Source organism: Saccopteryx bilineata, chromosome 2, assembly GCF_036850765.1.
Source record: "Saccopteryx bilineata isolate mSacBil1 chromosome 2, mSacBil1_pri_phased_curated, whole genome shotgun sequence".
Lineage (NCBI taxonomy): Eukaryota > Metazoa > Chordata > Mammalia > Chiroptera > Emballonuridae > Saccopteryx > Saccopteryx bilineata.
In genome coordinates, this window is record NC_089491.1 from 20183530 (window position 1) to 20327327 (window position 143798).

The 143798-nt window shown below is 45.9% G+C and overlaps 4 protein-coding genes, 1 non-coding gene and 1 pseudogene across 7 annotated transcripts; 2 read left to right on the plus strand and 4 right to left on the minus strand.

Moving 5' to 3' along the window:
* Window positions 1-21026: 21026 nt before the first annotated feature.
* Window positions 21027-31550, minus strand: LOC136322171 (large ribosomal subunit protein uL11-like; annotated as a pseudogene).
* Window positions 31551-57360: 25810 nt separating this feature from the next.
* Window positions 57361-58904, plus strand: TEX48 (testis expressed 48). Its single transcript, XM_066254326.1, has 3 exons — window positions 57361-57397; window positions 57522-57647; window positions 58828-58904. The coding sequence occupies exons 1-3, from the start codon at window positions 57361-57363 to the stop codon at window positions 58902-58904; spliced, it is 240 nt and encodes a 79-aa protein (XP_066110423.1).
* A 6139-nt stretch (window positions 58905-65043) lies between these two features.
* On the plus strand, window positions 65044-65846 carry TEX53 (testis expressed 53). The gene is made up of 2 exons (XM_066255551.1): window positions 65044-65152; window positions 65746-65846. Exons 1-2 carry the CDS (start codon window positions 65044-65046, stop codon window positions 65844-65846), a joined length of 210 nt encoding a protein of 69 aa, XP_066111648.1.
* A 9028-nt stretch (window positions 65847-74874) lies between these two features.
* Window positions 74875-103134, minus strand: TMEM268 (transmembrane protein 268). Of its 3 annotated transcripts, none has more exons than XM_066256403.1 (9): window positions 103002-103134; window positions 97560-97748; window positions 93670-93779; window positions 91349-91456; window positions 90267-90416; window positions 84838-84948; window positions 82361-82441; window positions 81238-81426; window positions 74875-77505 (listed from the first exon to the last, which is right to left on the minus strand). In XM_066256403.1, the coding sequence occupies exons 2-9, from the start codon at window positions 97666-97668 to the stop codon at window positions 77326-77328; spliced, it is 1038 nt and encodes a 345-aa protein (XP_066112500.1). In that variant the 5' UTR covers window positions 97669-97748; window positions 103002-103134; the 3' UTR covers window positions 74875-77325. The 3 variants fall into 3 exon arrangements, with proteins under 3 accessions (XP_066112500.1, XP_066112499.1, XP_066112501.1); XM_066256402.1 differs by lacking the exon at window positions 103002-103134 and adding an exon at window positions 102847-102986; XM_066256404.1 differs by lacking the exons at window positions 91349-91456; window positions 103002-103134 and adding an exon at window positions 102847-102986.
* On the minus strand, window positions 83227-83355 carry LOC136327598 (small nucleolar RNA SNORA11). The gene has a single exon (XR_010729785.1). It is a non-coding gene; the product is annotated as a small nucleolar RNA SNORA11 (small nucleolar RNA).
* An 8408-nt stretch (window positions 103135-111542) lies between the features above and the next one.
* On the minus strand, window positions 111543-119406 carry ATP6V1G1 (ATPase H+ transporting V1 subunit G1). Its single transcript, XM_066256406.1, has 3 exons — window positions 119234-119406; window positions 115076-115176; window positions 111543-112342 (listed from the first exon to the last, which is right to left on the minus strand). The coding sequence occupies exons 1-3, from the start codon at window positions 119313-119315 to the stop codon at window positions 112169-112171; spliced, it is 357 nt and encodes a 118-aa protein (XP_066112503.1). The 5' UTR covers window positions 119316-119406; the 3' UTR covers window positions 111543-112168.
* Between the last annotated feature and the right edge of the window lie 24392 nt (window positions 119407-143798).

Consider the following 143798-nt stretch of genomic DNA (forward strand, 5'->3'; position numbering starts at 1 on the left):
TCTAGATTGTTTCAAACAAAAAAAAATCATGTTTAATTTTAATCAAAGAAAGTAGAATTATTTTTAAACATAGTTTACATTTCTACACATTCTTTAATTTTTTAATTATAAAAGTATCACAGGTACATACCCAAGAGAAATTCTTGCAACCTACAACAGGAGGCTTATATAGAATGTACAAAAAGTATACATAACACAAGACAAGCTGTAAAGAATTCAAATGTCTGCCGAAAGAGAATGAACATACAATGCAATGCTGTATAGCAGAAAAATGAAATTATAGCCATAAGTGACAGGGATGAATACTAGAGCATAATGTTGAATAAAAAGAACCAACTCATGGAACACAACACGCAAGTTTGATACCACTTTTATAAAATTCAAAGACAAGTAACCCTAAATTAGATCATGTTTAGAGGTACATAGAGAAGTAGTGAAGGCATATTTTTAAAAAACAAAGAAATAGCCTGACCAGGCGGTGGCGCAGTGGATAGAGCGTCGGACTGGGATGTGGAAGGACCCAGGTTCGAGATCCCCAGGTTGCTGCAAACTTGAGTGCGGGCTCATCTGGCTTGAGCAAAAAGCTCACTAACATGAACCCAAGGTCATTGACTCGAGCGGGGGGTTACTCAGTCTGCTGAAGGCATGCGGTCATGGCACATATGAGAAAGCAATCAATGAACAACTAAGATGTCACAACGAAAAACTGATGATTGATGCTTCTCATCTCTCTCCGTTCCTGTCTGTCTGTCCCTATCTATCCCTCTATCTCTCTCTCTCTGTCCCTGTAAAAAAATTAAAAATTAAAATTAAAAAAAAAAACAACAAAGAAATAATATTTTCAAATTTTAGGGAAGCAATAACTGCTGGGAGAGAGATAGAGGGATAGGGTTAGACAGCAGCACAGGGATCAACACAACAGTATTGGGAAAGTTCCCTGCTGGGTCGTGGGTTCACCTGTTTGAGTATGATTCTTAATAATTTACTGTATCTATAAGTGTACTTACAGATACACACATGCATATATGTAGTGTTATACATAAAAATAGTACATAACAATACTTTTATATAATTTATACATATATTTTGTATATGTGTGTGTGTGTGTGTGTGTGTGTGTGTGTGTGTGTCAGAGACAGAAAGAGTCAGAGAGAGGGACAGATAGAGACAGACAGACAGGAACGGAGAGAGATGAGAAGCATCAATTCTTCATTGTGGCACCTCAGTTGTTCATTGATTGCTTTCTCATATGTGCCTTGACTGGGAGGGCTACAGCAGACTGAGTGACCCCTTTTTAAGCCAATGACCTTGGGCTCAAGCTGGTGAGCCTTGCTCAAACCAGATGAGCCCACACTCAAGCAGGGGACCTCAGGGTTTCGAACCTAGGTCCTCTGTGTCCCAGTCCGATGCTCTATTCACTGCACCACCACCTGGTCAGGCCATAATAATACTTTTAAAACCCATGCTATTCAATGTTGGATAAGAAATCTGACTTCTTTGTTCCTAATCCTGTGTTGTTAATGCTTAGGGATTTTTTTTTCTTATGTCTATTCTGTGAAAAGACTGTGCAACCCAGCTACTGATATAAAAAGAGGCCCATTGAGGACCTAAGATCAACTGAATCACAGGGAGAAGGCAATGCATAAAGACAACCCTGCATCCTTGCCTCCTGGGTCATGTGACAGAGGGTGGAGTTAATAATCGCACTGCCCTCAGGGAGTCATCGATTCTCAGAAGGAAGGTTTGAGTTAAAAATCCATGCCAGGATTTGTTAATTTCCACAGGCCAAACTGGCACAGAATTGAATTCCCAAATAGTTCATGCACTCTTCTGTGTTAAAAGCAGATCAAACAGAATCAAACAAAAATCACTGAATTAGTTTGCTTAGGCTGCCATCAAAAAGCAAAAACTGAAAGGACCACAGACTGGGAGGCCTAAACCACAGATATTTTCTCACAAGTCTGGAGACTAAAAGTTCAAACTCAAGATGTTAGCAGAGCTGTTTCTTCTGGTCTCTCACCTTGGTTTGTGGGTGGCTATCTTCACCATGTGGCCTCACAGGGTCTTCCCTCTGTGTGTGTCTGTGTCCTAATCTCCTTTTCTTCAGGACATCTCCTGTTCAATAAGGACACCAGTCATATTGGAAGAGGGCCCACTTCAATGACCTAATTTAACATTAATCAGCTCTTCAAAAAGCCTATCTCCGAATACAATCACATCCTGAGGCAGTGAGAGTTAAGACTTGAACACAGGAGCTAAGGAGGACACAATTCCAGCCCTAACAGTCAGCATGTGCTTTTTGAAAATCAATGAAATATGACCAGTGTTGTCCAAGAGAACTTTGCATAATCATGGAAATATTTTCTATCTGCACCCTCCAGAAAGGTAGCCAAATGTAGCTATTAAGCACTTGAAATGTGGCTAGCATAACTGAGAAACTGAATTTCTTTTGTTTTAATAAATTAGAATCAATATTGATTTTAGTTGTCCCTGGTGGCTCATGGCTATTATTTTGGACCACTTCAGGATCAGACCAAGCATGAGCACAGGGGAGGCTTATGCCAAAGAGAATGTTGACAGGCTGAAAAGCTTAGAGCATCAGGACAGAACTTTTTTTTTTTTAATTTTTATTAATTTTAATGGGGTGACATCCATAAATCAGGGTATATATGTTCAAAGAAAACATGTCCAGGTTATCTTGTCATTCAATTATGTTGCATACCCATCACCCAAAGTCAGATTGTCCTTTGTCACCTTCTATCTAGTTTTCTTTGTGCCCCTTCCCCTCCCCTTTCTCCTTCCCTCCTCCCCCCCCATAACCACCACACTCTTGTCCATGTCTCTTAGTCTCGTTTTTATGTCCCACCTATGTATGGAATCATGCAGTTCTTGGTTTTTTCTGATTTACTTATTTCACTTCATATAATGTTATCAAGATCCCACCATTTTGTTGTAAATGATCTGATGTCATCATTTCTTATGGCTGAGTAGTATTCCATAGTGTATATGTGCCACATCTTCTTTATCCAGTCATCTATTGACGGGCTTTTTGGTTGTTTCCATGTCTTGGCCACTGTGAACAATGCTGCAGTGAACATGGGGCTACATGTAGGACAGAACTTTTTAAAAACCATCCAGGTAACACCTATTGCCCAGTGGTCTATGCACCATGGAGGAAGAGCATTTGGTTCAGGGTCTTAGAGAAATGTGAGAACCTCCTTGGCAAGTTTATCTATTTCTTTCCTTTCTTCATTCATATTCTTTTTTGATATCCTGTTGGTCAAATAAGTTTTTAAATATGATATATATGTTTGCTCGCTTATATACGATAGTTTGCACTGGATGTGGGGGGACAGGCTGTAAGCAGGCAGGATTCTTACAGCCTAAGGCTTAGTCTTAAAACTAAGCCTTTTCCACTCTTTTTTTTTTAAGTTATTTTTTTTTTAATTTTTATTTATTTATTTACTTTTTTAGATTTAATTTATTCATTTTTATTAGAGAGAGAGGGGAGAGAGAGAGAGATTTTGATGTAGGGTGGTGCACTCTCATGAGGAATCCCATTTATGCCTCAGATAAGTGACTTTGTATCAGAGACTTCCTTGTTTGTATATTGAATTAAAGGTTTGGATTTCTACACTATAAAGTGGAGCAGACTGGGAGCTTGCTCTCTCGGTTCCTGAGATTAGTATTAGAGGAGAGAGCAGAGAAAGGCCATGTGGAGGAGGCCAGGAGAAGCAGACAAGATGGTGGAGTGTTGAGTGAGAAGCCAGTTTGTGCAGAGTTTGTGCAGAGAGAAGGAGATGGGGAACAGGGGTGAATAAGTCTGGTGAGCTAGAAACCTTTGATTCTAGGAAACTCGGATAAGTCAGTAGCTTTGTGAGCACTGAATGAGTGGGTTTTGGAGCCCAGTGTGTGTTTTTACTTGCCCGCCGAGTACAAGCTAGAATTAAAGCTAATGGCCCACCAGTTCTTGGCTCCGTTGTTTCATTACCGACTGTCCAAATCAAATGCGAACCTGCATGGGCCAGGCAACTGTGATGGTGGCCATGGCTACTGGCTTTACACATCCTTATAGCATTAGTGCCACACATTTGCTCTACTTCCCTTTGCCAATAACTAGTCCCCATGTCCTCCTGCAAAACACCAGCTCTTACCACCTCAAGGCCTGTATTTTTACTGTGGATTTCTGCACAATGGTTTCTTTCTTACCTCTAGTCTTCAAATCAAACATCATCTTCCTTGATTACCTTAGCTAAACTAGCAGCCTCCTCCAATCCTGTTGTCTAAGTTTTTTTATCATGATACTTCACCTTATCTGATATCATCTTGTTCACTGATTTATTATTTATTGCCCATTTACCCCCACTACACTGTGAGCCCAATAAGAGCAAGAACCTTGTCTGTCTGTCTCACTGCTGTAGCCCCAGTGCCTCGACAAGGGCTAGATCCTCAGTTAGTATCCCATGAAGGATGTATGATGGACAAATGGAGGAGGGATGGATGAATGGATGAATGGATGGATGGATGATGGATGGATGGATGGATGGATGGATATTTCTCTCTCTTATCCTCAGAACCTCATTGTCAAAGGCCTCTGTCATGCTTGAAGTCCTATGAAGTAGTCAAGACCTCCATCCCTACACTCTCACCTTCTGCCCCTTAGAAATCCAGCCAATAGTTTGGGCCTCATGTAGTGGCAGGATTCAAATAATTTAACAACCAGTTCTCTGCCCTAATGATCATTTTAAGTATAAAAAAACAATATACCAAAAGATGGTTTATTATTTCATGCATTTGATACTTAACTAAGAACAATAAAAAAAGGTATACAAAACTAGACTTATAAGAAAAAGTTTTAAAATATTAATGAAAAAATATTAAATAATACCTGACAAAAAACAATGAAACTGTCATTTAAGATATTTCCATATTACTTCTTGATTGGCATCCTCACTTGCAATTTTTTTTACCTGTGGGCGGAATGAACATTACTATGGGTGCTTAGAATACATTGTTGTGCAGATGAATGTTAAAAAAAAAGTAAGGAATGTAAATTTGTGATTTCCACATTCCGTGGCTGCCCAGGTGCCCACCTTAGAGAGAACCCTGATTACAAGTGCCATTTTAACAAGGGTTCTCTGAACTCAACAAAAAAATTAGGTATCGGTTCTGCCAAACCGGTGTGAACCAGCTGAATCCCACCACTAGCCTCACCCACAGACAGAATTGAGAAGAACACGTTACCCCCAGGGAAAGCAAGAAGCCAAGGTTACCGGCTATTTGTGTAAGTCCTGCCACTCGCTCACCCTCCCAGCCTCATCTGAGTAAGGCAGCATCTCCTGTAAGTTCCCCACCCCCACCCCGGAGTATAGAGAGGGTAAACACGTATGGGGGAAAATCACAAACCTAACAGTGTAAGGAACACAACCTGAAACCAGGTCGAAGAGCAATAAAACTTCTCCTGCCTTGTGGATAAAATAATTCCACTCTGGGGAGTGTTCCCAAGGAAATAATCCCGAAGGGAGGAGGGGTTGGTTTATGAGTTATGTGTTGCCTGAGCGTAGAGTTGAAAACCTCGTAAACACACAGCAACAACAGCCCATATGGTACAGTCTACAGACGCACAATGCCTTACCCAGAACCCTTCAGGCCTGATGTATTTTGCAAGTCAAAATGTTTCCCATTTTAGAAAAATCTATACCTGGCTTCTGTTCTCTTGTGTTTCATTCCCAGCAGAGTCAGGGGCAGCATTCCTACTCAAGCATACTCATATCTGCAGCAAAACAGATGCAGCCATAGTAAGTGGAATAAATAAAGCAGACAAGCAGCCTCACAGCAGTTCGGGTGGGGCTGGGAGGAAAGCTTTCAAACCAGCTGAAGGACTTCTGATGTGCAGAGTCAGCGATTTCAGAACTGCGGACAAGGGCTGAGGGCCTGAACTAGAAATAAAACGCAACAAACTTGTAGGTTGATGAGATGGGCCCTCAGTACCTGGTGGTGCTGAAGAAGTTATTTAGGAAGGAAAAAAATTGAGCGAGCAGTAGAATGTGCTTCACCAACCTATAGAATACATGCTAACAAGGACTGGGACATGACGGGGGCCATGGGAGGTTCAGTTCATGAGGCTATAAGTGCATGGTTGAAAGGAAAAGCTAGTGATGACGGGGGCAGGGAGGGGCAGAGAGTGAGGAAGAGAAAGCAGGGCTATCCACACAGCTTCCTTCTTTACTGTCCCCTGGCCCAGCACCCTCCGAAGGCAGGGAAATAGGGACAGAGTACCAGGATTCTATATAGCCACAGAAAGGCGGCCTATGTTATGACTCTGTAGTGCATGTCCCATGCAAAGATCATTAGTGGACACCCCGCTGGGGGCACCAAAAAAAGGTTCTCTCCAGAGCCCAAATGTATTCGCTGTGGTTCAGAGAAACCCCCAGGGAACTCTGCCACAGGGGACAACATTGTAAGTCCTGTTGGGCCAAGAGTGATCTGAGATTTTTTTCTGGTACAGACAGAGCATATAGAAGCAGGTGAGGCAGAGAGTGGCTCTGACCTGGAATTTTAAAGGTGAGAGCATTCATCATGTGTCACCTTTTCAAAACATCCTTTCAACACATGTAGTCTCCCTCTTCAGGCTTTATTTTAACAAAGTATAATTCTACAGACCCTTTTATTTTTATTATTGTGGTAAGAAAGCTGAGATCTACCCTCTTAACAAAGTTTTAAGTGCAAAATACAGTGTTAACTATAGGCACAATGTCATACAGCAGATTCTAGAACTTACTCATCGTGCATAACTGAAATTGTATACCTATTAAAGAACACCTCCCCAGTTACCCCTTCCGCTAGTCCCTGAAAACCACCATCCCATTCTGTTGCAAAGACTGACTATTTTAGGTACTTCATATAAGTAGAACCATGCAGTATTTATCCTTCTGTGACTAGCTTATTTCACTTAGCATAATGTTCTCCATCCATGTTGTCACATATAGCAGGATTTCCTTATTTTTAAAGACTGAGTAATATTCCATTATCTATACATACCATATTTTCTTTATCCATTTATCTGTTGATGTTAGATTGCTTCTCTAACTAGGTTATTGTGAATAATACTGCAATGAACATGGAAATATAGGTAGCTCTTTAAAATCTTGACTTCAATCTTTTTGAGTATATATACCAGAAGTGGGACTGATGGATCCTAACACAGTTCTAGTTAAAATTTTCCATATTGTTTTCCATTCCAGCTGTACCATTTTACATTCCGACCAACAATATACAAAGGTTCCAATTTTTCTACATTCTTGCCAACACCAATCCTTTGTGTTTTTTTTATAATAGCTATTCGAAGAGGTATGAGGTGATTTCTCATTGTGGTTGACTGGCATTTCCATGATGGTTAGTATGTTGGGCACCTTTTCACACATGCATGTTGGTTATTTACATGTCTTCTTTGGATAAATGTCTATTCATGTCTTTTGTTTCTTGCTGTTGAGTTGCAGAAATTCTTTATATATTCTGGATATTAATGCCTTATCAGATATGGGTTTGCAAATATGATATTTTCTCCCCTTCCATAGCTGGCCTTTTCAATCTGTTAATTGTGTCCTTTGTTTTGCAGCTTTTTAGTTTGATGTAGTCCTGTTTGCCTATTTTTGCTTTTGTTGCCTGTGCTTTTGATATTATACCCAAGAAATCACTGCCAAGACCGAAGTCAAGTAACTCCTCCACCAAGTTTTCTTTCAGAATTTTTACAGTTCCACATCTTCGATGTAAGTCTTTAAAACATTTTGAGTTGATTTTTGTGCATGGGTGAGATAAGAGTCCAAGTTCATTCTTTTGCAGATAAACATCCAGTTTTTCCAACACCTTTTGTTGAAGAGACTATCTTTTCCCCGTTGTGTGTTTTTTATACCCCCGTCTAAGAGTAGTCAGTTCCATTGGTCTATATGCCTGCCCTTACACAAATAAATGAGTGATATCCCATTTTCATGGATTAGAAGACTCAACATTGTTAAATTGTCCATACTACCCAAAGCTATCATCATCAAAATGCCAATGGTATTTTTACAGAAATAGAAGAAACAATCAGAAAATTCATAAAGGACCAAAAAGACTCTGAAGAGGCAAAGCAAATTTGAAAAAGGAGAGCAAAGCTATAGGTATCATACTTCCTGGTTTCAAAATATATTAAGAAACTACAGTGATTGGAACAGTATATATACTGTTTGGTATTGGCACATGTTCTTTTGTTAAAAAATCATCCTGCTAACAGCTAGGAATTAAACAGGAAGGCTATCCCCAGCAAGGAAGAAAACTTGGGGGCTTGGCTGACATCATCTAGGTACTACTTTCTTGTATCTTTTCCATTATTTCTTCATAACTCATGAAGATGTACCAAAGAGTCTTATAATTGAGACAAGAAGGTTCTGGGGTTAACTTGCTGAAGATATCTATGGTAACTGATCTGTAAATTTAAGCAGAGAGGAGTGACAGCTCTGCGGTTACAACACTGGAGCCAGTGGGCCTGGTTGTGAATTCTGGCTCTTCCCTCAGTAGCTGTGTGACCTTTAGCAAGTTGCTTAGCCTCTCTGTACCTTCTTTTCTCATCAGCATAAGGATCAAAGAAAAAAACCCCACAAACTACGAGCACAATTTGTGTAGCACATAGTAAGGGCCCAAGAGAAGCCAGCTTTCAATGCTAGTGCACCAGTGTGTGGAGACTGAGTCTGTGCTGCTATCTGAAATTATGCTTATGCCCAATTCCTATGAACAGGACTTCTTTCTTTGACTTCAAGTTGCTCAAACAAAGAAAGATCTGCTGTGTCTCAATAACCCTTGGATCTGGGGATCCTTAGGCCAATGTGTAGGGTAGGAAATTGACACTGTTCATACAAGAGAAATGACTCGCCCAAAATCACAGAGATTCTCAGGCAAAGCAGGGGTTTGAACCAGGCAAAGCAGGGGTTTGAACCAGGTTTATTGACTCCAAATGCAGGGGTTTGTTTTGTGGGGGTTTTTTTTTTTATTTTCACAGCACAATTGTTCTTAAGAAACTCTTTTTACTGGGGGATCTGTCCTTGGAAAGAAAGGTTTGGATTTTTTAAGAAATGTGCAATAGACATTTGAAATCAAGATTGGCAAGTAAGGTATATTTTTGAGAATACCACATAGAAATGAGACCTTCAAACAGGAAGAGACTTTGGGGTATGGGGCAGGGCTAGTTGCCAAACTGGGCCTCAGTTTTCTCACCTGTGAAATAAGTTTGTTGGACAGCATGACCTTCAAGGGACCTTCAGGAAAGGTTTGAACAACGGCAACCCCGGTGGCATTAGGCTTGTTGCTGGATATATGACTTTAGCTGAATATTATTAATATTGTTGTTAACTTTATGGCATAGGTGCTTCTGAAATGAAGAGGATGATCACTTCATGTTACAGAGAAAAAGAAGAAGACCCAGAAACATATTAAATATCACTGAGGCAAAACAAGCCCGCCGTCTCCTGCCCCGTCCCCAGGGATGCTCTCTGAATTTGTTTGCTCAGCGACATAATCAGGAACATCTAAAATTAGCAGCCGGGTGTCTTCCCTCTCCTACTTCATCATCTCTGAGAGGTTCCGCAGGTTGAAGAATTGCTTATAATGATGATGGAATAACTCATTTAAAGACTCACAAACTCAGGAAACAAGTTTACTGCCTTATCTGAGAATAGTTTGGGCCTGAAAGGAAAATTCCAGCTTCAGCCAAACAAAGGGAAAAGAAAGTAATTATCTGAAATGAAAATCCCCCCAGCCCATCACTGTGCCTCCGGAAGATGGAATTCATTGATCAGAGTCAAAGTTCCAGGTCTGGGTGGAAAAAAATAAGGCCCCTGCTTCATTAATTTTAATAGAATCTAAAATAATGGGATGCAGCCAAGCAAAAATACAATGAAAACTAATGTTCTCTGTTCCTTACGTCACCTGCTCCCAGTGCAACAGGATAGGAGACATGCTCATTCTTCTCTGCCCAGAGTCGGTTTCCAAAGCTGCTCGGTTTTCTCCTCTTTCAATTATGATATATTTCAAACACTCAGAAAAATGCAGAGGGCCACGCGATAAATATTCACACACTAACCCAGATTTAATAAATGTTGTCATTTTAACGCATATACTTGGGGCGTTTTAAGACAATAAAATATTACCAGTACAATTAAAACCACTACTTCCATTCCCCTCCCTCCTCCCCAAGATAACCACCGTCATGTTACTGATATATACCGTTCTGTGTGAGTTTGTTTTTTTTGTTGTTGTTGTTGTTTTTGTATTTTTCTGAAGCTGGAAACGGGGAGAGACAGTCAGACAGACTCCCGCATGCGCCCGACCGGGATCCACCCGGCACGCCCACCAGGGGCGGGGCTCTTCCCACCAGGGGGCGATGCTCTGCCCCTCGGGGCGTTGCTCTGCTGTGACCAGAGCCACTCTAGCGCCTGGGGCAGAGGCCAAGGAGCCATCCCCAGCGCCCGGGCCATCTTTGCTCCAATGGAGCCTTGGCTGCGGGAGGGGAAGAGAGAGACAGAGAGGAAGGAAGGGGGAGGGTGGAGAAGCAAATGGGCGCTTCTCCTGTGTGCCCTGGCCGGGAATTGAACCCGGGTCCCCCGCACGCCAGGCCGACGCTCTACCGCTGAGCCAACCGGCCAGGGCCTGTGTGAGTTTTTATACACACTATACATATGCTGTTCTGAATGTTTTTTCTTAGGGGAGTAAAACACACACAGTAAAATGTCTAATCGATTTAAAGTATATAATCCAGTGTCATTTAGTACACTCACAATGTTGCACCACCCCCATCACCACAATCCAGTTTCCGACCATTTCCATCCCCCCAAAAGGAAACCCTATACCCTGTAAGGAGTCACTCCCTCCACTCCCCAGCCCCTAGAAACAACTCATCTTATATATACCTCTACAGATCAGAGATTCTAGACATTTCTTATAAACAGAATCATATGATACATGGTTTTTGTGTCTGGTTTCTTCCATGTAGCATGTTTTCAAGGTTTATCCATGTTGTACTGTGTATCGGCACTTCATTCTTTTTTTATGGCCAACCTGTGTTCTATTTCATGGTTAGATCATATTTGTTTATCTGTTCATCTGTTGATGGACACTTAGGACGCTTCCCCTTTTGTGTTATTATGAAAACACAGCTATAAATATTCATATATGATTTTTTGTATGGACAAATGTTTTCAGTTCTCTTGGGTTTATACTGAGTGAAATTGCTAGATCATAACGATATGGTTGTGTGTGTGTGTGTGTGTGTGTGTGTCTTATCTAGAGAAATTGCCTATTTCTAAAACTGCATGTTTTTATATTAGTATCCCATATCTGTTTTTTCCACTCACCATTTTGTTCTGGAGATGCCTCCAACTTAATATTTAGCTGTAACTTATTTATTTTAAGGATGGTATAGAGTGCCATTGCATGAACAAACCACTGTTCATTTGCCATTCCTCTATTGCTGTATATTTTGGTTGTTCCCAGTTTCCCATTGCCATGATGGGAGTTTCAAAAGTTGAGGTCTGTGGACCAAATCTGCAGAACCACAAATCCTCACTGACCACTAATTGTTATCTGTTCTTAGTTGACAGCCCCCCCAATCTCCTCAGGTGATGGTTCTGGCTTGGGGGTGGAGAATCAAAGTGAGTGAGCTGAGGGCTATGTCAGACCATTCCCCCCCCCAAATAACTAAAGCTCTCAGACCAGAGGGTGGTCATTGCATTATTTTTCCCAATTCATTGCTCTGTGACCCACAGTGCATCCTTGGAGGAGGTACAGTCCCTGTCCCTATTCCAGACATCAGGCTTGGCCAAGTGATTGATGTGACCTCGGGGTGTGAGCAGGAGCTTTCTGATCCATCCCCTGCCTCGTCTCTCTGCCTGGACCTTGGGATAAAAAAGCGCATTGGGCAGAGCCACAGCTGGCCCACAGGACCTACCACGTGAGCAAAACTAACTTGCATTGTTGTAAGCTTCTGAGATGTTGGTATTTGTCATCGTAGAACACTTAGCAAAAGCTAACAGGATGGTTCTCTTCTTTATCCTCACCCCAGCTGAATTCTCTGCAATCTTAACCTGAATATCTACTCACCTAATTTTTAAACCCTTTTAAGCATCATTCTAACTAACATGCATTTACCAAGTTTGGACTTTGCCCATTACTCAGCGCCAAGCGTGGGGTTAAAACCATAGGGAAAACAATAATAATAGTTAGGATCAGCTCCGGTCCAGGCCCACTTGGGTAAGCAGCATGTCATTTGTCCTCGTACCACCTAAGGCAGGTAAACACTGCCATTATCCCCATTTTATTGATGAGGAAAGAGATGCTTCAAGGTATGAAGTAACTGTCCTCAGGTAACACTTATCTAGCAAGAAGCAGCTGGAGGAACGGGAACTGAATACCCTCACTCCTCTGGTCCTACAGGACACATAGCCTGCCTCATACAAGCTCACAGATGTGTCCTCCTGACATGCTACAGCTGTCTGTCTGTCCATGCCAGGGACTTGGCAAAGGTACGCTGCACTCACCAGCTGGAGAGCCTGCTTAGCTAACTTCCCTTGAGGATCAATGTAACAACTGACAAGGGCCTGGCAGTGAGCTGGGCCCAGGGCATACTCTTTTCTCCACTTGTGAGCCAGAAAACCAGATTATGAGTCTCAGTTTGGCCACCTGTTGGTGATGACCTGGGGCAAGCCACTCTCAGAGTCTCAATCGCCCCAGCTCTTGATTGGGAATAATAGTCACAACCTCGCCCATTGTTCTGAAGTAGAAACCAGTCAAGGTATGTGAAACCGCTATGCAAACGCCGGAGGGCTGTGTGCAGGTCAGCTGTGAGCCTCCATTCAGGGCACCACACTTCAGAGGTCTCTGTGAGAGGGCGCTCACACCCACACACCCGATTCCAAGAAAAACACAAGAGGTGGGGGTCTTGTGGTTTCATCTGTCATGACTCACAGAGGCCACTCCTGCTGGGTATTCAAATCCTGTGGCTAAAGAGCTATGCTTTTTGCTCAGGACTCTGTAAGGCTGTAACTCACACCCACTCTTCTCGGGTCCAGAGGGAGGGACTGGAAGACCAATGCAACTTGGAAACATGTGCCAAGGCAGTGCCACCATTGCGGGGGAGGAAGTGGGGTGCCCAGGGTGTGTATAGGGAAGTCAGGAGGGGGCATGAGTTCTCTGGTTTCTGAGAAAGAAGGTACCCAGCCCTGACAGCAGGAGATCCAAATAGAAAAGTTTAAGAGGTGTCACTAGGAGACACTAGATATTTATTTTCTCATAATTTTGGAAGCTAGAAGTCTGAGACCAAGATATCGTTAAGGTTGGTTTTTTTCTGAGGCCTCTCTTATTTTTTCTGAAGCATCTCGTTTTGGCTTAGAGATAGCTGTCTTTTCCCTGTGTCTTTACAATCTCTTTTCTCTGTACCTGCCTGTAATTTCCTCTTGGTATAAAGACACAAGTTCTGTTGCATTAAGACTCACCTAATGACCTCATTTTAACTTAATTATCTCTTTATAGACCCTCTCTCTAAATACAGTCATGTTCTGAGGTCCTTGGAGTTAAGACTTTAACATATGAATTTGGGGGGGTACAATTCAACCTATAACAGGTAAATTATGTTAACAGATTATCTAGCAGGGGTCTCAAACTCGTGGCCCACGGGCTGCATGCGGCCCGCCGAACAATTTTGTACAGCCCACAGACTAATCCACGAAGTTCAAGAAAAGTGTTGCGTAACAGTTGCCTTTTGTAGACCTAGTGCGGCCCGCTGAACGGCTGTGATCTTGCTCTGCGGCCCACATGCTGAGTTGAGTTTGAGATCCCTGATCTAGAGGAATATCCTTGTCATAATACTTGATCATAAAATATCTTATAAATTGTTAAATTTAAATTGCTAGCATTTTATATAAGAATTTAATATTCTATGGCCAGCAGATGATATAATACTGCATATAGAGAACCCTAAAGATGCCATCAAAAAGCTACTAGAACCAAAAGAAAAAAAAAAGCTACTAGAACCAATAAATTAATTCAGTAAAGTAGCAGGGTACAAAATACATATCCAGGAATCAGTTGCATTTTTATATTCCAATAATGAACTATTAGAAAGGAAAGCTAAGGAAACAATCCCATTTATAATTACATAAAAAAACCTAGAAATAAATTTAATGAAGGATGTAAAAGGTCTGTACTCAAAAAATTATAAGATACTGAAGAAAGAAATTGAGGCAGATACAAATAAATGGAAGCATATACCATGTTCATGGATAGGAAGAATTAACATAATTAAAATGTCCCTACTACCCAAAGCAATTTATAAATTCAATATAATTCCAATCAAGATACTAATGGTGTATTTCACAAGAACTAGAATGAATATTTCAAATATTGATTTTAAACCACAAAAGACCCCAAATAGCCACAGCAATCTTGAGAAAGAAGAACAAAGTTGGAAGAATCATGCCACCTGGTATTAGATTATACTACAAGGCCATAATAATCAAAATTAGCATGGTATTGGTATAAAAACATTGGCCCTGGCCGGTTGGCTCAGTGGTAGAGCGTCGGCCTAGCGTGCGGAGGACCCGGGTTTGATTCCCAGCCAGGGCACACAGGAGAAGCGCCCATTTGCTTCTCCACCCCTCCGCCACGCTTTCCTCTCTGTCTCTCTCTTCCCCTCCCGTAGCCAAGGCTCCATTGGAGCAGAGATGGCCCGGGCGCTGGGCATGGCTCTGTGGCCTCTGCCTCAGGCACTAGAGTGGCTCTGGTCGCAATATGGCGACGCCCAGGATGGGCAGAGCATCGCCCCCTGGGGGGCAGAGCACCGCCCCTGGTGGGCGTGCCGGGTGGATCCCGGTCGGGCGCATGCGGGAGTCTGTCTGACTGTCTCTCCCTGTTTCCAGCTTCAGAAAAATGAAAAAAATGAAAAAAAAAAAAAAACAGACATATAGATTGATGGAACAGAATAAAGAGCCCAGAAATAAACCCACACTTTTATGGTCAATTAATATTTGACAAAGGAGGCAAGAATATACAATAGGGTAAAGACAGTCTGTTCAATAAATGTTAGAAAAATTGGACAGATATATGCCAAAAAATAAAACTATACCACCTTCTTACACCCTATACAAGAATATATACAGCCTGACCAGGCAGTGGCACAGTGGATAGAGCATCGGACTAGGATGCAGAAGGACCCAGGTTCGAGACCCCGAGGTCGCCAGCTTGAGCGCGGGCTCATCTGGTTTGAGCAAAGCTCACCAGCGTGGACCCAAGGTCGCTGGCTCAAGCAAAGGGTTACTCAGTCTGCTGAAGGCCCATGGTCAAGGCACTTAAGAGAAAGCAATCAATGAACAACCAAGGTGTCAAAACGAAAAACTGATGATTGATGCTTCTCATCTCTCTTCGTTCCTGTCTCTCTGTCCCTGTGTCTCCCTCTCTCTGACTCTCTCTGTCTCTGTAAAAAAAAAAAAAAAAAAAAAAAAAAAAAAAAAAAAAGAATATATACAAAATGGATTAAAAATTTAAATGTAAGATTCAAAACCATAAACATCCTAGAAGGAAACACAGACAGTAAGATCTCAGACATTTCTCTAAGCAATATTTTTCTGATATATCTCCTCAGGCAAGAGAAACAAAAGAAAAAATAAACAAATGGACTACACCAAACTATAAAGTTCTTACACAGCAAAGAAAACCATCAACAAATGAAAAACAATCCACTAAATGGGAGAGCATGCCAAAGATACATCTGAAAGATGTTAACATCTAAAATTTATAAAGAACTCAAACAACTCAACACCAAAAATACAAACAATTCAATTTAAAAATCAGAAAAAGATCTGAATAGGCAGTTCTCCAAAGAAGACATACAGATGGCCAATAGACATATGAGAAAAATGCTCAATGTCACTAATCATCAGAAATGCAAATTAAAACCACAATGAGATGTTACCTCATATCTGTCAGAATGGCTATCACCAAAAAATCAACTAACAGCAAGTGTTGACAAGAATGCAGAGAAAAGGGAACCCTTGTGCACTGTTGGTGGGAATGCAGATTGGTGCAGCCACTGTGGAAAGCGGTATGGAGTAACCTCAAAAAATTGAAAATGGCCTGACCAGGAGGTGGCACAGTGGATAGAGCATTGGACTGGGATGCAGAAGACCCAGGTTCAAGACCCTGAGGTCGCCAGCTTGAGCGTGGGCTCATCTGGTTTGAGCAAAAGCTCACCAGCTTGAGCCCAAGGTCGCTGGCTCGAGCAAGGGGTTACTCGGTCTGCTGAAGGCCCGTAGTTAAGGCACATATGAGAAAGCAATCAATGAACAACTGTGTCGCAACAAAAAACTAATGATTGATGCTTCTCATATCTTCGTTTCTGTCTGTCTGTCCCTGTCTATCCCTCTCTCTGACTCTCTCTCTCTGTCTCTGTAAAAAAAAAAAAAAAAAATTGAAAATGGAAGTTATGACCTAGCAATTCCACTTCTGGGAATATATTTTTAAAAACTTGAAATACTCATTTGAAAGAATATATGCACCCTTTTGTTCACTGCAGCATTACTTACAATAACCAAGATTGGGAAGCAGCCCAAGTGCCCATCAGTAGATGAGTGGATAAAAAAAGCGGTGGTACATTCACACAATGACACACTACTTGGTCATAAAAAAGAAGGAAATCTTACCTTTTGCAACAGCATGGGCGGACTTGGAGAGTATCATGTGGAATTAGCCAGTCAGAGAAAGACAAATACCACATAATTTCACTGACATGTAAATTATTATGAATAAAATAAACAAACCAAATAGAAAGTGACTCATAGATACAGAGAACAGAGAGCTGTCAGAGGGGTGGAAGTTGGGGGGGGGGGCTGGGTGAAAAAGGTAAAGGGATTAAGAAACAAAACTCAGACTCAGACAGCAGCATGGTGATTGCCAGAGGGAAAGGGGGCTGGAGGGAAGTAGAGCAGCGTAGAGGGGGGTAAAGGCTGAGGGAAGGAGACTGGACTTGGGGTGCTGAGCACGCGATACCATAGACAGAGGATGTGTTATAGAACTGGACGCTTGAAACCTATAAAATTTTATTAACCAATGTCACCCCAGTAAATTCAATTTTAAAATGCTATGGCCATATTTAAATTTGTCTTACATTTTATTTTATGTTGCCATCCCTATCGGGTTTAAATATCAAGGTTATAATAGCTTTATAAAATGAGAAAGGCAATCTTTGCTCTTCATTCTATTTTACGAAACAACTGTTGTAACCACAGTTTACCTGTGTGCGGAGGGCTTGGTGAAACCGAACAGTAAATCTCTATTGCTTCAACAAAAAGTAAATCACAGGGGGAAAGGAAGGGTGGTGCTTGTAAGGGTGAATAATGGACAACCTGCATATATTTGCTGCACTCAAGGTCTGATTCCCAATTCCTCAAAATATACAAAGGAGCAAACAACCAAGCCAGGCCAAGCCATTCCCCTGCTCAAACTGTTCATCGGCTCCTCATTGCCTTCAGAAAAGAGCTGACTCTTCCTCACCACCTTCCAGATTCTTTGTGTTCTTGCTCTGGCAGCTCCTCTGGCCATCCTCCCTGAACCTGGCACAGGTTCAGATGTATTAACCTTTATCTCACTCCTAGGCTTAGGGTTCGCAGAATGCTGCCCTTTCCCCCATACCTTCCTCCAGCTCCCAGCTCAGATAGCACATACTCCAGGAAGCCTTCCAGAGTTCTCCCACCCCTCACCCCACCCTCAGGCTCCCTCTTTTAAGCAATCTGCCTAGAAAACAGAGAGTCTATGTTTTGTCAATAAAATTTTCTATGTTTTGTGTTGTCTTTATCAAGTCTTTGATTATTTAAGAAAACGGAGGCCCTGGCTGGTTGGCTCAGGGGTAGAGCATCAGTCTGGCATGTAGAAGTCCCATGTTTGATTCCCAGTCAGGACACACAGGGGAGGCAACCACCTGCTTCTCCACTTCTCTCCCTCCTCCTTCTTTCCCTATCTCTCTCTCTTCCCCTCCCACAGCCATGGCTCAAATGAGCGAGTTGGCCCCAGGCACTGAGGTTGGCTTTGTGGCTTCACCTCAGGTGCTAGAATAGTTCAGTTACCAAGCAACAGAGCAGCAGCCCCAGATGGGCAGAACATCTGCCCCAGACAGGGCTTGCCAGGTGGATCCCTCTGGGCACACGCAGGAGTCAGTCTCTCCACCTCCCTTCCTCTCACTTGATAAAGAAAAGGAAAGAAAAGAAAACTGAATCTCCTCTATTAAAAGAGCTAAGTTTGGCCCTGGCCAGTTGGCTCAGTGGTAGAGCGTCGGCCTGGCGTGCAAGGGGTCCCGGGTTCGATTCCCGGCCAGGGCACACAGGAGAAGCGCCCATCTGCTTCTCCACCCCTCCCCCTCTCCTTCCTCTCTGTCTCTCTCTTCCCCTCCCGCAGTGAGGCTCCATTGGAGCAAAGATGGCCCGGGTGCTGGGGATGGCTCCTTGGCCTCTGCCCCAGGCGCTAGAGTGGCTCTGGTCTCAACAGAGCGACGCCCCGGAGGGGCAGAGCATCGCCTCCTGGTGGGCAGAGCGTCACCCCCTGGTGGGCGTGCCGGGTGGATCCCAGTCGGGTGCATGCAGGAGTCTATCTGACTGTCTCTCCCTGTTTCCGGCTTCAGAAAAATACAAAAAAAAAACAAAAAAAAAACAACTAAGTTTTTGGGGTGCTCTTTTTTTACAACTATGTAACTTTCTGTATTTGCCTTTGAAATCTTTGTCATTTTTGTTAAATAAAGTATTGCTTCACAGTGAAAAACAATAATGAAATGCAACTCTTTTTTATAACTTTCTATGAAGGATAATGTAGAAAAGTATGCAAATAGTAAGTGTTCAATCTATGAATTTTTACCAACTAAACACACCTGAGTAACCAGCACCTGGATCAAGAAACAGAATAAACTAGCATCCCAGAGCCTCCTCATGCCCTCAAGACCAGCAGGCTTGTTGTGGTCCGAACTGTTTCCCCCAACCCCAAATTCCTATGCTGCAGCCCTAACTCCAGTGTTATTCAGAGGTAATTAATGTTAAATGAGGTCAGAAAGTGGGGCCTTAATCCAATAGGACCAGTGACCTTAGAAAAGGTAGAGACACCAGGGAAACACACACACAAAGAAAAGGCCATGGGAAGGCTCAGCCAGAAGGCAGTCATCTGTACACCAAACCTATCAATACCTTGCTCTTGGACTTCCAGCCTCCAACACTGTGAGAAAACAAAGTAATGCTGTTTAATCCACTCAGTCTACACCACCACCACTGGTGTGCCAGGGGCCCTGGTTCCCCACATCTCTGCAAACCCTTGGCATTATCCAACTTTCTCATCTTTGCCAGTCTAGTGAGCATAAAGTGACAGTTCACAGTTGGATTAACTTTTATCTGTCTAGTTTTTAATGCAGGGGTCGGGAACCTATGGCTTGCAAGCCAGATGTGGCTCTTTTGATGGCTGCATCTGGCTCGCAGACAAATCTTTAATAAAAAATAATAATGTTAAAAATATAAAACATTCTCATGTATTACAATCCATTCATTTCCTACCCTTCATGTTCATGGTTGCAGGTGGCTGGAACCAATCATAGCTGTCCTTCGGACAGCACCAAATATTTATTGGATAATGCGTAATGTACACGGCTCATTGTACGGCTCTCATGGAATTACATTTTAAAATATGTGGCGTTCATGGCTCCCTCAGCCAAAAAGGTTCCCAGCTCGTTTTAATGCATTCGAGTGGTTCTTCACATATTTATGAATTATTTCAATTTCTCCTTCTGTAAATTGATTACTTGCACACTTTACCCAATTTTTTCCCTTTTTCTTAACACTTTATATATAGGACTTTTTGTATATTCCAGGCTTTTGTCACATGCTGGTTTTAGATGTGGCATCTGTTAATGACATTCGTCCATAGCAAGGTTTTTCAAGCTTGGTACTATTGACATTTTGGCCAAGTAATTCTTTGTTGTAGAGCTATCTTACACATTGGAGGATGTTTAGCAGCATCCCAGCCCACTAGAAGCCAACAGCACCTCCTGCCTTGTTGTGACAATCAAAAATGTCCTCAGATATTATTGCCAGGTGCCCTAGAGTGGAGAACGAAATCACCCTTAGTTGAGAGCCATTGATCTATATATAGGTCATCCCTCCCACTGGATTAGGGTGAGCTAATCCCATTGACTAGAAATCTATAATCCTAATTTAAAATACAATTCATTAATTTTTCACATTATGTTTTGTGTCTTGGGGGCAGGGGGAATATCACTTGTGTAGACTTCTTTACTCCTAGGTCATAAAAACCTTCCCTGACATTTATCAGCTGTATTGTTTAACCTTTGACACTTAGGTCTTTAATTTATCTTGGTCCACTTTCACATCCTGGGTTAAGTAAGGACCCGGTTATATTCTGATATATATATATATAATCAGCCACTTTTCCAAAGCCACCTGCAAGTCTGTGTGAGCTTTCCCATTGGTATGTGGTGCTATGTTTATCTTACATCAAGTTTCGATATATGCATGGTCTATCTCTGAGCTCTCTATTCACTATCGATTGGGCTATTTACCTGTCCTTCAGAACCACACAATTCTTCTCTTTCTATGACTTTGTAATATATTTTAATATCTAGGAGACGAGTCCCTCCTCTTTTTAAAAGTTGGCTCCACTATTTGCCAACCTTTATGCTTATGAATTTGAGAATAAATTTCTCAATTTACTCAACATATCTATCTGCAATTCTAATTGCAACTGTACCAAATTTATAAATTAACTTGAAGAGAACTGACAATGTGATATCTACCTCCAATTATTCAAAACTTCCTCTCATGTCCTTTAATTGACTTTACAACTTTACATTTTTCTCCTGTAGAAGATTTATTTCTTGATAAACTAATTGCTAGGTAAATATTGGTTTTGTAGCTGTTGTGAATGGCATCATATTTTCTATTATATATTTTTATTGGTTGTCAAGTGATCTTTAATTGAAATATTTTCCTTTGTACTTCTTCACTGGCTGGGCATTTCACTGCACCACTACTGACGTCACCTATGATGACATGAGGATGGTGGCCATCCACACTGCAGCCCACATACGGGGCAGTCCCCAGGATCTCTTTAATAGTCCCAGAGAGTTTTCTAGCTAGTCAGTGTTGCAACTGTCAGGCAATATTGACAATCTCATCAAAAGTGATATTTCCGCCTGACCAGGCGGTGGCGCAGTGGATAGAGCGTCGGACTGGGATGCGGAAGAATCCAGGTTCGAGACCCCAGGGTTGCCAGCTTGAGCGCGGGCTCATCTGGCTTGAGCAGAAAGCTCACTAGCATGAACCTAAGGTCACTGGCTCGAGCAGGGGCTTACTCAGTCTGCTGAAGGCCCGCGGTCATGGCATATATGAGAAAGCAATCAATTAACAACTATGATATTGCAACGAAAAACTGATGATTGATGCTTCTCATCTCTCTCCGTTCCTGTCTGTCTATATCTATCCCTCTATCTGACTCTCTCTGTCCCTGTAAAATAAATAAATAAATAAATAAAAATTTTTTAAAAAGTGGTATTTCCACTATGCTAAATGGTTGGGGTTTGTTTGTTTTTTACTCCCTTCTCTTTCCTGTGGTTCTTTGAGGGATTTGATGATCAGGGCAGAGGCAGAAGAAACTACCTCAATCTGGGCCTGTCTGTAAATGGCCAGTTTCACTATAATCCTCAGACCCTTTGAATCACCAATTGTTTTTGGCAATGTCATCATCAAACTTTTTGGAAACAGTCTCAAGGGGCCAATTGTGGGAGCCAGGGCAGACATGGCACCAACTTCCCCAGGTATATGACTTTGATCTCACTGGGGTTGAATTTCAGCAGCGTACTGGAAGCAGCTGCTGTCAGAGGAACCCGGATTCAGGACAACAGAAGAAAGCTGCGCCTAAGCCTCTTCCGAGCTGAAAGCCCAAAGCTATTATACTTTATGGTTGGTATTTGCTGGTGAGATGTGCTGTTGGTTTTCAGCAGTCAGTCATCTTCTGTCTGCCAATCTTGCTGAATCCTCTCATTAGTTCCAAAACAGGAGCTGCTGATTCAGTCAGCTTTTGCTGTAGATGATCATAGCACTTGTGAATCGTAATAGCTTTATCTCTTTCCTCCCATCTTTACACCTCTGTATTATTTTGCTAGGGCAGCCATGACAAAGTGCCGTAGGCTGGGTGGCTTTAACAGCAAAAATGTATTTTCTTACAATTTTAGAGGCCAAAACTCCAAGATCAAGGAGTCAGTAAGGTTGATTCTGAGGTTCTCTGCTTGCCTGTAGATGACTCTTTTCCCTGTGTGTTCCCATGGTCTTTCCTCTGTGCATGTCTATGTCTTAATCTCCTCTTCTTGTAAGAACACCAGTCATGTTGTACTCGGAACCGCCCTAATAACCCCATTTAAACTTAATTGTCATTGTAATGACAGTCTCCAAATACAGTTGAAGGTTCTAGGGGCTAGGACTTGAAAATATAGATTTGGGGAATACAGCCTCTCCTTGTTTGTTCTGGGCTTCAACTGCAGCAATAAGCAAAGTTTCCCCCATACTTTTCTGGCTCACCGTTGTGTCAGGAAGGCACTGATGGCCTGAGTCAAGGAGTGGGAAGGAGGAAAGAGCAGGAGTCAAACCTGCCCCTAGTGAGGCTCCCTGTCCCCCTCCACCTCTGGCTCACACTCCCTCCACATGATGAGCAGGGTGCCCTCCCCAGAGTTTCTCCACCTGGATTTTATGCTAGTTCTTCGGCACCCCCATGCCTCCCTCTTCTTTCATAGTGTCTCCAGAGCTCAAGCTTAGGTGGCAGGAGTGGGGTAAGGGGGCAGGGAGGAGTGGAGTAAACCATTCAGCCAAAAATTCCCAGGTCAGATTGTGTTAGAAAGATCTCTTTGGCTGCAGTGTGGAAATTGAATTAGAGTTGGGCAATATTGGAGATTGAGAAACTAGATAAGGGGCTATTGCAAATAAACAATTCCTACAAAAAGGGAGTGGCAGTGGGAACAAAAAACTGATAGTGTTGACAGGACTTGGCAATTCTCTACATATGGAAAAGAAGGCAAGAAAGACATCGAGGATGAATCTTAGATTGCTGGCTTTGGTAACTGGGTGGTTGGCAGTGGGATACAGGACACTGGAACAAGAGAAGGTTTGGGGTTGCGGGAAGAACTCATGGAGAATGGCGTGCCCACAAGATGTGCCCACCATCCAAACTGAGATGTTCAACAGACAGATGGAAAATAAAGCTCGTATTCAGAGTAGAAATATGGACTGGATGACTTTGAAAGTCATCTGCACATGAATAGATGAGCACAGGTGAGCTTCTCAGGATGGTGTGAGAAGGGAGAACAGAGGGCCTAGGACATATTCTCCAGGACCACAATATTTAAGGGCTGGTCTGAAAAAAAAGAAAGTGTAAAGGAGCCCGAGAAGGAGCTGCCAGTGGAATAGGAGGGAGACCTACCGTGTCACAGGAACCCAGGGGAAAATGACCAGGTGAGAAATTAACTCAGGTGAGGACTAAAGGGTGTTCCTGGATTTAGAGACATGGAGGATATTGATGGCTTTTGCTCCCAGTAGAGGAGGCTGTCATTCTCACCACAGTGATGGCAATAAAATGTCATTAGCAATGATAATACCTTAGAACTACATTGGCATTTCACACTTTTGCAAACAGTTTATATTTCACACCTTTCTTTTGTTTTATGGAAACTGCGGCCCAATATCATTTTTGAAGAAACTAGGGAAGGTTTTCTAGAAAATAAAAGACTTGGGGAAGAGGGTTGAAGGGATAGAGGCTGACAATGCTGGGAGTGTTTGAATTCACAAAAGGCTGTCCAGAGTCTGCCACGGGGAAGCAGGACCTGACTTAGACCTTTGCAAAATCAGAGCTGTCCAACAATAGAATGTGCTGCCTACAAAGCTAGGGACACTCTCCCTGATCTGTTCCAGCTTCTTGAGTTCTTTCAAGTTCATTGTCTCATTTCATCCTCACAGCAGTTCTATGCAGAGAGAGATCTTCCCTGTGTTTACAGATGGGAAACCTGAGGTTCAGAAAGGTTAAGGGGTATGAAGATCATACAGCTAGAATGTGGAAGGAATGGCACCTAAGCCAGATCTGGCCACGCCTCCCAACCCAGAGCTCTGTCTGGCCACGCCTCCCATCACAGAGGTTCTGTCTGGCCACGCCCCCTCACAGGGGTTCTGTCTGGCCACGCCCCCTCACAGGGGTTCTGTCTGGCCATGCCTCACATCACAGAGGTCTGTCCAGGCTGAGAAGCTGCCTAACAGGGAAGCCCAGGCAAGAATTATTGCCTGTGGTAAGGAGGAGGGCTGGTAGGGGCTGACGACCCCTAACAGATGAAGTTGAATCCAGTTAAGCAATCAGTGACTATGATTTTCTTCATCATGCAGGGATAACTCACTCTTTACACATAAGAAAAAAATGCAGAGGCTAAGAGACTGCTGTTAAAAAATGAAGGCATACCTTTGTTAATGCTAACTCACGAACGGCTAGGCTTCTAGAGGCCTCAGCAACAACATTCCAACCTACAGGGTGGCTACAGCCATGGTGATGACCAGTTTATTGGGAACAGTATTTTCCTGGACTGGTGGGACCCTCTCAGGAAATCTTTGTCCCTATGCCCTGCTACAGGGACAGCCTTGATGACTAAGACCGTGCATGGAATCAGCAATGGCTCAGCCTCACACTCCAAGTCACAATTCTAATTCACATTCACCACTTCAGCTTTTCTTATGGGGGTGCCACCAAATCAGGGAATAAGGACACAAAGGGCCTCCTGGAACAAGTTTTGAGGAGCAACACCATGTAACTATCATAGAAGAAAGAGTAGCCACCAACTGATTCAACTCAAGCAGAACTCATCCCTTATAACTAAGAAAGTCACAATGATTCTTAGCCATTTTGGGGGGCAGCATAGAGCCTCCAGATGGGAAGAAGAGAACTTCCTGCTTCAGGTCCGGGAGAGCTCCTGCAATAAATTTGAAAGAAATTATAAACAACCCAATTATTCATCAATAAGAAAGTGAGTAGGCCCTGGCCGGTTGTCTCAGCGGTAGAGCGTCGGCCTAGCGTGCGGAGGACCCGGGTTCGATTCCCGGCCAGGGCACACAGGAGAAGCGCCCATTTGCTTCTCCACCCCTCCGCCGCGCTTTCCTCTCTGTCTCTCTCGTCCCCTCCCGCAGCCAAGGCTCCATTGGAGCAAAGATGGCCCGGGTGCTGGGGATGGCTCTGTGGCCTCTGCCCCAGGCGCTAGAGTGGCTCTGGTCGCAACATGGCGACGCTCAGGATGGGCAGAGCATCGCCCCCTGGTGGGCAGAGCGTCGCCCCTGGTGGGCGTGCCGGGTGGATCCCGGTCGGGCGCATGCGGGAGTCTGTCTGACTGTCTCTCCCTGTTTCCAGCTTCAGAAAAATGAAAAAAAAAAAAAAAAAGAAAATGAGTAAATAAATTATGGTATAGCCCATACATTGCAATACTATACAGTAGTGAAAAATGGGTGAGCGCCTGACCAGGCGGTGGTGCAGTGGATAGGGCATCGGACTGTTATGTGAAGGACCTATGTTCAAGACCCCAAGGTCACCAGCTTGAGTGCAGGCTCATGTGGCTTGAGCAAAAAGCTCACCAGCTTGGACCCCAAGGTCACTGGCTCGAGCAAGGGGTTACTCAGTCTGCTAAAGGCCTGCGGTCAAGGCACGTTTGAGAAAGCAATCAATGAACAACTAAGGTGTTGCAATGCGCAACGAAAAACTAATGATTGATGCTTCTCAGCTCTCTCCATTCCTGTCTGTCCCTATCTATCCCTCTCTCTGACTCTCTCTCTGTCCCTGTAAAAAAAAAAAAAAAAATGGGTGAGCAAGGGTAATCATGTGTAAAATACGTTGGGTTGAGAAAAAAAAAGCAAATTGCAGAATAATGCATGCAGTATGACATGATTTAATGTAGTTGAAAAGCCTGCGAAGCAGTGGTATACATTGCTGAAGATACATACATACTGGTGTAATAGAGTATGAGAGAAATTACTGGGACTGAGAAAGACCTCATCCCAGAGACTGGGTCCCTCTTGGACGAGGAGGCAGACTGGTGTAGTAGAGTATGAGAGAAATTACTGGGACCGAGAAAGACCTCATCCCAGAGACTGGGTCCCTCTTGGACGAGGAGGCGGACTGGTGTAGTAGAGTATGAGAGAAATTACTGGGACCGAGAAAGACCTCATCCCAGAGACTGGGTCCCTCTTGGACGAGGAGGCGGACTGGTGTAGTAGAGTATGAGAGAAATTACTAGGGCCGAGAAAGACCTCATCCCAGAGACTGGGTCCCTCTTGGACGAGGAGGCGGGAGGGAAGACAGAGACGCAACAGGGACCGGTTTCCACAGGACTGGAAATATTTTGTTTCTTAGGGTATGTTGGGGACACCCAATCTCACATTATTATTTACTTAGGCTTTTTCTTTCTTTTAAAATATATTTCCTAGTAACATTTTGGGGCCACGTTTATACACAAAGGCGGTAACACGAATGATAGCTATCATATTTGCTGATGAATCTGTCTCCCCTGCTGAGGTGTGTGGATGTACACTCACGAGGCCAGAACCACCCAGCTAAGTGGCTCCCCAGTCTCTGGCCCGCTAGGTTTAGGGGTCGTTTGTTACACAGAAACAGAAAACAATTATGAGGAACCACTGAGTATGCTTGGGCAAAGCAGAGACACTATGAAAGTGGTATTTTACCAGGCTATCTTGTGGCCTCTGAAGACCAACTTGCTAGATTTATTTTTGATGTGCAAAGCCCGAGGTGGTTAGCACAAACCCGGAAGAGCCTGCAGCCCCAGATTTCGTGGGTGGGGCAGGCAACGTATTAGTAATTTCAGTGCGGCCTCAGCAGACCATTCTTGGTCAACTCTGCGCTTTTCCCAATCAGATCTACTTGCTCCAGGAGACACCTCCTGAGGACTGAAAGAAGACCTTCTGGCGGAAGAGCTGCAGAGTCAGCACAGGGAAGGGATAGCTGACTCACGATGCTTCAGAGGAGATGAGGAGAACAACCCCAGCCTGGCTGGGAGGGGCTGTGCAGCTAGGAGGGACAGAGTGACCGAGACTGGAGCCAGAGACCCCCACCCTCCAGCTCTCTTTGCAGCTTGGTAAGAATCCTCCCAGGTTTGATGTCCCATTAACCACCTTAGATTTCGGTGCCCAGGGAGCACAGGGAGGAGGGCAGGGGAGTGATGGGGAACGAGGTGCTCTCGCACTAAATAACCATAAAGAGAAAAGAGAATGCACTTGGCAAAGCAGAGGAAACTGTCTTTTTTCCCTGGGCTGCAGTTTTCAAAGCTGATTCAAAAAGAAAGCACTGCTGTCAGATGGAAAATGGGATTTTTCCTAAAACAAGTTCTTGAAATTGTCCACAAATTGAGCGCTCACTAAGAGGAAGAGGGATGAGGCTGGTGACAGAAATAGATCGAGTCACCTGAATGGAAAAATGTGTGTATCTTCATTACAACGTGCTTTTAGGAGTTCAATTTGTGACCAAAGCAAGGGAGTCTTTGTGTTTGATTAGGGGTAGTCGCCTCAAAGCTAAATTTCTCTTCCTCATTTCTTGGGGATAGAGTAGAAGGAAATAATGAATTATATTGGGGCACAAGTTACACTATAAAAAAAATTTCCTCCCCGCCCCCAACAAAAAGAATTTGAAAGAGATGCAGTTTGGGGTGTTTCTGTAATATTAAATAAATAGGATTTTACCCAGAAGACAGAGGCCTCAGCTTTATTCCTTAGAAGCTTTCAAGGGATCTCCTTTGTTTGTAAATGGAAAAGCTGAAGTCCAGGAAGGGGAAGACACAAAGCCAAGGTCACACAGAAATGGTTCGCAGTGCGTCAAACTGGCCCTGGGCAGGAACCCACCTGGAAGAGGATGAGTTCCGTGATGGATCTGAACCTCTCCAGTTCAAAGGAAGAGTGACTGTGAGTGGGAAGAGCTGTGCCTGTTAGCTGTGCTCCCTGAATCCTCTAGGGCAGTGGTCCCCAACCCCCGGGCCACGGACTGGTACCGGTCTGTGGGCCATTTGGTACCGGTCTGTAGAGAAAGAATAAATAACTTACATTATTTCCGTTTTATTTATATTTAAGTCTGAACGATGTTTTATTTTTTAAAAATGACCAGATTCCCTCTGTTACATCCGTCTAAGACTCACTCTTGACGCTTGTCTCGGTCACGTGATACATTAATCCTTCCCACCCTAAAGGCCAGTCTGTGAAAATATTTTCTGACATTAAACCGGTCCGTGGCCCAGAAAAGGCTGGGGACCACTGCTCTAGGGGATGGCCTGCTCAGGCCACACAAGTTGCTGATAAGGGAGTGAGGACTGGAAGACAGGTGCTCACTGGCCCAACAGAGCACACGCACGGGAGCAGCGTCCGGGTGTCTGGGAGCCGAGTTTTCTCAGGTATGGGCCCAGCATGGACTGCCCCAGACACTGAGCCTGGGGACAAAGCTTATTAGAAATATGGCAGGAAATTCTTTAAAAAAAAGAAAGGGTTCTGCACTGAGTGAAAAGGCTCCACACCAGAGAGACCTGGGTGTGAACCCCAGCAGTGCCCCTTCCAGTGTGAATCTCAGGCAAGTCTCAGCCTCCATTTCCTCCTCTCAAATGGAGACCATCAGTGCACATCTTGCAATGAGCTCCAGGTATACAAGAAGGGCTTAATAAATATTATTAACCCCCGAATCCTGAGCTAAAAAAGAGAAAGGGAGAAGACACCCATGCACAAATGCCCACATCACCTGCCCCAGCTGACAGGACTTGCTGCTGTTTTATCCATCCCTTTAGCTGCCATAATACCCAACTCACTGCCTGGCTCTCCAATGGGCCGGATAAAGTCCCAGTGGGTTTTGGATACCCTGCTCCTTCCCTTCTGCCTCATTTAAATCTTCCCTGGCTGTGCCAATGACAGTGGGCAAGAGGGTGTGTTCTAGAGCCAGGCAGAGCTGGGTTCAATGCTGCCCTGCTTCTCATTTTCTGAGTACACTTGGGCAAAATGCCCCACTCTCTGAATCTCAGTCTGCTCATTTGTAAAACAGCAATGATAATAAATACCGTATTTCCCCATGTATAAGATGCAACCATGTATAAGACACACCTTAATTTGGGGGCTCAAAATTTAGAAATAAAATGTATTACATAAAGTTATTGAACTCAAGTTTTATTCATCATAAAAATCATAGAATTCCTTATCACTGTCAAAACTCCCATCCATTAGCTTGTCCTCATTTGTGTCTAATGATGAATCATTGTCTCCTATATTGCCTCGTCCTCAGCTCCATGTATGGCATTTGAAATGCTACACTTCTTAAATGACTTGACCACCACTGTATAAGATGCACTCAGTTTTTAGACCCCTGATTTTTCGAAAAAGGGTGTATTTTATACATGAGGGATTTGGGTACCTATCTTGTAGGGTTGTGGCAAAGTTTAAAAGAGCAGTGACTGCCCTGACCAGTTGGCTCAGTGGTAAATTGTCAGCCCAGGTTGTGGATGTCCCAGGTTCCATTCCCAGTCAGGGCATGCAAGAGAAGTGACCATCTGCCTATCCACCCCTCCCCCTTTTCTCTTTCTCTCTCCCCCCTACCTGCAGCCATGGCTTGATTGGCTCAAGCAAGTTGGTCCCAGTCTTTCTCAGGTGCTAAAAATAGCTTGGTTGCCAAGCAACAGGACAGCAGCCCCAGATGGGCAGAGCATTGCCCCATAGGGGGCTTGCCAGGTGGATCCCAGTCGAGGTACATGTGGGAATCTGTCTCTCTGCTTCCCCTGCTCTCTCACTTAATTAGAAAAACAAATTTTTTTAAAATAAAAATCAAAGAGCAGTGACTAAAGCTCAGCCCGGCAGTGTTTGTGGCGGTCACTGCTGTTAATATCATACCCTATGAAATCAGGATAGGCTGCATCCCCAAAATAAGTGGCTCAATGTGATGAGTCTTAGAAACTCTTCCTCCATGGTGTAGGAGGTGCTCCTAAGGAAGTCGCTTAACCCCCTGGACTTCCATTTCCTGTTAGGGACAATAAATACCATGCTTTCCCACATAGAAGTCTTTTGTAGAATCCAACTACGGTATTGGTGAGAAAGATGGTCAGGAAACTGGAGCATGGCTCCATCTAAAGATGATTATTATTTAAACGTAACTGGACATCTGGAATGCTTCTAAAATGCTTTCAAACTATAATTATCCAGAACGCAAGCAGAAAAGAGATGAAAACTAGCCATGGGGCAGGTAAATAAAGTCAAAGGATCTTGAAACGTCTCATGGCACAAAATTCACTCTAAGTCAAACATAACAATTTCAACCTAACTATTCTTTGTTGCGATTATTATTCTACTTGGGGTTGAGATTTTTATGAAGTTTATTTCCTGAGAACATTTGTCTTTTTTTTTCTCTTCTCTAACGTTACTGAATCATATAAATACTCCAGTTAAGAGTTTTAATGGAAACAACCATCCATGTGATTTGCCAGGAGCCCAAATGAAATTCTGTGAAACAACAAACATGAGGCCACTTGAAAGCTATACAGGTGTTCCCACGAATGCAGTGAGGATTCCTCAGAGCCACTTAAAAGCTTCCATTTCAGAAGTGTATTGACTTCCTAAGTCTGCTCAAGTGGTAAAGCACAAGAAACTGCATCACACAGACCTGGGTTCGAGTCCCAGTGCTGCAGTTTAAAATGTATGTGAGCCAGAGTCACTTGATCCATAAGTGGGGAAAATAATACCCATCTAGGAGAATTATTGTGAGGGGCCTACCCGAGTGCCTGGAACCTCTGAGGCCTTGCGGTACTTTTCTGTTTGTCACTGGTTTTCCATGTCATAACCTCTCTTGCTCTCTCAACAACCCGAGAAGATCTACAGATTAGAATTCATTAGTGCCATTTTACTGTTGAGAAACTGAGTCTGAGAGAAGTGAAGGGACTCACCTCCAGGCACAAAGGGTATGACCAGAGGTGAAGACAGGTCCCTTACAAGCCCTGACTAAAGGGCTGGTTTTGTGGGCCCAGAAGGAGAGAAGCCAAGGGTGCCAGTCCTCACACAAAGTCCCCTAACCCAGGGCAAAATTCAAGACCTCAGTGTCTCATGGGAAAGCAAATGTAGCTAACTCAGTTCCCGCAGCCAGACTCGCCCACCTCTGAGCTCCCCCCTACACACACATACTCACACACACCGGAGCTAGGGCTGGTGTCAGAGCTGCCCAGCTGACCGCAATCGGATCTGCTGACACCTGTTCCGGATAGGCAGGCCCGACTGCGGCAGGAAAGCCAGCATGTTCTGCGCCACAGTTTCCAGGATCTGACGTGCACGCCACTGCTTACCTGCTGAGAGAAATCTCCATGACCACGTCAGCGGGTGTAGTGCAGAGTCATCATCTTCCAGCCCCGGATTAGTCAGGCAGGCCCCCTCCTGTTTCCCTTGTGACATGGGAATGGGGGGACCCCAGAAATGAGGGAAACCATTGTCTGTCATCACTTGACGTCCACAAGGCCCTGTACCTCTAGGCCACCAGGATCTCAGACTTCTAGACCCTGAGAATTGAGCCCTCAAAGGCCATCTAACCCAGGGATGAGAAACCCTGTTCTGTAAAAGTCGAAGTAATATACATGTTTTGTTTGGTAGGTCACGTCCAGTCTCTGTTGCATCTTCTTTCTTTTTTGAAAAGTTCTTTAAGATTGTAAAAACTGTTCTTAGCCGAGGGGCCATACACAAACAGGCCTGTGGCAGAATTTGGCCCAAAGGCCCCAGCCTGGGAATCTCTGATTTATCCAACCCTCTCGTTGCACAGATGGACAAGCTGAGGTCCAAAGAGTGTAAGTACATTTGTCCAAGGTCACTCAGCAATCAGGACTGTCACTCATTTGCAGGTTGGAGTCTGGGCCATTCTGCCCCCAGAATTAAAAACACTTTATTCTATCATTTTCAAAACTCTGTTAATCCCTGGTTCTTAACCAAAATATTTAATTAATTGCATCTTTCAATATTCAGTGTGAAAATATTGCTGTCTATGAATGCAATAGAAGAAAAAAAAATGTTATCCAAAATCCAAACAAGCTGTGGTTGGCTCTGCCCGCCAGAGACAGGTACAGTAATTTTTATTAGGGGGAAGACATACCTCTCTTGCCTGGAGAGCTAATGGGGAGAGAGAAAGGAAGAGACTTACATTTCAAAGCTTGTCCCTGGTTCTCTCACACTAGGGAAAAGGCAGGGGGTATTGAGGAGGACTGCCATGGCTTTGCAGAGTCTTTGAGAGTACAAAGGGGGACGCCTCAGCCCAAACGGTTCTACTTAATAAGGGGAGGGAATTGGGGAGCTGAGCGAGTGGGGTGTCCTCACAATGGATATGAGGAGGTGGTTAGGAGAAACAGGATAGCAGAGAGACATGGCCGCGTGGTACAGACAGGCAGGAAGATCAGGAACACCTGACATCAGCACTAAGGAGTTTGCAATAACAGGATCGAAGGCCCCTTTGGTGTTCCTCAACCCCCTCCCCCCCCCCCCCGAGTGTGCCACACACAAAAGCCTTGGGCGAGCATTTTTGTTGGGTTTTGTTTTGTTTCGTTTTGTTTTGTTTTGAGAGCAAATTGAAGAGGATCTGCTGGGAGGAGAGGGGTAGACAAGGCGAGCGCGCACAGACACAACCCGAGGACTCAGTGAACCGGCTGAGCAGAGACACGCGCGCACGCGCGCACACACACACACACACACACACATACACAGATTCACCTGCCTGAGGTCGTTTCCCTCTTCTTGCTGTGGGGACCCCAATCCTGTCAGGGTCACAAAGTAGCCCACCCTATTCAAGAACCTCCGGCCTGACCTGTGGTGGTGCAGTGGATAAAGCGTCGACCTGGAAATGCTGAGGTCGCTGGTTCGAAACCCTGGGCTTGCCTGGTCAAGGCACATATGGGAGTTGATATTTCCAGCTCCTTCCCCCCTTCTCTCTCTCTCTTTCTCTCTGTCTCTCCCTCTCCTCTCTAAAATGAATAAATAAAAAATAAATTTATAAAAAAAAAAAAAAAAGAACCTCCGTGTCCTAGGTCTCCCCACAGCGAGGAAGGACCACGTGACATAGTTCCAGACAGCAAGTCAGACAGTGGCGGAAGTCCTGGAGAAATCCTGGAAAAGTGTTTCTGTCTTGATGAAAAGGCACAAACATGGCCAGCACTGTCATGTTCCCTTGTTCGTCTCTCCCTGACATACCCACTTACACCTAGACTTCAGGAGGCGTCTTGCCACTCCTGCCCAATGGAACATTCCAGAAGGATAGAAACACTCTGTTATCTGCACTGATGCAATGCAACAGCCAGTAGCCCCTTGAAATGCTGCTAGGGGTGGCTAAGGAACTGAGTTCTTTTTCATTTCTGTTCAATTATGATACATCCATATTTAAGTAGCCACATGGAGAAGTGGCTACCTTATTGGGCAGCTGTGGTGAGAGAAACATAGAATCTCTAGCCCTCCTGTTGAGACACCTACCTCCAAACTCAAGAGAGAAACTCAGGGAAGGGGAGCAGGTGTTTGTGGGAAATAGTTCTAGGCTGGAAGTAGGCACAAGGTCATATACCCCCATCAACTCTTTCCCCCAAACAGACTTGTTTTGTAAGTTAGCTATATACTGTTAAAGGGTAATTTCTATTTTTTTAAAAAAAGGATATAATCATGACCTTTGTAATATAAAAGAAACGTGTCAAGGAGTTTACTTAGCTCATTAATTTATGAGAGAACCAATAGAATATCACAATTGGTTCCAAGAATCTCTCTCTCTCTCTCTCTCTCACACACACACACACACACACACACACACACACAAAATGCTGAAATGAATTTACAAACAGCTGCCTAACAGATTTTTTTCCACAGGGGGTGTGGTAAACCAACTATATTTCCACTGGGAAAAAAAAAATTATTTCTCTATCTCTGGACAAGAACAATTTGCATTGCTCTGCTATCTATGGCTTCAAGTTCTGAAATAGCTCAAAGGCGGCCAAAGGCACAGAGTTCTCACAGAAACACCTTGTTTTCCATCAAAGACGCCCAGTCATCTTTCCAGTGTATTTCCAACTCCTTCACCCTCTTTCCTACAACATCGAGGTCGAACCTCTATCATCACCTCACCTACCTGATCCACAGGTGTCCGTGGGGTCACCCCCTTGAAACGGATTCCCTCATTCTATTTCCAAGTCAGGCAGCCTGCTCCGGGGCTGGAGACGACTGGTGTAAGCACTAAGAGGGCATGGAATAGGGTTCTCGAACTCAGAGACCTCACAGCGAGCACTTTATTTTACAAGAGCAGAAACCTAGGCTCCAGGAGGGAAAGGGATTTTCCTCCAGACACTGAGGAGAGTGGAAATGACACCTTCCCTTAGACGGCCCACATTGGTTAAGGCAGAGAGGCTGAAATAGGAGGGACCAGGCGAGGCCACTCCTTCCCCCTGGTCTCGGCAGAGTGACCACTGGAGCCCTCCCCGCTGACATATGTGCTTTTCCTCCTTGAGCCACATCATCAGCTAAACGGGGTTAGAAATACCTCCCTCGCTGTGCGGTGGGTTGTGAAGTTCAAACGGGGTGATTTATTGTAGATAAAACGCTGCCTAGTCGGTGCTCTATAGAAACTGTTTCCCTCCACCCTCCTGAGTGGCTCTGTGACCCCGGGGCAGGGACAGGGGCCATTCCACTATCACTCCCCCAAGGGGTTGCAACTCTTGCCACGATGAATCATATATACTTCATTCTGGCCCAGATTCAATTAGATTGGACCAGCCTCAGCCCACCACCGCATTTCCTGTGCCAAGTCAGCCCCATCGTAACAAATTTTGAGGAAAACATTAAAAAAAAAAAAAAAAAAAAAGAGGAGGGTACAAACAAATTAAGTGTAAAAGTCGCTCCCAGCAAGAGGGGCTCTGCGGCAGGGGGCAGAGTGTGGGTGGCAGAGACAGCCAGGCAGCAGTGGGAATAGGGGACCAGAGTCCCAGTGAGTTGTACCCTCAGCACAGGGAACCCGCAAACAGAGACACCGAGTCCGTTTCCCAGCAGGGCGAGTTGGTGTGACCTTCAAACAGCCCGCAGGGCAGGGCTCAGCGCGTCTTCTGGGTCCTGATATGACTGAGCATCCGTCACATAACCGTATTGCGAGCAACTTGGTCTCAGTTTTCTGTCACATTCTCAATTTCGGGGCATCCCTGATTTCTCTCTTCAGAGAGAGTCAGAAGAGGCCCCAGGCTAGAAAGTGGTGGGGTTTTGTTTTGTTTTTTTCCAACACGCGCACTCACACCAACATGCAATGAATGGGGCCTGTCCCCTTCTCTGGGAGGGAAGTTTTCAAAAGCACACGCCCCAAAAGTTTCAGGGATCCAGCCCTCTGCCTTCCACCATCTCAACTGGAAACCGCCCTGGGGGCAGAATCCTGGCTCTTCCAGGACTGATCAAAACACAGACAGACCTGGGATGAAAACCCTTCACGTTTCTCTGACACTTCAGAGTTTCCAGATCACTTCCTTGTCCCCGTCATTGGAGAAAATTTGACCCTATTTTACCAGTTAAGAAAAATGACGTTCTGACGGCCCAGCCGAGTTGACTGCGCAGCCATAGCTGAGCCATGTCTTTCTTCATAGGTACCAGTGCTGGCAGCGGGGAAACTGAGGTCAGGGAAGGAAAAACAGCTTGCCTCGGGTCAGGCAGTAGGCACACAGCGGGACCGGGATTGGAACCTACGTCCTTCCCAGGTCAAAGCTCTTTTCATTCTACCACCTTGCCTCTCTGCTTGGAGATCTCCCAGGATGGAAACTCCATCTGTAGCCCCTCGACATTTCCTTTTGGGGAAAGGTGGCAATGACTGCCTGGAGCTCTTTGTTGAGACCATGGGTGTGTGTAGCTCGGCTGGAGAGAGAGCTCCGGAGTAGCCGTGTCTGCCGTGAGTGCTGTAGGTAGACTGGCCACTCCCGATTTTCTGTCCTTGTGCGGATTCTAATCTCACCCTCTTTCCCCCTATGTCGAGGAGCATTACTGTAGGCAGAACACAAAGGTGACAGAAACAGTCAAATCTAGAGCTCAGCCTACTCCCTGAGAATGAAATCAAGATGCATGGGCCTATAACTCATGAGATCTGCCCTCGTTAGGAGAATCTTGATCTTTTACAGAAAAACCGAAGTTCACAGCCTGAGTGTCGAGTCACCTGGTACTCGCTGCTACCCGGCCATAGTGCAGTAAATAGAGGCACTGTGTGGGGAACAGCTCCCCCAAAGGTCAATACCCACGTTCTGAAGGGTCTGTTATTGTGATTTTTCATCTGGAGCTCATATTGGACACCACTGCTCGCGGCGTTGTGCGATGTACCCGTGACCTGCAGGAGAACGTGGACCGCCACTGTCACTCGGTGTCCCCTGCTCCGGAGGTGAACGGCCGTCTCTCCGGGCTGCTCCCCAGTGCTCCCTCTGAGTGAACTGAACATATGCCTCTGTAGTAGACTGGACTACTATTGCCAATTCTTCTCTGCCCTGTTATCACTTTTAGGGCTACATATCCTTTTTGCCTGTGACTTGACACTCCCTCTGAATGAAAGAGGTGAGGTGTATGTATTCAAGCTCCTTAACACTGGACTTGGCCATCAGACTTGTTCTAGCCAATGGAACACGCATGGAGGTGACAGAGTACCAGTTCTAAACAAGGGCCTTGAGAAGCATCACATGTTTCTGCTGACGTCTCTTGTTTGCCACGATAAGGGTTTCTGCCAAGTAGCTTCTGCCCCTTCTGTTTAGGTCCTAATATGAAGACATGTGAAGCAGACCCAAACTGACCTTCAGCCTAGGGCCAAGCCCTACTTAGCCGAGTTAATCCCAGTAGAGCTTCCCGAGCTGACCTTCAAATCTGCGAGAAAAATGTAGGTGACCATAAGCCACAAGCCATTGATCATTGGGGTTGAGGGAATTTGTTACGTGACATTATCAAGCAAAAAAACTGACTCATACGAAGAGATTGTTATTTAGGTTAGTCCATCCAAAACATAACCTCTAAAGCCAATCAGTATTTTATTACATGTAATAGCAAATGCATCATTTTTTATTTATATAGATTGTTCATTGACACTATGTACATTGATGTACATAGCGTCTATTTTGTACATCAATCCCTTAAGAACTTGGGCAAAACTACTGTGTTCCTGAGACTAATTGCTACTCAGGATATTCAGGGGTTCAAACCAAGGCTAACAACCAGAGATATAAAGAAAAAATTCAAGTATCAGAAAAAAATGTTGCAAAATATTGCAGAAGTCCACTCACGGATGAGCTGCTATGGACAATGAAAAGTTTGGGGAATTACATTTTCTGATTATCCCCTCACACATCCCTGGGAGTATTTTTTTTTAATTTATTATTTTTTTTATAGGGACAGAGAGTCAGAGAGAGGGATAGATAGGGACAGACAGGAATGGAGAGAGATGAGAAGCATCAATCATCAGTTTTTCGTTGGGACTCCTTAGTTGCTCATTGATTGCTTTCTCATATGTGCCTTGACCGCGGGCCTTCAGCAGAGTGAGCAACTCACTGCTGGAGCCAGCGACCTTGGGTTCAAGCTGGTGGTTTTTTGCTCAAACCAGATGAGCCCACGCCCAAGCTGGCAACCTCAGGGTCTCAAACCTGGGTCCTCCGCATCCCAGTCCGATGCTCTATCCACTGCGCCACCACCTGGTCAGGCCCTGGGAGTATTTAAGGGAAGAAGTTCTCAAATACCAAGCTCTGGCCACGTTTGTAAAAGGGTGGAAAGAGTTTCAGCTCTCTTGCATGCAATAGCCGAACCCTTTGTTTGAATGTAGTGTTCCACGGACTAGTCTAAATTTACAGAATTGACTGAAAATGGAGGTGCTCTGCTTGAAGCTTCTGCAAGAGGCCAGAGCCCTTTCTGTTCAGCCTATCCCTGATCCCCTAGGGCTATATCTATGTGGATATCAGTTTCAGCAGTGGAGAAACTGAGGTCAGAGAGAGGAAGATAATTCTACAGACTCCAATGAGAAAGCTATGGGATTTTAGGGACTCTGAAGGCTCTCTAAACTCCAAAACCCTAGATGTCTTCCAAGCAAATAATCGGGGGGGCGGGGGGGATAGTCATTTTCATCCCATTTGGAAGAACACAAACTCTAAATAAAGAAGTTGGTGAGAATATTTTTTTTAAGTGAGAGGAGGGGATATAGTAAGACAGACTCCCGCATGCATTCCAACCAGGTTCCACCCGGCAACCCCTGTCTAGGGCCGATGCTCAAATCCACTGAGCTATCCTCAGTGCCTGAGGCCAATGCTCGGACCAATGGAGCCACTGGCTGCAAGAGGGGAAGTGAGAGAGAAGGGGGGGAGAGTGGAGAAGAGAAGCACATAGTCACTTCTTTTGTGTGCCCTGACAGGGGATCAAACCCAGGGCATCTGCACGTTGGGCTGATGCTCTATCCACAGAACAAACTGGCCAGGGTGTCATTGAGAATCTTGATACGAGAGACATGCCCAATCCAGGCCATTGTCAGCAAGTGAAGCAGGACTGTTGTTTCTCTCTAAAGAAGACTCCGATTACAAGGTTTTGACTCAAAATATCAGCAAATGAATCTCAAAAAATCTCCTTTATTAGAAGCCATCATTCTGCCCAGAGGCATCATTGTTCCATGTGAATCAAAGTGACACGACCCAGGTCCCTGAGTTGCCCTTTTCCTAAGATCTCCTTGGCTTCTGATCAAAGGAGAGTTGAGGCACTCCCTGGAGCCCACCAGCTCACCGTTGTCAGTGCCTGGTGCTGACACCTTCATTCTCTCGCTCATCCTGAGTTCATAATGAAGCAAAACCATCCGCCATGTGCCAGGACAAAGACGGCATCTCTTTGATATTTCGGTGCAAGCCACTGAAGAAGGGGATAAAAGGATTGAGACAGGAGAAGCTGAACCCTGGTTCTATTTAACAAACTTATGAAGGAGGTCGGGCTGAGTGTACTTAAGCGATAAGGAAATGAAACAGCTATTGCTCCATTTTCCCCTGGAGCTACATTATATATTTTTCTCTTTTCTGAAAACAACTATAAAATATGTTTTGCATTAGTGCATCTAGAAACTGGCAAGTCCCCACTTAAAGGGACATGAGCTGTGTAGGAGGGAAGGTAATAATTCCATGCAATGTGCAGAGCACCGGGATGAGGCTCTGGCTTGCTGGTGGCCCCCTGAGACTCACGTAGGTAAATCTCTTTCCTCTTCCAGGTCTCAGTATTCCCCAGAATGCAAAGATGGGGGGAAGGTTAGAAAGAGGATCAGAAGGACTCATCTCTGGCTTCCAGAATTCAGTTCCTCAGAAACTGGTCTGGTTTGGTTTCCTTAACTTTGATTCTGAAAAATCAGCAGGATCGTCAGATGCCAAGAAATTGGATGGAATCTTGCTTGCGTTTAACCCAAGCAGCAAACATTTACTTTGTGTTAAAGAGTCAGGAAAATTGCAAGAATCACTTTATTTCTACAACAGAAGGAAAATGACCAGTGAATTGTTCATCCTAACACCATCAAAACAAAATAAGGGTTGTTGTTTTTTTTAATTTGAGGAAAACTTGGTTACACTTACTATCTCCCTCTTGCATCAACTATTGTGATATTTAGAATCATTCATGTTCACACTGATAATTTTTACTTTTAATTTTCACACTAACCATCATTTTATGACTTTAATATTTATACTAGCTATCATTGAATGACTTAGATATATATTTAAATATCAATTTGAGAGTATTTGAAACAACTAATAATAAAGGATCTTCAATAAATATATATGCATATATAGTATAACAGAAAACTAAATTATCAAATATATTAGCACTAGAGGAATTTTCATCTCATATATATATATATATAAATAATCAGGAGCTCCAAGAATCATGAAGGCTAAGGGGAAAATGCACTGTATAAAACTTCTTTTAGAGTAATTTCCACTTGTGGGTATTTATTTATTCAAAGAACACAAAAACACTGATTTGAAAAGATATATGCACCCCAGTGTTCACTGCAGCATCACTAGTAATAATCGCTAAGATATGAAAGCAACCTAGATGTTTATCAATAAATGAATGCATAAAAAGATGTGACATGATATATAAATGGAATATATATATAAATGGAATATATATATATTCCATTGTATTCGGCATTGAAAACGAAATCTTGCCATTTGTGATATCCTGATTGTACCTTAAAGGTATTATACTTAGTGAAGTAAACCAGGCAGAGAAAGGCAAATACCATATGATTTCACTTATATGTGGAGTCTAAAAACAATGAGTAAACAAAACAGAAACAGATTCATTAGATATAGAGAACAAGCTGAGAGTTGCTGAAGGGAAGGGAGTGATGAGAGGGGAATAAAAAACAAATAAACACTTTTCTTTAGCCTCTCTCTTGCCGACAAGTACTATGGTACTTAGAAATTGCCCAAGAGAAGCTCCTGGTTCTGGACCGGGTTGTTTTTCCTCCTGACTTGGGAAGGGTAGGAGGACTAGAACCTAGTCCCGTTCTTCCCGGCTCAGTTCTCAGGCCACAGCACAACTGTTTTCATGTTATGAATTAGTTCTCTCTGAAAAGGCATCTCATCTCCAAAATAGACTCTTCCCAACCACTAGGTAAAGCTTGTGAAGCCTTTCACAATGACTCACTCAGAAGCAAAGATTCCCCAACACAGAAGCAAGTATAATATAAACACCCCACACCCTGGGTCTGCACCAAAGTTCCAGTCCCCAGCTGTGCAGTCCCCAAGCCAAGATGGCCCCAGAGTGGCTAACCCTGGAAAGCAGTAGACACTGTCCTCTAGTGTCTCCCTTCCCCTTGTTGACAACACAGCAAATAGAACTTTCTCCCCTTGCCTTTATTTTTTTCCTCTTTCCATCCATGCCTCCACGAATTCAGTCACTCATAGTAAATTAGATCCACGAAGGCCCCGATTCTCATCCTGTCCTATACCCATTCCTTTGCCATATAAGGGTGAACTACCCTCCCACTCTGTCTCTGGGTCCAGCTGCAGGACTTGCTCTGGCCAATGGGATGTTAGCAGACAAGGCACAAGCAGAGCTAAGATCTGATCACTGTGGCCTCTTCCATTGGTTTGAGCTATTCTGCTGGGATGCAAGAGGCACACAAAGCAGAGTCAAGTCAACACAGTTGTCCCAGCCATGACCACCCCAGATCACCCAGTAGCCAGCCAGCTCCCCAAACATGTGACCAGGTCCAGCCAATGTCAGCAGAGTGGCACCCAGCTGACCAGCCCAGACACATGAGTAATAAATAGGCATTATCACAAGCCACTGAGGTTTTGTGGTTATTTGTTACTCAGCATTACTGTGGCAATAAATAACAGAAGAGCCAGCAACAAACATTTCGGTGTCTTCTATGTCTTATGCTGGGTTCTGAACTACAAAGGAAAACCAGTCCTGGTCCTTCCCTCACGGGATTCCAATCTGCTGGAAGAAACTCAGAGAGCACCTCTTTATCAAAGAGAATCTTGCCCCTTTGCCCCAAACAGAATTCCCAAGACCTCACTTCTGTCCTCTTGATAACAAAAACACTGATCTCAAGGGAGAGTGTGGCAGCAGAGTATCAGTGAAGAAAACATCCAAGGGCATGGGACAAAGTTTTTCAAAACAGTAACAGCTGTTAAATACACATGGTTTTATTCCCTCATATAAAAAGCCCTGAGACGGGCATTCCAGGGCTGGTATAGTATTCTGCCAAGTCAGGCACCCCAGGTCCTGCTACATGGATGCTCTGCCATCCTCAACACATGGCTTCCAGTTCATAATCCAAGATAGCTGCTCAAGCTCCGGCCATCACCTGAACATTCCAGCCAGCAGCATGGAAGAAGGACAACGAACATTTCCAAAAGTTGCACAGGACTCTACCACTTATTTGTCACTGGCCAGAACATAGTCTCATAGCTACCTCGACTGCAAAGAAGACAGGAAAATAAGTCTTTACTCCACAGGTATATGCCCAGCCACCAATGGGAGGTTCTATTATTAAGGGGGACACTGAGGATAGAAATCGAAACACAATTAGTAGTTTCTGCTGCAAGTACCAATAGTTTTGGATCAAACAGACCTAGACCCATATCACACAGCTCAACTAAGGGGCTAAACTTGTAAACTAGGGAAATCCTTTCCTTCTTTGGGCCTATATATACAACGGGGACAAGGAGAGGGTTGGTCTCCATGGTCCCTTAATCTCCTTCTGGCTCTTTCCTCTCCAAAATCACAGAGTGAAGATCCTGAAGGGGTTGGTTTTCCACCAAAGGCTGGCACTGATGCGCCTGTTTACACACCCAGGGGACATCTCCCCTTCGGTCTGTGCTGACATTTGTGTGTAGTATAAAGAGACATAACCAACAGTTTATAACTGCTGTTCAGAGGCAAACATGTAAAGCACAGGGTGGGGCCTCACGCTTGCCCCTTATCATTCCGCCAAGTTGCCCCCTCCATCTGGGCTGGGTAATGTGATGGGGCTTTGTGAGCACAAAGGCTTTCAAAGGGAGTACAGTGAGGCGCGTGGCTGCATGAAGGCAGCCAGGTGTGACATCGGGGAAGGCGCAGATATCCTTCCGAAACATGCCGCACAGCGCAGTTCAACCAGCAACTTCATACATGCTGGTCCTTCTTGTCCTGGACAGGGCAGGAATTGTAGGTCCCCTTTCAGAAGTGAGCAAACGAGACCCAGAGAAGGGAAGTGATTTGCCCTGCGTGGGAAAGGCAGAAGTCAGAATCTATCTAAGGGCAAATAATCTTTTGGGTCATGGACCTACCTGGTGGCTTGGTGATAAGGGGAAAGCATCCGGGGAAGGAAAAGGGGAAACTCACTTTTGGGCTCGGGATGACATGCTACCCTACAGAAGGAAGGCTGTTCCTTCCTTCTCTCCCCACTCTCCCAGAGCAGAGGGAGGAGGGACAGGCTCCAGCACCAGGAGGGACTGCCCATCAGGAGTTCCTGAGAAATGACCTGCTCTGAGACAGAGTCCTGTGGGCCCCTCTCTTCTGAGAGGGAGCAAGCATTGCCTCTTTAGAACTCAAACCCTTTCAGTCGTTACCCAAGAAAGGCCCCGAATGAAGCTCTCTGGCTCTGTCCCACAGCAAATAATGTCACTGTGAAGTTTCACACTAATAAAGAGACGATTCAGGAATTACTCAGAGAAACCAGAGCGTTTCGGAGATGTTCTCCTGGACCACGCATGCACAGTGACATGAGCTTTGTCTTCTGGCTGCAGCCTTTGCATTTAGTGTCAGGTCTGACTAATAAGTGACACCCTAAATGACTGGTGACAGTATGTATACTTCCTCCTTCCCCATCCCTGCAACACTCAGAAGTCAGCCAATGTGACAAAATTTCAATACCAAAACCTTCCCCGAGAACAGTGAAACTTTTATTCTCTCCGGTTTCCCACAAGTCTCAAAGTGATACTGGAAATATTTTTTCTTTGTCTCCAGTGTAATCGAAAAATATGTTTCTATTTAGATATAATCCAAAAGTCAGCTTATTTTAAGAATGTGAGATTACAGAGGAGGATTCTTTTTTTCCAAAAGGTTCTTAAGCATCGATTACGTGAAAGCCACAAAGAGTTTTACTTGTGACAGTCACCTGGGGGCTCTGAAAGGAGTCCAGTGGTTAGAATTCCTGGAAATTGAGACATTGAAATCCTTTGAAAGAATAAACCAAAATTCCAGCTCAAAAAAGTATGAGTTTATATACAAAATGATGCCCTTCTTCAAGCTTCTTGGAAGGGAAACAAATTCATTCCATGATATGTTGTACATCGAATGAGTTTTTCCTAACCTCCATTTTTTCACCTGTCATTGTGACTCTGCCTATTTTCTCTACTATTATTTCCTTAATATTTTTCTTTAAGTCACCTCATTCTTTTACACTAAAATGTACATATCACTACTGTAAGTGGGAAAAGTCAACACAAAAATAAGTATAACAGCCCTGGACCAGTTGGCTCAGCAGTAGAGCATCAGATTAGTGTGTGGAAGTCTCAGTTTTGATTCCTGGTCAGGGCACACAGAAGAAGTGACCATCTGCTTCTCCACTCCTCACCCTTCTCTCTCTCTTTCTTTTTCTTCCCCTCCTGCAGCCATGGCTCAAATGGTTCAAGCAAGTTGGTCCCAGGCACTGAGGATGGTTCCGTGGCCTCACCACAGGTGCTAAAATAGTTTGGTTACCAAGCAATGGAGCAGCGGCCCCAGATGGGCAGAGCATCGCCCAGTAGGGGGCTTTCTGGGTAGATTCTGGTCAGGCGCGTGCAGTAGTCTGCCTCTCTGCCTCGCTGCCTCTCACCCTCTCACTTAATAAAAAATAAAAATAAATAAGTATAATAAAAAAATAAATAATATGCTTAAGTTCTGGTTTCAGGCTGTCACCTGCCAAAGACTTAGCCTGCAGGCCATTTTCTCTTTGTGATAAAGGGAGATTGGCAACTGTTAATAAATATTACAGAGTGAGTTGAGACTTATTCAGAGCTTCTCCTTTTAAGTAATTGAAAGGACTAAAAAGGGAGCCACTTTTTCATGTTGAGATTCAATTCTCTACAATGTCATGTCATCTTTTACCTTAAATCATCTCACTTCCCACTGGAGGACTATGCTCCCAGCTTTGGGGAAATACTGTATTCATGCCTATACCTAGCAAATATCCCAGGGTCTCTAATGGATTAGCGCTTTTGTTCAAACAGAAGTGGATTGAGCCCTGGCCGGTTGGCTCAGCGGTAGAGCGTCGGCCTAGCATGAGGAGGACCCGGGTTCGATTACCGGCCAGGGCACACAGGAGAAGCGCCCATTTGCTTCTCCACCCCTCCGCCGCGCTTTCCTCTCTGTCTCTCTCTTCCCCTCCTGCAGCCAAGGCTCCATTGGAGCAGAGATGGCCCGGGCGCTGGGGATGGCTCTGTGGCCTCTGCCTCGGGCGCTAGAGTGGCTCTGGTCGCAACATGGCGACGCTCAGGATGGGCAGAGCATCGCCCCCTGGTGGGCAGAGCGTCGCCCCATGGTGGGCATGCCGGGTGGATCCCGGTCGGGCGCATGCGGGAGTCTGTCTGACTGTCTCTCCCTGTTTCCAGCTTCAGAAAAATGAAAAACAAACAAACAAACAAAAAAAAGAAGTGGATTGAAAGGAAGTGTAGTGAGCACTCTCAGTCTTTACTCTGATGTGACAGTACTTCATATATATAAAGAAACCTCATGTCCTATGTCTCCCTTAACAACAAACCATCCCCCAACTCAGTGGCAACCGTCACACTATCATTCCTTTGTCTGTGAGTTGCATGGGGGTTGGCTATCTCAGCTGGGCTTAGCCGGAGTGCTTGTCTGGAGTGACTCTGATCTACATCTCTCATCATCCTTTCTGGGACAAATGGGCCAAAGGGGGTGCATTCTTTTATGGCAGCGGTAGAAGAACAGGAGCATAAATGGCAACATGCAAACCATATATCTGATAATTGTCTAGTAATACAATATATCAAGAACTCTTCAAACTCAACTGAAGAAAAATAACCCAATCATAAAATGGGTAAAGGATTTTAATAGACATTTCTCCAAACAAAATATACAAATGGCCATTAAATACATGAAAAGATGCTCAACATCATTGGTCATTAAGAAAACACAAATCAAAACCACGAGATACTTCACACACACTAGGGTGACTAAAATTTTTTAAATAGACAATAACAAGTATTGTCAAAGATGTGAAAGATTGAACTCCTCATATATTGCGGTAAGCATGTAAAATAGTGCAGCCATTTTGAAAAGTGTAACAATTTCACAAAATGTTAAACATAGAGTTGCCACAAGACTCCACAATTTCATTTCCAAGTATATATACCCAAGAGAAATGAAAACATTTGTCCATACAAAAACTTGCACACAAATACTCATAGCAGCATTATTCATGGAGCCAAAAAATGGAAACAAAATAAATGTCCATCAACAGATAAATAAACAAAATGTGGTATATCCATACAGTGGAATATTATTTGTCAGTAAAAAAAAATTAAAGAAGACCCTGGCCGGTTGGCTCAGCGGTAGAGCGTTGGCCTGGCGTGCAGGAGTCCCGAGTTCGATTCCTGGCCAGGGCACACAAGAGAGACGCCCATTTGCTTCTCCACCCTTCCCCCTCTCCTTCCTCTCTGTCTCTCTCTTCCCCTCCCGCAGCGAGGCTCCATTGGAGCAAAGATGGCCCGGGCGCTGGGGATGGCTCTGTGGCCTCTGCCTCAGGCGCTAGAATGGCTCTGGATGCAACAGAGCGATGCCCCAGAGGGGCAAAGCATTGCCCCCTGGTGGGCATGCCTGGTGGATCCTGGTCGGGCGCATGTGGGAGTCTGTCTGACTGCCTCCCCGTTTCCAGCTTTGGAAAAATGAAAAAAAAAAAATTAAAGAACTGAAATATGCCACAACATGGATAAACCTTGAAAAGATTATGATAAGTGAGAGAAACTAGACACAAAAAGCTCTATATTGTAAGATTCATTTTATATGACATGTCCAGATTAGGCAGATCCATAGACTGAGCGTAGATTAGTGGTTGCCAGGAGCTAGAAGGAAGGGTGAATGGACAGTGACTGCTAACAGGTATAAAATGTTTTCACAGGATGATAAAAATATTCAGAATTAGATCATGGTGACAGTTGTACAACTGCAAATATACTAAAAACTACTGAATTGTAACTTTAAAGTATACATTTATGGCATATTAATTATATTTTAATAAAGCTGTCGTTCTAAAAGAAACCGAATTTTAAAAACAGTCCAATCAGTGCCTGGCTGTGGTGGCACAGTGGATAGACTGTTGACCTGGAACATTGAGGTCGCTGGTTTGAAACCCTGGGCTTGCCCGGTCAAGACACATACAAGCAACAAGCAAGCAATAAACAACTTAAAGTGAAGCAAATATAAGTGGATACTTCTCATTTCCCCCTGCCCCTCTCCTCTCTCTGTAAAAATCAGTAAATAAACAATCTTTTTCAAAAAAAATCCAATTAGAAAATGGGAAAAGACATGATGAGATATTTCACCAAAAAGGATGTACAAAATAATAATAATAACAATAAGCACATGAAAAAATGTCCAGCACCATTAGCCATTAGGGACAAGCACATTAAAATCACGTTGAGGTACTAGAACACACCTATTAGAATGGATAAAATAGAAAAATAGTGAAAACAACACTGGAGAGGAAGCAGAGAGACAGGGTCATTCATTCACGGCTGGTGAGGATCTTGAATGGCACACTCTGAAAAATAATTTGCCACTTTCTTTTAAAACTAAAAATGAATTGACCACACAATCTAGAAACCCAAACTAGAAACCATTTAAATATCTTTGAAGGGGTAAAAGGTTAAACTAACTGTGGTAATCCATGACATAGGTTACAAGTCAGTAAAGACAAAGCATGAACTATTGAAACACTCTATATATAACTTCCATGAACTTCAAGGAAATTATGCTGAGTGAAAAAAAAACCCTCCTAACTATACATACCTACTGCATGTTTCCACTTATGTAACATTCATGAAATGACATCATTATAGAAATGGAGAACAGATGAGTGGTTTCCAGGAGTTAGAACTGGTGGGGAGAGAGGGTGGGTGTGGCTATAAAGCACAAGCCTTGTGGTATAGTTAAGTGTCTTGAATGTGGTGATAGTTACATGAAACCACACATGCGATAAAATTGCATGGAACCACACACACACACACAAGCGAGTACCTGTATAACTGGTGAACTTGGAATAAACTCTGTAGATTGTACCAGTGTTTATATCCTGGTTTTTATATTGTTAGTGTTGCAAGATGTTAGCATAGGGGAGTCTGGGTGAAGAGTTCCTGAGACTTCTCTGCACGTTTTTCTGTTACTTCCAGTGAATGTGTAATTACTTTGAAATAAAGTCTTTTTAAAACCTAAATGTATCCTTACCCAAAATTTTCTTCTCTTTCTGAATTCTTTAATTTCACATCCACAGATCTGAAAGCTAGATATATAGGCCTCAGCCCAGACTCTTCCTTATCCTTAATTCTCAACATCAAAGAAGGGGGGGGAAGGAGGAGGGGGGGGGAAGGAGGAGGAGGAGGAGGAGGAGGAGGAGGAAAAGGAGGAGGAGGAGGAAGAGGAAGAGGAGGAGGAGGAGGGGAAACATTTATTGGATGCTTCTTCTCTCAGGCACTACACTTAGAGCATTCCATGGCTGGTTTAGTTTATTCCTCACATCAATTCTACTATTATTCCCATTTTAAAGATAAGGTAACTGAGGCATTGAATGGTTAATGGTTATGGCCAAGGTCACCCAGAAAGTTAGGAAGACAGGCTTCCCACCGAAGCAGCCTGATTTCAGAGGCCATATCCCGCGGAGCCATCAGTTTCAAAATCTACCCTTTCATTTTAAGTCAGGGCCTTAGTTCAAGATTTCCATATTCTCTACCTGGACCAAGAATTAGCACAGGGACCTGCTGACTGGTAGCCCCCACCGCAGACCCAAAGGGAAGGGAGCAGCACTTGAACGGAAACCACTCCAAACAAAGACAAGTTCCCCATGAGAGAAAAAGGAAATGAAGTATTTTGGTCAACTTGAATATATATGTGTTTAGTGCTATGGATGAAATAACCAAGCATCTATTTTATTTATTAGGATTCAATACATGATATGTGTTTACAATGGCATATTATGTAAAATATATGGATTTGGCGATTTTGCTACCCTCACTCTCCCACTTTCTGAAGTAATTTCATTCAAATGCTTCACACACATCTCTAACACCAGCATCTTCACAGTTTTTGTCTAACCTACGTTTCCAGATTATGCTATCCTCATATCTAAGTTATTTGAAAAATAGTCCTTTGAACCCATATATGATGCTGTCACCAGAAAGCTAAAGGACACACTCATACAGCATCAAGAAAATGTAGGGTGTTTTTTTTTTAATTTATTCTGCAGATCAGTGGTTCTCAACACTGGCTGGGAATTAAAATTATACTGTATTAGAAATGACTAAGAGATTAGATCTTAATTGTTCTCAATACACACCCAAAGTGATCATTATGTGACATGATAAAGGTGTTAGCCAACACTGGCATACTAATTATATTTTGCAATACATAAATGTATAAAACCAACATGTACATGCCAAAACTATACAATGTTATATGTAAATTATATCTCAAATTTTTTTTAATGAAAATCACCTGGGAGCTTGAAAAACTACCAACACCCAAAATCAGTGATTTTACCAGCCTGGGGTGGGCATTGGGTGTGGCAATTTTGGAAGTTCCTCAGGTGATTCTAAATGCAGCTTGAACTGAGAACCACTGCTGACGTGTATAATTAGAGCCTCCCCCCATGTAATTCAGTAGTTTTCAGTCTTGATTGCATACATCAGGCCCCCGTTACTCACTGGGGATCCCTAATAGATGCCTGAAACCACTGATAGTACACAACCCTATGCAGCCTACATTTTTTTCCCTACAGATACCTAGCTATGATAAAGTTTGATTTATAAATTGGGTCCATTAAGAAATTAACAACGTCGAATCATAACATACAATGATAACAATATACTATAATAAGTGATGGGAATGTGGTCTCTCTCTCTCTCTGCCTCTCTCGATATCTTATTCTGCTGTACTCACCCTTCTGATGATGATAATGATGATGTTGCAAACCTATTCCTGATTCTGTAACCATTCCTTATTTGCAGTAAGTCGCAGGGCGCCCTTCCTTTGGCGGGGAAGGGGGGGGGGGTCTCCTGCTGAAGTCTTCGTATAGCTTCAATGCTGTCTAACGCAGCACGCCTCGGTCAACCAGAATATGTTTTCTGTCCCTGTCCTCTGCCCACAAATGTCGATACCTTTTCCACCTGAATTAATTACTTACCAACCACCGTGGCCACACTGTTGCAGGTAGAGGTGCGGCAGCAAAACTAGCACACATTCCTTTTTCCTTCTTCACAGTTTCATGAATAGAAGAGTTATTTTTACTGTAGATCTTAGCAACATTACCATACAATGTTTTTCTTTCTATTAAGAACCTTCACCTTTCCACATCAAGAAAACACCTGACGGCTTCCCTTTGGCATATCTAAATTGCCAGCATCACTCCTCTTGGTTTTAGCGTCATCCTGAAGTAACATAGGAGTGGCTTTACCACAAGACCTGTGACACTGCTATCTGATAACCCAAAGGGCTGCTACGTGACTCAAGCAGAGACCCGGGACAAAAGGATGATGTGCGTCCCAGAGCACACGAGATTTCATCATGCTACTCAGCGCAGCACCCGATTAAAACGTATGGATTGTTTTTCCAGCAATTTTCCACTTAATCTTTTCGGACCGCGGTTGACCATGGGTAACTAAAACCCGGGAAAGCGAAACCATGGATCAGGAGGGACTGCTGTATAAGAATCTGGAACGCTTTGTAAAAATACTAATGCCCAGGCTCCACCCTGCCCTTCCCAAGACTCTTAATTTATTTGAAGTTAGGCCGCCAGGGAGGTCTTAGGTTTTAAAACACCTCTGATGAATCTCACTTGCAGCCAGAGTCAAGAACCTTCCACTTTACCACTTAGGAATATTGCTTAAAAAGGAAGTTTGAAAGACTGTTTCATCAACCTTCAACTACACAGGATGCTTGGGTCCCATCTTCCTCCCTCATCAACCCCCCACCCCCACCCCAGGGGACTCCATTACTTCCAAAACTGCTAAACCTTTGCTTTCTTCTGTTTCTTTTGTATCTACAAACCTCCAAAGACAGCCCTGATTGAGAACATTGTAACCTAATTTGGCTTCCCCAAATAGTACCTGGTTGTTCTAAATAAACGGAAAGAATGTCCCAGGTGGTGAGAGTTTTTTGTGAGGATGCAAACAAAAAGTGGTTCCCCTTTTTCTTGAAGATAGATTAGGAAGAGAATGCCACTTTATTCTCGCACATATTAACAACTCTTTCTTGAACGTTTACTTCAGCTAGGCACCACGGCAAATGTTAACCTGATCTCACTTAATCCTAAATAAATATATATATGACATATATATATTTATATATATATACATACATATATACATGTCATATTTATATATATATATATAAATATGACATGTAATTGTCATAACTATTCCCATTTGAAAGAAACCCAGTTACAGATTGTCTTTGCCCCAGGTTACCACCCAGTTGGAGTAAGGAGGCAGAATTCGGATCTGGGTCTTCCATGCCCCATGCTATACTGCCCCCTTCTGGCCCAGTCCTCCTCAAAATGCTTTCAGAAGAGGCACCAGAGAATACTCTTCTCCCATTTTCCCATGGTGGAAAGCATGGCAACACGGACAGAGGGAAGGACCACTGGGTAGGGGGTCAACAGACCTTCTCCCAGCCTTTGCAGCCCAGTCAGAGCCCCTGACCCCAACATTCCCTGGTTCCTGAGCTCTGTGACCTCACAGATAGCTCCTCCCTGCTCTGCCAGATGCAGGTGAGTGAGGCTCAAAGGTTAGACCAGAGACCTAGAGGGGGTATTTGTTCTGTACTTAAAGGGACACATCTCCATCACTCTTGGACATCTTTTCACTTTGCTCCAGGAAGCAGACATTAACTCTAACTGAACTTGACCCTGCTCTTTCTCTGTCTGGGTCCCAGGCTCTCCACCTGTGCTGAAAGACCCCACAGGGCTCCTCTAGCTCCAGAAGAAGCCTTCTGTTTGACTTTGTTGATCTTTCTTGTTCTGGGCCAAATGCAGTGGAGTCGCTGGAGACCTGAAGTTCGGACCCCACAGAGGACACCAGGACCCTTTTCTTTGGCTCCTGCTTCCATCTAGAGGCGGGCACTGGAAGTGCAAGAGACACCACGCCCTACCCCGCCCCAGCCAGCAAGAATCAACTCAACTCTCAACCTCTCAGGATCCGTCTTCTGGTACAAGGGGTTTAGGGGAATGCTGTGCGACATTGATTGCTCTATTCTAGAGAAATGTCCCATGAAGAAAGTTTAGTTAGGCAGTTAAGGAAAGGAACGAAAGTGTGAGTGGGAGGTAGACATACGGTTAGCTGGAGAGAGAGAGATGCAAAGAAAGTAGTTTTCAGGTTTGAGTAGGAGTGAGATTTTATCTTTCTTTCTTTCTTTTTGAGTCCAGAGTATATCAATCAAAAAAAGCTCTCGCTTGCGAGTTTGGTCTTTTTGCCTTCTCTTTTCTCTAGAGCCTCTCTTAAATTGCTTATATTTGACATTGGAAGTTTGTCATAATGGTCATTGTAATTCTAAATCATCTAATGGAAATCTTACCGTTTATTAAGATAAGTGCATGAGAGTACATATGGTGAGAGAGAGAGAGAGAGAGAGAGAGAGAGAGAGAGAGAGAGAGAATGTGTGTGTGTATGAAGCAGGAGTTTTTTCAGAAAGGCAGCAACTTCAATGTAACTAAGAGCATGATGAACGGCAAAGAATACACTACAATTGATCAGAACTTTGTTACTTATGCATGGTGTCTTGAATTCCTTGGTCAAGGAGAGCCTAAAAGAGGCTCATTCCCATTTAGGAAATGGTTGCCACGGTATTGGTTAACGCCCCTCATAATAGCCAATTCACTGTGTGAGTTATCTCACTCATGGGCAATTGCTTCTCATTTTCTCTGTGGTTATATACACCCTGGTCCAAGCCACCATCATCTCTTGCTTAAATTATGGCAAGGGCTTCCTAAATGATTTCCTTGTTTCTTTTACTCTTGACCTCTTAATAATTAAGGCAAAGTCTTTACTTAAACATAGCTATGCAATATTGCACAGTTTATATATTGTGGCTAGATATAGCCAGCCTAAAAGAGGTTATACAATCAATAAGCTGGAAATTGCTGATTCCAGACTGTAAGCTGACCAAAGTGAGCTCCTTTCATTAATTTAACAAGACAGAAACTGTGCTCATGAAGGTTCCAAGGGATTCAAGGCAAAAATTTAGCAATCTTTTTGTTTATAAAAATTGATCACCTGTTTAACAGACCTCCAACCATTAGTTCTCCGGGCTGACTGGTGAGGGGGTTGTTCCATTCCTTCCTTATGAGACACTTTTTTCCATATTCAACATACACGAGCCAATCCAAAACAAAGTAAAACCCCAGGAGGCAACAGTTTATGTATGTAGATGAAGAAACTGAAACTATTAATGAAAAGCATATTAGCTAAATGGTGCATCTCCAAAGATCTAACGGTCTTATATAAATTTCTATTTGTTTATAAAGTTAAGGAAATAAAATAAATTCACTACAGAGAGCTCAATGAAGTATGTCAACATTCAAATCATGTCGAAAAACTACCTTGGCGACAGATTCAAAAGACTATTTATTGGAGGGGGTTGGGGGAGGGGGAGGGACATAAAGAGGGACAAATATAAGGTGTTGGAGAATGGTTTGACTTTGGGTGATGGGTATACAACATAATCAACTGTCCAAATGATGTGGAGATGTTTGCCCAAAATCTATGTACTCTAGTTGATCAATGTCACCCTGTTAAATTTAATCATCTAAACAAAAAAATTAAATAAAAAAAAAAGACTATTGGAGATTGGGGATAAATGGACCCAGGGTATAATCCTTTTGGTTTAAGGATCCCACATAATGAGGACATCTGAATGTGTTTAGTCAGCTGGCTATATCTAGCCACAATATATAAACTGTGCAATATTGCATAGCTATGTTTAAGTAAAGACTTTGCCTTAATTATTAAGAGGTCAAGAGTAAAAGAAACAGGGAAATCAGTTAGGAAGCTCTTGCCATAATTTAAGCAAGAGATGATGGTGGCTTGGACCAGGGTGTATATAACCACAGAGAAAATGAGTAGCAAGTGCTTATGAGTGAGATAACTCACACAGTGAATTGGCTATTATGAGGGGCGTTAACCAATACCATGGCAACCATTTCCTAATTGAGAAAGGGGGTTTGGCCACAGAAAGGGGCATGAGAACAGGAAGTCCAAAGACAAAAAAAGGACTTTGAGACAGAAAAAGGAGTTTGGACTCAAACAAGGCTTTATAATTCTGAACCATCAGAACTAAAAAGGTTTCTTTCTAACTAACTAACTAACCTCTACCCTAACTTCCTCTTATTAGTGAGGAGTCTGAGACAGAAATAGCATGGACTTACCTAAAGCCATATAGCAAGTGAGTGGCAGAACCGGGACCTAAACCTACCAGACTGCTTCCATCCATGTTCTCACGGATCTAGACCAGCTGGTATCATTTGGAGCCAATGAGCCACAGGAAGGGAAATGGCATGACCATTGACTGGCAGTTATGGTGTGCCTAGCATCACAAGGAGTCACTTTTCATACATTTAACCCTTTACTTCTGCAAAGCAGGGACCAGATAAAAGTGAGGCTCCAGAAGGCTAAGGAATTGACCCAATAACGGGCACCTAGAAATGGGGAAGAGCACAGATCTGCTTGGAAGCTGAGTGTGCTTCTGTGCGTTTCTGCCTGAGCTGGGATTTTCCCGGGGCGGGGGGGGGTAGAAATCCTATCTGGGCTGTGAGCATAGGTCAAGGACTGGCATTTTCCGGCTATGGTCTTATATTTACCTAGGGAACAGTCCTGCCCAGGACACTGGACTCCAAGATCAGCTGATTCAACAAGGCAGACAAAACTGGCACAGTAGAGACTTCGATTCCTTTCATGGGTAAGAAAATTATGTAAGAATCGGGAAAAAGATTTTAAGAGAGGACAACACAGGCAACATCTGAACCTGCTGGCCATGGGAAACTACAGAAGGTTTGGGAGAGGGGAAGGTTCTTATACCTTGGGAGAGGCTGACCCAATATGACGCTCCTCACAGTGCATTTCCAAAGGGCATCTGGAATTCAGACCTCAGATCCCGTGGCCCTCATATTTTTTTCCTCCTACCGCAGCCTGCAGAAACCTGGCCTCAAAGCTCTTCTGTGTGTGCTGCAGAGGCTGTGAGGCGGTCCAAGCCACTGACGACTCCACAACCTCCAGTCAAAGCCAAGAGCTGCAGCCTGGTAGGTACCACACAAGGTGCCTGGCCATTCTATGCCTCATGTTGCTCTTCCCCTTCCTGCTGAGATACCCTCAGATTTCTTTCCGCTTTTGAGGGATAATTCTTACCTAAAAGTAGGTGGGAACTGGGTGTCCATGGACCCAAGCCAATAAAGAAATAGGGCTTAAAATCTTGATACTTAAACTGTGATCTGTAGACCAGCAATATCAGTATCGCCCAGGAATTTGTTAGAATTGTACTTTCGGACCCCGCTCCAGACACTCCTGAGCCTGCATTTTAACATGACCTCCAGGTAAACCTGAAGGAACTTCATAGTTTTAGAAGCGCTTTCTTAAAGATTCTATATTAAGATCCCTGCCCTTGGGGCCCTGCCCCAGAATGGGGCAAGTCACTTAACCTCTCACTCTGAGCTTCAGTGTCCTTGCCTGTAAAAGGAGCATGTTCATCATGGATTATTACTTCCCAGGATCACTGGGAGGACCAAATGACATAATACATTTAAGCACCTAGCACAGGGACGGCACAAAGTAGTCACTCGACAAATGTCAACAGGTGGAAACTCTATATGGGTATCGGCCAGGATAGGATAGGTTCTGCTGTTAAAACAAATACATCTCAAAATCGCAATGGTTTACAAAGTAAAAGTGTGTTTCTTGTTTATGTATAAAGTCTTTAGCCGGGGCTCCCGGAACACATAGCTTCCAAGGCTGCATGTGCAAGGGAAGAGAGTGAGGAGGAAGTTTGTGATTACCACCTTCTTGACGACCCAGTACTAAGTTAATAGTGGAGAAGATTGGGGGTCAAAGTCAACAATTTCAGACTGAAAAAAAAAGAAGCAGCTATATTGTCAAGCTCAGGCAAAGTTAGGATGGACAGGCACATGGTGGGGAGTGTGAGGGCAGGGCTAGCCAGGCATCTGGCATGCTCCCACTAAGAGGTGGGACAGTTCAATGGCAGAAAAAAGATTCTCACAGCATGGTTTCCCAGAAATCCATACTGGAAGTCTTTAAGATACTTCCCCTGGAAATAGTTTCACCATAAAAACCAAGAAGCTTTAAAATCCTTTAATAAGGATAATTACTGAGCCCCCTATTACATGCAAAGTACTATCTAGACACTGGGAACCCAGCTGTGGTCAAATGAATCCTCTACTGTTTCAAAGCTTACACACTAGTAAAGTGATATTATTTAATCCCTACAATAACTCTAAGAAGTGGACATGATTATCCAAAACAGACGTCTCATGTTTCAGATCTGAAAACAGGCAGGCCCTGGCCAGTTGGCTCAGTGATAGAGTGTCAGCCAAGCATATAGATGTCCTGGGTCTGATTCCTGGTCAGGGCACACAGGAGAATCGTCCATCTGCTTCTCTACCCTTCCCCCTCTTGCTTCTCTCTCTCTCTCTCTCTCTCTCTCTCTCTCTCTCTCTCTCTCCCTCCCTCTTCCCCTCCTGCAGCCATGTCTCGGTTGGAGCCAATTGGCCTCAGGCGCTGAGGATGGCTCCATGGCTGCCACCTCAGGCACTAAGAAGAACTCGGATGCTGAGCAACGGAGCAATGCCCCAGATGGGCAAAGCATTGCCCCCTAGTGGGCTTGCTGGGTGGTTCCCGGTTGAGGTGCACGCGGGAGTCTGTCTCTCTGCCTCCCCTTCTCTCACTGAATAAAAAAAAATAGGCAGGGGGGTGAAGCAATGTGCTCATTATGCAGCTAATAAATACAGAACTATTTATTCCATCACAGAACACAGCTCAGTCTGTTGCCAAAATTCTGTTATACTTTTAGGAATCTATAAGTATGTAAAAACAAATCCTTATATACAACAATGTTCATCATAACAGTATTCACAGTAGTGAAATTTGAAAAGTCTATAAACACCCAACAATAGAACATTGGTTAAATAAACCTTGAATTGTCCATAACATAGAATATTATGCAACCATTACTTCTTAAAATTTAGTGACATAAGGAAAATGTGATATAATGTCTATAGTAAAATGCATTCATAATGTATAAGATGTGATAGACCATGTAAAAACATGCATGGGAAAAGACAAACTGTGAATATATTTGAAAGGAGAAGTGTTCGGGCATTGTTTTCCTCCTTTGCAGTCTTCAGTATTTCCTAGCTTTTCTGTGATGGATATACATTACATTTATAAACGAGAAAAAAATAAGTTCCACATTTTAAAAAGAATACATATTTTGAATCCAGCACCTGCATACGATGGGGACACTGAGAAAACGAGAGGAGATATATTCAGGTACTCCCCATCTCATCAAAACCACGGTGGCCCGTGCACACTGCTTCAGAGTTGACAAAATGCCTTCACCTCCGGCCTGTCCCCTGAGCCTCCCCACCTGACCACGCGGAATTGTCATTGCCAGGTCCGCAGAATGGTGAGCTTGACGGACAAACTCCCAAGTACGCTAACGGAGCCTCCTGCTTGCCGTCGGGGCAACCCCTGATCCAGCCGGAGAAAGACTCTTCCACCAGCAGCAGTGACTTTGACGGTGAGTCCCAAGTTAGGTTCTCACACTGACCAGGAACCCCTGGGGGAGGCTGCCTTGTCCTGATGAGCAAACCCCACTGATATTTGAGCTAAGTCCAGTGGGGTGACAGGAGAGACGGGATTGCTCCCATCAGGAAGCTGGAGTCATATTCTAGAACATGCTGCAGAGGGCCCGAGGGTGTAGGACCTGCCTGAGCGAGCTTCCTTGCTAGGAATTACATGAGGAATGGCTGTTGGAGGAAAGAACACACACCCATGCTTCCCTTCCAAGTCCAGCAGCATTGTCACATATATGCACTCTGTGTGATTATTTGCTCCGTGTCTGCTTTGGGGCACAGACAGTATGTTTCAGGAAGACAGGGCCCATACTAGTTTTGTTCCCCCAAACGCAGCCAGGTGCATGGAAAGTAAACACTGCCAGAAGATTCTTATGGATGGAGCATAGACCATGAGGTCGATCAGGTCAAGTGTCTCTGGGTCACTGGAGGACAGAAACGCAGTCCTGGACAGTGGGCGCCGTCTAGGAAGAAGAAACAGGCACATAGCAGGGCAACAGCACGGTGCCTGGTGACCTCACATAGCTCACAACTACCCTGTGAGGCCCGCTAAGGATCACCCAGCCCCGTCATTCCAGAATTCTCCTAAGAGCTAAACCCTCCTTGCAGACAAAATCTCATCACACCAAGTCCAGTTTCTGAAGAAGATCAGAGGGGTCCTGCCCCACTAACTAGCCCTCCCCTTCCTTCTCCCTCCACACCTCCCCAAAGGGATCCATGGAACCCAGTTTGAAAACCCGGGTCTCACTGTATAGGGAAAGCTGAGGCCCACACAGGGGGATGAACTTTCCAGAAGTCCACCGGGAAGTGGCATCATCCTCAGAACCAGATGGGCCTAATTCTCCCACTTTCCAGGACACTGCGCCATCACTGAATGCCCCCACGCAGAAGCAGCTGTAGAAGGCTGGGACCCTAACACTGACAGGAACCCCCAGGGGAGTGGGCCTTGTCCCTATCACAAGTGACTTTGAGTCCCTGGCTGCAGTCTCTGCGGCTTCAGAATCAGACAAGGGGTCAGAGATGGAGGTAACCAGGGCCGTCTAGCCAGGCCCAAGGCAAAGGCTTCACCCAGAGTAATGTTTTCCTTTCTTCTTTCGTGTACGCATACAGACGTTCCCCAAACAGGTTTTTACAAGAGAAACCTAGACGGCTACTCCCAGAATCACTGGCCATTCCAGCCCTGCCTCATTGGGAGACCCTGAAGGTTCTAGCTGGGAACCCCACGCCGGTCCCCGAGGCTGCACAGCTGCCGGAGTGACCAGGAGGAGGAGGGAGGCAAACAGGGGCCATGAAGACTGATTCGGAAACTTCCCCCAAGGAGGAGAAGACGTCTGAGCCATCCCTGTGCGCCAGCAAGAGTCACTGCAGCAACTGACAAAGCCACTGCGGGAGGAGCTGCCTCCCATTAAAGTCCTTGCTCCCATCACAGGAAGGCGTCCCTCCTCTTCCCCTCCCCCTTACCGGGAGACGCGCTCGCGCATTGGCTTACCGATTTTTAAACATGCTAACCTAACATCTAACCCACAACAAATGCGCGGACTTTTCGGATAGTGTTTCTTTCATTTAGAGATCATGTCAAACTTATAGGAAAGTTGCAAGAGTGATACAAAGAACTCCCGTTGGCCTTTTAACCCGGATTTACCCGTTGTTTACCTCTCCTCCATTTGCCTCAGCATTTCTCTCCTCTCTCCCGGTAATTTTTTTCTAAACAATTTGAGAGTGGGTTGTGCAGAGCATGTCCCTTTACCCCTAAATTCTTCAGTGTGTATTTCCTAAGAACACAGAGCTCCTACATAACTACAGCACAAAGGCAAAAAAGTCAACATTGATACAATACTATTCAAATTTCATCAGTTGCCTCAAAGACGTCTTACAGCTGCTTTTCCTCCCCCTCCAGGATGTAACCCAAGACCACCAACTGCATGTAGTAATCCTGTCTCTCATCTCTCGTTCAATCTGCACCTTTATAGTGTTGAGTCCTCCTACCTACAAATAGTGTTTCACTTTCTTCAAATCTACCTCTTCATCTTTCATGACTATTTTTAAATGCTCTTTGTATACATTTTGCAAACTTATTAAATTTATTGCTAAGTACTTTATCTTTTCTGTTGCCATTGTAAATGGGGTTTTTCCTCTGTTATTATTACTGTAACGAGTTATGGGTTGTGTATACTAACACTATGGAGTTATTTTATGTCTCGCTTCCCTTCTGAATTATGTTATTGTTTGAGCAACTTTTGTCACTGATTCCCTTATGACTTACCAGGAATATTACTCTATCATCTACAAGCAGAAACACCATAGCATCTTTCTTTTCTAATTAATATATCTCTGATTTATCTTGTCTAATTACAATGGCTAATACCACCACTACAATGTTAAATCATGGAGATAGTGGATATCTGTGCTTTTTCTTTATTTTAAAAGAAATGCCTCTAGTGTTTACCCTTTAAGGAAGAAGCTCATTTTTAAGATGAAGAGATTGAGATATAGAGATATCGTATTAAGAAAATATCCTTTATACAGATGGCAAACAGGCATATGAAAAAATGCTCAACATCACTAAACATTAGAGAAATGCAAATTAAAACTACAATGAGATATCACCTCACACCAGTCAGAATGGCGCTCATCAACAAAACAACACAGAATAAGTGCTGGCAAGGATGTGGAGAAAAGGGAACCCTCCTGCACTGCTGGTGGGAATGCAGACTGGTGCAGCCTCTATGGAAAACAGTATGGAGATTCCTCAAAAAAATGAAAATCGAACTGCCTTTTGACCCAGCCATCCCACTTTTAGGAATATACCCCAAGAACACCATAGAACGGTTCCAGAAGGAGAAATGCACCCCCATGTTTATTGCAGCATTGTTCACAATAGCAAAGATCTGGAAACAGCCTAAGTGTCCGTCAGAGGACGAGTGGATTAAAAAGCTTTGGTACATATATACTATGGAATACTACTCAGCCATAAGAAATTATGACATCGGATCATTTACAATAACATGGATGGACCTTGATAACATTATACAGAGTGAAATAAGTAAATCAGAAAAAACTAAGAACTATATAATATATCTCTGATTTATCTTGTCTAATTACAATGGCTAATACCACCACTACAATGTTAAATCATGGAGATAGTGGATATCCGTGCATAGATGGGACATAAAATGAGACTCAGAGACATGAACAAGAATGTGATGGTAACAGGGAGTGGGGTGGAGGGGTGGGGAGGGGGCGAGGAAGGAGAGGGAGGGAGTGGGGGGAGGGTAGAGGCACAAAGAAAACCAGATAGAAAGTGACAGAAGACAATTTGACTTTGGGTGAGGGGTATACAGTATAATCAAATGTCAAAATAATCTGGAGATGTTTTCTCGGAACATATGTACCCTGAGTTATCAATGTCACTGTATTAAAATTAATAAAAGTAAGATTTTTTTAAAAAGGAAATATCCTTCAATTTCCCTTTCTTCCTTTTTTTCAGCATCTACGGGGAAAAAAAAATCTCTCCTCATATTTAATCAACTTTCCATTCCACGAATAAATTCATTGATACAATACTATCTTGATACTAATTCATTATTTTTATAATATAAAGTTTGATTCAGTTCAATAATAGTTTGTTTAATAGTTTTGTGTCAATATGTGATATCACTGTAATTTTATTTTTTGCATTGTCCATATCAGACTTAGTTATCGATATTATGTATTTACTTCATAAAATTTATAAAAAGAACTTGGAAGCATTCTTTTGTTGTATATGCTCTAGAACAATTTATGTAGCATTGGAAGTATCTGGTCTTTGAAAGTTTTTACAATTCCCCTGTGAAACCATCTGGGCCTGTTGCCTTTGGGGGGAAAGTGTAGTTTCGTGATGAATTTCTCTATTTCTATTGTACAATAGGAATTGACAGAGTTTCCCATCTCTAATGCAGTCATTTTGAAAAACTGTAATTCCCTAGGAAATTACCCACTTCATTCTATTTTTTGAAATGTATTTGGATAAAAGTATATAAAGTACTCTCGAGATTTTTAAAATTTCTCTTGTCTCAATGATGATTTCCTCTTATCCTTTCTCATATTATCTCTTTGGGTTTTCTCCCTTTTTCCTGATAAAGTACATAGTATTTCCAGTTTGTTAATTTTTTGTAAAGGATTTTATTTAGATTCAGGTTTTTTTATACTCTAAGTAATTCCAGTTTTTAATCCTTGCTACTTCTTTTTCTCGTATATTCTTTTGCTTGCTTCACTCTTCTTGTTCTAGCTTTTTGAATTGGGAATTTATTTCATTTATTTTCTTGGTACAAGTATTTCAGGACTGTGGTAGAAAAACGGCCCCCCAAAGACATCTTTGTCCTATTTCTCAGAACCTGTGATGACGTTAGTTGACCTTACAAAAGGGGATACAGGATGCAGATACAATTAAGGTTGCTGGTCAGCTGACCAAGATGGGGAGCGTGAGCCCATTCAATCATATGGGGAGGGTCTCTGCAGCGGCTCTGGGGCCGATTTCTGTCACCACAGCACAGAGGTCAGGACAGAAGGAGGGAAAGTGGTGGCAGCAGGTAATCCACCAGCAATGCCTCCTTTATGGAGAAAGAACTAACCTGGTACAGTCCATCAGTAAAGTAATTTGACAGTATCAGCCCTGAACCTTTAAAATGCCCCAGCTTCTCTCTGCCGAGTATCAGCTGCGTCACCTGGACCAAATTCCCTAACAAACATTCTGTGCCTGGGTTCCCAGTTCCCAGGCTCTGTGACCTCACAGACAGCCTCTCTCCGCTCTGCCCACTGCAGGTGAGTGAGTCTCAAAGGTTAGGGCTGAGACCCGGAGGGTCTGTACTTAAGGGACACGTCTCCTGGAACCCTTTCCCCTTTGCTCCAGGAAGCCGACTTTCCCTCTAATTTAACCTTGAGCCCACTGTTTCTCTCTCTGGGTCCCAGTCTCCCCTCCTATGCTAAGTGACCCCTAAGGTCTTCTCCAGCTCTTAGGCCTTCCTGTTTGACTTTATTCTTTCTTGTCCTGGCCTAAGTGCTGTGGAGTCACTGGAGACCTGAAGTTCAGAGCCCACAGGGGACCATCCAGGGCCCTTATGTTTGGTTCCTGCTTCCATCTAGAGGCGGGCACTGGAAGTGCAAGAGACACCACGCCCTACCCCGCCCTAGCCTGCACCTCTCCTCCGTCACAGTCATTTGCATTAAGCACTTAAAGGTGTGCCAGGCACCATGCTAAGCACTTCACATCTTAATGTCACCCAACCCTGACAAAAACATTCTGGGGCAGGTTCCCATTTTACAGTTAGAAAGACTAAGGTTTGAGGAGGTTAAGTTGCTCTAAATTACATAGCAAGGTCCAGAAAGAATTATATCCTGCCTCCATCTAGAAAAAAAAAAAAAGTATGTTCTTAATTGCTCCGCTGTTCCGCCAAGCTTCAGGAGGAGCTTTTCCATTGGAAAACCAGCTACCACCAACTCTCAGGGGAGAAGGTGGTCCTGAACATCTCTCTTTCTCTGGAATCGCCTGTAGGTGAGGCTGTAGACAGCACGGACTCTGACAGCAGACAAAATTATGTGAAAAACCCTACTGCTCTGGCTGTGAGTCCTGGTAAGGTCACCTCTCTGAGGCTCACTGCCGTCATCTGGGAAATGGGACAGAACCCGGCCTTGTAGAGTGAAGCTGGAGTTAAGTGAGCCGATAGCTGACAAAGGACCTGTCCGAGATGCTCCCCGAATGTCTGCATCCTTGACGCCTCGGCTGTTTCTCTTCCCTGGTTTATCTGCTAAGATTGAAGACCCCGGGGTGAGGAGGTAAGTCCAGAATCAGGATGTTTCTCTCCATTCCTATGCGCAGGGAGTAAAACACCTGTCAGTAGAAGGGAATGGGGATAATATGGGGTATATCATTATCCAGCAGTCGGGGAAGGCTTATGCATTTACACACACGACATTGAGAGGGTGTCTGCTCTCTGTGAAGCCCTGTGCTCAGTGCTGCGGTCCAAAGGTGAACTGCACCCATCTCCTGAAAGTGAAATCTCGCCCATGTGCACTGCCAGGTCCCTCACGTGGTGTCTAGTACCAGTAGATCCGCAACCAATACATGCTGAACAAACTGTCTTATTCCCAGACGTGACAAAGGCTGTGGAGAAGCATGAGGTGGGAAAGGGAAGGAAGTTCTGGGGGAAGAAAGGGGGTTTAAACAGGATGAATTAAATAGGATAAACAGGCTAGAAGGCCTTTCTAGGAAAGATGGCCTTTAAGCAAGGCTTGAAGGAGGCAAGGGAATGAGTCTCTCGGACCTCAGGAAGAGAGCACTCCAGGTGGGAGGCAGCCCACGCACAGTCAGCTGGAATGGAGGGGGCCGGACAGCAGGGAGGAGTGGGCGGAGGTAGGGTTAGATTGTGAATCTGGCCACAGGAAAGGGGAATGAGAGCGGGGCCCGGAAGAGAAAAAGGAGATTGGGAATAAGGTACAACCTTGGAAACGGATCATCTGAGATGGAAGGATCCTTAGAGAGGTGATGCAGCCCAACCACCACCTGTTACAGATGGGAGTGGGGCCAGAGACAGGCATGGACTAACCCAAAGCCACACAGCAAGTTAGTGCAGAGCCAGGATTTGAACCAGCAGGGCTGAACTGCAGCATCCTGCTCCCATGAGAGCAGGGCCAGCTGGATGAGATGGGAGCCAACAAGCAACATGAAGGCAAGGGAACAGAACAAGAATGAGCTCCCAGCCAGCACCTACGTGCCCCGGCCCTCACAGGGGTCACCTTACGTACAGTGAACCTTTTGTTCCCCTATGCTGGGTACCACTATTCTCATTTTCTGGACAGGAAAGTGAAGTTCAGAGAGATTACAGATTCAGCCAAGAGCAGACACCCAGAAAGCAGAAGATAAATTTGACTCTGAAACATAGGGTTATCTGTGGGCACCGCTGCACGCATGCGCGTGCCAGGCTCTGCTGACATGGGAGCCGGCAGAGAAGGACTGGCATTCTTTAGTCAGTCTTACACTCATTTAGGAAACAGCTCTGCCCAGAGAACTGTGCCGGACTCCAGGTCTGCTGATTCAGCAAGACGCTTCTGCGGGGAGCCCATCAGAGTGGAGGTGCCAAGCCCTCTCCTAAGAGAACTGTGGACAGAAGAGGAAGGATGGCCAGAGGTAGGCCCACGCAGGTGAGCCTGGGGCTGCTGGCTGCAGGCAGCCGCAGGTGTGGGGGAGGGGAGGGGAGGGATCTTGGGAGACGCTGACCCAGGATGACCCACCACTTAAATAACAATGGGTTTCTGAGATTGGGCAGCTCTGCAGTGCCCTTTCTTCTCCCCACAGCCCACCTAAACATGGCGTCAAAGATCTTCTGCTGTTGCTGCGAGGCCAGCGAGGAGCCTTCTACCACCGTTGGTTCTTACAATCCAAGAACATCCCAACAGCACCATCCACGGACCTTCGGTAGGTTTCGGACGCGCTATCTGGTAGTCAGCAAGGACACCCGAGCCTCTCCCCAGACACCTTCTGCTGCGACACCCTCGGATTTCTTTCAGCCTTTTGGCTGGAAGGGGAGCAATTACCCACACCTATAACAATTCTACAGACTATATGTATTAGATATTAAAGATCACTGGCTTCAGGGCAACAAACCTGCTCGAACTCTGCCTCAGCCACTTACTGAGTTGGGCATGTCACTGGACCCTCTCCCTCTGCTTCGGTACCCTCCTCTGCACAATGAAGGTAACTAGAACTCACTACCTACTTTTCGGGTTGTCAGGAGGATAAAATGAGGCAATATATATGTGTCTAGAATATGGCCCCACACGAAGAAGGCTCTCAACTGATGGAAACTGTATACGTATCTGGTCAGGACCAGCTAGGCTATGCTGACACAAGTAACCTCTAAGATCGCAACTGTTTAACTCAGCGTGGGGTTATTCTTAGCTCTCATAAGCGGAATTTTATTAAGCCAAGGTATGAGCGATCCCCAAATGGGATATGACCAAGACTGTGCATTCTTGTGTAATCCAAAGCACTGTCCTTCACTCTTTCAGATCTAAATGAAAATGCTCACAAAAATAGTAGGCAAAAGAGACACCCACAACACTCCTTCAACAACAGGACGGTGAAGGCAGGCACTCTCGCAAGACCCTGAAAGTTCTGCTAGTCAGCATGCAGCCCCGCGCGCATGTCTCCGAGTTTGCACAGCTGCTGGAGTGACTGCCGGAAGAAGAGGGCGGCGAGCAGGGGCCATGAAGACTGATTCAGAAACTCCCCCAAAGAGGAGAAGATGTCTGAGCCATCCCTGTGCCCCCAGCAAGTCACTTCAGCTTCTAAAAAAACCACTGCGGAGGAGCTGCCTCGAATTAAAGTCCTTGATTGCATCAAAACACTGGGTCCCTCTTTCCCCCTCCCCCAGCCCTAGCTCTGAGATTTCTTTGGACGGGGAGCAATTAGAACCTAACATCTTGAAAAGAAAGGTGGTGTTATTCTAAAACATTTCAATCACTCCTAGCCAACCTAACAAGGAAGTGTGTAGGAGAGGCCAGTTAGAACAAATGCACATTGAGGGCACACCAGCTCACCTGCTGCATGACTCCATTCGGCGCTCAGGGCCAGTGAACAAGTGGGGCAGGCTGTGCAAAAACTCTGCCACCAGCAGCCCTGGAGTGATGAGGCGCACACTGTGTCCGTGAGCAATGCCCAGTGCAGACACAGTGCTGCGAGCCAGGGCACAGAGCATGCACACGTGAGTAGTACACAGGAGACCCTGAGTGCCTTCAGTGTTAGCCAGGGAGCCAGGCACAGAACCAGATCCCTTTGTCGTGATACAACAACTTTAGGAGTAGAAAGGTGAGGAGCATTTTGCAACCAACTTGGGGATTTAAGAAAGCTTTCTGGAAGAGATGGTGCTTGAGTTTTCTGAAGGTTAAAAGGGAGCTGAGCAAGCAAAGAGGAGGGGGAATGATCTCCAGGAGGAGGAAACAAAGTAAGTGAAGTTGGGAAACAGAGGCACAGCCTGGTGGGGGGATGAGAACAGTGAACTTCAATGTCTGTAAGTGAAAACCTGAGCCAGGTGTGGTAGGGGAGAGGGGACAGAGCAGTGAGAGTCTAATAATATCCAGGGCAAAGGAATTGGCCTGCAGCCTAAAGGGACTGGGAGCCACCGGTGAGTTTTTTGGTTTGTTTTTTAAATATTTTTATTTATTTATTTATTCATTCATTCATTCATTCATTCAGAGAGGAGAGAGAGAGAGAGAGAGAGACAAGGAGGAAGCATCAACTCCCATATGTGCCTTGACCAGACTAGTGCAGGGTTTCGAACCGGCAACGTCAGCGTTCCAGGTCAATGCTTTATCCACTGTGCCACCACAGGTCAGGCCACAGGTGAGTTTTAAGCAACGAAATAACAGTATCAGATTTCTGATTTTTGCAATATGAACCTGGTGAGTTAAGAAGACAACTTATCAAATTAGCACTCCTTATTTCCACCCCCACCTCAGAAAAGAGTGGAATAAAAAAAGATGATGTCTTATGTCAGTGTTGCAGACTAAAATTGGTACCTACAAAGGACAGGCAGCATGGCTACAATTTGCAGATAGGTGAGTGGTGGTGACACAATGGATAGAGTACTGACTTGGAACACCGAGATCGCTGGTTTGAAACCCTGGGCTTGCCCGGTGAAGTTGCATACGACAAGCAAGCAATGAACAACAAAAGTGAAGAGACTACGAGTTGATACTTCTCGTTCCTCCCCCCTCTTTCTCTCCTCTTTGTAAAATCAACAAATATTTTTTAAAAGGAGAATAACAATGATAATAGCAATAATATAAAGTCTGATGTGTTGCCTACTCTTTTAAGTGTTTTATAAATACCAACTCACTTAACATAATAACCCAACAAAGTTAGTACTATTTCTACCCTGATTTTACAAATTAGGAGTCTGAGTCAGAGAGCTTAGTAAGTCTCTAAAGGTTACAATAGTAAACGGCAGAGCCGAGATTTGAACCCAGGAAGCCTTACTTCAGAGTCCACACTCTTAAACCAATCAGTCATGCTGCCCGTCACAATGGTGGTGGAATGGCATTCAGTTGCTCTTCGGGATTCAAATGGATCATTCATTGCCTGCTCTTCACAAATGGAGCTGAGCCCTTTAAATCTTTGTCCTTCGGCAGCTGGTGCAATGTTAAGCTTTGTCTGTAGGAGGTGCTAAAGACAATGAAAGAGGAAGGGCCTGCCTTCCTCCTAATGTGCTCAGCTCAGCAGGCTCATGTGTAACACCAGTGGCATAGCCAACATAACTGGCGCCCCCCTGCCCCCCTCCAGAAACACATATAGTAATATAATATATAGAATTTACTCGTAATAAGAATACAAATAATAATAGAATGTAGTACCTACCTTAAAATATCTATAATATATTACCAATAGTCAATACCTAACTGCGCTTCTACTATGCTTTTCTGTTTGTCTTGGAGACCATTTGGCACCCCTCTGCGAGTGGTGCCCGGGGCATAACAGACCCCCTTGCCCCCCCTCGCTACGCCACTGTGTAACACACAGCTTCTCCAGTACCAAGCGTCTGCAGCACCTGCAGCATCTCAAGCATCCGGCTCCTGCAGTGCAGGAAGCTTCTCCAGCATCAGGTTTCTACGGTGTAGACAACTTTCCAGCACCCAGGTCCTGCACTACATGATCATTAGTAGCACTTCTCCTGCTACCCACCAGCAAATGGGGGAGTGTCTCCATCTCTCCATGATAGTGTTCCCCATCACCCTAGAGGGAAGATGTCTAGAACATCATTTCAACACAACGTCTCAAGGACTTCTCTGCATCCAGTGAGTCACAGCCATGTCCTATCCAACAAGGTTCAGCTCTCAGCTGGGGGTGAGGGGTGGGGTGCTCTTCCTTCGGGGCCTCTATCTCAGTCCTGGGATTGGCGGCTGCTACTTATATCTGCTATCCCCATAGTCCTTAGAGCTCTCTTTACTTCTTACTAACCAATCCATTATTCCAACCCATTATAGTTAATTCTTTATATTAATCATTCCACATTCAATTATATGGTTTCAGTCTTCTGACTGGGTCCTGACTGATATGAACATCCAAGAAGCCACCTAGGCAATCAAAACAGTGATCCAGGTAGTGTGCACTAGGACCGCAGCCCTGGGAAGGAGAGCCCATGTTACAGCACATTGCTCAGGTAAGGCTGGCAGAAGCTGAGAACCACACAGGGCAAGAAGATTCTGGGAAATGGGGCTCTTGGTTTCTTGTGCACTGCAGAGAACTGGGAGCGGGAAGTAGTGAGGCCAAGTTGACAACACCCAGCAGATCATTTCACCTTGGGCGATTTTAAGCTGGGGGCGCCTATGGGACATCCAGGTGGCCACATCCAGGAGGTTGAAAATATGCAGCAGGAAGAGGTGAAAGTACCTTGGCTGGAAGAAAACAGTCAGGCTTGCTAACTGTGTGTAGGTTATCACTTCAGTAGGCCGAAGGACCTCTTCCCCACGGGGAAAGAATCCCCGACAGCATCAGCTGGGTAGAGATGTCCACCTTCCTGGTGCTTCACTGTCCGCGGTCCTCGTCTACTTCCTGTTCTCACACTGCGTGCCCATCCTTTGACCCCGATTCTTCCGATCTATCCTCGGCATTCCTCGCCACCTCCCATACCAAGGTCCTGCAACCCTTCCCCCGAAAATTCCATGTCCCTTGTTATGTCTCAGGACAATTTCCTGCACAGATGCTGCAGGTGCTTTGCACGTAAGAGATGCTCCTTAAATGTCACTTCCTGTTTTCATCATTTGGAAGCCTCTTCACAGATGGGATGGAAAGAGACCCATATCCTATGAACCTGTCAAAGGGCTCTCAGCTTCAGGGTGACATCTTTTATGAAGGATTTTCTAATAATAATAATAATAATAATAATAATAATAATGGAAGCCACACTGAACTTGACCTCTGACTATGGCAGACTATGTGTCAGATGAACCCTCTTATGAGAGCAGTTTTAAAAACACTAGTTTGGGGAAAAGGAGTTTCTTAAATCTGTCAAGAGCTACCAGTGCAGTAAGGGCTCAAGAGGACAAGACACTGAAGAGAAGGAAGTGTATAGAGAGATGAAACGGACACTGAGACCCTCTGACCCTATCCAACCAGGCACCTGCCAACCCTATGCAGGTCTAAGAGGCTGAACACCTGAGCAGAGCTTTCAGCAGACTCATAGCCTGGAGTAAGAAAAGTTGAAGGGTAAGGACCCATCTTGAAGGAGTCCTCGTTTTAAAAAATTTTATAATAGGCCTGACCTGTGGTGGCGCAGTGGATAAAACATCAATCTGGAAACGCTGAGGTCGCCAGTTCAAAATCCTGGGCTTGCCTGGTCAAGGCACATATGGGAGTCGATGCTTCTGGCTCCTCTCCCCTTCTCTCTCTCCCTCTCTCTCCTTCATCCCTCTCTAAAATGAACAAATAAAATCTTTAAAAAAATAAATAAATAAAGAGTTTTATAATAGGTTTTCAGTTAAAATTCCTGAAGGGTTATAACCAGCAAGTCAGGTTGACCAAAAATAAACCAGTTCTCACAGCTCTAGAGTCAGCTCTATCCCAACCCCATTTTTCTCCAGAGTCTTGTATATCTCTTTATTTAAAAAAAAAAAAAAAGAAAAGTCTAGCACTCAATCAAAAATTATCAGGAATACCAAAAGTTAAATCAACCAACCAAATAAGTAAAAGAAACAGATTTACAGAACTGCTGGAGTCAGCAGACATGGGCTTTAAAATATTGAAGAAAATAAATGATGACTAATTCACCTGAGAACCATAAACTACTTTTAAAAGTCAATTAGCCTAACCTGTGGTGGCACAGTGGCTAAAGTGTTGACCTGGAACGCTGAGGTCTCCGGTTCAAATACCTGGGCTTGCCCCGTCAAGGCACATATGGGAAGCAACTACTACTATTAATTGATGCCTCCTGCTTCCCTCCCCTTTCTCTCTCTCCCTCTCTCTTTCCCACCTCTCTTCCCTTTCTCTAAAAATCAATAATTTTTTTAAAACTATGTATAGGATTAAATACTATGATAGCCAAAATTAAGAACTCAATTGAAAAGATTAACAATCAAACACAAATAAGGGCAAGAGGAATGGGATGGACTATAAATTAGCAGAAAGTACTCAGACTAAATCATGAGGAACCAAAAGAATGGAAATAGAAAGTTTTAAAAAGAGAGTGAAAAAGTCTTAACACACTTATCATCAGAGTCTCAGGGGATGAGAGAGAAGGAGGTAGAAGCTTTGATGAGAGCTCTACTTCTATGGTGTCACAGTTCAGAGATGTGCAATGAACCCCATGCAGGATAAATACAAAGAAATCTATACCTAGACACATCAAAACAGAATTGCTAAAAATCCAAAACAAGGAGAAAATTTTAAGAACAGAAATGGGACTTAAGAGCCGACTTCATAACAGAAACAATGACAGTCAATGACATCTTCCAAAAGTTGAAAGAAAATAACTGTAGGACCCTAGAATTCTCGACTTACCAAAAATTATCTTTCAAAAATAAAAACAGGCCCTGGCCGTTTGGCTCAGCGGTAGAGCGTCGGCCTAGCGTGCGGAGGACCCGGGTTCGATTACCGGCCAGGGCACACAGGAGAAGCGCCCATTTGCTTCTCCACCCCTCCGCCGCGCTTTCCTCTCTGTCTCTCTCTTCCCCTCCCGCAGCCAAGGCTCCATTGGAGCAAAGATAGCCCGGGCGCTGGGGATGGCTCTGTGGCCTCTGCCTCAGGCGCTAGAGTGGCTCTGGTCGCGACATGGCGACGCCCAGGATGGGCAGAGCATCGCCCCCTGGTGGGCAGAGCTTCGCCCCTGGTGGGCGTGCCGGGTGGATCCCGGTCGGGCGCATGCGGGAGTCTGTCTGACTGTCTCTCCCTGTTTCCAGCTTCAGAAAAATGAAAAAATAAATAAATAAATAAATAAATAAAAAAGGGAGACTCTTCAGCCAACAATAACTGTCACCCAGAACACCTGTACTAAAAGGAAAATGCTAAAGGTATTTCTAAATAGACTAAATACTATACCATACTAAAGAAAAACTCCAAAAGTAGTTCTAAGAGGAAAATGAGTCTAGATAAATATGTGAAAACACAAGAAGGAACAAAGAATAATGAAAGAGTAATGAGTAATACACAGTAAACATATGGATAAATCTGAATGAACACTGACAATATCAAACAATGTCTGTGGTAGTTTATAATAGGGAGAGAACTGAAATCCATTACAATAGCACCAACAGGCAGAAAGGTGAGAGTTCTCAAGTCTTTGGATTGTCCAGAAAGTGGTGCAAGGACTCACTTAGAACAGACTTATGTAAGTCAAGGATGCATGCTGTCGTCTAGGGCAACCATTACAAGAAAAAAACACATACCTCATATGCTAATAGAGAAGGAATAAAAAAAATTTTTTAAACCCTCATGCTAAAGAAGGCAAAAAAGGACAAAAATGAAGAACACAGAAAAGGAGGAGCAATAGAAAATAAATAGTAAAATGGTACCTATAAGCGCAAATCAATCTGATGTATCAGTAAGTACATTAGATCAGTGTTTTTCAACTGCTGGTCCACAGACCAGTGGGCCAGAAATTTCTCACCGGTCAGCAAAAGCATGAACTACCCTGATGTTGTATGAAGTTTACAGATCCAGTAGTCTTAGTCGAATTTGCTTATGCTTAGGGTGATTCTGCCTTAGCAGTCCCCAAAATAATTCTTCTATTTTCACTGGTCAAGTAAAAAATGGTTGAAAACCACCGCACTAGGCATAGCATAGTAAATACTCTAAATAAAAAAAAAAAGACTGATTTTTTTAAAAATCCAATGCACCCACAAGAGGGGCACCTTAAATATAAGGATACAGTTGACAATAAAAGGATGAACACAAGTATACTATATAATGACTATTAGGGCCCTGGCCAGTTGGCTTAGTGGTAGAGCGTCGGCCTGGCGTGTGGGGGACCCGGGTTCGATTCCCAGCCAGGGCACATAGGAGAAGCGCCCATTTGCTTCTCCACCCCCACCCCCTCCTTCCTCTCTGTCTCTCTCTTCCCCTCCCACAGCCAAGGCTCCATTGGAGCAAAGATGGCCCGGGTGCTGGGGATGGCTCCTTGGCCTCTGCCCCAGGCGCTAGAGTGGCTCTGGTTGTGGCAGAGCGACGGCCCGGAGGGGCAGAGCATCGCCCCCTGGTGGGCAGAGCGTAGCCCCTGGTGGGTGTGCCAGGTGGATCCCAGTCTGGCGCATGCGGGAGTCTGTCTGACTGTCTCTCCCCATTTCCAGCTTCAGAAAAATACAAAAAAAAAAAAAAAAGTTATAATGACTATTAGAAAGAAAGCTAACGTGTCAGACAAAATAAATTTTTTAAATATTTTTTTTAATTTTATTTATTCATTTTAGAGAGAGGACACAGAGAGAGGGAGAAGGGGGTAGGAGCAGGAAGCATCCACTGCCATATGTGCCTTGACTAGGCAAGCCCGGGGTTTTGAACCAGTGACCTCAGCATTCCAGATCAACACTTTTACCCACTGCGCCACCACAGGTCAGGGGACAAAGTAAATTTTTAAGGCAAAAATCTAATAGAGATAGACAGGGATATTTCACAAAGATAAAAGAGTCAACCTATCAGGAAGCTTTAAAAATTCTAAATTTGTATGCATGTAAAATTTGTCAGAAGTGAATTAAAATACATGTCACACAAAAATTTGTACACAAGTATTCATAGCAGCATTATTCGTAACAGCCAAAAATGGATGAATGGATAAACAAAATGTGACATCACCATGCAATGGAATATTATATAGCCACTAAAAAGGAAGAGTACTACTACATGCTACAAGGATGAATCTTGAAAAACATTATGTGAAAAAAGCCATATATAGAAAGCTACATACTATATGATTCCATTTTTATGAAATGTCCAGAGTAGGGAAAACTTCAGAGACAGCAAATAGATTAGTGGTCGTGAGGCGCTGGGAAGAGGGAGGAATGGGGGATGACCACTGGTGGGTAGGGTACTTTGGGGGCGAGGGCAAGTGATGAAAATGTTCTAGAATTAAACAGTGGCAATGACTGTGCAATCTTATGAATATACCAAAAACTATTGAACTGTCTCGCTTCTCTGTCTATTGGCTAAGATCAAGTGTAAAAACTACTAAACTGTACACTTTAAAATGGTGAACTTTATAGAATGTTGATTTCATCTCCATTTTTTAACACTATGTGATTAAAAAAAACAACTTCTCAGAAGTAAAAGCAGAAATGAAACCTCCACTCTCAGTTGAAGATTTCCCTAGCGTGGTCACTGAGAGAACCAACCAACCAAAGCCGGCAAGGATCCAGACCGGCACACCCAGGTCAACGACTGCACCAGCAGACACAGCCAGAAGACAGCGTGGCAGCTGCAGAAAAGCCACCACTGGTGGAGCCTAACTACGGCCTTGTGCTTTTCACACATCGCCTCAATTAGCCCACCTATTGTCACACACCCCATAATAAACAAGGAAATGGAGGTATCAGGGGAACAGAGAGGGTAAGCATCTCACCCAAAGTCACCAGCTTATGCTTAATCTTCCTGCTGAGTCTCAGTTTCAGGACTGAGTCTCCCGGTACTGAGTCTAAGAAAGATCTGACTAGAATTTTTTGTGTGTGTGTGACAGAGACAGAGAGATGGGCAGATAGGGACAGACAGGAAGGGAGAGAGATGAGAAGTATCAATTCTTCGTTGCAGAACACTAATTGTTCATTGATTGCTTCTCATATGTGCCTTTTCCAGGGGGGCTACAGCAGAGCAAGTGACCCCTTGCTCAAGTCAGCAACCTTGGGCTCAAGCCAGTGACCTTTGGGCTCAGGCCAGTGACCACGGGGTCATGTCTATGATCCCACACTCAAGCTGGTGAGCCCAGCTCAAGCTGGATGAGTCTGCACTCAAGCTGGCGACCTCAGGGTTTCCAACCTGGGTCCTCCGCAATCCAGTCCGACATTCTATCCACTGCGCCACTGCCTGGTCAGGCCTGACTAGAATCGTAATTCACATAAATACATCCCATGGTGCTGGAGTAATGGTGGTCTGATGCAGAATGAATAAACATAATCTATTAATGACCTACTACATCAACAAATACACACACTGTATACAAGACATAGAGGTTTAAGAAAAACAGCTATAGTTTATTGAGCTCTTACTCGGGCTTACAACTCCAAGCTGCAAGCGCTATATACTTCTGATGCCATCTGATCTTCCCAGTACCCTACTGGGTAAGGACTCTTGACCCCATTCCACACAGGAGGAGGGAGTCCTAAGGGTGAGAGGGACACCGCTCCTAAGAGGCAGAACTTGGATTTGAGTCGATGTGACTCTGGAATCCAAACGCACTTTGGGACACGGCACCCCCTTCACCATCCCCACGGCTGTCACGAACACGGAGCTTTCAAACGTAGGGCGCATGTTCATTTGTGGAATGTGGTCTTCACCGCAAGACAGAGATGACAGAATTTTCTTAACGAGAAAGCTGAGGCATGCACCTCGTGGGCACAGCTGGGCGCCCCACCCTGCAGGTGAGGCTGTCAGAAACTCAAGGGAGGAAAGGCAGGAAACAACACACAAAGGGCTCTTGAGGCCCTAAAATGGGAGACTGCCCTTTTGTCACTTAACACACATTTTTACTCTGTTATTATACGTACCAGGCCTTTAAGGTTGGACGAGAACTGCTGGTCACACTCACCGACCACACTTCCTCTGCGGCCAGTGACGATGACAGTAACCGCCTTCAGCAGTAATTCTCATTGAGCAAGGCTGCCTAAGAGTCAGCTGGAGAGAAATGCCTAAAACAGCCGTTTCCAAGGGCTGGTCGACACATCGTTTCTCTTCTCTGGCTCAGAGAAACGGAGAGTCAGACTCATCTTTTCGACGGCAAGTCACCCACATTATTACATTTCATCGTCACCAGATCCGCTTATCAAGGAGTGGATTCACACTCAGAGAGGTTAAGTGATCTAGCCAAGGTCACGCTGCTGGGAAGCGGCAGATCTGGGGTGAGAATCCAGGTCCCCCGCTCGCCAGGCCAGTGTTCTGCCAAAGGGGACATCAGGTCTGGGATACCTCAGCCATGTGGGACTCTAGAAACTTTGTACTTGTACATTAAAGAAGAAAAGACAGGCCAGGGGCTATAAGAGAGCGGAGAAAAACTGGAAATTCCCAGAACTTTGGCTTTGGAAGGGCCATTTTAAGAGTCAACCAATCTACCCTTTACATAGATGGGTAAATTGAGGACCAGCCAAAAGTTACATAGCTAGAAGTGGCAGTTCAGAACCAGAACCCAGGTCTGTGCCAACTTCATCATACAAAAGATAAGGTGTGCTTTTTTGCCTGAGGAGCTTATAGTCTAGCTAGAAAAACAGGCATGTGCAGAGAAAAATAGAAAATAAAACATCAATAAAGGCAGCAGCTACATCTAGAACAGAAGAGGAGGAGGACAGTAGCAGGGCTGGCTGTGTTGGAGAGCTTCCTAAAGGTGGGCCTAGTCAAGTTGGGCTTTGAAGCATGTATAGGAGCCCAACACGTAGAAAGGAATAGGTACATCAGTCCAATAAAGGGTTTCAACTTGTGAACTTTGTATTTTGTGGGAGATGAAGCCACATTGCAGATGAAGGCCAGACCCTGAGGAGTGAGGAGTCCTTCAATGCCAGGCTAGAGCTTCTGGGTTTGGGCCTATGCAATAATGGGTCGTCAAACTTATTCAGGAGCAGAGAACCAGGCCAGGAGGCCTCTGAGCTCTTCCTGGAACTCCACGAGTGACAGATGATGCTTCATTCTGGGACGGTGACAGTGTCAGGAAACAGGACTGTTGCTCCACATCTGACATAGAAAACCACAACTACAAGCACATATGCCTTTGATCAAAATAAGTCCTCGAGTCAGACAAAACAGGGCTTCTCCAAACAGTCCCATTAACAGGGATGCGCCGTGTGTTTTCTCGCTCTGTCTCCGGGAAGTCTGCGGTACTAGCTCAGGAATCGCTGTTTTTTCCTTCAGTACAGGAGGAGAAAGCGGAGAAAAGGAGAACATTCTGAGAACTTGCTTCTTTTTTCCAGACTGGGAAGAAGTCGTCCTGTAATCTTAGAGGCCCAAGGCAATGCCACACAGAGCAGCATCCTCCCGGGCCCGTTTCCCCGTCCGACATGAGGGGTTGCAGATGGGAGCATCGTCTGAGACCAAATTCTGGACACGTGTGGCCCAGCCTGGTCGTCTGCACATTGGCCGGGCTGTCCAAAAAGTGAAGGGGATGGCAGAGAGGCCCGTCCATCCAGGCCCACAGTTCTAAGCCGCACGGAGAGTAGCTTGTAGCTAGGACCGGCTCGGCAACCATTGCTTTTGAAAAGGCCTGAGTCATCATGGGACGTCAACAGCCATTTTTGCGCAGGGTCCTCGAGTGAGCACGACACTCCATTGCTGACACGACTGACACCCTTCAGAGTGCCCCCAGATGCTTCTCCACTCGCCTAGGGCTCGCCATCAGCCCCCTTGGGCTCCTGAGGCCTCCCTGACTTCTCACCTTTGGATCTTGGAGAAGGCGGAGTACGTTCGGCCTTAGGTCACCTGGCCAGAAACGGGCAGCACCCCGTGCCCAGGATGTGGGCTTCTATGAGTTGGCAGGGGCATGGAACCCTTGGAGAGTCTGTATGTCGTGTCCCCACTGCCTGGGGGAGCTGGGAGGTCACCAGGAGCCGGATGTAGTAGCCGCCAAACACTGCCAGCAGCTGCTGAGCCATCTCCTGGAAGAGGCAGGGAAGCAGAGTGAGGGCCACAGAGACGCAGCTAATGCTCAGGGGAAGCCCAGCGGTCCCCAGCAGTGACGCTCACTGGGAAGAACCTGGCCAGGCCTTTGTCTGGGGCTCCTAGGAGATGCCTGGTCTTGTCTGGAACCCCAGCTCTTCAACTGATGCTGTGGGATCCTGCAGCCTCAGTTTCCTCATGTCCCAGGTGGGTAACCTAACTGCTGATGGGCGACAGTGAGATGCACAAAAAAACTATGGAGCCATGGCCCTAACCAGCTAGCTCAGCAGTAGAGTGTTGGCTCAGCATGTGGAAGTCCCAGGTTCGATTCCCAGTCAAGGCACACAGGAGAAGTGACCATCTGCTATGGAGCCTCAAAGTGCTAGAGAATTCAGCATTGATTTATCCCAGCCAATTGCGTGTGTGTGCACGCGCGCGCACACACACACACACACTGTTTCCAGGTTCCAATGTCAGTGGGCCTGAAAATGCATGAGGTCACGGAAATGCACTCAAAGCAAATCGCTAGTGAGTGGGGGCGGGCAGGAATGGAACACCCCTATGATGGCATGGCTCTTCCATTTATACCCGATACCTGCTGGATTGCTTTAGACAGTGCTCCTACCAGATTAAGGGTTTGCTTATAAAAACTGGATTTATCTCAAGACAGACATAGAATGATTCCACTTATATGAGGCACCTAGAGCAGTAAATTCAGAGACAGAAAAACCAGTGGCTTCCAGGGGCTGTGGGAGGGGCTGGGGAGTAGTGTAATGGGGATGGAGCTGCAGTTTGGGCAGAGGGAAGTGTTCTGGAGATGATGGTGGTGATGGTGCACAACAAGGTGAGTGTACATAAGGCCACTTAAAAACGGTTAAGGTGGTAAATTCTGCATTTTGTGTATTTTACTGCAATGAGAAAATTTTTAACAGCTGAAAGGAATTTTAAAAAGAACTTTAAAAATTGCATTTATACACATTCTTATGAATATTTATGAAGATTATCGTTATGAGTTATTTACAATGGTCTGGAAATAGCTCATCACTGGTCTGGCCGTTGGAATTCTAAAAAAGCGCTTCCCGACAGGCAGCACGAAAGGTCTTTCCTAATACGTACTTGTGTCCGGTCTGAACGTAATACAGTCGGGTGTGGGCTGCAGCAGGCGCTTTACATTGATAGGGTCAGTGATTAACAACAGGCTTTCAAATCAAAAAGCCAAATGGAAATTTCAGCTCAGTCCCTCTGTGACGGACCCTGAGCAAGTCACTTCATCTTGCTGAGCCCATTTCCTCATCAGTAAAAGAGAGAAAATCATAGCACCTACCTGCTTGGGCTGGGGTGAAGGTTAAAGAAACTACAGTAATGGAGAGAAAGCCTAGTACCTAGTGCTCAATAAATGATAAGTATTACCATGAGCATTCTTCAAAAAAGTAGAAACTCCCACCTAGTGCTGGAGCATCTGTTTCCTATGTGCTAGAAAACAGTTAGCCTTCGTGCTAGAAAATACTGAAAACTTCAACTAGCCCATGACTTATTCAGATTGGTCTTCTTGCCCATTTACTCTAAAATCAATAACCTACCACGCCAAGAACTGTGGACAGAAACTTGGCCTAATTAGACTCAGTAGGGCTAATTCTACCCTTGGCTTTGCCACATTCTTCCTTGCTCTGTGACCTTGGGCAAGTCAGTTGACTTCTTAGAAGCTATTTTATCCACCAAAGAAGAAAAAATAATCCATACCTCAGAAAGTATGCTAAAGAATTTTATGTATGATTTTTTTTAAAGCTGTTAAAATGCAAGAGGTCATTATAACTATTTATCTTTCACAAGCACAGGCTTCCTACTAAAATACAATGGTCTGGCCCATGCTGAGACTTGGGCATTGATTATATCTTTTCCTCGCTAACTTATAAAGCGAGCAACTTTAAAAACATGTGCACACACACTGATGTGGCAGGAAATTGTATTACTATTGATTTGAATGAATTAGAAAATATAATTTTAAAGACTCATCATATTCAATAGGCTATTTTCAGAAAGCCAGACATGCATGCCACAATAAAGTATATGACCTTATCGATCTTTTGTGCTCTTTAAAAAAAAAAAAATAGTCAAGGGAATTCAAATAAAGAGATTAATATATTTATCATTTCTCTTGTAATAGTTCTATTTGCAGTCCCCCCCACTCCCCTCCAGTGCAAAAGGGAAAGTCTGGACTGGTTTGGACCTTTAATCCCTCAATCTGTTGGCTTAAAACAAAATGCCAGTGCTCTCCTGCGCACACCATGCCTGAGGTCACCCTCACTGCATGTCCCCAGTGGGCCTGTCCTCACAGTGAGAAGAGGGTGCAAAGCTGCAAACACATTATCAGATGTCTGGTCTACCAGTACTGGATCAAACCCAACACATAGCTTAGCAGGTCCAACACAACTCTGGGGCTAGAGGAACAGGGATTCAAGGAAACAGAGATGAATATAAGATTTAAATAACTGGCCCTGGCTGGTTGGCTCAGTGATAGAACATCAACCCAGAGTGTGGATGCCTCGGGTTCAATTCCTGGTCAGGGCACACAGGAGAAGACCCATCTGCTTACCCACCCCTCCTCCTCTCACTTCTCTTTCTCTCTCTGTCTCTCTCTCTCTCTCCTCCTCCTCCTCCTCCTTCTCCTCCTCTTTCTCCCCTCCTGCAGCCATGGCTCAAGTGGAGTGAGTTAGCCACGGGCACTGAGGATGGTTCCATGGCCTCCATATCAGATGCAAAAAAAATGGCTCCAGTTGCAACAGAGCAAGGGCCACAGATGAGCAGAGCATCGACCTCTAGTGGGTTTGCTGGACGGATCCCGGTCTAGGTGCATGTAGGAGTCTGTCTCTGCCTCTCTTCCTCTCACTAAATCAAAAAAAAAATTAAATAACTGCAGTTCAAGTAGATAGATAAAAAGATTTTAAAATGACCCTAACAGCCTGACCAGTGGTGGCACAATGGATAGACCATCGACCTAGGATGCTGAGGTCCCAGGTTTGAAACCCCAAGGTCACAGCTTGAGTATGGGCTCGTACAGCTTGAGAATAGGGTCATGGCTTGAGCGTGGGATCATAGACATGATCCTATTGTCGTTGGCTTGAGCCCAAAGGTCGCTGACTTGAAGCCCAAGGTCCATGGCTTGAACCCAAGGTCACTGGCTTGAGCAAGGGGTCACTGGCTTGCCTGGATTCCTCCGGTCAAGACACATATGAGAAAGCAATCAATGAACAACTAAGGTGCCACACAAGTTGATGCTTCTCATCTCTCTCCCTTCCTCTCTGTCTCTCTCTCCTGCATGTGATGATAGATAGATAGATAGATAGATAGATAGATAGATAGATAGATAATGACCCAAATAGTCATCAACATGTTCATGGTTTGGTAGGCAATCTATGATCCATCAACACACAACTTTATATCCACTAGAACAACCAAAAAGAATATCCAAGATGTTGGGGGGGGGGGGGCAATGAGTAGCAAATGACTCCTATTAACTAATTTTTAAAGTTCTGAGATATAAATTAATTAATTAATTAATTAAAGTGCTGAAGCATGAAAAATACTGAAAACAAGTAGGCTAGAAGATCTGTATGGTCTCTACCTTCTCAGTAAAGCCATGTCACCGGGGAATTGACAACTTGAGGTCCCCATGCACTCTATACAAATACCCCAGAAGAGAAGGTGGCCGTGACCGCCCAGGCGCCCCTCACCTCCGGCTCCGCCTCCGGAACAAGCTGGTGAAGCGCAGTCTGCATGAGTGGCCTCTCTGTGGGATGGGTCCTGCTGGGCAGGAGAGGAGCTTCCTCCAGCAGCTCCTCTGGCCCCGCGGCTGACGGCGTGGGGCTCACCCCAGTCTCCATGACAACACAGAGCTGGCTCAATCTGCTTCTCAGCAAGGACTGAAAGGAAACAGAGAGGGAGCTCGGCTGTGCCCTGAGATGGGGGGCATGTGGGAGGCCAAGTCGCTGCCGGAGCCGCAGACCCAGGGCGGACAGGTGGGCCTTCGAGACTCAGACACTGACCCTGGGAGAAGGTGGCACTGAGAGATGAAGGAACTCCCCCAAAAGTACAGTCCTTCATAACTTCTCAAGCACTTCCCTTCCATGCTCTCAGGTGCTCCCCAAGCAGCCTGAGGCATGAATCTCTTGACCTGCGTGAATCTCTTGACCTGCGTGAATCTCTTGACCTGCGTGAATCTCTTGACCTGTGTGAACCTCTTGACCTGTGCCTCGCACAGGAGCGCACTGAAGCTCACAAGCCCTGCCCAAAGCCTTACAGAAGCTAACGGGCCAGGGCCAGGACTAAACCACAGTCCCGGCTTCAAGACCGGCTACAGGGCCCAGGAAAACGCTGATCCCAGAGGAGGAGCCCAGGCCTCGGAGACAGGAGGGCGGGGCCCCAAACTGGGCGTCACCAAAGGGCTCTGCGACCTCATAAGGGTGGCAGCCAGGCTTCTGGGACCCTCGGGTTCTTCATCTGTGGAATCAGAGCAAGAGTTCCCTGATCCTCGTAACGGTAAGAAGGCATTCTGAACAAGTGAAAGTCTTCTAAATACATTACACTTTCCTCTGCCAGGATCTTTATTCTTATATTACAAATAAATATTATTATATTATCAATACATAAACAGGGGAAATGCCACTAGTTAAAAAGGAGGAGATTGGTTAAAATTTGATTAAAAAGATTAATTCCCTAGACAAAACACCTACCAATTTGACATACGTGTTCTTCCTTCTAAGTAACTTCTCCTTAGACACTTCCCAACATGGAGGTCATGCAATCTATACAATTTGGTCTCCTGGTTTATTTTGTTTTTCACTTAGGGCTTCTTACCTCTTGACTAGTCTTCATTTCTCGAACATGTTCAGATAAAAACTGCATGCAGTTCTCCAGGTCAAAGTAGACAAACCAGAGCTGGGGAGAGAAGTTATGGCCCCTAAGGCTCAAAGCCAGCCCGACTGTGAACTCGCCAGTTCTGAGATGGTCTACATCCTGCCTCCTTGCCAGAGGCCCACTCCGTGAGTGAGGACCACTGGATTTGTCCTGGTCTCGAGTGGGAATATGCCACTCTGCTCTCTCCCTGAGTCCCCGTGCACAAGGAAGCCTCCTTTGCACCGCTGACAGAAAAATGCTCTGCGTGCAGACCTGTTAAAAACGGCTACAGCCCCATCTCCCACAAGCCACTAAGCACCTGATAGATCCAAACCATCCCGTAAAACATGTACCCATCCAGGCTATTCCCCTCACCCCCAGGGGCCAGATGCCCTTCTGCCTGGAACCCAACATGTGAATGAGTAAAACCATCAGAGCTGTCACCCCCGCAGCCCACAGCCAGGTCAGAAGCAATCAAGTTGGGTGCTCTGGGGCGAGGGGAAAAAGGGAGGAAGTCCTCACCTCACCATTTCCGTCCCTTCCTCCAAACCTCAACAGTCCCTAGAAAGCCGGATTAAACTAGCCAGGCCGAAATCCTCCGTGTCCACAAGTTACAGCATCTTGTCAGGTCCACGCCTGCCACACATCCCCCAGGTTCTGCGAGAAGCTGGTGTCCCACGTCTCATACCGCCAACCACTGAGCGCCTCCTTGGGCTCCCAGACCTCCCTCCTCCCCGTGGCTGACCCATGAGACCCAAGGTCAGGTCCCTCCTGCCAACCAGCCCCTCCCATTGTCTCAGCCCCGAGGGAACTTCTGTCTTCTTTCCATGTATAGGGTATCATGTCACAGGAAGGTCACAGTGTTCGGCCGCCTGTGAGTAGTAAACCCAAGTTCCTGTTGGATGTGTTGTAAACAGGGGAGCCATGCTTCAGGTGCCCTGCTCTGATCACATCCCCCAAGGGAACAGTTTTTTAATTTCTTCTTTTACTTTTTATTTTGAAATTTTCCAAACACGTATAGAAAAGTAGAGCAAACGATGTCAGTAACCTCCAGCTACCGGTGGTCACTGTTCAACAGTTGCCACTTCACGGCTACTCTGTTTCATCTTATCCCACCCATCACTCACCCCAGACACCTCGGCCCCAGCCCACCCAGCCCACCTACCCAGGGATTTTAAAAATTATCCAAGAGAGTGTATCACCTCACCCCAACACACCATTCTGAAATGGGAAAATCCTAATTATTTTTAAAAATGTATCCATTCATGAAGCATCCACCCATCCCTGCCTTCAACTAACACTTGCCAAGTCACCCTGATACCATCCATAAAGAGGATACAGAGACAAATGGGCCTGAGAGCACCCCCAGACTCAAGGAACTCTCAGTCTCGACGTCACACCTGAACTGCTAGACATCTTATGACATCATCAAGTTCAGCCTCTGGTGTCAGTCAAGATCCTCTAACACTGTACACCATCACAGGTGTGCCAGGCCCCATAAACACAGGGATCTGCACGTGTCTGTTCTCCGTGGCAGCCCCAGTACCTGAGAAAGTGCCTGGCACAGGGGTCCTCAGTAATTGATGGCAGGAGGAACAGGGGATGCAGGGGAATGACTGAGAAGGCAGACGAAGTGCTGAGATTTAGCAATCCCACCTGTGAAGTCCAGCCAGGAGCAGGGAACCTGGGGCTCATCTAGCCCAGCTGTGTCCCACACCCACTGTGCGACCTCATACTAGTCACTTAAGATGTCCCCACTGTCCTTGGGGCAAAGAAAACCACAGAGCCAACACCAGCTTGAGCACAGGGTCGTCAGCTTGAGCGTGGGATAATCAACATGATTCCATGGTCACTGGCTTGCGCCCAAAGGTCACACTGGCTTGAAACCCAAGGTCGCTGGCTTGAGCAAGGTGTCACTGGCTCGGCTGGAGCCCCCAGGCAAAGCACATATAAGAAGCAGTCAATGAACAACTAAAGTGCTGCAACTACGAGTTGATGCTTCTCATCTCTCTCCCTTCCTGTCTCTGTCTCTCGCAAAAAGAAAAAGAAGACAACTGAGCCAAGCCGACGATGACTTCAGGATCTGACCTGCCTCTCCCGGGGCTTTGCATGGACCTTGCATGGGCCCCTCAGTGCTTGGCACAGAGGAGGCCCCATCTGTTTGCTGAATGAACGCTGAACAAGGAGTTAGGCTTGGACGGTCTCTGAGCTTCCCTTCCAGCCCTGCCCCGTGAGGGTCTACGCTGCTGGTTACCACCCAGAGCAGAACCTGAAGGAAGGAACACTGGGCAGGGAGGACGAGCAGGGCTCCCACAGCGTCTTATTAGCAGACTCCGGGAGATGCTGTGCCGGACGTGGTGAGAGGACCCAGGACCGCCACTCCCCGTCAGCCCGCCCCACAGTGAGCCCTCAGGAAGCGGTACTCGGAGACACTGTACCTGAATCACGCTCTGGCAGCCTTCCACTGTGTCCGTCACCCCCAACAGCACCCGGTGCCGCAGCAGGGCTCCATTGGCAGCGGTCAGCCTTAGGTCCGTGTTGGTGTTGGCCTGTAAGACACACACCAGCCCTGTGGCCAGACCTCCACCCCGCCAGGGAGCTCTTGAGCCCCGGAAATAACCACACACCGACCCACCACTAGACACCACGGGACAATCCTTTCCTTCAAGACACATCCATTTCCTCCCGTCAAATGGGACGGTGGCGGTGTTGAGACAGAAAAGGCAGTAGTGTCAGACACCCCAGGTTGAAGCCCAGCCCTGCTACTTCCCAGCTGTGCAGCCCGACAGGTTATACCCCTTCCCTGAGTCTTGCTTTCTTCAGTTGTAAAATAAGGATAAAGAGTGTCCCTGCCTCCTAGGAATGTGGTGAGATTTAATTAAGTTTGTGTGTGTGAAGCACTTAAGCCAGTGCCTGGAACATAGTAAGAAGATGCAAGAGGAGGGAAATGGAGGGGGGATGGAGGGGGGATAGAGGGGGATGGAAGGGCAATAAAGAGGGATAGAGAGGGAATGGAGGGGGGATAGAAGGGGATGGAAGGAGGATGGAAGGAGAATGGAAGGATTGAAGGGCAATGGAGAGGGGTAGAAGGAGAATGGAGGGGTGAGGGAGGGGGGATAGAAGGGGGATGGAAGGGGGATGGTGGGGGATGGAAGGGGGGATGGAAGGGTATGAAGGGGGATGAAAGGGGGATGAAAGGGGGATGAAAGGGCAATGGAGAGGGGTAGAGGGGGAATGGAGGGGTGAGGGAGGGGGGATGGAGGGGAATGGAAGGGGGATGGAAGGGGGATGGAGGGGGATGGAAGGGGAATGAAGGGGGATGGAAGGGCAATGGAGAGGGGTAGAGGGGGAATGGAGGGGTGATGAAGGGGGGATGGAGGGAGATAGAAGGGGGATGGAAGGGCAATGGAGAGGGGTAGAGGGGGAATGGAGGGGTGATGAAGAGGGGATGGAGGGGGATAGAAGGGGGATGGAAGGGCAATGGAGAGGGGTAGAGGGGAATGGAGGGGTGAGGGAGGGGGGATGAAGGGGGATGGAAGGAGGATAGAAGGGGGATGGAAGGAGGATAGAAGAGGGATGGAAGAGCAATGGAGAGGGGTAGAGGGGAAATGGAGGGGTGATGAAGGGGGGATGGAGGGGGATAGAAGGGGGATGGAAGGGCAATGGAGAGGGGTAGAGGGGAATGGAGGGGTGAGGGAGGGAGGATAAAGGGGGATGGAAGGGGGATGGAAGGGAGATAGAAGGGGATGGAAGGGGGATGGAAGGGGGATGGAAGGGGGATGGAAGGGGGATGGAGGGGGATGGAAGGGGGATGGAGGGGGGTGAAGGGGGATGGAAGAGCAATGGAGAGGGGTAGAGGGGAATGGAGAGGGAATGAAGGGGTGATGAAGGGGGGATGGCAGGGGGATGATGGGGAATGGAGGGGGGATGAAGAGGGGATAGAAGGGGATGGAAGGGGGATGGAGGGGAGATAGAGGGGGGATGGAGAGGGGATGGAGGGGATGGAGGGAAAAGGGAGGGGTAGAGGGGAGATGGCAGGGAGATGGAAGGGGAATAGAGGAGGGATGAAGGGGGATAGAAGGGGGATGGAAGGGCAATGAAGGGGGTAGAGGGAGAATAGAGGGGTGATGGAGGGGGGATAAAGGGAAAAGGGAGGTGGGTAGAGGGGGGATGGCAGGAGGGATGGAGGGGAATGAAGGGGTGATGAAGGGGAATAGAGGAAGAATAGGAGGGATAGAGGAGGGATAGGAAGAGGGGAGATGGTGGTTGAGCATTTATTGTGTAAGCAAAGCACCTACTCTGTCTGTCTATAAGGTACCTACTTTCCTAAGTACCTAGCACAGTGCCTGGCCTTCAGCAACGGGGCTCTGCGACTGTCTCCTCCTTTTCCCACCGAAACTAACGACCTCATAGATTTAGTTCACAAAGTAAAGCAGGCGGGGGAGGAAGAGGTGAAGGGTGTCAGGGCCCAAAGTGATGGTTTGGGGAAGAGACCCCCCCAAGTGCTTTCAAATGCAATCAGAAGGCAGCTCAATCAAAGACAATGGTTCCCCAAAGATCAGGACCCCTGCAGGGAGCTTTCTGAAATGGGCAAAGACCCTTGGGGTCAGTCGTCATTGGGGTGGCATGGGCAAAGCTGGCACTGAGGGGTGAGGACCTGGGAGGCTAAGCACGTGCCTTCCACTGAAGACCATGTCCCGTGAGAGACAATTCCACATTAGGAAGAACTGTCTCCCAGCCAACCTGGACTAAAATGTCACTGGGTGAGAATGCAGGTGAAAACCTACATGTAATCCTCCGACTGGCCAACCAAACTCCATCTGTTACACAGAAACCTAAAGCGTGTTTATTTTTAAGCAGGTTTAAAATGTAATAAATTTTCCAGGAATGCCAAGACTATGAAAATCAAGAGATGATTATATTTTTTGTTCATCCCTTTCAGAAACCTGCATCATCAAGAGTTCAAATCTTGACTCTGTCTCTCACTACCTGTATAATTTTGGACAAGTTACTATTTCTCTCTGCCTCCTTCTCTTCATCTCCAAATTAGAGACACTTAACACCCCTGTATAATAAGGACTATAATAAGGATAAAATGAGTTCATCCACATAGAACACTTGGAAGAATAAACATTCAATACATGTGAGGTAATGTCATTATGACGATGATATTAAATTGAAAACAGTGTTTTCCACTGTACCATACTGGCCACGGTATTTTTCGGAACTTCCCACCTGCCCTAGCAATGTGCTTTCTACTCTGTAGGGGACATGAGGCAAGGGCTGGCCTGCCTTCGCAAATCTTCTGATTTTGAAAAAGAGTACTAATGCCCCAAACCAGGGGAAAACAAAGTGGTGTATGCAAAGTGCTGAAGCTGTCAAGGGTGCTACACGACGCAGGTAGGACTCTAATAGCAAAAGTGACAATGGTCAGGAAGGGGGATACGCATGGTCCTGAGCGACAAGGGATCCAAGAAAGAAGTCCTTGTGCTGAGGCCAGAGCTGAAGAGGCTGTGTGACTACAGACTGGTTACTTAACCTCTCTGAGCTTTCCCCCCACTGACAACTCTCAGTGTCATTGAGTTATTGAGTGCTTACTGTATACTAGGCACGATTATAAACACCTTGCAATGTATTAAGTCATTTAACTCTCCAAACAATTGGGGAGCACGCTACAATTATTATTCCATTTTACAGGGAAGACCCTGAGCGGTTAAGTAATAACTTACCCCAGGTTGCAGAGTTAGCAAATGGCAGACGTATCCTGCCTCCCTGTCAGGCTGTTGTTGGGCATAGAAATCAGGTTCCAAAGACATATAGAGCACATAGTAGGTGCTCATTAAATGATAGTCATTACTAGGAAGGAAAGGACCCTGGAAGGGTTCCCTGAATGAGAAACAGTGATGACAGGACTGCCCCTGAATACCTGGGGCCTCCATGCTGCACCCATGGGTACAGACACAGGTCTTGTTCATCTCTGTGCCCTGCGCCTGACACATGACCTGGTACTCGTAGGGGCTTCATAAATACCCATTCAACAAGGAAGGGGGGGAGGGAAGGAGGCAGAGAGCCAGAGCAGGCAACCCTAAACCGCTTAATTCTATCTGCCTCCCTGAGGCACCTGCCAGGTGCCAAATATTTTGCTAGCTCCTGCTAAGAGCAGAATATACACTGCCTGCCCCCCACCTCCCACCCCAAGAGAGGTGTCCTGCTGCAGGAACAGCCAGTGCAATTTACTGTTTATAGGCCAAGCACGAGGGCCCTGAAAGCTTCCACAGAGCCCAAGGCAGCGTGATTGTGTCAGCCTCGTTGCAAAGCCAAACAAAGATCTTTTCAAAATGATTAAGCCATAAATTTCCTATTTGTCCCTGTGTGCACAGGCACTAAACAGAACTCATACCCCAAAGGCTGGCCACATTTCTCAACACCCCACCCTCTCCCTCCTCCTGAGTCAGGCAAGAGCAGAGTGTTCGTGAAAGATCGAGTCCAGCTCCGTGCCAGCTGCTGGGCAGAGGTGTGGCAGGCAGGATAGTGCACTGCCCCCAAGATGCCTAAGTCAGTCCCGCTCCCCAGAACCTGAGAATGTGTGACACTACAAGGCAGAGAGGAATAAAGGTTGTAAATGGAATTAATGTTGTTAATCAGCCAGCTTTAAAATAGGGAGACTGTCCCTATTTTACACTGTCCAGGCAGGCCAGTGTCATCACAAGGCACCTTGAAAGTGGAAGAGGGAGGCAGAAAACTCAGAGTCTAAGATGCGAGGACTCAACCTGCCCCTGGTGGCTCTGAAGATGGAGGAAGGGAACACCAGCCAAGGAGTGCAGGTGGCCTCCAGGATAAGGCAGGAAGACAGCCTCCCCGACTGGCTCCAGACAGGATGCAGCCCTGCTCTGTCACACTTCTAAACTGCAGAACTGTCACATAATAAATCAGTGTTGCTTTAAGTTACTACGTTCATGGTGATCTGCTGCAGCACCCATGAAATATCAAGAGGGTCTGGAATTAACTGAGAACACGGCTTGGAATCCAAGTGTCCTGGCCGTGAAGTCTGGCTCTGCCGTTTATTCCCAGTGTGACCTCGACTACTCGAGCTATTTGGACCCTTGGGTTCCTCATCTGTAAAATGAGTGTGGAAGACTCTACCCAGAGATTTACTGGACCAGTTTAACAGGTTAATGTACACAAAGCATTTAATAGAGGAGCAACCATACAGGAAGTGCTCAATAAGTAACAAAAGACAGATGTTAACGAGGCAGAACCACACATAAGCCAGGAGGTATCATTCTCCTTTGTGGATGGGATCGGGGGTCAGAGGGCTCAGGCCTTAAAACCCGGCTCTGCCACTCACAGTGGGACTGGACCAGGTGACCTAACTCTCCGCCCACCCACTCACCGCCTCCCTCCTAAGTCCCCACTGCAGTTCAATGAGACACGATTATCAACAGAGCACAAAGCCAGCCCCCACCCCTCTCCCTCAACCCTCAGCCTCAGGCACCCCGTGCTCGGTAGCGTCCTCCTGGCCCAGCGCTCTCCTGAGCGTCCAGGGGAACACGGTGTGTGAAAGGACTCAGTAATCTTCAAGTGCCACACAAACACTGGCTCTCAGGGCCCTGCTCCGCCTCCCGGTCTCCCAAAACACAGCTTGCTGCCAGAAAAACAACCCACAGGGCTTAGACAGGAGAGACAGAGAGGATCTAATCACGCATGTGATTTCATTTCATTCAGTCACTGGGCTCAGGAGCCAGTGTGATTTTCCAAGACTAGAGCAATCTGTTGAAGCGGGCGAAAGAGAAAACTCGGACTCGGGATCGCCCCGCCCGCGCAGCCCTTCTAAAGGGCGCATGCGTGGGGTCTCCAGACGTCTCACCTTCCGCTGGTGTCTCTCAAAGACGAGCATGAGAGTCACGGTCAGGGTCACCGCAGCCAGGGTCACGAGCAGCACGCCCACCCAGTGGTTCCCCAGGGCAAACATCTGGCTGGTGGAGTAGATGTTGGCCCACACCACCACGTAGAAAACCTGCAAGAAGCCGGGGCAAGGGCAAGGTCAGGGACGCCAGTCCTCGAGGGGAGCAGCTCCACCCCAGGGAGCACCCTGGGACACTTCTGACAGCTCCCTGATCCACAGAGCTCACAGGGCCCGTGCGAGACTGATGCAGGCCTGCGAGAACGAGCTGTTCCTTCATCGTAAGCGAAGGTAGAGAAATGGGGTTAGAATAGTTACTCCGAGTCCCTGCTTGCCTAGATTTTAAATAAAACAGAAAAGGGCAGGGGGCTCGGAGGGAGAGAAATTTGAGTCAGAAACTCACACTGATCCTTCAACAGCTTGTGGCCTGGACAAGTTATAACAACTCTCTGAGCCTCAGTTTCCTCATCTGTAAAATGGGGATAATAATCTACTTCACAGGGTTAATACAACATATGTAACAGCCTAGCACTTACTAGAAAATTAATGAAAGGTGGTGGCCATTCCTCTCCCTTCCTGAGAAGTGGGACATGGGGGTTAGGAGTGCTATGTGACCACTGATGCACAGAGGAGCAGCAAGTCACCAGACTGTCTGGGTTCAAATGCTGGCTCTGCCATATATATGCACGTGTGTGTGTGTGTATGCAGGTGTGTGTTTATAGGTATCTGTGTGTACACACAAACACACTATGATTAGAGCTAAAATGGACCACCTGTTGAACAGATGGGGAAACCGAGTGCTGGAGAGAACAGCCTGGACCAGGCCAGACACTGGGTCCGAGCTTCAGCAGTGGGCCAGCACATCCCGTCCTGAGCTCGGCTCTCAGTAAACCCTGCCTCCCATCCTTTTGGGGACCTGTTTATGACTCTCTGCCCTAAACTTCTCTTCTACCAAACCCAGGTCCACGTGCACTATCCTCCCTCAGGCAGTGGAGCCACCAGCCCCCGACCCGGCAAGGTCCACGTGGCACCCCCTCCCTCCTTACCACAGCAAAGGCCAGCCGCATGGGCCTGGAGTTGTAGATGATGTATCTCCTCACTTGGGGCTCCAAGAGGGCGCTTTCGGCCAAAGTCCTGTACTGGTCAGCCGGGACCTGCTCGGCCACCCAGGGAAAGAGCTCGGTCAGCGCAGAGAAGCCCTCCCAGCTCCTTCCCGCCAGCCAGCATGTCGAGGATGTCTTTCCAGTCCACATGACTCTCATGCGGAGAGGGGATCTGGCCCAGAGGGAAGAATGGGGAGCTCAGAGCACTGACGGCAATCCCAGGGCGCAGCTCCCAGCTCAGGGAAGGCCAGGCATCCTGGGCGAGGTGGGATAGCTCAAGAGCCAGGAGGATGTCCTGCAGAGGGACCCCTGCAGCCCAAGGCTCAGAACCTTACGGCAGACCCAGGATAACCTAATGGTTAAGGTACAGGCCTGGGAGTCAGCCAGCCCCGGGTCCAAACCTTGGACCTGCCACTCATGTGCTGTGTGACTTAGAGAAAGTAACTCCACTTCTCTGAGCCTCAGATTCCTCCTCTGTACAATGAAAACAGTAACACCTTGTAGAGATGGCATGCATATTAAATAAGACAATACTTATATAATACTTATATATGCATTACACAGTAAGTATATATGTATAATATGCATAATACATATTATCTGGATGTCTTTGGGGGCCTTTGTTCTGCCTACCACAGTTGGTTATGTCTTATGTGGATAGACATTTGTATCTAAGTGTATGCGGGTATCTAAATGCATGTGTACGCTGGCCCAGTGCTGGTTCCATAGTGCACACTTGATACACAAGTGAACTATGAATACTGCAAATCAGTAACTACTAATACAGCCCAGAGTGCTGAAAACTCACATCTTCCTGCCCAAACAAAAATGCTGCAGAGCAACAAGGGCCAGCGAGAGTGGACTGCATTAAGAAAACAGAATTTAACTGTGAAAGATGCCATTTAGGAACAGAGCAGAACGATATATTTATATAAACCGTTCACAGTTAAGAAAACCTCACCCGAAGATAACTGTTTAAGAAAAATGTTCTTCTAAACAAAGGCTGAAAGGAAACTTGGGAAGATAAACCAGCTGCTGTGCCCACATGGGCTCAGTACTATCAATTTGGAAAGTTTCCCTTTAATAAAGGTGATAAAATGTTCTTTGAAACAATAATTCAATTCAGTGTAAAGAAGTAAATTCTAAAATCCTTGGGTAAAATTAGCATTTCCTCTTCCCCATCCATAACTACTCCTCCCTGGGAAGGGAAGGGAGAGGCCTCACCATGCTGGGGGAGAAACCACAGCAGTGGTCCTTAATGACAACAGCAACAGCTACGATTTACTGAACGTTTACTGTGTGCCAGAGACAGTGCCAGTGTGTTCCCCAGGCATCACTGAATCTTCACAAAACCCTCTGTAACAGGTATTAATGTTGCCCTCAAGATGATGAAACTGGCCTGACCTGTGGTGGCGCAGTGGATAAAGCGTCGACCTGGAATGCCGAGGTTGCCGGTTCAAAACCCTGGCTTGCCTAGTCAAGGCACATATGGAAGTTGAAGCTTCCTGCTCCTCCCCCCTTCTCTCTCTCTCTCTCTCTCTCTCTCTCTCTCCCCCCCCCTCTAAAATGAATAAATTAAAAAAAATAATTTAAAAAAAAAGATGATGAAACTGTGGCTCAGAGAGGTTAAGTCATCTGCCTAAAGTCACACAGGCAGCGAGGAAAGCTAGATCTGCACCCAGACCCGTGAAGCCTAAGCCTCGAATCCCTATGCTCGAAGGTACTGCATTCGCAGCTAATGAATCCAGATAACCTCTCCTCTCCTAAAATGCCCTTCCTCCTGTCTACCCAGCACACTCTGCAAGACCCCAGATCACGTGTCTGCTCCCCTGTAAAGCTGTCATTACCACTACCCGCACCCCAGGCGGGTTTACCATTTGCCCTGTGAAGGTCTTCAATGCCTTACACTGCCCTCTGCTGCAGCATTTCAGTCACACTGCCGGATTTGTCCGACACGTGTCCGTCCTCCCCCCTGGCCCAGGGAGCAGTGTGAGCACGGGCACTGGGGCCTATTCACCTCTGCAGCGGTAGTACACAGCCACGTGCCTGGCACTGAGTGGGCACCCAAAAGGCACATCTGTTAAGTGAAACAATGGGAAAGAGGGGACAGTTCTAATACATCCCCTTCTCCCTTACCATATCAAGCATACAGTAAGAGTTTAATAAATATATTGTGAATAACTGGACAGGTGGATAGACTAGACACATGGACAGATGGATGAACGGGAGGAAAACGGTAAGGACTGGATAAAATCCGCACTCACCTGAATGCCCCAGGCCTGCAGCTGCTCTTCGGCGGCGCCCAGGTCGAAAGAGATGGGGGCGCAGGTGTTGTCGACCCGGAGGACTGTAAGGACCTGGCCATTGCGGAGCTCTGGAAGCAGACCAGAAGCTTCAGCTGGCTGAGCGGTAACTGCTACTTTAGATGAGCCCAGAGCCTAATGGCATCACCTCCTCTGGCCACAAGAACCTTCGTGGGGTGGACGGGAAAGCCCGCAGGAGACACAATTGAGGCCGGGGTGTGGAGGTTATCAGGACACAAGGCGAGACCAGGGGAGGAAGAACTTCCTCAAAATGAGAGCTACCCACACACAGAATGGGAGGTAGTGAGCTCCCCATCACGAGAGAGATTTAATGACATTGAGGAGATGGTAACAGCACAGTGGTTTTCAACTGCTGACCTGCAAAAAAGTTAACCACTCTGAAGCTGTGTGACGATTATATGACTCCTTCACAGACCGGCACTGGCCCATGGACTGGCGGTTGAAAGCACTGAGGTAGCAGACATTCATTCAAGCACTACTCAACCAAGTAACTCCTCCATTCCCAGTGGGCACAAAGTCTAAGGAAGATAACCAACTGCGGTAGGCAGAACAATGGACCCTCGAAGATGCCCCGCCCCCACCCAGAACTTGAGCATACGTTATCTATCGCGTACATGGCAGAGGAGAATGGAGGGTGCAGATGGATTTAACTTTGCTAGTCCACAGACTGGAAGTAGAGAGATTAGCCTGGATTATCCGAGTGGGCCCAGTGTAACTACAAGGATCCTTCAGAGTGGGAGAGGGAGACGAGAGAGTCAGGAGGGACGTGACTCTGGAAGAAAGGCTCAAAGAGACGGATGACTGCGGGCTTTGAAGATGAAGAGTTCAGGAGCCAAGGAATGCGGGCATCCTTTAGAAGCTGAAAAAGAAATGGAAACAGACTCTCCCCTGAGCATCCTAAAGGAATGCAGGGGTACTCACTCAGCGAGGCCACGGTCAGACCGCTAACCTAACGAACTCTGAGAGAACTTGCGTTCTGCGGGACACGGTGTCCGTGGCAATCTGTCTGAGCAACTACAGAAAACTCATGCCCTGACTTACTGGGAACCCGTCCCAGTGCCTCTGGAACCCATTCCACATTTTCAAAGCATAAACTGTGACCTCTAAAAGCAAACCACATCGGCCCAAGCTGGTCACCCAGCATTCAGAACTCCTGCCCCGCAGGTGCACGATGAAGCAGACAAAGACTGAGGCTAGCTGGCCTGTGCCCTGGGCTGAACCCCCCTGCGGCCGGGGGAGGAACGGTGGCAGAATGAAGCGAAACCTCCCTTAGTTCCGAGCAGAGAGACTGGACAGAAGCATAAACTAGCTAGTGTGGGGTTGAGACTGTAACTCCACCCCTCACCAACAGGGTCACCCTGAAGAAGCAATCTAAACCCCTGGACATCCAAGTGGAGGATGATCAGACCCACTGTAGAGTATAGGTATTTTCAAATAATTATCAAGTAATTAATGATGAAATAAAACACTTGGCCCGAAGTGGGTACCCAATAACTGGCCACTATTGTCGTCACAACGTAAAAGCAAGCATGTAAGAACTCAAAAGCTACAACAGAGCAACACTGGTTTAGCTGTCCAGCTGACCAGCCCTCGGACAACACGGGGTTGGGAGCACCCACCTGTCTCCTACCCCTTCTCACGCAGTTGAAATCCGAGTATAACTCTGACTCACCCAAAACTTAAGTCCCTCTTGACATCTGTGGGGGATTGGTTCCAGAACCCCTCGTGGGTACCAAGATCCACAGATGCTCAAGTCCCATATAAAACGGCCTGACCTGTGGTGGCGCAGTGGATAAGTGTCGACCTGGAAACACTGAGGTCGCCGGTTCAAAACCCTGGGCTTGCCTGGTCAAGGCACATATGGGAGTTGATGCTTCCTGCTCCTTCTGTCTGTCTGTCTGTCTGTCTCTCTCTCTCTCTCTCTCTAAAATGAATAAATAAAAAATATTTTTTAAAAAATTAAAATTAAAAAAAATAATAAAACAGCGCAGATCAATGCATGCAGTTGGCCCTCCACGTCCGCAAACTCCCAACCACGGATGGGAAACAGTACAGCTGTACTTTTTCTTACCTTCCCACACCAGAAAGGATTTAAGGTGGCTTCATAAAAATAAAACTTGAAAAGATAAAATTATCAACCTGGACTTAAAAATCAGCAAATGAGAAAAACTAGACAAAAAGAAAATAAGGGCAGAAATAAAATATTATAGAACAATACAATAAAGTAAGTATAGCCTCAGGGATCTGAGCCTTTACCACGTACCAGGCACAGGGCTTGGGCTTCAAGTCATGATTTCACTTACTCCTCCAAGAGCCCTAAGCAGCTACCACGGTAAAGGAAACGAAGCCTCGGAAAGATGAACAAGGGGACCTGACCAATGTTACCAGCGGAGACGCAAGTAAGGAGAAGAGGCGCGCATGCTGGACGGGACCCAGACTAGCTCTGCATCTCACAGCGCTGAATGGCAAGCCCACACGTGGAGAGTCTGAACTGCTCCCGCAGCCCGCTCTGCACACTGAGCAAAGTGCCTGCCCCAGCTCTACAAAGAGTCTCCTCGGTTTCTTTGTTTGCCTTCCGAACCTAGATTCCTGTCAATATTCTCTTTCATTTGTCTCTTAAAGGGAGAACAGCAAGTCCTCTACTTAGAAACACTTGTTTTTACACCTACATAAGGGGAAAAGATCTGAAAAGCTACCAAAAAATACGTGCGCGTGCGCGTGCGCGCGTGCGTGTGTGTGTGTGTGTGTGTGTGTGCGTGCGCGCGCGCGCATAGATTTCCTACAAAAGAATAAGAACTGGCTTGCCAAAACTCAGTGAAGTAATGTCTTCAAAATTCTGAAGGAAAATTATTTCAGTTTGTTTCATTCTACTGTGTGTGAAAGTGTGTAAACTGCTTTCCTAATAACAGTGGTTTAAAAAAAGGAACCCTTGTTTTTAAGTAGTCAAGTTTCAAATTATATAAATAACCAACCACGTTTCTATGGATTACCCAATTCAGAATTATCTCCCATGGCTTATGCTCAGCCACTCACTCATTCATTCATTCATTCATTTATTCAACAAAAATTTATTGAGCATCTACTATGAGCCAAACACCTTAGTTCATCACATGGAAGAAGAAGACAAAACAAAGCCCCGTCCTTGTGGGGCTTACAGTCTAGTGGAAAAGCTGAACATTCAACACTTTATTACACAGATAACTTTTAATTACAGACTGTGATAGTGCTATGGGAAGAGGCAGAAATAACTCAGAGGGTCCTGATTTAGGCTGGGTCATCAGGAGAGGATTCCCCATGGAAAGGATATCTGAACTGAGCTCTGAAGATAAATAAAATCTAAGCAGGGAAAAGGAGGCAGGCAAAGAGCATAACAGGCAGAAGGAACAGCAGATGCAAAGGCCCTCAGGCACGACAGCATGGCAGGAACTAAGAACATAAATCATTAAGGCAGACCTTGCAAGCTGGTGAGTGATAGCTCTTCGTGCTAAACCCAGTGGGTAACACTGAAGCATACAGCGATATAATTGCTTGTGCATTTAAAAAAGATCTCTCTGGATGCCGTGTCAAACATGGACAGCAGAGGCAAGATGGAGAAGAGATTAGCGAGGAATCCAGAGAGTAATGGAGGCTCAATCTCAGAAGGTGGTAACAGAGAAAATGGGTAGAAATGACAGGCACTGGCCTGGAAACAAATCCCCAAATGCCCACTCTTATTTCAAGGCACTTTTGTGCCCCACAACACCCGTCCCTCCATATGGCGTGAGTGCAGCTCAAGGTTGGTGTGGGGGGGGGAGTGTAACAGGGAAAGGAATTCAAGATCATGACCTTACCTTGCCCCCAGCCAGGAGGGCTCCCCACAGGCAGGACACTCCAGCCAGGGGAGGCGGTGGGCAGGGGGGCGGCCGCCCCGCCGGGGTCCATCTGCGGTTCACAGGCCATAACTGAGAACCAGCTGGGTAGCTACTTCCCTTTCTCAGAGCTCTGATTCATTCTGCCACAGCCAGCTCAGCTTCACTTGGCTTCAGAAAACAGAGAAAAAACAACTTGAGGCCTGGGCCTGAGCAGGCTGGGCTCCCCACGCTCCCCCAGACCGAAGTCATCGCAAGGCCAGGGAGAGCCACCAGGAGTCTTTCCACTGACTTCCGTCTCTCTGGTCATGCTGAGGAACATTCTCAGAGGAAGTGAGGAGGAACTAAAACCCTCTCAGACCCTGACTGAGAATTCCCCTTCTGGTTTTAAGTCTTCTCCAGCTTAGACATATCCAGGGACCCACAGGGAACCAAGGAGCTGACAGGGCCCCCCTCCTAGGAATGTGAGATTGCGATTCTCTTACCAAGGGCAGGATGGGTACACTCATCATGGGGAGACTTGTTTATACAAAGGGTCTCAAATAGTTTTCCAGGAGACATTGCAAATACAAGTGTTAAAATCAGGATGGTGGGAAAAAATATTTTTTTAAAAACAGTGATAACCATGAAGAATAAAAACAGGCCCTGGAGTTGGCTCAGTGGAGAGAGCGTTGACCTGGCGTGTGGACATCCCAGGTCTGATTCTGGTATGGGCACACAGGAGAAGTGACCATCTGCTTCTCTATCCCCCACCCCCTTCTCTCTCTCTTCTCCCACAGCCAGTGGCTCAGTTGGTTAGAGAATGGTTCTGGTTTGTCTGCACATCAGCCCCAGGTGCTAAAAATAGCTTGGAACTCAAGTACTGGCCCCAGATGGGGTGGCCAGGTGGATCCCGGACAGGGCACATGCAGGAGTCTGTCTTTCTATCTCCCCTCCTCTCACTTAAAAAAAGAAGAAAGAAAAGGAAAGAAGAAGATAGAAAGGAGAAAGGAGGAGGAGGAGGAGGAGGAGGAAGAGGAGGAGGAAGAGGAGGAGGAGGAAGAGGAGGAGGAGGAGGAAGAAGAGGAGGAGGAAGAGGAGGAGGAGGAGGAGGAGGAGGAGGAGGAGGAAGAGGAGGAAGATGACAACCCAGATATTCAGCAATCGGGGTCTCTAGCAGATGTGGCAAAGGTTTGTATTCAAGAACATGAACTCCAGGGTCAGACTAACCAGTTTAAACGCCAGCTCTATAACTTACGTTATATACACTTGGACAAGTGGATTAACCTCAAAGAGCTTCAGCTTTTCCACATTTAAATAGCGGTACTGCCCTGGCCAGTTGGCTGAGTGATAGAGTGTCGGCCCGGTGTGCAGGAGTCCTGGGTTCGATTCCCAGCCAGGGCACACAGGAGAAGCACCCATCTGTTTCTCCACCCTTCCCCCTCTCCTTTCTCTCTCTCTCTTCCCTTCCTGCAGCCAAGGCTCCATTGGAGCAAAGTTGGCCCCGGCACCGAGGATGGCTCCATGGCCTCCACCTCAGGTGCTGGAGTGGCTCCGGTTGCAACAGATCAATGCCCCAGATGGGCAGAGCATCACCCCCTGGTGGACTCTGCCAGATGGATCCTGGTGGGGCACATGTGGGAGTCTGTCTCTCTGCCTCCCCGCTTCTCACTTCATAAATAAATAAATAAATAAGTAGAGTACCTTCCCCACAGAGTTGCCACAAAGAATGGAAGGGATAGTACATATAAAGGACAGACAACAGAATGTGGAACAAAGGACACAGGCCATAAATACTACCTCTGGTTGTTGCTACACAGTTGCCATACCTTAACCAAGAATTTGGTTTTGAGCTTCCAAGAAGCAAGAGTGAGAATAGAAATACTGTGAGTTAAATTGTTGCTGCTAGCTAATAGAAAAAAAAGAAGAAAAAGAAGGGGAGCAATGCGTCCTCTTGGCAGTTAGCTCTGAAAGAACTTGGAAATGTTTCCAAAGTCTCGGAAGCCATGTTAGTGACAGGACACCAGCAATGACCTCTAGCCACTTTGTCAACAGAAGCAGAAATGTCAAAATGCAGTTTCTAGTGCCACACACTCTGAGCAGAGCCTGCACACCTCATCTGTGGTATGTCCACCTGGGCCTGAGACTCACCCTTCACCAAGGAAAATCATGCCTAAGTCCCTGGGATGACACACCAGCCTTTTAAAAAAAAAAAAAGAATTTTTTAAAAAATCCACTGAAATCATCTTCTGCTGCCATAGTTCCCTACGTTGGTGAAGAAAGGAAGTGTCTGGTCGGCCACATGTGCCCGATTCCCAGCTGGCCCAAGGGCTGACCGCCACAGCTCAGGTCCCCCAAAAAGAACTTGACACCCACACTCTCCTCCCCTTCCATTCCTCCCGGTCCTTTATAAAGGACCAGCTGCATTATCTGTGGGGAAGGTGCCAGATGAAAATGTGGGGACCCCCTGCTGAAAAATGAAGAACTTCAAGGTGGTGACAGTAGAGCCATACTCCAGCAGGCTGCTTACCAAGTGGGGGGCCCGGTGTGACTACTGGGCTTACCAAGTGGGGGGCCCGGTGTGACTACTGGGCTGCATGCACTTGGGCTGGCCCTGACTTTAAGCTCCAGGAGACCATATGGGAGCCCCTCCACCAACCGAGAATGTACAAAAATAAGCCGTTCACTAACAGGTATCACACACTGCCCTGTATCAGGCTCTGAGGAAATGAAGAATGAAGAAAAATGTTAGGAAGAGAGCGAGGACTTCAGTGTCCAAGAGCCTGGACGTGAATCCCCACTCAGCCACTCCCATGCTTCGTTACATTTACCGCCAAGGTGTCTAACTCCCTGAGCCTTGTTGTCCTCATCTCTAAAATGGCTTCGGGAGGCCTCGCTGGGATAACTACTGTGGGGATAACAGAAGGAAATACAAGCGTGACAGCCAGGACACTGATCACCCTTTCCTCACTGGTTTTCCTCATTTCACAGGAGAGAAAACTGAAGGGCAAAGGTATGCAGAGACCTGCCGAAGGCAGGGTGGCTAGCAGCTGTACAGCCAGCAGGTGAGCCCAGGCCATTTGGCTCGAGTCCAAGCCCGTAATTCCCATGCCCCTGAGCCTCTAGCCTCAGGTCTGGGTCCTATTCCTTACACCACTTAAAATAGAAAGAAAGAAAAAAAAGAAAAAAGGAGTGGGTGCTCTGGCCAGATAGCTAAGTTGGTTAGAGCATCATCCTGAAGCACAGAGATTGTTGGTTCTATCCCCGGGTCAGGGCACATACAGGAACAGATTGATGTTTCTGTCTCTATTTCCCTTCTTCTCTCTCTCTAAAATCAATAAATAAACATTTTTTAAAAAGAGTGGGTTGAGGAAGACTGCCATTTCCCAGGTGTGATCTAGTAGCAAATTCCAGGTTGCACCTGAGATGCTGCCCTCTGGGAGGGCAGGGACCACTGCCCCCTCCCCTAACCCAAGACCTGGCCCTCTGCAGCTACTCCCAAACACAGCTGAGCATTTACTACTCAATTGTATCACCCCTTACTTCCTTCCTCTTATCTTGTCCTCTCAAGAGGCATGAAAGCAACAACCGAGGATGTCTGCCCTGCACTTGGCAATCACTGAAGCCCTTTACTGCCTCATCTGATCACCTCCCAGCCCCACCACGAAAGTAGTCCTTTGGTCCATTTTGCACTGAAGGCGATTTAGTGTAATGACTAAAAGCAATCTGCACAGTCCTGCCACTGCCCGCCTGTGTGACCTGGAACAAAGTTACTTCGCTTCTATGGAAATAATAATGGTAACAGCTATTGTGAGGCTTAAAGAGTTCATCCTAGTAAATCACTCAAAACAGGGCTGGAAAAACAGGAATCACTGAAGGAACATGGCTGTATTTTTACTTCAGATATTCCCTAAGAAACTTACAGTGCCAGGCATGCTGCTCTCTCCACTATAAATCTAGAAACAAAATCATCAAGTCCCTCTTCATCCCTCCCTGCTGGACATCACCATCAGATGGAAAAAACAAACGCAGAGAAAAAGAAATGAGAAACAGACAACGACCAAACAAGGCAGTCAGAGGGAGTGGGCAGCAACTTGGGGTGGTGGAAAGGTTTGGCAACCATGGAGGGGAGAGAGGGACTATCAAGAAGGGGAGAGGTACAGAGCAGAGGCCAGGGCAGACCTAACTAATCAGGGCAGCCTCTGCACTCACCCCGCAGAGCCTCTTATCCAATCTGGAGGCTGCAGGGGGCAGGACGGGTGTTGGCAAGCCTGGTCCAGAAAAGACATTGACCCATTCCTTATCAGTGAGTCCTGAGCTCAGGATCCACCCAGGGCTGCACCAGCCCTATGGGGAACTATGGGAGGCAGAGGCGAACATCAGAATGGAGGCAGAGCCCAGGAGTGAGCACAGCCCTGGGGCTCCTGCAACTAACTGGTCACCCACTCCCCAGCTTCTCCAAGTTTCCTTAGTTGCCTTTTCTGACTCTGCATTTAACCAGAACTTCCCAATTACCTATCTTTTTTTAGCCACGTGGAAGACCCTGCAAAGGCAGAGGTCCTTATTTCTGCAAACCCTGAGTGTCCAGCCTCCCCAGGAACCAGAATGCTTCGCTTAGATTTGGGAAGGGGGGTTGGAGGGAAACGGGGGGGGAGGGGGGGCGGGGGGCGGAGGGCAGGACAGACGGGAGTTGGGAGTGAAAGAAAAATCCCAGTTTTCACTAGTTGGGTTTTGTTTTCTTTAACTGGAAAGTCCCAACAAGAAGCCCTAAGAGGCCCTGTTACAAAAGTTCTGGAGTGAAAAAGCCTTGAGAAACAATGGGTCCAAGCTCTCCATTTCACAGATGAGAAAATTAAGATACAGAAATGAAAGTGAACTATTAAAGGTCAAAGAGCCAATCGGGGTCGGGGCAAGGATGAATCGGGCGCATTCAGGCCAGAGACCACCCACCTCGCCTGGCCTTGGCCTTGGGCAGCTATGTCTTGCCCCAGTCCCAGCCCTCAAGTCCTGCCCCGGGTCTGCTGTCTCGGGGTCTCCCTCACCCCAGAAGTCACCCCCACAGGCCCGCGGCCCCCAGGAGCGGCCGGAGAGTAGCTCCCATGCACAAGACGCGGAGGGCCGAGCCCAAACGCGTCCGGAGGAAACTGGACGCGGCCCGCGGCGACAACCCAGGGCCAAGAACGGGCGCCCAGGCAGTCCCGCAGCACCGACCCGCGCCGCTCAAATCTGGGCTCGCGGCCGCACGAGCCCGCGCGCAGACACGGGGGCGCGCCGGGTCGCGCACACTCACCTGCCCGCGCCGCCGCCGCCCCCCGGGAACGCGGAAGATCGGGGGCGCCGCCGCCCCTCCGCGCTGCGGCCTTCGGCCCCGCCGCCCGCGCCCCGCCCGCCGCGCGCCGCCCTCCCCGGTCCCGCCCCCGGACCGGCCCCGCGCGGTCACCCCACCGCTGGGAGCCGTCCGCCGGGCTCGCCTCGGGGCCAGGAGGGAAGCCTTCTCCCCACGCGGCGAAGCGGGGCCGGAGGCGGCCTTGCATCAGCCGGGCCCTCTCCCGGGACGCCAGGAAGCGCTCGGCGCCCGCCGACCACGTGCAGCGATTCCGGGGCTCGCGCAGTGGGGGGTGGGGGTGGGCCCTCCGGGACAAGTTCCCGCCCCTCTCAGAGCCTCGGTCTGCCCTTTGTCACAGCAGCGGCTTACCTCTGAGGTCCAGCCCACGCCTAACAGTCACGGGACACGGTGGATGAGGCAATATTGGGCAGCAGAAATTTCTCAGGGACTTGTTTTTTATAGAAAAATGATATGTGGTGTATTATTAAGATTATCTGTTTGGGGACCAGGGTACTTGAGCTCGAAGCCAGGTCTCGGCTTTTGAGATGAATGTCGGTAAACTATTAAACATTTCTGAACCTTAGTTTTCTGAAAGAAACAGATTATACTATTTCATGGGATTATGTAAAGTTTAATGAGATCATCTGTGTGTACCAGACAGTAATAGCTGCTCACTAGACTTTGGCTGCCACCCCCGCCACCATCACTTAGGATTTCTGAGGGTCTACAGTGGAAAGTGCCCCTCCCCTAGGGAAACACTAGCCTTGCGTATTTTTCCCTAGAGCACTTATGGACAGACACACACACGTGTGTTTGTAGAAAAGGGAGCCTATTCTGTTCTGCTTGACACCCTACTTTTCATTCAACAGTCTTTGGCGTTCCGGACTCTGCCTCCTTTTTTTATGTATGGGTGCACAGACCTCTATATAGGCAGGCTCTCTCTTTCCTTTGCCCCTCCCCGGCAGTGGACACCTACAGAGCCACTCTTTCTCACAGGCTTTGCTGGGATGGGCATAGTCACAGCGCTGCATACATGCTACAGCCTGCATTTCTACAGCCCAGGCAGAGTGGGGCTGCATTTTTAGTTTCAGCAGACACTGCCTAATTGCTGGGGCCTCCCAGACAGAGGACTTAGTTGGCTACATGCTCTGCCAGGGGCACAGGCAGCGTGCTTGCGGACAGCAAGCAGTGACTCAGGTACTGCCCAATCATCCACCAGGCAAGTGCAGCTCGGCCTTGGGTGCCTGCTAAGTGCCAGGCACTGTACTGGGCAGCACTGAGCAAGACACACCAGATCCCTACTCAGTTTGCCTCATTTCCCAGAACAGTTTGGGGAGAGGGAAGGAAGAGCCCCATGGGATGTCAGAGCTTTCCTAATTGCTGAGAGGATATTGAAAGGGATCCTTTGACACGTGTGGCCCGGTCCCCACCTATCCAGATCCTGCCCCTGCGGCAAGGCCTACCTCCTGCATGCCTGATGCCATTACCGTTCTTTCTGCCGGGCTGCTTTCACTCGGCATTCTCTCTGCTTGTCCCGCCAGCCTGGACTTACGTGTTGACACGTCAGTCTCCTTTGCAAGGAAGGCGCAGAAGACGTGGGCCTTTGGAACCACCTGACCAGGCTCTGCCACTTCCTGGTGGGGGGACTTACACAGGTCGGTTCACCTCTGAGCTTCACTTTCTTCATTTGTTAAGAAGGAATATCTACTAAACTGAGAGACCGAGCATTACGTGAGATGATGATAGGCTTAGTGGAAAGTGTGCAGTGAGAGGGGGCTGCTGTCCTGGGGCAGCGAGGCATCGTGCCTTTTGCACCTCTGCACTACATACAGTGAGTGCATCCAAGGCCTGGCACTTGAGTATGAGGGCGGGGGCTCCATGCAGAATGGAAAAAGGCAAATAAAATCCGGTAGAAGGTGAGTAACACCTAGTAAAGCTCACTGGAAAGCATACTTTAGTAAAGCTATTTCTGTGGATTCACAAGGCTCAGTGTGGTGGGCCCAAGCCCCACTCCATCCATCAACCCTGTTCTATCTCTATGCACTGGTTCCTAACCCCTAAAAACCCTCAGCTCCAGGAACGCAAGGACACTTCGCTCCTCCCACGCCCCATGCTCTTTCACTTCCGGTTCTCAGTGGTTGCCATTCCCTTGCCAACTGGAAGATAACCCCAAACCCATCCCCACCTCATCACCTGACTGACACATTCTTAGGTCTCAGCTGAAGGGACCCTTTTTCTAGGAGTTCTTTCCTGTCCTGGGCCCAGGCCAGTCCCCAGTTCTCATAGTTACCTTTACTTAGGCTATAGCCACACCTAGCATATGGTATGGTTATTGTTCAATGTCCCACTTCCCAAATAGAGAATAAACCTCTGGGGCATAGGACTGCTTCGGCCCATGTTTACAGCCATCGCCGAGCACCCTGCTGTCAGTATGTTACGTGCACTTTGAATTAGTGGATAAATAGCTATGAATGAAATCATCAGGGCCTACTACAGATAAATTCAAATAGTCATGCACCCTATAACAACTGCATATCCGAAGGCAGCCCCAAAAGATTACAATGGAGCCTAGGTGTATAGTAGGCTATACCACCTACGTTTGTGTACATGTACACACTAGGATGCTTGCACAACAATGAAATCACATAATGACAAATTTCTCAGAACATATCCCAGTCTAACCAACACATGACTGACCACAAACCCTAGCCAAAGCCACCCTTACTCAGCAGTTCCACCAACTGTTGTGTTTATAAGGGATATAGACCCATGTTTCAGGGCCACCTGCCAACTATCTGGCAACCTGGATGAAGTAAGAAGAAATGACAGTCTTCCTGGCCTGGTAGAAACTTCCAGCGTGGCAGCTGATGGGGCATGGGAGAGCCTTAGAAACTCTGAATGAGTAAGTAAAAAGCAAAAATTAAAAATTAGATCTTGCTTGCCTGACCTGTGGTGGCGCAGTGGATAAAGTGTAGACCTGGAATGCTGAGGTCGCCGGTTCAAAACCCTGGGCTTGCCTGGTCAAGGCACATATGGGAGTTGATGCTTCCTGCTCCTCCCCCTGTTCTCTCTCTATCTCTCCCTCTCTCTCTCCCCCCTCTCTCTCTAATAAAAATGAATAAATAAATAAAAAAATCTAAAAAAGTAAATAAGTAAAAAAAAAAAAAAATTAAAAAAAAAAAAAATTAGATCTTGCTTTTTGGAGCTGGTCTGCCAGTTAACAGATTCACCATCCAACTCTTTTAGAAACATATTGCTTGAAACGCTGCCATAGCCTAAATAAACTGAGCTAAATCCTACAGTGCTGCAGGCTGGGAAGTCAGACAGACCTGGATTCTAATCTATGCTTTTCCAAAAGCATGCCCCACAAAATATTCCATTGCTAATGGCTGTATTAAATTGATTCCAAGTCCTGGAAGTCACATCACACAATGAATACTCCACTACGAGATACACACGAGAACTTGGGACTAAACACACAGCTGTCCTCTTAAGAATGTGCGGGGGGGGGGGGGGGGGCGCCCTGGCCGGTTGGCTCAGTGGTAGAGCATCAGCCTGGTGTGCAGGAGTCCCAGGTTTGATTCCCAGCCAGGGCACACAGAAGAAGCGCCTATCTGCTTCTCCACCCCTCCCCCTCTCCTTCCTCTCTGTCTCTCTCTTCCCCTCCCACAGCCAAGGCTCCGCTGGAGCAAAGTTAGCGCGGGTGCTGAGGATGGCTCCATGGCCTCTGCCTCAGGCACTAGAATGGCCCTGGTTGCGGCAGAGCATCGCCCCCTGGTGAGCATGCCAGGTGGATCCCGGTCGGGCACATGCGGGAGTCTAACTGCCTCCCGGTTTCCAACTTCAGAAAAATACAAAAAAAAAAAAAAAAAGAATGTGCAGGGGGTCACATGCTATTTGTCAGGAATGAGGGTCAGAACCAGAAGAACTACTCTGCATTCCTGTCTGTGAAGCCAACAACCCCCCTGAAATGTCAAGGATCTACTTCCACACAGTGTGTAGAAAGAACCAGACAGGTACAAAGGGAATAAAACGGGGCGGGTCCGAAGAGGTAGCACTCACACCTGGGAAAGCAGGGAACGCCAGTTCAAAGGTAATTGTACTTTTAACTAGAGAGCTAGACTCTTGGGCCTTTTTATCTAGCTTTTCTCCTACTCTTACCTTCAGCTGCTGCTGTGTGTTCTAGAATGCTGCCACTCTTCCCTCTGTAAGTTATTTACTAGTAGAAAGGGTGGGGGCAGCATTGTCTGTTCTCTGACCCTCCCAGCCCACCCATCCCGATCAGTCATCCACCCAAACACTGTGACCTCTGGCCTTGAATTCACACTTGACCCAAGAACTAGTCCGTGTCATTTCAAATTTTTTAAAAATCAGAGAAAATAGATGTTGACGGGATCTGGCAGCAGCCTCTCCCCAACCACTGGCCAAATCTCCCAATAACCAATGAGCCTCTCCTGCCTCTGCAGACCTGCTTACTTGCAGGGGAAGAGGTGGGGGTGGGAGAGCAAGACTTGCACTGCCTGTCTGTGCAGACACCTTTCCTGTCACTTCAGAGCCACTGACGTGATGAGAGATCAGCTGACAGGAGAGCATTCTTGAGATCTGCCAGATTGTGCCTGAAGGAGAGAAAAATATTTTTAAAGGTGAAAATTTGGGGGCATGTTAAGGCTCATCAAAACGGAAGCCCCACCGAACAGCTTTCCTTGACTTGTGGAGCCATCAAGCCATCACTCTTCTCACAAAGAAATGCGGGTCAGCTACTCGGTGCCCCGCCCACCAAAGACCTTGGAAAAAGTATGGTGGGTTTACTCTGGCGGCCTTCAGGCGGATCTGATGGTCTCTATTCCAGCTCTGTCAATTACTTGTTCTGAGACCTGAACATTCTTTAAGCCCTCTGGGCCTCAGCTTCCCCATCCGTGGAAGTGGGATCACACTGCAGGACTGTGGAGGTTTACATAAAGTGACTGGCACATAATGGGCCTCCCTCCCTGGAAGCATGCAGAGATTCACTGTACAGCCTCTGACAAGTTGCTTCACTTTTCTAGAACCTCAAGGGTTTTCTCCCCAAAAAGTGGAAGTGGTGACTCTTCAGGGAACTTGTGTAAGATGTTACCCACAGGATCTGGCTCGCTTTTCTATGCCTTTTCTCAAGAACTTGCATAGGTCTGCGCAATGGAACCAAATGGAATGGTCAGTTTCTGTGACTATAATGGGCACTACTGGGGGCATCTTTCTCTAGGCAGCAAGTTCCCGGGACATGAAATTGCCAGAAAAGCAATCAGTCTAGGATTTGGGAGGTGAAAGGAATCTTGTGGGTGAGATACATAAAAGGTGTCTGATAGGCTCAGTCCTGAGCATATGCACAACGGGAAAGCACAGATACTAAGTCTGTCAGTCTGAATCTCGGCTCTAACAGCACATCTGTGGGCTAGTTCTTGACCCTCTCTGCCTCATATCCTGTGAGTGTAACATATAGTTGCCATGAGGACTAGTTAATAAATATGCAGAAGTTCTTAGAATACTAGATGGCATGGAGAAGGCATGTTAGCCACTGTAGTAGGTATTTTCACTCACCTCTCCAATTTCTTAGCCTCATCAGCAGTTAGGCTGAAGCATGTGGCCCATACTGATCTGCAGGCTGAGTTGTATGTCATTTCAAAACTGAAGCACGTAAGGCATGGCGCATGTTTGCCAACTTTTTCTTTTCCCTGTCTGCAGTCCTGGAAACCCAGGTGCTGAGATGGGAGTGGCACAAAGTGGAAGTAGTCTGAATCTCTGAGTCACTGCGTGGAGAACAGCTGCCCTGGAGTCACCCAACTCGTATCGAACATTGTAAGGAATCTTCCTTGTATTTAGCCACTGAGATTTCAGTGTATCCTATCCCGACCAGTAACAGCTATTATTGAAGACTTGAAAACTTATAATCCAGGGTGATTAGATTGAGGAAAGAAAAAGCAAATTTTAGAAAATTTGGAAACATTTGCTGAGCACCTGGAACGTTCCAGGAATTGTGTGGTGCTTTATTTTTAACAACTGTTGTTGCTGTAGAACAGTGGTTCTCAACCAGGAGTGGCCTGGGCCCCCAGGGGACATCTGACAGTATCTGGAGGTATTTTGGTTATTACAACTGCAAAGGTACTACTGGCATCTAGTAGGTGGAGGGCAGGGACACTGCTGAACATCCCTGCAGATGAAGTGTCCAGAAAGGAACAGGAACCTTCCCATTGTAGCCCAGCCCACTTCTCTTCTGAGGTAGTCACTATTACCCCAGTTTCTCTTCTGCACACGTCCTGCATATAGACGTATAGGCAACTATGTATCTTTTTTTCTGCTCAATGGTAACGGGTTAGACTGTTCTGCATGTGATCTTGGAATTCATTCCTTATCATCCCTTAGTGGTCAAAGAACCTAACAGATGCTGATTCCTCCTCAGGCCAAAATGGAAGTCCCTCTCCAAGGGAGCTTTTAAAATATCTTAGCCTTGGCCCCATTCCGAGTTAAGATTCAGCTGCCTGGCAGGGGACTGAACACCCACCTTTTCTCCTGGGTACAAATCAAGGTTGACAACTGCAGAACTCATCTCACCACCTGAGCTCTGGATCTCTCTCCACCCAGCCTTTCTATCCCCTTCCCAGCCAGCACTTCAACATGTTATCCTTTCTCTCAAACCACCTCCTTCTGCATCTCCCTCTCCCCTATCCTTCACAGTGAATGTTTCTCCACTCCCTCACTTCACATTCAATTCACTTTCAGACCATTTGGGATCCTCTCTTCCAGGTCACCAAGCTCACTGCTTTTCAGATCTTGTATTGTCCTCTCAACCGACCCTAGCTCACACTTTTGAATTAATTCCATTCATTCTGTGACATCAACATTCAACTAGTTGGCTGAAAGTTGAGCCGTTATATAAGTAAATCCAACTGTATTAATCCATGATACAAATATTGGTGGCAACCAGGATAAAGATACTGTTTCTAAACCAGTGAATGAATACAGGTGCTGCTTCTCTGTGACCCTCCAGTTTGGGAAATCTGTAGTTACAGTAGGCTGAGGCTTGTAGCTGCTACACTCAGTGATACCAAGAGTAAACCCCTAACAAAACTAGGTGTAGTTTGGGGCATCTTAAAATGGAGATGCTTATTTTGCAAACTCTAGTTCAGGATAAGTTGAAGATACAAATTTGGGTCTTCAATATACAGTGTGTCCGTAAAGTCATGGTGCACTTTTGACGAGTCATAGGAAAGCAACAAAAGAGGATCGAAATGTGAAATCTGCACCAAATAAAAGGAAAACTCTCCCAGTTTCATACCTATTCAGTGCAGTTCGATGTGGGCTCACGCACAGATTTTTTAGGGCTCCTTAGGTAGCTATCCCGTATAGCCTCTACAGACTCATCACTGACTGATGGCCTACCAGAACAGGGTTTCTCCACCAAACTGCTGGTTTCCTTCAATTGCTTATCCCACCAAGTAATGTTATTCCTATGTGGTGGCGCTTCGTCATAAACGCGCCGATATTCACGTTGCACTTTGGTCAGGGATTCGAATCTAGAGAGCCACAGAACACACTGAACTTTCCTCTGTACCGTCCACATCTCGACTGGCAAGGCCGTGGGCTGCTCCGCTGTATACACGGTGTTACGTCATCATCTGCGCATGTGCACATGCTGCCACATCATCCTACAGAAACTGGGAGGGTTTTCCTTTTATTTGGTGCAGATTTCACATTTCTATCGTCTTTTGTTGCTTTCCTGTGACCGGTCAAAAGTGCACCATGACTTTACGGACACACTGTAGATAGTTTTTATAAAGCCAGAAAGTGTAAACAATCTCTCAGCAAGAGAATTAGTGTAGAGAAGTCCCAGAACAAATCCTTGGGGAAAGAGAAGGAACAAGAAAGAGACTGAGAAGCAAGGTGCCACGCTGCTGCAGAAGCTAAGACAGTGGTTCAGGAAGGAACAGTCAGTCAACCCCGTCAAGCAGTACTGACATCAAGTAAGAGGATTGTACCTCTCAACGTGGTTAGTATTGCTGACCTTAATAAGCAGTTTCAATTGCTTTGACTGTAAAAAAATGGAAAAGCTCATATAGAAAGCTCTTTTGAGGAATTCTACTAAAAAAAGGAACAGTAACTAAAGATAGCTGTGACCTCAGATCAACCAATCCCGAGTTACACAAAATATAACATTTTTATAAGGCCATCTAATTCTCTTGTACTGTTTCAGAATAAGCAGGGACATTGCAATGTCTCTTGTAACTGTTTCTACCTACCAGAAATTATTTTTCAGCCAAAGACTTTTGACTAGGCGAGTTACAGAGTCCTTAACTCATAAGTGACGCTTCTGTAGGCACTGCACATATCATTTACCCAACCAGGAAAGAAACGTGCTTGGTAACCTGCCCCAGGCTGCCCCAGGCCAGGGTGCTCTGGACAAAAGGCAACTGCTGACTTACTAGCTGCTTGTTTTCAAAACAGCTGGTGGGTGAAATCACAAGTGATTCTTTCCTTCCAGCTAAGATGCAGACCAAGAATATTTTCTAAGTACATGCGGGAATGTGTATGTGATACATGTACTAATTTAATTTCCTCAGTGAAATTGTGCAAAACATCTGCATCAACATACTCTGCATCATCAAAAAGAATGAACCAAAGGGGAAAAATGCATGACAAACAGTCTTTACTTTTAAATGATTATCAGTACACCAAGTAATAACATGTAACAAGTTCTTGAATTCTATCATCTAGTAATTTTGAGCAAGAGATACTAAAAGCAGCCCAAACAATTACACTAGCATTCACTGTTCTAACCTTTAGTCAGAAAGGACTATTGTAAGGCTGGCTGCTGCTTTACAGAGGTTACAAACAACTATTTACTACTTTTTCATAGAGAAAGCCCCTGACCTTCAAGAAAGCTTTAGGGAAAACAAGTACATTTAATCCCTTTCTTTCTTTAAAAAAAAAAAAAAAAAAAAAAGGTGTTTCTTACTACATCTAAGAAAGAAAAAGTCAATATATACGTTGCTTGAGCTAAACGGCATAGAAAAACAGACAATATATACCCATTAAATTTCTAGTAAGAGGTAAAAAGATGAAATCTTTGGATAAGGTCTAAGTTTGTAAAAGTAACTAGATTTGCTGTTCTTCAAAAAGTAAAAAGACCTACTATATAACATAGAGAATAATTTAATGCCTTTCACAGGAATGTAACTCAAGCTTTGCAGAAGCTTCCTATCCATGGAGGCATCTTAAAGGCCAATCCACGGACCAGGTGCTTCTTTGTTCTTCCCTATCCGTTTATGCGATAGTTTTCATGGATTTCTGGCCGGATGTTGCAGACAAAGGCCAAGAGGTTATCCAGAACTTCATCCCTGTTCTGCTGGAAGTAAGTCTGGAGGATGGTCATCTTCTCCTGAGTTTCCTTCTCCACTTCAGTGCTGCAACTGCCATGGGATCCCAGAGCCTGCGGTCAGGAGTAATGACACATGGAATGTCAGAACGATGCTCTGATTAGCCAGGAAAATTGCTAAGCAACTTTCGTACTTTTGGAAAAACCCAATGTTATCAATGAATATAAACAAGCAGCAGTAGGCAATGAAGCCTCGATATTAAAGAGCATGCAGGAAGTTGGCATTCTCAGAGTTAATGGAAGCAAAAACTGATGCAGTCACTTTGGTGGCCAACCTGAAAACATCTATCAAGGAGTAAACTGCACAGCATTTCCACTGATAGGAAGTTCTTCCAGAGAGCAACATGCTGACCTCTCCCTAGAGTCGAACACACAGCCTAACCAAAGACTGGAAGGGACCTGAAGGCCCGAGGACTGAAAAGTGGTTAAACAAATGCTGGCGCATCTACACCACATTTAGCTATTGAGAGAGATGAGCTAAGTGGGTATAACAAGACAGAATGAACTATAAAATATGCAGTTTTAGGGAAAGAAAGCAAGATAATAGAATGGTGTCAGTGGTTAATATATAAGTTCGCTTGTTTGGTTTTAAATGGGGGGGAATATATGGTGTTTAAAAAAACTTTAGAAAAAATAATAAACACAAAGGCACAAGGGGGATGCAATTTGGGATGCAATACAAAGTTTAGCTCAAGTTCAGCGGGCGATTCATTAGTATTATAAATACATAATACCTGTTCTTTCAAACATGAATATTCTAGAATACACAAGATATTATGCATAGTGACTATCTCTGAGGAGAACTATAGGTCTGGGTGGGAGAGAAACTTCTCACCACTGCCCCATTTAACTGCTTTAATATTTTACTGTATGTATGTCTTACACCTTCAGTCTCCATTCACAGTTTTACAAACACTGATCTACTGCCGTCACATTATGGATAGCTTTCTGTTAGCCGCTATACCTACATTATTACAGCTTGACCTATCAGGTTCTTAACACATACTTTTTGTGTCTGACCCTTTGTATCACCTAACCTGTTCTCCCCTCACTACATATAACAACTATATCCCGTTCCATCTGTATAACACAAGACAGTTTACAAAGCATGCTCTCACATTACCTATTCCTCCATAACCTATGAGGAGGCTATCACTCCCCTTTCCACAGATGAGGAAACCAAGGCTCAAGAGGTCATGGTAAACATGCTAAGATTCAAATCTAGGGCTCTTCACCCTCTGCTATAACTGTTCACACTAGAGGAATACCCTGAGGCATTTCATAATGGTTAGCTCAGTTGCTAGGTCGTATTTCTTAAAAGTCCATAACCCCACTAGCTCTATTCTATGAACATAAACTCTATGCCAAACCCCAGGACCCAATGCTGAAGAAGTTAGAATGGAATACTAGAAGAACTGAGAGCTCATGCTTGTGGCACAATACAGATACTGTCTCCATAAGCGACTGCAGCAGCAATGTGAAAACGAGATGAGATGGCTGACCCCACGAGTATTTCTACACAGTTCTGTGGGCAGTCTGACAATGTACAGCACCAATCTGCCCCAGGTTAAGAGTCAGAGAAATATTTTAAGTTTTAATAACACTGTCATTGCCCAATGCAAACATGAGTGAAACTCTGGCTATTTACTGCTAAGAGGGAAGCATGTGCACCTGGAACTCGCAGAGGCCACAATGCAGAACTTGAGAATGAAGCCCACAGAGCCAAAGGCAGAGCTGAGAGATGAAAATAGTGTCCTTGGATCTTTCTTTAAGCTTCTGGATAAAAAACAAGTTAGCTTTATCTGGGTATTTCACTCATTCCCGTTTTGTCTAAGCGAGTTTGAACTGTTTTCTGTTACCTATACCAGTGGTCCCAACCTTTTTTAGGCCACGGACCAGTTTAATGTCAGAAAATATTTTCACAGACCAGCCTTTAGGGTGGGACAGATAAATGTATCACGTGACCGAGACAAGTGTCAAGAGTGAGTCTTAGACGGATGTAACAGGGAATCTGGTCATTTTTATAAACTAAAACATCGTTCAGACCTAAATATAAATAAAACGGAAATAATGTAAGTTATTTATTCTTTCTCTGCGGACCGGTACCAAATGGCCCACGGACCGGTATCGACCCGTGGCCCGGGGGTTGGGGACCCCTGACCTATACCCAACAATCCTGATGGAGTTTCTTTTCTCCGTGAAGATCTCCTCTATCCTTTTCCCTTTCCAGAATTTTCCCTGCTTCCTTTATACTTTTGGCAACGTGTTTCTATACTCGTTGGGGTCACTCGCTCTGCTGTACGCACTCCACGCCTGGTCATCTAGCCTATACTACTGGTACGTGTCTTTATCGTCACCAAAGGGGGGCTCCGTGTGATCTGTGTATCTCTGCCACCACCCTTCCACAGAGGCGGGTTTGTAGGACTTGCATTCATTACTGAGTCTCCTTGACCACCAGTCAGTAAGCGCCATGAGGGCAAGGACCATGTCTATTTCTGTTCACAGCTCACCACCTAGCACCTGGCACAGGGCCTGGCACATGGTACCTGTTTGACAGCTATTTTTAAATGACTGAATAAGTGAAGACTAAGATCCAACGTCAGTTACAAATTGGTCGCCCTAAGAGATTCAGCCTGAGAATCTAACAAAACATTCAATAACCAAAATTTTAAAATTCAGCCAGAGTGAGAATCAGCAAGCTATGCTGGGTGTTTTGAGAGCCTGGAGGGAAGGGGTGGGGAGGGAAGCCTCCACACTAGAGCAGTAGTGAAAATAAACGGAACCCACCGCAGCTTCCTTGGCCTTGAACTCCTTCTCCCTCTGCAGGCGGTACTGCTCAATTTCAGCCTGAGCCTCTTCTTTGGCCTGTTTCAGTCTCCGGTTCTTTCCTGTTTTCAATCAAAAGAACAAGCTACATCAGGAAGTGGTTAAAAGACAAAATGAGGAAGCAGAAACTGAGGTGGTAAATTCTAACATAAACAGCCTGACCAGGCGGTGGTGCAGTGGATAGAGCATCGAACTGGGACACTGAGGACCCAGGGTCAAAACTACAAGGTCACCAGCTAGAGCGCAGGCTCATCCAGCTTGAGCATGGGGACTCTGGCTTGCGCGTGAGATTACAGACATGACCCCATGGTTGCTGGCTTGAAGCCCAAGGTCACTCACTGGCTTAAACAAGGGGTCACTCGCTCTGCTGTAGCCACCACCCCCACCCCCATCAAGGCATATATGAGAAAGCAATGAACAAACAACTAAGGTGCCACAATGAAGAACTGATGCTTCTCATCTCTCTCCCTTCCTGTCTGCCTGTCCCCATCTGTCCAGCTCTGTCTGTCATTCTCTCTCTCTCTCTCTCTCTCTCTCTCACACACACACACACACACACACACACACAATCTAATGTAAACAAAGAAAAAAGTTTTTAAAGATATGGTTGCAAGAGACATTCAAGGGAGACAGGGAATTCAGAGCTTACTGACAGTATAGATTCCTGCCTCCTGCAAGCTTTAACTAGAAAGTAACTAAATAAAAAGGACTGACTGCCTTCCATAACTACAGACTGTAAAGATGATGAAAAAATAACTTCAGAATGCATCAGAATATTCTTCCAATCTCAACTACCAAGAACCGACGGGTGACATCAGCCATCTAAGGAACTCTTCCTCTTCCCAAGAAGTAAACATCTTATGTTGATTACAGTTGGAGCTCTGCTTAGAAGCCTTGCAAGAAGACTAATATGCTCCCCAGGGACAGCAACCAAAAATCTAACTAATGAAACAGATGATGTCATACTGGAACCTAAAAGCCAAGCCTGTGCACAAGGGTCTGGGTAATGAAAGTGGTATTGGGAAGGAAAACGAAGAGCAATGGACAGTAAGACTGCACAGAGACACAGGTGGTCTGGTTTCTAGAAGACACTAGTATAATACACACTGGAAAAATTCTCTAAGTTCTATTGGAACTTGTATAAAAAGAGACCCCAAGACCTACTAACAGACACTTTTACTCTCTGTTCACCAAAGTTTTCAGATACTCAAACGGGGGTAGGAGTGGGGGTGGTAGGCAATCAATCTGAAGATTTATGTAATTCGAAGCAAAAAATATCCGGCATCTAAAACTAAGCTTTATTATACATCATTTTATATCAATTGCCCAAATTCCACTCAACCCATGTGGACGAATGAAATTAATTTAACCTTCCACCTCCTGATTAAGAAAGAATAGAATCCTGGACCCTAATGACCCATTACATCAACACTCCGTGAGGCAAGTCTCAATCAATCAACAGATCTCTCTCTAAGCACTCCAAGACTACTTCTGCAAGGCCTGACCTGTGGTGGCGCAGTGGGATAAAGCGTCAACCTGGAACACTGAGGTCGCCGGTTCGAAACCTTGGGCTTGCCCGGTCAAGGCACATATGGGAGTCGAAGCTTCCTGCTCCTCCCCCTTCTCTCTCTCTCTCACTCCTCTCTCTCTAAAAAACCAATAAATAAAATATTAAAAAAAAAAAAAAAAAAAGACTACTTCTGCAAGCGTATATTTACTTCAGCACTATTTAGAACCTAGCTGCTCTCCGCTCAACCAACCTGTGCCCAGTGCTCTTCATACTATCCTCATCAGTTGTATTCGAAGCTAAATTTCAAAGCCAGAGATCTTATCCAAACCAACCATCTACAAATGGCACTAATGGCCCAAACATCATGCAGTAGCTCCATATAATTTCACAATACCACCCTCCTGATCACTCCCAACTCCCACGGCTCCCTGAATTAATCACCAAGATAATAATACATTCTCTGCCTTTCAACATTCAATTTTGACAGGCTTCTCTGAAAACTAAAAATAAATACGTGAACTGGAAATGCTTTTTCTCCTCAATCTTGTTTTTAAGGGGCCTTATATACGGGAACCAGTGTTGCTTCACTCCAATGAAATAAACCATAACACAATTATTTTTTTTTAAAGTATTATGGCTCAAAGCAATAATTACATGAAAAATTTGGGTTGCACCATTATACCACATCATGCACTGCCTCTTTCCAATTACTAACTAAGCAAGTCAATTATAAATTACAGAACAAGAAAGGCAATAATTTTTTTTTAATTGTAGTGCTTCTCAATACTTCTGTTCCTAGTTATTGCAAATCCTGAGATGTATATTAGCCATAAACTCTTTAAAAACAAGTTAATTCAGTACAAATGTAGCTACTGAAATACACAGGCACCTGCACCAGACTTGATGGGATCAAGAATGGTGTAAAACATGACCCATTTCTCCAAAGCATTCATAATTATTCCTACCATATTCCAACTGTTTGTTCCTGCACTTCCCCCAAATAATCTCACATGCTTCCCAACAGTACAACTTGTTACTGATGAGCCATCCAGAAGTCATTCTGGAACTACTGTGTCAAGGGCATAATCAGAAACAATTTGTGAGGAAAACAGAACTTTCCAGTCACCAGAGCAAGTCTAAAAGGCTTGTTCCCATCCCCAGCTGCCTCAAAGAAAGCTTTTTCTATGAAACATAGAGGATCACAAAGCAGCCCTGAACTTGGGTGTAAGTGTGTCTTATACTAGGAGAAACAGCACGGAATTACTACAACGAGTATTTTATCTTTGCACAAGAAAGGAGGCCTCCAAACCCCAGCTATGCTACTTCCCAGGATGTGTCCAAATCATGTCTCTCTGAGCCTCATTTTTCCCATCTGTAAAGTAGGAATAGAAATATCCATCTCACCAGATGAAAAACTGAATACATAAATCAGACACAGTCCCTCATCTCCATAAGGTGAGCAGAGTGACTGAGCCATATGAAGACACAGGTAGTAATTGCACTGCAATGACAGAAATAGGACTCCTATCCTAGTCTGAGGGGAGAAGGTCAAGTCAGGAAAGGCTTCTTAGAATAACTGCTGCTTCAATTTTGACATCTGGAGGAAGGTTAAAAGAGAACAAACACAAGAAAGTGGGAAAAGCCTCATGCAATCAGGGCAAACAGCTATGCAAAAGCTTGCAGGGAAACTAACGAAGGTGCCTTTGAGGAATCACAGTGGTTCAGCAGTGTGGAGGAGAGTACCTGTGAGATGAGGGAAGAAAGCAAGAACTGATCCAAAGGTGCCTCCAACACTCTAATAAGGAAGTTGGGCTTTATTCTGCAGGCACTAAACGTCTGTTGGCTGTGAAGGTGGTGGGAAAGTCACAGTAGCATTCCAGGAGGGCAACTGCAGTGCGAATGGACTGGAGAAGAGGAAATTTCCACTCACCAGTCTAGATTAGATCTACCTGTTAAATTCTTTAGCAACCTCGCATTTCTCAATTCACTTGCAATTAACCGACCCAGTATCTGCTGCCTTCACTGGGATTCTAAATACCACGATGACAGAGGTCACAGACACATCGGACACCGTGCTTGGTACCCATCAGCCACATTTTAAAAACACTGAAGGACTCAACGAATTAGCCTGCTATAGGAGCCTCGGAGAACTTGATGACCTGGACTAAGATCCTGGCGGTATGGAGGAGGTAAAAATGAACAGATACATAAACCATCACGACTAAAGGTGAAGAACGAGGGAGATGAGCAAATAGAACTGAGCAGCTGCATGGATGGTGGCTGCCTTCTCTGCGAAAGAGCACCCAGAAAAGCAAAAACAGTGGGTAGGGGGAAGACAATGAATCCCGCTTAGATATCCCCATTGTACACGCCTCCCAGACACCCAGAAAAACGCCCACCCATTGTTGTCTACACGCCCGATCTATTATCCCACAACGCAACTTCCAGCCGGCCTACACGCCTTCCAGAGCCTTGAAACACACCCCTCCGCGATCGCCCACCACCCCCACCCCGCAGAGTTGCGGGGCCTCATCCACCGACCACCGCTCGCAGCTTGGCGGCGTTCCCGGGCCTCGCGCCACGCCTGGCCGCCCCACCCCGAAACTCACGCTTCCGGGCCTCGGACACCTTCTCGGCGGCCCGCTTCTCAGCCTGCAGCAGCTGCTGGATGCCCTGCGACTGACTGGCCATGGTGGCGGGGACACCAAAGCCGAGCTGAGCGGCCTAAATCGGCTCGGTCGCCCCACCGGTCAGCTGACCCAAACCCAAGATTTGCGCCTGCGCCCTGCGGCGGCGCCCCGCCCTCCGTCACGTGACCTTCGCAGCGCCGGCTCAGCTGACTGCCCTTGGCGTCCCGTGACTAGGAGGGGTGGGGCGGGTCGGAGAGGGAAGAGCGGAGGCGCTCGACTGCGCCGGCGCAGATTCGTCTGCATGTTTTGCAGTCGTACATCCCAGGCCTGTTTCAGTGGTGTCTGGTCCTTAGTTGGTTCAGTAGTTTTCGCCACCTGGCCACGCCCTCATTGTCTTAATGCCTCGTTTTACAATATTACCACATTAAGGTCCAGCGAGCAGGGACCAACCTAAATCATTTATCCTATTCTGCACACTGCTTTATTTTCCTGGTTTCTGGAATTTTCCTTGGGACTCAAATATATTAGAGGGCAGATGAGGAACAGTCTTGCCAGGTTCTAGAAGGCGTCTGGACAGGGAATAGGAAGGGAGATTTGGCTCAAGTCTGACGTCTAATCTGCTGTGTGGTTTGGAGGAAGGAATACTCCTTTTCTGAACCCGAATTGAGGGAAGGATTGAAATATTCGTATTTCATGAATGTCTGCTGTGATCCTAGAGCACTGAGTATATGTGGAAGGTACAGCAGAGAGCAAGACAGACAAGATGGGGCGCACGGTTAATGGACAAGAACAGATTAAAATTGCAAACTGATAAGTAATGAAGGAAAAACGCAATGTGCTTTAAGAAGGAATAAGGATAGAGGGTGTGGCTGTGTCTGAAGGCCCTTCCAAGGAAGTGGCATTTAAAGTAAAATCAGAAAAACGAGAAGTTAGCCAGGAAGGAGTGGAGGGTGGCAAGGGTGGGGGACTGAGGTCGATGAGAGGGTTAGGGACCTGCCTGCCTGGATTGGTGGGTAAGGGTAGGGGTGAGTGTGGGGACGGTGGCGGGGAGCTGCTGTCTCATACCAGGAATTGAGACAGAGGAAGACAGTGGTTGATGTACAGTACGATAGGCACTGTCCTAGGACACTTAACTTACTCCTGACAGCAGCTTGGAAGTAGTATTATTAATCTTAGTCAGTATCTTAGTCAGTAGTGACCAAACTGAAGCTCAAAGAGGTTCAGTAACTTGCCTAAAGTCACATCCCTATTCACTGTCAGAATATTGGAATCCATCCAGGGCTGCAGAACGGAACATCTGGCCCACTGTGCTCTTCTACTAGAATCTTGTGGGCCGTGGAAAGAGCCAGCCGGCTGATCTCTTGGGGTCCTCCAACTGCTGAGAAGTTAAGAATGCCAAAACTGGCCTGACCTGTGGTGTCACAGTGGATAAAGCGTCGACCCGAAACTCTGAGGTTGCTGGTTTGAAACCCTGACCTTGCCTGGTCAAGGCACATATGGGAGTTGATGCTTTCTGCTCCTCCCCCCTTCTCTCTCTCTCTCTCTCTCTCTCTCTCTCTCATTCTCTTTCTCTAAAAATGAATAAATAAAAATCTAAAAAAAAACCCACGAGAACCTTTCTTCACAGAAAGATCTCTGCACTGAAGGAGGAGCTGGATTCATAGCTCAAGACATTTTCATTTAATTGAGGTTAGGGATAGAGTTGAAAAGGAGGCTACAACCCAGAACTACTATGTTACTGAACAAAAGGAGTTCGTTTTTCTGTGTGTATCAAAACCCAGTATGACAGAAACAGGAGCTTGCAGCAAAGAAAGTTAAGAGTTTGTTTTTAGGAAGTGGCCCATGCCAGAAGTCACAGGTAAGCTAATGCTCAAAGACGTGGCTCTCCAGTGGCTCCCAGGGGATGAGTTACATAGGGGGGAAAAAATCATTAATCATGGTAACTAAGGGAGTTAGGGTCAGGGTCACGGTCTCTACTAATTAGTCAGTACTAGGGTAGGGGGTAGTTGATCAGTGCATCTGTTCCTAATGTCAGCCAAGATGTTGCTTCATTCGGTTTTGACTAAAACTCTGTGGTCAGCAGACTGGAGGCCATGTTCCTAAAATTATATATCTGATGCTGATCAGAACCTCATTGTCCTGAGGTCTAAATGTGTAAGGGAGTGGATGTGCAAGGGAGAAGGAGGCAGGTGAGTCAGGGTGCTGGGTAAGGCCAGTGTGAATCTAAAGGAAAGAAAGGACAAAAGATCATATGAGAGAAATGAAGTTTCTACTTGGTTACACTACCCTTTTCATGATATAAGAACCAATACTTGGTGTCTGGAATTTCTAAGTCCAGTCAATGATTTCTTGGGACAGTTTGCCATTTTTAGTGGGTTTTTTTTGTTGTTGTTTTTTTTTTTGCATTTTTCTGAAGCTGGAAACAGGGAGAGACAGTCAGACAGACTCCCGCATGTGCCCGACCGGGATCCACCCGGCATGCCCACCAGGGGCGACGCTCTGCCCATCCTGGGTGTCGCCATGTTGCGACCAGAGCCACTCTAGCGCCTGAGGCAGAGGCCACAGAGCCATCCCCAGCGCCCCGGGCCATCTTTGCTCCAATGGAGCCTTGGCTGCGGGAGGGGAAGAGAGAGATGGAGAGGAAGGCGCGGCGGAGGGGTGGAGAAGCAAATGGGCGCTTCTCCCGTGTGTCCTGGCCGGGAATCGAACCCGGGGTCCTCCGCACACTAGGCCGATGCTCTACCGCTGAGCCAACCGGCCAGGGCCCATTTTTAGTGTTCTAAAAAAAAGTAACTTACTAAATCAATCAATGGAGAGTAATATACATTTCTAAGGGTGGGATAAGGATTAAAAGAGATAATGGTATATGATTTCACTTATATGAGGAATCAAAAGAACAAAATAAGGAAACAATCGAAACTGAAACAGACTAAAAAAAATAATAATTGAAACAGACTCATAGAGAGCAGACTGGTGGTTACCAGAGTGAGGAGTGGGTGGGGGACGGGGTGAAAGAGGTGAAAGGATTAAGAAGTACAGACTGGCAGTCACAGAATAGTAAGGGGGATGTAAAGTCCAGCATAGGTAATAGTCAATAATGTTGTAATAAGTATGAATGGTGCCAGGTGAAAATATCGGTTGGGGGACAATTTATAAAGTATATGATTGTCTAACCACTATGCCCGTGATGGCGAACCTATGACACACATAGCCATTTTCAATGACATACGGCCGCATACCAGAGAAGTATGGGGCCGCATGCCGAGAAGGACGTTTCATCCTCGGCTCCTGCATGGCCAGGTGCAGTCTGGTTCTGGGACTTCCAGTTAGGCCGTTAGGGGATCTTGGACCTCATTTCTGGCCAGTGGAGCAGGGAGCAGTGGAATGCCGGGGGGACGCATCCCTGAGGCCCTGTGATCGCCATTACCAGCAACCACATAACCACAGCAACTATCATCCAATCTACTATTCTGGGGTGTCGTGGATTTCTAATTGACCATCATTACTGAGATAAATGAGGGGGAGGCTGGGAGAGGTGAGGGCCTGTGCTCTGGATGCTGTTTCCCACCATTAGAAATAGCAGCAGCCATCTTAATTTTTTTTTTTTAATTAACACATTTTCTTTTTTTTTTAATTTTTCTTTTATTAATTTTTAGAGAGAGTGAGAGAGAGAGAGAGAGAGAGAGAAGGGGTAGGGAGGAGCAGGAAGCATCAACTCCCATATGTGCCTTGACCAGGCAAGCCCAGGGTTTTGAACTGGCGACCTCAGTGTTCCAGGCCCACGCTTTATCCACTGCGCCACCACAGGTCAGGCCATCTTATTTTACATAAGATGCAACTTGCAGAATTTCAAGTAGCATCTGGGCTCAGGTGTTTGTCGACTTGAGGTCAAAGCTTGAGAATCTGGAAAGGTGTCGCTTGGAGAATCAAGAGGAGTGCCACTACAAACAGGAAATTTGGAGTGCCTGGAACCAATTACCAGACACTTTTAGGACCCTGAAAAATAGAGCAATGGCTTTACCAACAATTTTTCCCTCTACATACTTTTGTGAGACCTTATTTTCAGCGTTAAATAATATCAAAACCAACAAAAGAAACAGATTGACAGATGAAGTTAGTAGCTCTTGCTTGGGCTTGAAGTGTACAAAATACCAACCTTCAATTGAAGATTTAGCCAATGAAATTCAACAAAAAAGTCACTAATAGGCAGGTTAGTTAAAGAATTCCCCCTCTCCCTCACTTATCTTAGTTCACGGCTCCCCACACAAGTTAAATAATATCAATACCAACAAAAGAAACCGGCTGACGAACAAAGAAGTCACTAAGCAGGTAAGTTAAATAATTAGTTTTTGGTTTATTAAATACAGTTATATATCACAATTATACATTTTTGTTATTTAAGCTATAAATACCGCGAAATTATGGGTTTTTTTCTCGAAGTGACACACCACCCGAGTTATGCTGGGTTTTTTGGTGAATTTTGACACACCAAGCTCAAAAGATTGCCCATCACCGCACTATGCTGTAAACCTGGAACCAATAAAAAATAATATTGAAATAAACTGTAATGGAAAAATAAAAAGTGCAAAAAAAATTTACTAATACTGTAGTACACAGGAAAAAACAAGAGACAGAGATAATGGTGGCCAAAAAGTAGAAACACCCTGTTGGGCAGATAAAATATATTATGCTCACTTTGTTAAAGATGGCGCTGCCCACATGGAGGCCGTTGCCCAGGTGATATTAATGTGTGTCTCTGTGGGCGGTGGGCAGGCAGGATCCTTGTAGCCTGGGGCTTAGTTTTGGGATTAAGCCTTTTCCACCCTTTTTGATGTGGGGTGGTGCAATCCCATCATGCCTCAAATAAGTGACTTTGTATTAGAGACTTCCCTATTTTATATATTGGATTAAGGTTTTGATTTCTACACTCTAAAGTGGGAGCAGAACGGGAGCTTGCTCTTGGTTCCTGAGATTATCATTAGAGGCGAGAGCAGAAAGGAAAGCAGAGAAAGGCCACGTGGAGGAGGCCAGGAGAAGCAGCCAAAATGGCAGAGTGTTGAGTGAGAAGCCAGTTTGTGCAGAGTTTGTGCAGGGAGAAGGAAGGAGATGGGGAACAGAGGTGAATAAGTCTGGTGAGCTAGAAACCTTTGATTCTAGGAAACTCGGATAAATCAGTAGCTTTGTGAGCACTGAATGTGAGTGGGTTTTGGAGCCCAGTGTGTGTTGTACTTGCCCGCCGGATACAAGTAGGATTAAAGATGATGGCCCACCAGTTTTTCACTCCGTTGTTTCTTTACCGACTGTCCAAATCCAATGCGGACCTGCGTGGGCCAGGCGGCTGTGATGATGGTAGCCCTGGCTACTGGCTTTACACACCCCAAATGCCCATCAACTGATAAGTGGATAAATAAAATGTGGTGTTTCCATACAATGGAATATTTTTATAAATAAAGGAATAAGGTTACTGATACATGCTGCAATATGTAGGGACTTCAGTAGCATTACACTAAGTGAAGCCAGTCACAGAAGATGACATATTGTCCAGTTCCATTTATGTAAAATGTCTAGAATAGGCAAATCTTTAGAGATCCTGAGTAGAATGACTATTGGCTAACCAGGGCTGTAGGGCGAGGGAATGAAGAAGTGGCTACTAACTGGTAGGGGGTTCTTTTTGCAATCAGGGAAATGTTCTGGAATTAGTGGTGATGGTTGCACAACCTTATGAATATACTTAGAGCACCAAATTGTATGCTTTAAAGGCTGAATGGTACAGTATGTGAATTATGTCACAGTAAGGCTGTTATGAAAAGGGGGAGAGAAAATGGATGTGAAGTCCTCCCAGTTTCTATTCTGTGATAAGTGCCAGGAAATGGAAACTGTTGTTTTTATCTGACTAGGGGGTAATTGTTTGATTTACAAATCTGGTTCTCCACTTAACAAAAGCCTTCACACCAGGGTTCCTCTAACAGCCAGCTTCCTCAAAGCATTTAAATATCTTCAGATTCCAGATTTTTTTTTTCCTCATAGCATTTCAAAAGTTTATTGTGTAGAGAAACATTAGACTATTTGTTCTCGGAAATTTCCAGACTGGTTTGGTTTCTTCTGATTTTCGGAGTGGGTGTTTGTTGTGAGAACTCGGGTACACTGGGGTGATGTCCCACAATAAGTAGGAAATGAGAGTGAAGCAACTGCCCTCCAAGGGAAGGCTTGAAGTCTTGAGCCAGCCTGCCAGAGCAAAGATTTGCAAAGTCATCTGAAGAGTACAGAGTGGATCCTGGGCCTTGTCCCTAGAAAAGGATTGGCAAGACTAAGGAAAGAATATGCCCATTTTGAGGTATGACTGTTCAGAAACAAGTCGAAATTCTGGAAGAAGGAGCAATAGCTATCTTCAAGGCCCCAGGACAACAGTGACCAAGGGAAGTGGAGTCTCTCATTGCCTTGGTTAAGGAAACTAGACAGCCTATCATTTACTTGCTGGGTGACCTTGAGCAAATTACTTAACTTCTGTGAGCCTCAGGCACCTTGATAGATACGTGAATTCCAAACTGCCCTCTTGCTGTTTTGCTTATCTGTCAGACCTCACCCTTACTGGACTATCACCCCTGAGACAAAGGAATTCCAAAAAGTTGACAACCCGCCCCAAGGAGGGGCTCCGGACATACCAGGACTTTTGGTTCAACACCCACATGCTCAAAGCCCCCCAAGGAGGAGCATTCCGGACATACCAGGACTTTTGCCTCAGTATCCCCTCAGGCTCTCCCAAACACTATATAACTGGACCCTAGTCTGTAACCCATGCTCTTCTCCCCCAGGAGAAGTGCCCGGCAGGGTTCCTTTCTTCCTTTCAATAAAGCCTGTTACTCTGGTCTTTCGGACTCCCATGGATTCCAACACACCTCATGTTAAAAACAGTTAGTAGAGTTATTGTGAGGATTAAATTAATTAATACATAGATAGGGCCACCTCAGTATCCTTGGATTGGATCCAGGACCTCCCTTCCCCCACAGATGCCAAAATCTGAGGATACTCAAATTCCTTATATTTAATGGCATAGTATTTGCATATAACCTGTGTACATCCACCAGTACACTTTAAATCATCTCTAGATTACTTATACTACCTTATGAGGCAGGATAGTAAGAAGCTAGGAAAATTCCTTGGCACGTGCAATGGGGAAACTGAGAAAGATCCCTGAACAAAGTGGTCTAGCAATTTACAGCCAGATAATAAATTGCAAGGTCTTGCCTTCCCTAACCAAGGACACTTAAGAGCAAATGTTTACACAATCCAGACCTTGCCAGAGCAGACCTGTTTTGGTCCTGGCCCTTCTTCAGTGATATTTTGTGGTGGTGAAAATGAACAGAGAATGATCCTGACCCCTCTAATATGCTTGTATGGCCAGTAGCCATAGCCGACATCATGGCCATTCACATACAGATTCTCATCGAATTCAGGCAGATGGTAAAGAAACAGTGGAGTCAAAAAATGGTGGGCCAGCCCTGGCTGGCTGGCTAAGTGGTAGAGCATCGGCCTGGCGTGTGGAAGTCCCGGGTTCGATTCCCGGCCAGGGCACACAGGAGAGGCACCCATCTTCTTCTCCACCCCTCCCCCTCTCCTTCCTCTCTGTCTCTCTCTTCCCCTCCCGCAGCCAAGGCTCCATTGGAGCAAAGATGGCCCGGGCGCTGGGGATGGCTCCTTGGCCTCTGCCCCAGGCGCTAGAGTGGCTCTGGTCGCGACAGAGCGACACCCCAGAGGGGCAGAGCATCGCTCCCTGGTGGGTGTGCTGGGTGGATCTCAGTCAGGCGCATGCGGGAGTCTGTCTGACTGCCTCCCCGTTTCCAGCTTCAGAAAAATACAAAAAAAAAAAAAAAAAAGAAGTTTAAAAAAATGGTGGGCCATTCCTTTATTAAAGTCTCTCACAGGCCAACGAGCGACACAGAGGGAAAACACTTCCTTTTCACTCAGGGCTCACAAAGCCACTGACACATTCTCTAATTCCACAACCAGTAGAATCTTCTCCAGTTTCTCCTAGAATCAAAGGCCCCACCAGCCTCAATGGAGCTCGCAAAGCCCCTCACCTCTGGTTCTCCATCTGCACACCTTCTCTCTCGACCTGCACAAACTGGCTTCTTCCTCAGCACCGTGCATGCTCTCTGCTCTCACTCTGCAAACATGGCTTCTCTCTCTCTCTTCTCCTTCTGCTCTCTTCTTTTCAAAACTTTCTGACCTGAAAACCTCTCTTCCAGCAAGCATTAGCAAAATAATGGCCCCTCCCAAGCAGGAAGGTAATTTGCAATCTCACAAATGCACATATACCTGGCACTGCCCAGCCCCCAATGCAAACTATAAGCAAGTGAACATAAAATAATCCTATTTTACAAACTTATTTGACCAACAATGCTCATTTTGATTAATTAGCATATTAAAGGACACACCTGGGAAGCTGATAAATAGTCTATTGAGATCCTCCCCTAAAATTCCCACCTTTAGAAAACAGATAGGCCCTGGCCGGTTGGCTCAGCAGTAGAGCGTCGGCCTGGCGTGCGGGGGACCCGGGTTCGATTCCCGGCCAGGGCACATAGGAGAAGCGCCCATTTGCTTCTCCACCCCCCCCCCTCCTTCCTCTCTGTCTCTCTCTTCCCCTCCTGCAGCCGAGGCTCCATTGGAGCAAAAGATGGCCCGGGCGCTGTGGATGGCTCCTTGGCCTCTGCCCCAAGCACTAGAGTGGCTCTGATCTTGACAGAGCGACGCCCCAGAGGGGCAGAGCATCGCCCCCTGGTGGGCATGCCGGGTGGATCCCGGTCGGGCGCATGCGGGAGTCTGTCTGACTGTCTCTCCCCGTTTCCAGCTTCAGAAAAATAAAAAAAATAAAATAAATAAAAAACCGACAAAGAAAACAGATAAAAACTCTCAAAATAAAGGAAGCTGGTGTGTGCTCTCTTTCTCCTAAACTCTAAGGGTCACCATGAGATTTCAACCAGGAAATCAGTGAGCAGCGGCAGCTCATCCCAGGCTAAGGTCCTGAACCTGCCTCCAAGGCCCCTTTTTCTATGGCTTTTCAGTAAGCTAAAAGCAGCCCCACCATGGCCTACTTCTATCACTGTGACTGCTACTCCTCAGTGAGTCCACGCAGCCCTGTGGGCTCACTTCTTTCATATGAAAAAGTCTCTAGGGAGCCAAAGCAGGATCACCTAAGCCAGGGGTCGGGAACCTTTTTGCTGAGAGAGCTATGAACACCACATATTTCAAAATGTAATTCCGTGAGAGCCATACAAAGACCCGTGTACACTATGCATTGTAGGGTGGTGGGCAATGGGGGAAGGTCACGTGGGGAACTCAGGTCCGGGAACTTTGGCTAGGACCGCTGTGTGGCCAGTATCCGTGGCCACCATCACAGCAGCCTGGCCCATGCAAGTTCACATTGGATTTGGACAGATGGTAAAGAAACAACAGAGCCATGAACTGGTGGGTCATTATCTTTAATCCTAAGCTTGCACCCGGTGGGCAAGTAAAAACACACATTGGGCTCCAAAACCCACTCATTCAGCACTCACAAAGCTAATGACTTATTCAAGTTTCCTAGAATCAAAGGTTTCTAGCTCACTAGTCTCATTCTCCTTTGTTCCCCATCTCCTTCTCTCTACACAAACTCTGCACTAACTGGCTTCTCTTTCAGCATTCCGCCATCTTGGCTGTCTCTCCTCTCCTCCACGTGGCCTTACTGTGCTCTCCTCTCTGCTCTCTCCTCTAATGCTAATCTCAGGAACCAAGAGAGCAAGCTCCTGGTCTGCCCCCATTTTATAGTGTAGAAATCAAAACCTTTAATTCAATATACAAATAAGGAAGTCTGATACAAAGTCACTTATCTGAGGCATGATGGGATTGTACCACCCCACATCAAAAAGGGTGGGAAAGGCTTAGTCCTAAAACCAAGCCCCAGGCTACAAGGATCCTGCCTGCCCACAGCCCGCCCCCAACACATATTAATATCACCTGGGCGACGGGCTTCCATGTGGGCAGCGCCGTCTTTAACAAAGTGAGCATAATATATTTTATCTGCCCAACAACTGCCCATAACCAAGCACGCCAAAAGAAACTTCCCAAGAGCCCTTTGGAAAAGAGCGACACCTCTGTCAGCCAGTGAGATTTCACCACATCATATTAGCTCGACCACCCTAGGGGCCCTTTAAATATCTTTCACATGGGTCATCCGTTACGACTTCCCCAGGCTCCATGTTTTCTCAGGGCCAGGGAACCTCGTCAGGTGGGAAGCACTCTGTACTCAATAAAGCCTCTTATTATTTCACACTTCGTGGCTCCGGCCGCTTCCTTCCTTCTCGGTGGGGAAAAATACCTTACATTTTGGTGCAGAAAGCGGGAGTTGAAGTCCGCAAGGACCACTCCTCTTCCCTTCCCCTCCAAGAAAGAACCAGGATCTCCAACCTTCCATCCACTTCGGCACATGGTGCAGTAAGTCCCCTGCCTCCTGCCTTCCCCTCAGTTCTTTCCACCAAGACTCCCTGTCCAAAACCGTAGCTACATCAGGGACCTCTTTCCGTCCAAGTGTGTGTGTGCCCATGGAGATGTCCTGAGCACATCCACTTTCCCTATTCATCCGTGGCCAGAGCTTGAGTTTTGGGATGCCAGTTCTCAACTCTGACCACTCCGAGGACTGAGGAAGGCTGCGGGGGCACAAGAATCTAAACCTAATCCAAAAACACTCCAGGAGTTGCCTTATCCGAAATCTCTCCCTCCCTAAAGAAGAAGAAACTGTTCTTCTCCGCTGTGGCCAGGCCACAGAACCCACTGGATAATAGGACCAGGTAGCCTCCCGAAGGGACTTTTCAGTTTTAACACCCTCACCAATTTAACTGTCGCCAAAAAAGCTGGGAGCTGGTTGGAGATCCCTTACACACAGAGCTTCTAGTTATTCGCGTGCCCATCTTTAATCTCTGTGCCCCCTGTTCTACGCACAGGCCTTTTTCTGGCCAGAGAAACCTCACCTAAAACCTCTGCTCTTATCTGCTCTTAATATTTCCTCCTCTGCAGACTCCCAACTCTCTTTCCCTCCTGCCTGACCCCTGGGGGCGTCTCTCTCTCTCTCTCTCTCTCTCTCTCTCTCTCTCTCTCGACTTCTCTCTGGTCCCTCTGTGGACCTCTTCCACCTGAGTCTCTTCCCTCCGAGAGCCTTCTCCCCTCCCTTTGCAAAATCCTGTTTCTTATTCACCACTACCAGTCTCTCTTTCTCTTCCCCTGCTGGCCAGGGGCCCCTCCCTTCTCCACTGTGTTCTTAAATCCCTCCTCCATCAGGCCATTCTCAGCCTGGCATTAGCCCTTATACCAGTTTGCAGGACGCCCAACCCCAATCTGCTTGCAGAAAGTTCTGGCCCTGTCCTGCCTCTAGCTCCAGCGTTTCTGGCAGGGTCTGGGTGCCAGGCTCCCCACAAGCCCCTCCTTCTTTTTTTTTTTTTTTAAGTTTTATTTATTCATTTTTTTTACAGAAGAGAGAGAGGGAGAGAGAGGGAGAGAGAGAGAGAGAGAGAGGGAGAGAGAGAAACAGAGAGAGAGAGAAGGGGGAGGAGCTGGAAGCATCAACTCCCATATGTGCCTTGACCAGGCAAGCCCAGGATTTTGAACCAGCAACCTCAGCATTTCCAGGTCGACGCTATATCCACTGCGCCACTACAGGTCAGGCAAGCCCCTCCTTCTTATTCTCAACCCCCAAACCCCTATCTGGGACCTGTGAACATGGCATTTAAAGTTTTTAATGGTCCCAACTAGTAGAAACAGGCCAAGGCTGTTCACCAGGCCCGCCTGCAGCAGAAGGTAATGCTCCAAACCCAGACTCTTGTGGCAGCCCTGAGGCTGGCAGAGCAACAGGGGCAAGGCACAGGAGGCGCACGACCCAAGTCCAGGCCGCAAAGAAAATCCCCACCAGGAGCTTGCTTTAAGTGTGGCAAGCAGGACCACTGTGACCGACAGGGCCCCTAACCGCAACTGCCCACGGAGACCTGCCCTGACTGCAAGCAGTCCGGTCACTGGCAGAGCGATTGCCCCTTTGGGCAACAGGCTTTTTTCAGTGTCTCTACGTGGAGGACAAGCCATCCGAATGGGAAGGCCAAGCCAGCCAGGTGGGCACATCGCTCAAACTCTTAGGACATGGCCTGGACTTGGAGAACCCAGGGTATGCTGCAACTAGTGGGTAAGTCCATCTCATTTCTTGTGGACAGAGGGGCTACTTTCTCTGTTCTGCCATCACACTCTGGACCTCTAGTTCCCTCACAGGTCTCGGTTATGGGAATGGATGGGACACCCCATCTTTTCCTCTTTGCACACCACTCCTGACATGCAGTTGTTTCCCCTTCATACGCCACTCCTAGCATAAAGTTTTGCCTCAAGCTTGCCTCCAAGCAGGACCACTGGCAGTCAGAACCACTGGACTCTACCCATCTCTATCTCACCAAAAGGCTGGACCCTGCAAATCTCCCTATTACTCCTCTTTTTTTTTTTTTTAAATCCTTACAGGACCGCATCAGCGAAGTTTCTCCAGTCACAGTCAAACAGATGTTCCTCCTGACACCCCTCAAAGCCAGCACCTTCAGATCTCCCCTCCCCACAGCGCCCCTAATCAGTAGGAAGTAGCCAGATGAATAAGCGGCACTCCTAATTAACACAAAAGACGGGAATGTAGGGTGGTGGGCAATGGGGGAAGGTCACGTGGGGAACTCAGGCCTGGGAACTTTGGCTAGGACCGCCCACAACCAAGCGCACCAAAAGAAACTCCCCAAGAGCCCTTTGGAAAAGAGCAACACCTCCGTCAGCCAGTGAGATTTCACCACATCGTATTAGCTCGACAACCCTAGGGACCCTTTAAATATCTCTCACACGGGTCACCCCTTGCGACTTCCTTGGCCTCCATGCTTCCTCGGGGCCAGGGAACCTCATTGGGCGGGAAGCGCTCTGTACTCAATAAAGCCTTTTATTATTCCACACTTTATGGCTCTGGCCCCTTCCTTCCTTCTCGGTGGGGAAAAATACCTTACACACATTATCCAATAAAAATTTGGTGTTGTCTCAGAGGACAGCTGTGATTGGCTCCAGCCACCCGCAACCATAAACATGAGTGGTAGGAAATGAATGGATTGTAATACATGAGACTGTTTTATATTTTTAACGTTATTATTATTTTTATTAAAGATTTGTCTGCGAGCCAGATGCAGCCATCAAAAAAGCCACATCTGGCTCGCGAGCCATAGGTTCCCGACCCCTGACCTAAGCTCTCTCCTGTTGCTTCTGCTATCTCAAGCCCTTTCTTTGTTTCCCTGGCCCCAGCTTTAATAAACGTACTCTCAAAATCACCTGGACTCATGCTGTGAAATCTTTCCTGCACAAAGTTAAGAACCTACACACTACTGGCCAGCTCAGGGCAGACCAACTTCGAGCCCAGTTGTTTTCCAGTGACACTCATACAATGGAAACACTATGACCTCCCCCTAACACTGGTCATAGGACTCTCACATGACATGTGCCCTCTCTATACCCAGAGGAAAGGAACACTCTTATCTCCAAGACCAAAACACTCCAAGATGAACCTGAACAAATAACCTTGCTAAATCCTCCCCCCCCCCTTTTTTTACTCCACTTAGCTCATCGCCCTTTGGGCCCATCACATTTTTCCATGACTTGCCACTCTCCATCAAATCCAGCACAAACACACTCAGGTTTAATCACTTCTTTGGGTGTTGGTTTCCTTACAAAAATGCCCATGCCGCATAGAACTTACCTTAAATAAATTTGGATGCTTTTCTCTTATTAAGCTGTCTTTTCTTACAGAAACCCAGCCAAGAACCAAAGTTGGATAAAGGAAAGATATTTTTCTTCTCCTACAATAGCATTTACTTGCTATTTCAATCTCTTCACAGATACAGATCCAGGATCTGCCTGGGTAACATTTATTTCTCTGCTTTTGCAGGAGCTCAGGAGCATGTCTGGAAAGCTGATCAAGGAAAAAAAGCATTGCAAATTATTCCTAGAAATTAACTACAAATGAATCTGAACAATGTTGTCAATAGAGATATGAACAGTAACCCTTTTCATAAATTTATTCATTTATTGAGCACCTGGTATGTGCCAGCCTTCAGCCAGCTGCTGACCTTCCTTGTCCTTCCGGATCTTGACATAAATGAGGAAGTCAGCTAAACAGAAATACACCCCAATGAATACATAATATCAAATGGAATTAACTGCTCTACAGTTGGACTGTTCAATATGGAAGCACTAGTCACAGGTGGCTATGAGAAATTAAAACGTGGTTAGTCCTCATTAAAATGTGCTCTAAGTATAAAATACATAGAAAATTTCAAAGAACTTGTACTGCCCCCCCAAAGAGTAAAATATCTCATTGATAATGTTTTGCTGGTTACAAGGAGACAATAATATTGAGCTAAATGTCTTATGAAAATTAATTTCATCACTTCACTCATACCCATTAGGATGGCTACTATAAAAATAAAAAACATAGAAAATAGTATTGGTGAAAACGAGGAGAAATTAGAGTTGTGGGAATTATGGGAATTTTGAGTAGTTAGTGGGAACATAATAAAAAAAAAGGCTGCCATTGTAGAAAACGGTATGGAAGTTCTTCAAAGAATTAAAAATAGAATTATTATATGACCCTGCAATTCCACTTCTGGATACATATATCCCAAAAGAATTGAAAGCAGGCTCTTAAAGAAACATCTGTATACCCATGTTCACAGCAGCACTATTCACAGAGCTGTAAGGTAGAGAAGCAACCCAGTGTCCCTGAGTAAACAAACCATACAATGGAATATTATTTATCCTTACAAAGGAATGAAATCAGGACACATACTACAAAGAGGATGAACCTCAAGGACATTATATAGTGAAATAAGTCTGTATGAAAAGACAAATGCTTCCTGACCTGTGGATAGAGTGTCGACCTGGAATGCTAAGGTTGCCAGCTTGAAACTCAGGGCTTGCCCGGTCAAGACACGTAAAAGAAGCAACTACCACGGCTTGATGCTTCCTGCTCTGCTCCCCCTTCTCTCACTCTCTCCTCTCTCTAATATCAATAAAGTAAATCTTGCCTGACCAAGCAGTGGCACAGTGGATAGCGCATCAGACTGGGACACAGAGGACCCAGGTTCAAAACTCTGAGATCACTGGCTTGAGCATGGGCTCACCCAGCTTGAGTGCAGAGTCACTGGCTTGAGCCCAGGGTCACTGACTTGAGCCTGGGATCATAGACATGACCTCATGGTTGCTGGCTTGAGCCTAAAGGTCTCTGGCTTGAAGCCTAAGGTCACTGACTTGAGCCCAAGGTCGCTGGCTGGAGCAAGGTCACTTGCTCTGCTGAAGCTGCCAGGTCAAGGAACATATGAGAAAATAGTCAATAAACAAACTAAGGAGCCTCAACAAAAAATTGATGCTTCTCATCTCTCTCCCTTCCTGTCTATCTGTCCCTATCTGTCCCTCTCTCTGTCTCTCTCTCTGTCTCTGTCACCTAAGAAAAAAAATTTTTTAAAAAATCTTAAAAAATGTATAAATAAATTTAAAAAGAAAAGGCAAATGCTGTATGACTACACTTAGTAGTCAGTCTCAGAGACAGAAAGTAGTATGGCGGTTGTCAGGGGCTGTGGGAGCGGAGGGGGGAGTTGTTTAATGGGTAGAGAGTGTTTGTTTTGCAAGATGAAAACGTCTGGAGATTGGCTGCACAACAATGTGAATGTACTTAATCCTAACAAATTATACACTTAAAAATGGTTAGAATGGTAAATGTAATGCTATGTATATTTTACCACAATTAAAAATACAAAATAGAAAAAAACCCAAAAATTAAATTCACCTTTTCATTTTTTAAAATATGCAATAGGAGAGTTTAATATTACATATCTGGTTTAAATTTATATATATATATATATATATATATATATATATATATATATATATTCTCCCCCCCCCCCCCCGAAGTGAGAAGCAGGAAGGCAGAGAGACAGACTCTGACCACATGTACCTGACCAGGATCCAGCCAGCAAGCCTACTAGGGGGCAATGCTTTGCCCATCTGGGGTGTTGCATCATTGCGACCAGAGCCATTCTAGTTCCTGAGGCAGAGGCCATGGAGCCATCCTCAGCACCCGGGCCAACTTTTGCTCCAGTGGAGCCTTGGCTGCGGGAGGGGAAGAGAGAGATAGAGAGGAAGGAGAGGGGAGGGATAGAGTAGCAGATGGGTGCCTCTCCTGTGTACCCTGACCAGGAATCAAACCCGGGACATCCACACGCTGGGCTGACGCTCCACCACTGAGCCAACCAGCCAGGGCCTTGAATTATATTTCTATTGGTGCTGCTCTCAAGGAAAATAATTTTGACTTCTGAGAATTTTTTTTTTTGGCAAAAATGACTAACCATATTAAAGTAGACACAGAAAACTTCCTCTTATAGGAATTATATTTATAACCCAAAATGTCAACTGTTTATTTAATATTCACATGTCAAACAGATGCAAATCTTGAGGGAGAAATACATCAAAGGTATATATACAGTTATAGAAGTTCTTGCTTTACAGGTAGCATCGGAGATACATTCACTTATTACTTTTTACATATTCTAGAAGACATGCAAATGGAGGTAAGCAGCTTTAAAGTGGTTGATAAATTTCTGGTGCTTGATGTATCTCCGAGGATTAAAAATTTTTATTTTTCAACTTACAGTTGACATGATATTATTTCAGTTTTGGGTATATAACATGGTGATTAGACATTTATATACCTTATGAAGTTATCACCTCATTAAGACTAGGACCCATCTGGCACTGTGCACATTTATTGCAATATTTTTGACAATATTCTCTGTGCTGTACTTTACATCTCTATCCAGGGATGTTGGAAGGAGTCACTGAGGTAATTCATGAAATGTTAGCCTGTCATTATTATGAACTATACCGTGGCCTCTGGAAGGAGCGAGAAGTCATTGGCTACAGGAAGAATTTAGATCACACTCAATGTCTGCCACTCTTGCATCTCACTTATGAGCCAAATAGCCAGAGGCAGATTCTTGCACACAGGTCATCATGATTTTGCTCCCGTGAGCCAGCACCCCTGGAGTAGCCGAAGCTGTTATTGCCCCCACACAATTCCCTGCCAGTATTTGCATCTCTCAGAATTGAGGAAGGTGGCTCTTCACAGATTCTGAATGTGACTGGGAATTAACATTGCCTACGAGCAGCCCTTAACCAATTTCAGGAGGGAGTTGGTGTACCTCTTTTCTCTCGACTTTTGGGGTGGGATAATTCTGAGGCATATGTTGTTTTGGGGGAAGAGGGGCAACAAAATGTTCTTTTATTGTGGTTGTGACTTTTGTCAAAACTTAACAAAATTGATTAATTTTATTGTATATAAATTGTGTCTTTCCAAAATCAATTTTAAAAATCATACTTTCAAAGATTAAATGACATAAAATGCTCGGGATATAATTTTTCATGAATAAAGGGCATAAAAGCAATTAGAGTTATATCCAAAAATAGATATGATCACATTAAGAATTCAAATTAATCCCTGGCCAGTTAGCTCAGTTGGATAAGAGCATCCTCCTGAAACAACAAGGTTGTGGGTTCGATCCCTGGTCAGGACACACACAGGAAGCAAACAATGAATGCACGACTGAGTGGAACAGCAAATGAGTGCTTCCCTTCCCCCTCTCCTCTCTCTCTTCTTCTGTCTGTCTCTAAAAAAAAAAAAAAAAAAAAAAAAAAAAAAATTAAGATCTGGCCAGATAACTCTGTTGGAGTGTTGTCCAGAGTGGGGCGATTGCTGGTTCGATTCCCTTGTCAGAGCACATACAGGAACAGCTCAATGTTCCTGTGTCTCTCTCCCTGCCTCTCTCAAAGGAAAAAAAATTAAATTAAAAGAACTCAAGTTATGGGTGATGCTTTTCTTCTTTTACTTCTTCAGTATTTGACAAATGCTCTACAAAACCCCAATAATGAATACATTTACCTGCTCAAGTACAGTATAATCTGTTTTTCTTTTAGATGACATAATTTTGCTATGCATGTTTGGAAGTAATAAGTGATCCAACAGATATTCTCATCTTTGTGTTCCAAAGTTTATGGAAAAACAGCCCAGCAGCACTAAGGGCACCCCATCGGTCTCCCCTAGCAAAACATCTGATCCTACACAATTGTCCTGGAATGAGGCATATGTGTTGCACTGAGATTTAACTCAACTCTTCCTCTGGGGTAGCTGGCTTCATAATGCGCCTCCCCTTCCTGGGGTCACTTCTGCACCCCTCTACCGGTCTGCCCTGCACCTTCCAAATGAAAACTTGCACTTAGATCCTTGCTTCAGGGTCTGCCTCCCAGAGAACCCACACGAACGACCAGGTCCAACTGATGAGACCAGGATGGAAGCTTGGTCCGAGACAGCCTCCCATGTGTGGCTGGAACACTCATCTGTACATGACTGTGAATATGCAAAGCAACCTGATTCCTTTCCCCAGGGAGTAGAGATGGAAGGAGCTAAAGCAGAAAGAAGAAAACAGCCACAGATGAACTGGCTCCCAGGAATGGTGGCCTGTGGCAGCCTGAGCGAGGCTGGTGGTGGCCCTGCCACCCCCACTGGTGTGCCCTCCTGAGCATGTGCGTATCTCTCTGCAGTTGTATAGCAACTTCCACCACCTCAAGTCAGTCTAAGCATCATGGTCCTCACAGTCTTAAAAAGGCCGACTCACAGAGGCTTCCGAGTCAGACCGGCTCGAGTTCAGATCAGCTCTGTGCGGTCTCCAGCAGATGGCTTAGTGCCTCTGAGACTTAGTTTCCTCAGCTCCAAATGGGATAACACCAACCACCCCACCGGTATTTGTGTCGAGCAACCTGGCACACAGTTTATTGTCAATAAACATAACTTTGTCCCTTACCTTAAGATCTACAGGCATAGGTGTCTGCAAATAGTTCTTGTCTGTCGGTCACCATGACGACCCTAGGCAAGCTCATAAATTTTCTCTAATGAGACTAAGATATTTTCTCTTTTCCCTGCTGTGCTTGTCTGTGTCTTGGACAGATTAAAAATGTCCCATGGGAGTCACATTTCAGAGTATGTAGTCTGGCCATTTATAACCCACATCATCTGCTGTGAGATGGGTGAACACAACCAGATAGAAAAAGTTGAGAAGCTTCAATCCAGTCTTCCTTGAGCCCAAAGATGCCTTTATAGTTTTGGTGGGTTAGGGAACACCTAGAGGTGGGGAGGATAATGGTTATTGGTTGGCTTTGGCAGGAAGATTAGCTTTTGGCCAGTTGACCACCAAGCAAGCTACCTGCCTTGCTGCCTATCACCCACCTTCTCTTCGGGTTTCTAATTCACTCCGATTCCTCCTGAGCACCTGATCACACCAGGTCTGAGCTAAGCATGTGAGTCTCATACAAATCCGGCCCAAGAACTGCTCTGAGGAGCTCACCATCAGCACCATCCGTTTCCTTCTTTGTAAGATGCAGGCATTGGACTCGGTGATTTTTAAATCCCTTCTCATCTTGAAATTCTATGATTATTATGACCATGAGGTCAATTCCAGGAGGAAGGTGTGTGGAGACAGGGAATACTAGAAGATAAAAAGGATAGGAGGTGATCAAAATATCGTGGATTTTTGAAAAGGATCCAGAGTATTACCAAAATACTAACCTGGCATTTCTTTCCGTATGTTTAAAAGAACTATCACATAACCGGGACCATGGCACATGAAATGTAAAGAAGCTGTGTCCACTGCAGAGATTTGGGCCGTCTGGGTCAGATACCAACAGTTGGTTATGCTTTAATGCTTGTTTTGAAAATGCAATTTGTTCTAGTGCTACTGATACGTCGGAGAACAACTTGAGCATAATGCAAATATTTATTTCATTCACAAGAAACACTAAGTGAAAGCAGAAATCTAGACCCTCATGAACTGAGTGCACAGTGGTAAATAAACAACAAATCAGCCACGTAGTGTTCCACTGTGTAAATGTACCGCAGCTTTTTTATCCGTTCATCTACTGGTGGGCACTTGGGCTGTTTCTGGATCCTGTGCAACAGCATGGATGAACTTGGAGGTTACTATGCTAAGTGAAATAAGCCAGTCAGAGAAAGACAAGTACCATATGATCTCACTGATATGTGCAATCTGGTGAGCAAAATATACTGATGAACAAAATAGAGACAGAGGCATGGACGCATGGAACAGACTGACAACTGTCAGAGAGGAGGGGGATTCGGGATGAAAGAAGGTGAAGGAATTAGCCAAAAAAAAAACCCCATGTGTATATAATACAGAGACACAGACAACAGTGTGATGATGGCCAGAGAGAAAGGTGGAGGTGGGGGGGAGGAGGGGCACGGGGACAGAAAGAAACATTGCACGGTGTGTGGGCAGACGGTTCGTTGTGTTGTATACTTGAAACCTGTATGGCTTTGTGAACCAATGCCATCCAATAAATTCAATGAAAATAGATAGACAAATAAAATTTTCAAAAAATACTAATCTGGACAGAATCGAGGAGAGCTCTTATCTGAAAGGTTTACTGTAAGGAGTAGATAAGGTGGGAAGTAGGGGAAGGACAGGTGCAGTTGGGAGAATGCTCACACCATGGGGTCTGCAAGCCTCTCAAGGGCCAGGCAAATGGGTTTTACTTTTATGGAGAGAAATAATCAAGGCCAGGAAGAACCGGGTGTGAGAAGAAGGATAAAATGTTGGTGTGATAGCCGTCACTCAGAGAATGTCAGCCAACTCTCAGAAGGACCCTAAGGGTGGGCTGTATGCAGGCTCAGGTTGAGGCTGGGCCAAAAGCTCAGGGGCCTGGGAAAAGGAGGGGATCTCAAGCCAAAGTTTAGACGGCAGGAATCTTGTTTCGATGGATCAGTGGGACAAAACAATCCAGCTGCTCATTTGAGATGGAAAGAATGGGACTTTGAAGGGTCTTCTTTGGTCCTTCCGCTAGGTTAACCTAGCGGAAGTTAGGTTAGCCATCAGGAGTCTTATCTGAGTCCTGTGGGACATGAGCTGTTTCTGGGACACAAAAAGGAGTGTTTTCCAGGATCACACGGCTCTACTTAAATTCCACATTGTCAGGAGGAATACGCAAACACACATATGCATACAGTTCAGGCGTGACCAGCCCCTCAGTTCTCCACGTGCATTACGAGCCCCCCACCTCACCCGCCTGTGACAACCGTCTCTCTGATCTCAGACAGCCTCCTCCCACCACTTCACTGAAACTCGTCGCTGTAACTCTTCCACAAGCAGACTTCATGTTTTTCTCACGGTAAGGTGCCATATTTATTGTGGTATTTATGAATTTCTTAACCATGTAGGACTGTGCTACCATTCTGATTAGGTTTCTTTCTTTCTTTTTTCTTTTTTTCTAACTGGGTCACTGACCAAGTTTTTGAGTGTGGTGCCGTAAGTGTGCTTTCCCCACAAGCCCTGTTTTGTTTTTGTTTCTTTTAATTGCACTGTTTTATGTAGCCCAGTGGTTTTCAGGAGCACGCCTGTTGTCATAGCAGAACTGACTGTACTGGCAACGGGGCAGTGGGGCACAAGTCCAGGGACGCTGGTTTCGCTACATTTTCTGTGGCGTGTTTTCCGAGGCGTTGTGCTCCACGGCGCCATGAAGGCTTTGTGTCCGCCGCCGGGGTACCCAGCGGAGGCGGGCTGCGGGGCTGAGAGCCAGCACTGCTTTGCTCACCAAGCCCACGGCACTGTCTACCCAGCGGCGGCTCTTGTGCCTAACTGGCACACCAAGGAGGACAGAGTTTTAATTGGACTTGGAATTGGACTGAGTTCATTGAACAGGCTGGATTGTATATTAAACACCAAAATGGGACTCTACTAACAACCTAACGCAGTGCTTCCAAACCTCATAGAAAAAGATATTTATTGAACCCTCATGGCTCAAGGCCATCGGCCAAGAGCTCTGACAGCCCTACGTCCACTCAGGCTGCTCTGAGGGCTCAGGGGGTTCATATGTCCCTGCACCTTCAGAGTCCAGGGTGCCATGGAGAGCTCAATCCACAGTAAAGGTGAAATGAAAGAACCTCACCAAAATACTACCATGGGCCACTATTCAGTGGGAAAGGTGGGGGTGGGAAGGAGATATGTATCAACAGAAGCACCCACTGGGAAAAATAAAGCTCTTCTATAATAAAGTGACCTCACAGGCCAATGTACCCAGGACAGTCCTGGTTAATGAACCAGTACCTCCTTTTATTCATGAAAGGGTCCCACTTACACTATTTATATACCCAAAAGTTGAGACTCCCAGTAAATATTTAGTGAAGAAGCCTGTGGTATAATAAGAAATATGTAGTCAGAGAATGTCTGGTTTCTAGCATGGAGATCTTAAAACCTTTGCTGTTTCTGAAGTCATAAGAGCATCTTTTGTTATTCAAGATGAGCCTTTCTCAACCAGACCTGACTTATGCTGATAAGGTGACTCTTGGTGGGCCCCTAGATAGTTTTAAGATAAGGACTGGCCCCCAGAGAAACTAACCATGTGATTACAGGGTTGGATTGTTCAGCTTCACCCCACCTCTGGGGAGGAGAAAGGACCTGGAGATTGAGTTCAATCACCAATGAGCAACGACTTAATCAATCATGACTACATAATGAAATCAATATGAAAACCTCCAAACATTGAAGTTGGGAAGTTTCGGGATTGACACAGGCACGCATGTGCCAGGAAGGTGGCTGTATCCATCTCCATGGGGACACAGGTCCCTGCACTGGACCCCTCAAGACCTCACATCCGTACCTCTTTATCTGGCTGTTTAGTTGTATCCTTTACAATACACAGGAATTGTAAGTACAACATTTTCCTCAGTTTTGTTAAATCCTTATAACAAATTAGGACCTCCAAGTATGTAGCCACGTTAGACAGAAGTAAGTGGGGGGTAGACTGGGTTCCCGGGACTGGTGACTAGTAGCATCACCAGGGAGGCAATCACGTGGGACGGAGCCCTGAAACCTGTGGAGTCTAGCTCCGGGTAGTTAGCGTCAGAATAAGATTGAAATGATGGACCCCGGGATGGTGTCATAGAATCAGAGATAGTTCTCTCAAGACCTAATTATGGACTGACCAGGGGGTGGTGCAGTGGATAGAGCATCGACCTGGGATGCTGAAGACCCATGTTCAAACCCCGAGGTCGCCGGCTGAGTGTGGGCTCATTCAGCTTGAGCACAAGGTCATTAGCTTGAGCACAGGGTCGCCGGCTTGAGCATGGAATCATAAACATGACCCCATGGTCACTGGCTTGAGCCCTAAGGTTGCTGGCTTGAAGCCCAAGGTTGTTGGCTTGAGCCCAAGGTTGCTGGCTTGAAGCCCAAGGTTGCTGGCTTGAGCAAGGGGCCACTGGCTTGAGCGAGGGGTCACTGGCTTGGTTGGAGCCCCTGGTCAGGGTACATATCAATAAAAGCAATCAATGAACAACTAAAGTGATGCAATTATGAGTTGATTCTACTCATTTCTTTCCCTTACTGTCTGTCTGTCCCTCTCTCTCTGTGTCTCTCTCGCTAACATAAAAAAAAAGACCTAATTATGTTTCCCTCTAGAACAGTGATCCCCAACCCCCGGGCCACAGACCAGTACCGGTCCGTGGGCCATTTGGTACCGGTCCGCAGAGAAAGAATAAATAACTTACATCATTTCCGTTTTATTTATATTTAAGTCTGAATGATGTTTTATTTTTAAAAAACGACCAGATTCCCTCTGTTACATCTGTCTAAGATTCACTCTTGACGCTGGTCTCGGTCACGTGATACATTTATCCGTCCCACCCTAAAGGCCGGTCTGTGAAAATATTTTCTGACATTAAACCGGTCTGTGGCCCAAAAAAGGTTGGGGACCACTGCTCTAGAAGACCTAAACACCCAGACAAATGGTTTGGACAGATATGAGTAGCAGATGCCAGATTAAGCATGGTCCTTCCCCTCTGACAATGCAGGTGGTGATCTGGGGCCACAGGCCTCCTGCTTCCTCCCCTGTATTGCATCAGAGCTGCCATGTTTAACACCTCCTTGGGCTGCACTCACAGTGTGCTCTGTGTGGAGGTGTGGACACCTTCCTTTTCTCCCAGAAAGTGGAAACTCAAGTTCACATTTCTGGCACTCTCTACCTGATCACACCTCACTGTGCCATTTCTTAACGCTTTTTTTTTCCCTCCGCTCAGGTAGTAGATGAGTTTAGCAAGACAGCTGGCTTAACAGATGTCCAACTGTGCAACAAAATGCCAGTGTTCTTCCTGCAGACACCCCAGTTGGAGCCTGAGGGAGGGAGAAGCGGGCCTCCTTGCCTGAGCACTACACTATCCACACGGCCAGCAACCTCCACCTCTTTCTGTCCCCTTTTATATCTCCTGGGAATGGGAGCCCTGGCCGGTTGGCTCAGTGGTAGAGCGTCAGCCTGGCGTGCAGAAGTCCCGGGTTCGATTCCTGGCCAGGGCACACAGGAGAAGCACCCATCTGCTTCTCCACCCCTCCCCCTCTCCTTCCTCTCTGTC

Coding starts and splice junctions, on each gene's coding strand:
- TEX48 (XM_066254326.1), top strand. CDS start 57,361: ATGGGGACACTGAGAAAACGAGAGGAGATATATTCAG. Junction 57,398..57,521: donor ACGAGAGGAGATATATTCAG/GTACTCCCCATC, acceptor TGTCATTGCCAG/GTCCGCAGAATGGTGAGCTT. Junction 57,648..58,827: donor CAGCAGCAGTGACTTTGACG/GTGAGTCCCAAG, acceptor TTCCCCAAACAG/GTTTTTACAAGAGAAACCTA.
- TEX53 (XM_066255551.1), top strand. CDS start 65,044: ATGGCGTCAAAGATCTTCTGCTGTTGCTGCGAGGCCAGCGAGGAGCCT. Junction 65,153..65,745: donor GCACCATCCACGGACCTTCG/GTAGGTTTCGGA, acceptor TCACTCTTTCAG/ATCTAAATGAAAATGCTCAC.
- TMEM268 (XM_066256403.1), bottom strand. CDS start 97,668: ATGGCCTGTGAACCGCAGATGGACCCCGGCGGGGCGGCCGCCCCCCTG. Junction 90,417..91,348: donor TGCGGCTGGCCTTTGCTGTG/GTAAGGAGGGAG, acceptor GGCTTCTTGCAG/GTTTTCTACGTGGTGGTGTG. Junction 82,442..84,837: donor GCTGCCAGAGCGTGATTCAG/GTACAGTGTCTC, acceptor TTCTCTCCCCAG/CTCTGGTTTGTCTACTTTGA.
- ATP6V1G1 (XM_066256406.1), bottom strand. CDS start 119,315: ATGGCCAGTCAGTCGCAGGGCATCCAGCAGCTGCTGCAGGCTGAGAAG. Junction 115,177..119,233: donor GGTGTCCGAGGCCCGGAAGC/GTGAGTTTCGGG, acceptor GATTGAAAACAG/GAAAGAACCGGAGACTGAAA. Junction 112,343..115,075: donor TCAAGGCCAAGGAAGCTGCG/GTGGGTTCCGTT, acceptor TCCTGACCGCAG/GCTCTGGGATCCCATGGCAG.